This window comes from Acipenser ruthenus, chromosome 9 (genome assembly GCF_902713425.1).
Source record: "Acipenser ruthenus chromosome 9, fAciRut3.2 maternal haplotype, whole genome shotgun sequence".
Classification (NCBI taxonomy): domain Eukaryota; kingdom Metazoa; phylum Chordata; class Actinopteri; order Acipenseriformes; family Acipenseridae; genus Acipenser; species Acipenser ruthenus.
Window position 1 is genome coordinate 53,892,890 of NC_081197.1, and position 125,495 is coordinate 54,018,384.

General features: G+C 38.3%; 1 protein-coding gene across 1 annotated transcript; it reads left to right on the forward strand.

Annotated features, from left to right (window-relative positions):
* The first annotated feature begins 19,132 nt into the window (after positions 1-19,132).
* On the forward strand, positions 19,133-96,306 carry LOC117405728 (Krueppel-like factor 12). Its single transcript, XM_059030261.1, has 6 exons — positions 19,133-19,288; positions 44,941-45,030; positions 63,413-63,968; positions 79,401-79,536; positions 86,212-86,369; positions 90,850-96,306. Exons 2-6 carry the CDS (start codon positions 44,965-44,967, stop codon positions 91,029-91,031), a joined length of 1,098 nt encoding a protein of 365 aa, XP_058886244.1. The 5' UTR covers positions 19,133-19,288; positions 44,941-44,964; the 3' UTR covers positions 91,032-96,306.
* The last annotated feature ends 29,189 nt before the right edge of the window (positions 96,307-125,495 follow it).

Below are 125,495 nucleotides of genomic sequence, written 5' to 3' on the forward strand. Positions count from 1 at the left end.
AAAACTTGAAATGTTAAAACCGAGTCCTCATTTTTAACTTAACTTCAGCTTTCTGCTAAGTTCTTCTTCTTCAATTCTTCCAATGTAAAATATAGCTTTCCATATCTGATAAATAAATATACAAAATATAACAGGTTATATCGCCAAAGAACGAAAAAACTATTTTTCTTATGATGTTATCTAACTGAATTATGTTATTCACATACAGTAGAAGGATTTTTTTTATTATTGGGGATTGGCACCAAGTAGTACAACGAGGAAATTGTTTTGTTGGGTTTAGACCAAGATAAATATCTGATTAATTTTTTGCTAGTAGATGGTGCAAGATATAGAAAAAAAAAAAAAATTTAATACTATTTCCATTCACAGTAGTTGCAGAAGTAAAACACAGCTCAAAGATCTGGGTCTATATCCAGACATTACATTTTATGGACTATTAGAGAGATAGACAGATGCATCTGAAGTCAGTAGTCGTAGTAAAAGAAGAAATAAATAGTGATATCTGACCAAAGCGATAGGATGTGAAAAGTGCAGATTTGCTTCCTCCCCTGGTAGCCAATCTCTCTCCAATACAGATGACAATGTGGAGTAGCTTTGACCATTGTTGTCTGATGTGACCTCAGAATGTTCTAAAGCTTACTTTCCAAAAAGGACAAATGCATTGAAGGTGTACAGTAGTGATTCAGTATAAGCTGATTTATACTCAAATTATTTCAAATGACAGTCTAACCAATATCATTGTGCGTATGTCGCGGTACACGGTGGCAAGGCAGTTAATTTATATACAGTATATGGGCAGCAGTGTGGAGTAGTGGTTAGGGCTCTAGACTCTTGACCGGAAGGTTGTGGGTTCAATCCCAGGTGGGGCACACTGCTGCTGTACCCTTGAGGTACTTTACCTAGATTGCTCCAGTAAAAACCCAACTGTATAAATGGGTAATTGTATGTAAAAATAATGTGGTATCTTGTCGCCCTGGATAAGGGCGTCTGCTAAGAAATAAATAATAATAATAATATGTAGTCCGATTACGCCACTTGGTGGTAGTGGGCACCAGGACCCAGTATACTGATGATGCAGAGGCCCCGCCCACTAGACTCCAGCCGAGCTGTCCGCTGTTGAGTCCAATCCTCCTGGATGTGTGGCGTCAGTGCAATGGTCGAGTCCAGCAGCCCCTGAGGCTCCTCCCATGCACCTATCCGGGAGGGGAAGAGAAACAACACCACTAGTAAAAAGCTTTAAAAACAATAAGTCCCTCGCCACCTCTTCTTCCCTCTTTGCCAAATCGACACTAAAATGGCCGTCTGAAACACACTCAGTTAAAATGACTCATTAAAACCTGTGCTAAAATCCCAATAAAAGCTCTCTCTCTCTCTAGAGACACTAAAAACTGTTAAAATACTAATAAAGCAGTCGGATAAAACAGGCTAAACTAGCATAAAAACAAAGTGCAAAAATACAACTAGGAATAAAATGGCTGTGCATGCACATGATGGACCCCTTATGAACCATGGATTTCCTCTTTATCCAGGGTAGTTCCAGTGCCTCTTGCGTCTCCAGCCCAGTCCAAGTCCAAGTCCAAAAAGGAAAAGGATTTCCCACACTGCTTCTTCCTGCACTCTGCTTCCAATCCATACTTTGTCTGTCTCCCAGTTGCGTCTCTCCTTCTCCAGTCTGCCCTGTTGTCGTCCCTCCTGTCTTCTGCTTTGCTGCTACTGCATACCTGCTTAAAAAGGGGGTTAACTCCTTTGCTCAAAAATCCTTACTAATGTACAACCTGGTTCTTCAATGAGAGCTCGTACCTGACCCTATAGCAGCACTTCACCTGGCCTGTCTAAATAAACAAATTTCCCAGCAGCCTTTGCTCTGCAGTACTCCATTTCCCATGGCCTCCCCTCTCACAGCTCTGTGTCAAAATAAGGTGAGTTCTAACACTTTATAAAACATGCTCAATAAAGGAATAAAGAAAATATGCAAAAGTGCAAACAAAGTAAACACACACATACTTATTTATAACATGTAGAAAATAATAACAGGGCTCCACTGGAGCTTTACAAGGAGGCCAATGTCACCGCGTAATCTCACAGTATTAAAATGCGATGGGTATCTCACATTGCATTACCCTTAGTTAATCCGGATTTACATTGGACTAAATTATTCTGGTCACTGTGTATCTCTTTACAAACCCTTCAGCATCAGGCTGGCATTACTGTAGTTCAGTTTGGCCAAAAGCATAAACAGATTTAAAAAATGTAATTTATCAGTAACTTGTCATGCTAACTGTTCCTTTATTCCAGCAAATGTGGTAATATACAGTACAAGATCCAGCAATTGTTAATATCAACTGATGTGAAATATTTTGATGGTTTTATTTTCAAGCTAACAAACAAAAAATGCTAGTGACTTTGTATTGGATCAACACCTATTTAAAGTGTTACAAAAATGGGGGTGGGGGGTTTACCTGTTCTCTGTTTACCTCCATTCGTAATGATATTATGTGTATAAGTTCAGGTGTTCAACTGTCTTCAAAATATGACCCTAAACTACCTGATGACTAGCAGACTGGGACCTTGAGTGAGTCAGTCTGTGCAGGAAGTAAAAAGTTACTATAACATAGTTTAAGTGGGACCCCTAAAAAATGTGCATCACAAGATGGCCTTGGTTTTCACTATATAAAGCATTATAACTAATAATGTGAAATGATAAAAACGTTCAACATAATATCCTATCTCATTCTGCTTGGTGGAACAAAGTGCCACTAGACATGTAACAGACTACTACATATTTTCCATTCTTAGAAGACAGAGTACAGCCAGATAATCGCTTTCCTACAGTTATGCCAGGGACTTGAAGTTGTTGTAACCTTTGGGGATTTGGCAGCATCATCTTCCTCAAATTTCAATCAGTCAATTGTGACGTATACAATACTGAGGATTACATTCTGAATCAAGGATAACAGGGACAATGTTTTTCCTAAGTGAATTAGAGATTCTGAATATAGAGGTGAGAAATAATAATCTACAATTATTATAGGTGGCAATTAGTTAAATACACTACTGTGTGTGGAGAATAAAACCTATCAAGCATAAGGAGAGGGAATGTTGCACTCCTATTGGGTGCTAAGAAAATATTCTGAAATCGTATTCTTCTGTCATTTCATTTTTCTGCTAACATGTTGTCTGACCTTAAAGGTACAATATAAACAATTTGTAATGAACAAGGTTGCAATGAGTGAGACTAGCAAGAGTGTCAACTTCAGTACCAACGTTTCCACACTGCCTTTCCCCCTCAGTATTAGTGATAAATGAAATCACTTAACACTTCCTTGCCTTTCCTACCGCACATTACAAATTAGTATTCAGTATTCAGTAACAGTAATATACACAGTGTATATACAGTACTGTGCAAAAGTTTTAGGCAGGTGTGAAAAAATGCTGTAAAGTAAGAATGCTTTCAAAAATAGACATGTTAAAAGATTATATTTATCAATTAACTAAATGCAAAGTGAGTGAACAGAAGAAAAATGTAAATCAAATCCATATTTGGTGTGACCACCCTTTGCCTTCAAAACAGCATCAATTCTTCTAGGTACACTTGCACAAAGTCAGGGATTTTGTAGACATATAGTCAGGTGTATGATTAAACAATTATACCAAACAGGTGCTAATGATCATCAATTCAATATGTAGGTTGAAACACAATCATTAACTGAAACAGAAACAGCTGTGTAGGAGGAATAAAACTGGGTGAGGAACAGCCAAACTCAGCTAACAAGGTGAGGTTGCTGAAGACAGTTTACTGTCAAAAGTCATACACCATGGCAAGACTGAGCACAGCAACAAGACACAAGGTAGTTATACTGCATCAGCAAGGTCTCTCCCAGGCAGAAATTTCAAGGCAGACAGGGGTTTCCAGATGTGCTGTCCAAGCTCTTTTGAAGAAGCACAAAGAAACGGGCAACGTTGAGGACCGTAGACGCAGTGGTCGGCCAAGGAAACTTACTGCAACAGATGAAAGACACATCATGCTTACTTCCCTTCGCAATCGGAAGATGTCCAGCAGTGCCATCAGCTCAGAATTGGCAGAAAACAGTGGGACCCTGGTACACCCATCTACTGTCCGGAGTCTGGTCTGGTCAGAAGTGGCCTTCATGGAAGACTTGCAGCCAAAAAGCCATACCTCTGACGTGGAAACAAGGCCAAGCGACTCAACTATGCACAAAAACACAGGAACTGGGGTGCAGAAAAATGGCAGCAGGTGCTCTGGACTGATGAGTCAAAATTTGAATATTTGGCTGTAGCAGAAGGCAGTTTGTTCGCCGAAGGGCTGGAGAGCGGTACACGAATGAGTGTCTGCAGGCAACAGTGAAGCATGGTGGAGGTTCCTTGCAAATTTGGGGCTGCATTTCTGCAAATGGAGTTGGGGATTTGGTCAGAATTAATGGTCTCCTCAATGCTGAGAAGTACAGGCAGATACTTATCCATCATGCAATACCATCAGGGAGGCATCTGATTGGCCCCAAATTTATTCTGCAGCATGACAACAACCCCAAACATACAGCGAAAGTCATTAAGAACTATCTTCAACGTAAAGAAGAACAAGGAGTCCTGGAAGTGATGGTATGGCCCCCACAGAGCCCTGATCTCAACATCATCGAGTCTGTCTGGAAATACATGAAGAGAGAGAAGCAACTGAGGCTGCCTAAATCCACAGAAGAACTGTGGTTAGTTTGCCAAGATGTTTGGGCCAACCTACCTGCCGAGTTCCTTCAAAAACTGTGTGCAAGTGTATCTAGAAGAATTGATGCTGTTTTGAAGGCAAAGGGTGGTCACACCAAATATTGATTTGATGTAGATTTTTCTTCTGTTCACTCACTTTGCATTTTGTTAATTGATAAATAAACTATTAACATGTCTATTTTTGAAAGCATTCTTACTTTACAGCATTTTTTCACACCTGCCTAAAACTTTTGCACAGTACATATATATATATATATATATATATATATATATATATATATATATTATAGCGCCTTTCATAGTGGACCACCATCACAAAGCGCTTTACAGAGGTAGACTGTGAACTGTGCATTATATGCAGAGTCACTTACAATAGGACATTGACTTAACATCTCATCCGCAGGATGGAGCACAAGGAGGTTAAGTGACTTGCTCAGGGTCACACAGTGAGTCAGTCAGTCAGTGGCAGAGGTGGGATTTGAACCGATGACCTTCTGGTTACAAGCCCTGGACTTTAACCACTGGACCACACTACCTCCTATAAAGTAAATATGGACTGGAGAGGAGAGCTATAGTGGAAAATTATTGACCCGAGGAAAGACTTGTTACCGACAGGGGGCTATAATGCCTGAAGCTGCAGGTAACAATAGTCTTCCCGAGGGGCATTTAATTTTCCACTATGGCTGAGTCTGCAGTACATATTTAATATATGAATGAGTCAAGAAAATAAGTGAGGCAAGGTTGGATAGTAAGTATGACTTTATATATTTTGTTTACATATAGCTGATACAGCATGTAAATAAATATTGACTTATATATTTTGTTTAAATATAGCTGATACAGCATAAGTAAATACATAAATAACATAAATAAAAATAACAGAAAATGTTTTTGAAGTTCATACCACATACAGTAGTTATAAACGATTTTTTTGGCGTCCAGCTCTCCGCCTGGCTTGCTGACTGCTGCATAATCCAGTTTATATCCCAGGCATCATATTTGTTTACATCGATGAGTCAGAAAATAGTGACAGTGACGTTTTAATCACCATTTTAGTGTTTGGAGCATCTTTCTTTCATAGTATGTTTTTTAATTAATTTTCTGTTAAATCACAGAATCGGTGTTCAGCCATTTTCTCTTGTTGAGTACGGGGGAGAAGGGCATTCCTTTGAAAAGGGGTGGGACTGACAGCTATGTGAACCAATATAGAGAGAGAGAATGATTTCAGATATGCAACTTAGTCCTTATTAATTAACTTTTATTAAAACCAAAAGCCGTAGAATATGTATAAAATCATTCTTTTATTGAAATGGATAACAATGTTTTTAATAAACGTCATTATGAAAGGAAGATGGAAACATTAGAAGCATGCTGCGACAGTATCATATCTGTGAAGCTCAGCTGTGAACTTGTGTGGGTGTTCCCCAAAAAATGATGGTCAGCTTGCATTAAAACTAGCAAGCGAAACTGAATTTCTCAGATAAAATCAAGGCATTACAGTGCTTCAGTCAGTATCTACAGTGGAACAGCTGCTGTATAGATTTATGAATAGATTTAGTAGGTTAGAGTAGGATACACTACACACACTATGGTCCTACGTGGGTAAAAAATAAAAATTGGAGTCAAATCATTACTTCGGACTCTGTCACTTATTAGTTATTTTTACATTGACAACCAGTTGACAACCATTATGTACCCCTTTGTATAGTTTTTAATGTAATGTAACATCTGGAATGAATGCTTATTATACAGCAGTTTAAATCAATTGACTCTAAACACAAAAATAAAAAATAAACAGTGTGAGACAACATTCTGAGAAACTAAGCAGTAAGCATTCATCACAGTTTGTTCTTGTGTTGAGGTGATATTGTGATTACAGTGATAGTACTTCATCCTCCATGAACTTAAAATACTAAATATTTTTTACACAAACAACTGTTAATATTAAAGCTAATTTGTTTTTGTAGAACTGAAAGAAACCATTATGTATGCTAATAATAAATTTGTGTTCAGTATATTTTGAATGTAGTTCTCCAATAGCTTCCCATCACATCATGCTACTTGATCTCACAGAGGTTAGACCTTGGTCTCCTTTTAGTTCTCCTTATAAATATTTAAAGTAACTACATCTGTGTAATGGAGCCAGGAAACACCATGGGACCACCGAAGCGAAGTAGCTAATTAAACAGCGAACAATTAAATTAACTGGAGGTTAAATGTTGTATGTTCTGTAGCACAGTGTGTACTGTGCTTACACTCATTACATTCATATATGACATTTTCCCCTCAACATAATTCATGTCAATTTATTTAAAGGTGCAGGTTTCATTTTTTAACAACTTTTTTTGTAACATATTAACAACTAATTCATTTTGTGTTCATGGATAATATATATATATATATATATATATATATATATATATATATATATATATATATATATATATATATTATCCATATATATATATATATATATATATATATATATATATATATATATATATATATATATATATATATAACTTTAGATAACACCATGAATAGTCACGAGTAACATGGTAATACCTCAGTAATTACCAATGATTTCTGCTCTTTCTTGGCAATTCCTGCGCAATTACATGAAAATGGCCCTGTGAACAACTTTTGTTACCTTATGTAATTACACGGGAATACCTTGGTAATTTCTACTAGTAGTTACACAGTTATTAATGTGTTATTACATAGACGTGTATATCCTGTAATCTAAAGTGCTACTGTAACATCTTAAAAATACCTTTAACCAAATAGCATCCCATTTCAGAGTAGGGATCTGCTCTTTGCTGAACAATACATTTAAACAATTGATACACGCATGTGTACGGGTGTTTGGAGGGAGGATTTTAACCTCCTCCCTGCCTTGCTACAGTACACATACCCAGAAATCAATATGTTTTATGATTTCTAACCTGGCACAGACAGGTATTTACTTTCATAATGTTTGACCATGCCTAAATAAATGGTTTATTTTGCCTCCAGGTTAATCAGCACCATCAGTGATTATACAAAACAAACACATGTGGTAATCTTGAAAAAATAACCCTTTCTGGAAGGTGAGGTAGATTATTAGAGTAATAAATAGATACAAATAATGTCTCTTTGTTGCTTTGGAACTCCCACATCCGTTGCCTCAATTATTTTAATCAGTGCCAGAAAATTGCTGTGACCCTCTTTATCTGGACTATGATCAGGAGGCCCTCTACTTCTTAGCAGCCTTTTTCAAATCAGAAAAGTAGCTGCTGAAAGCAGTGCTGTTGCCATGGTTACCTGTTGGCAGCCTCCTCTGTGTCTAAAGCAGCCACAATGAACAGCTTTGGATGTTCCCTGCCCTGGCTTGGGTGGGAGGGGGTGGAGCTCTTGGGAAATAAAGCAAGGTTTCTGTGCACTTTTATATAAAACCTGGTAACCAGGGTTTGAGCTGATAAAAGCTGAAAAGAAAACAAAAACAAAAAAAGACCACCCTCCCCCCCCCCAAAAAAAAGAATGTTATCTCCTACACATGGACTTTGCACACAGTGTGACATTCAGTAGTCAGCAGTTGAGATGTGTGGAGAAAATGAGTAGTAAACATTGCTGATGTTAATGTGTAAACTGTGCTGTCTATAATGCACCCATTATAAAGAAGTTGGATGTGAAAACCCCGTTAATAAACCAAAGAACACGGAAAGCCCTGTCAGACAAATTACAGCATTCAATAATTAACAAGGTCTACAATACCTACAAAATATACAAATATACAGACATGCTGTAATTTAGGTGCTGGAAAACAACATTTACAATACAGGTATGTACTGTGCTGTATTTAAATTGTATTTTTCTTTTTTTTTTTTACTCATCGCCAATGGTTTTTACCCCGTTTTTCTCCCCAATTTGGAATGCCCAATTATTATTTTTATCCCGGTTCACCGCTGCAACCCCCCTGGCGACTCCAAAACGTGTTCCTGCCAATCCGTCATTTTTTGCACTGCAGATCCACAGCGAAGCCACCAGACCTATAGTGCTGGAGGACAACACAGATCTGAATGACTCCACTGCAGACCTGCAGGCACCCTATCAGCCACAGGGGTGAACCGTGGATTGCCTTGCCGACCTAATCCCTCCCTACACGGGTGGCGCTCGGCCAGTTGTGCGCCACCTCCTAGGAACCCCCGGTCACGGTCGGCAATGACATGGCCTGGATTTGAACCTGCGATCTCCAAGCTATAGGGTGCATCCTGCACTCCAAGCGGAGCGCCTTTACTGGAGCCCCCTCAATGGTATTTCAAGTAGTGAAAAACACATTAAAAGAAAAACAGTAAACCTACAGTTTGCAACACTGAAACCTCTAGTAATGAAAAATAAACATGAAAATTGCATTATTCTTGCAATATAAAACACGAATGCACTTATGATACAAGCAGTACTGTTGGCTAACTATATTCTTATATGTTATAAGGTCATAGGACGGTGAATGTGTATTGTCACAGATAGATAGAAGTGAACTGACCAGCTGAAAACCTTCCTATTACCCTATTATATACTACTTTGTTGTTAATACACAAGTTACAACATATATATTTTTTTCTAATCATTACCAACTTTTATGTAGTCTGTTGTCAATTTAATTGACAAAAGGGACAATGTTTATGAAGAGACTACTGTTTAAGTGACTGAGGTAAGGGGCCTATTGTGATGTCACCATTTTTAATGGACTTTGCAGTTGAATGAAATTCCGAGAGATGCCTCAGGTGTGATTTTTTAAAGCAGGTGACGTCAACCGTGCTGGTATGGATAATACAGTGCAATATAAACCGTTTTATTCAGTTCATGTCATGAATAAGGTTTCTCTGTGATGTGTCGTGGAATACAGAAGGCAAAACATGTTGCTCTGATTGGCTGACAGATTCTGAGCAGTGTAATATAACATAACAGTAGAAGTTATGTAACAATAATCCAGTCATTTGAAAGTTCTCAATACATGCAGGCTGTGGGATTTCAATAGAGACCTCAATCGTCAACTTCATTTTAATTTCAATACATTGTTGTGTATTACGAGACCCTCCTGACATGATAGCAACAAATTATATTGCAATAAAACAGCCACCAGCTAAGCGATCATTTTTTTAACAGCCAGTATACTCCAAAACAGGTTTTCTTTTCTCAATACAAGTAAATGCAAGAGACATCTTTAATGAGAAGTGCTAGAAGTTTCATTTATTGGTGACAGGTTAATTAATGTTTTTACTCTATATCACCAAAATGCAAGTTATATTCAGGGATTACCCTGATTTTCAGGCTTCAGTTATTCTCATACATTTTAACAGTCACTGTACTTATTCTGAAGGAATTGTGTTTTAGGATCTGTTCCCATGTCCTGTCCATGTCATGTGTAGTATATTATTTATTTATTTGAATAGGTGATTTAAAAAAAGTTTGTCTGTTAGATATCACATACACATGGATGTATGGAGGATTTACTATACTCACAAGACTTGTTAAAAAAAGAGCTCTGAATGTATTAGTAAAACCACAACATTCCCTCCAACCCTTATCCAATAACTATGTGAGGGGATTCAAAAGCTGACAAATCGCCACAATTTCCATCCAGCACAAAACCTATTTGCTGCATTTTAACAACACAAACTATTGATATGTTTATGTCTAGGGATAACTTTTGCAGGATATGTTTCATGAATATTTACTGTTACTGTATTCTATTCTGTTCTGACATTTACTGATTAATGCATCTGGCCCCTTCCTTTTTTTCAGTCACAAAAGTATGGAGGCCGAGGGAAGTTGATAGTAGTAATTGATATGTGTGAACTGCATGTGATACTTGGCACGGAGCTTTAGAATGCATTGGGCTAATTTCTGCATTTCACTGACATTCTACTTAAAGGAAAAAAAAAACCCAGATACATATAGGGTATTATTTTGCAAACCTGTGAATCCAAATGGGGCTGCTTTGTTTATCTTGCCTGCAAACAAATTCTGTTTTAAATGTGTGCTATTAGGAGCTTCAGAGGTGGTTGCTGTTAGATACTAAAGTACACTCTCCCCAGGGCTGTGGTCATGTTGCAGTCCTCCGCCCCCCTGTGACTAGCTAGCTGACCTTGGCACAGCTAGTGAAGCAATAATCTCAGTGCCTGGCTGGCAGCGTTCTTCATGACCGAGCTGCACTTAGCAGGTGTGCTGTGGGAAGGAAAAAAAAGGGTGTTTCCATTGGGCGGTTGTCAATGTCTTTTTAAACTTTATTATTATTTATTTCTAAGCAAACGCCCTTATCCAGGTCGACTTACAATTGTTACAAGATATCACATTATTTTTACATACAATTACCCATTTGTACAGTTGGGTTTTTATTGGAGCAATCTAGGTAAAGTACCTTGCTCAAGGGTGCAACAGCAGTATCCACCACTGGGGATTAAACCCACGACCCTCCGGTCAAGAGTCCAGAGCCCTAACCACTACTCCACACTGCTGCCTTCTAATGAAAACTCTTGCTGTTTGTGATGGAAAAATAAATACATACTAAATGCACACTTACTAAGCTAACACTGCTGTACATTGTATGTTAGATACAAATATATATATATTCTCTTTTTTCTTTTTTCTTTATATATATAGTCAGGTGGCCAAAAGCTGTTTTCAGTGGTTCCATATAATGTACCTGCTTGTTGGGCTGATAACATATCCTTCACTTTGACACCTTTGGGGGAAATTGTTTACGGAGGACTGGAAAGCAGTAATAAGGTGTCATTTTGTGATAATTAAGGAGGGCCTATGCTAACATTTTGGATATCACACATCATAACGTATGATTAATTAAACACACATTACATTAAAAAGTTTATAAGATTTTATAATGATATTAAGAAATGTTCCAATTTTATTTACCTAGTCACGGTCGTTCTGGTTTACAGCAGATGTAACTCGAGTGTCATTTCTGTTTTGTTTTTTTTTTGTTTTTTTTTATCTCCAAGGTGAAATGCAATTATTGTTAAATATTTCCATTAAGATTTCCTCACAGCACAACATAGATTTGTTAATGTTCTTTGCTAAAGTTGGGCCATTAAGGCATTGCTACTAATTCCATTGAAGTTTATTTTTTTAACTAGGTTCTATTAATATGTGTTTTGTGCAATTATCTTTCCTCACTCAGTAATGCAACCATCAGTATCACTAGCTAATTGTAAAATTGCAATGGGATTACAGAAGATAAAGAAGTGTATTTATGCCTCATTCATTTGTCCCTTGAATGTGATGCATTTTGATTACTGGAATGATGTTAATCCTACTATACTGGCACTGGCCTACCCCCTCCGATGACGGTATGATGACATCAAAATTCTTGAAAACGAATGTGTCATTCTGGATGCCAGAAGTCATTGTAAATATAGCCAATGATGTGACATAATTAAAGGCACATTTGGAGTACCTAATAGTGCATACACGGTAATTGTATCACATGACTATCTGTCTTAATTTTGTCAATAACAATAGGTCCACTGTTCCATGCCTTGTTGGCGACACACTTACAAAAACATTAAAAATCCATTATTATTTTTTGGGGAAGTTCTTAAAAAAAAGCAATTCTCACAATTTTAATAATAAATGGAGTCCTCCTGCACACAAAAGCAATCAGTCTTATTAAGCGCAAACATAAACTATGTTTATTGGCCCAATAGTCCACCTTAGGGTGTTTGGAGCATTAATTTAGCTCCATGAATCGTCACTATGCATTGAAACCAATAAATAAATGTCAGTCTGAGAGAACAAGAGCTTACTGAAGCATTGGAATAATAATGTTCCCGGTTAAGGTCGGTGAAGAAGGGTGAAATGACTACTGGAGTTTGGAAGCAGTTGAACAAATGTTACATACATGGCAATCCAGTGTGTAATGCCATGTTTATACTATGGAGTCACCCGCTCAAAATACACCTTACAAGGAACATATAAGGTTATATTATTGTCATCCAGATATCCCGAACATGAGTTATAAAATGGAGTTAACAATGGACCTTTTTCTGAGACATGGAAAGGACCACAGGTTAGAAACAATATACCACTTCCCAAATTGATGACATGTGTAGACTATATGAAACCGGCCTTCCGCTGAGCTTAGAATCCAGCTGGGTGGTGTTTTTGGCTGGGAAAAAAAGGTTATTCTGATTAAGCTCAGCTAAAATAGATGCACTGTGGCAGCATCATTCATTTCAATGAGGCTTGACTTATAGCATGTTCATAGTCGGCCCTTAACCTTTCCAGTAACTGTGTTGCCCCATGTGCCAATGACGAGGGACTTATTTTGCTAACACTAAAGGTCACGGCAGTATGTAATGAACAAAGAAGCACAGAACAACAATCCTTCCTTTTCTGAACACGTTTTGAGCTCGTTGGTCACTATCATATTTTCAGAGATATGTTGTGCTTTTTTCAGGATACGAAAGAAGACATTTTTTATGACATATATTTTGATTTTTTTAATCAAAGCACACCAGAGGGCATCGTGTTCACTGGAAAGTTTAAAGAGCCTGTTTGTACTCAGCTTTATGCAGTATGTGACTGAACCTTATACGGGTGTATCATGGGAACCATCATTTTGTAGTTTCCCCACTCTTAATATGCATACTGTACATATATCATAATATGTTCAGTCACTTGCAGTATATAGGGACCTCTCCGTTCCTCCTGCAGTAGAAGACTGGCTGTACCTCCTCTACACTCCCCTGCCTCCAGAGCCCGCGCCTTCTCCACCCTCGCCCCGCAGTGGTGGAATGACCTTCCTACAGAGGTCAGGACTGCCCAGTCCCTGACCACCTTCCGGCGCCTCCTCAAGACTCACCTCTTCAGACAGCACCTGTAGAACTCCTCTTTTCCCTCTGGACACTTTATCACTCTTCCTTAATGCGCTTTACTTGCTCTTATCTGCTCCCTATTTTACTGCATTTAATCCTGTACTTTAGAGTACTGTAATCTGTCACAAGTGCTATTTAATCTGTAGTATTTTGTATTTAATTATATCCTGATGTAACTATCACTGACAGTGTTATCTGCTCCATTATTGAATTGTATTTTGTCATATACTTGTACTTGCTAGAACTGAAGTCATTGTATTTTAACTTGCTCTTAATTGTATTAATACTTGTACTGTGATTCTTGAAATGTATTTTTGTTTACGACTGTAAGTCGTCCTGGATAAGGGCGTCTGCTAAGAAATAAATAATAATAATAATAATATAGGCCCAAGCTGCCTTGTTTATGATCAAAGTTACTGTTGAATCAGGTTTTTTTTTATATTGCTATCTTGATCTTGAACACTTTTACTTGCAGAGGCTGATACGTATATGTTTATTTTGCAAAAGCATTAAAAATGAACTGCCCCCTCTTCCTATTAAACGTTTGTAAGTGCTCTTTGCAAACTGTTACACGAATCGAAATTCACCTCCTGTTTGGAGCTGCCTCCTCACACATGTATTTTCCATTTTGCGTGGTCAACATGAAGAAAGGAACAGTAAGCTCTTGACCTCAAAGAGCACACAAGTACGCAGGTCCCTCCTCCGCACTGATGTGAGTTCTGCTGCTGTGTGAAGTGTTCTGGGCTTTCTCCTGTCTCCCTAAAACAATTGTTGCAGGCTAGAAATGTGTCAGTGCTGCAGCAGCACAGTTTTGCATTGCTGTGGCCTTTTATCAGCAACACCGAGGAGCCTGGAAGCAGCACCTACCCCAGGCACGGCTCTACTTAGGGTTTTGAGAGAACCAGATTGTGTTCTAACCTCTGCTCTTTTTACAAAAAAGGCAGGGGCCCCCTTATTTATGCTTGTCAGATGTGATGACAGTATTCTAAAGAGTAGGGTGATCTGAAAATGTGTTTTATATAACTACTACAAACAACAGTTTCTATGTGAATGTCAATAGTTGACAAGATATACCATAAAACATGTCAACTTGACATGTTTTCTTATACAGTAACTTTGTCTTACATTCGCATGGTTTTTGCTTTATTTCTTTGCTTTCTTTTTATAAGTCAAAATAGGTTTTGACTTTGTTATAAAATAAAAATCCAGCTGATATCAGTTTGAGAATAACATCAGGCCAGGGACTCATTTTTATATATCAATACAATGTTGTATTGTATCAGGATAATATGACGTTTGGAGCAAAATACATGATAGAAGTTTCTATATAAAGTTGGTCACACTGCATAATTGTATGACACGGAGACCTCTTGTATTCAAACCAAAAACATGATTCAAGTCTAGGCTTACAATATGCTGTATGAAGTACACATCCAATCTAAAAAGGAAATTATAACTTGTATTAACCCTTTGTCAGTGGCAATCATAGGCCTCACACATGCACCCTACGTACATAAACACGGCTAATGTATCATTTAAATCAACAAGAAATGACACAGAACTGGTTTATATTATTATTTAAACAATTCTCTATTAAATAAACATTGTTTTCAAGTGCTACACATTTTTTTTCTTCTTGCTATCCACAGCAAATGTCTGGAAAATGCCACAAACACAAATATGAACTACAAAAAAATCTTATTATATTGTACTTGGATATTAACCTCAACATGTATAAAATCTAGTAAAAACATAAGAAAAGTTTGATAAAAAGGCCATTTGCCCATCAAGGCTCGTCCCTTGTTAATTTTAAAGCACAGAATCTAGTCTTTTTTAAATGTTCCCATTATTTTAGATCCTACTGCTTCACCTGCTAAACTATTCCATGCATTTATAACGCTCTGTGTAAAAATGTGCATCCTACCTTCTGTTCTAAACTTACTTTTACTCATCTACTTATGTCCACTTGTTCTTCTCTCTGTGCTAAATATGAAGCAGTGTCTTGGGTTAACTTTTTTATTTTATTTTAAAGACTTTAATCAAGTCCCGTTGCTTTTTCTAGGCTGAATAGATTTGATTATTGAGCTGGTCTCCTGACCCCCCCCCCCCCTTCATGGCCGGCAACTCCGGCCACAGTGTAGCGACCCCAGGTGAAGAAGGATCCCTGGCAACCCCAGGCGAAGCAGGATCCCCGAAGACCCCAGGCGACGGCAGCAGCAGCGGACCCTCGGGAGGCGACGGCAGCAGCAGACCCTCGGGAGGTGACGGCAGCAGCAGCAGACCCTCGGGAGGTGACTGCAGCAGCAGCGGACCCTTGGGAGGCGACGACAGCAGCAGCGGACCCTCGGGAGGCGGAGGCGGGAACGGCGGCCTGGCTCCCCTCTGGTGGCAGAGGCGGGAACGGTGGACCAGCTCCCTCTGGTGGCGGAGGCGGGAACGGCGGACCGGCTCCCTCTGGTGGCAGAGGCGGGAATGGCGGCCCGGCTCCCTCTGGTGGCGGAGGCGGGAACGGCGACGCTGGTCCTTCCGGCGGCGCTGGACCTTCTGGAACCCCTGGCGGCGCGGACAGGCAGGCAACCCCAGGCGATGCAGACAGGCAGGCAACCCCAGGCGATGCGGACAGGCAGGCAACCCCAGGCGATGCGGATAGGCAGGCAACCCCAGGCGATGCGGACAGGCAGGCAACCCCAGGCGATGGAGGGAGAGCCAGCTCCGGCTGTTCCCCCTCTGCTGGCAGTGGAGGGAGACAGGGAGAGCCTGTATTCTTCCCCTGCTCCTCCCTCTCTGGCTCTCGGGACAGCAGCTCCTCCCTCTCTGGCTCTTGGGACAACAGCTCCTCCCTCTCTGGCTCTCGGGATGACAGCTCCTCCCTCTCTGGCTCTCGGGACGACAGCTCACCCCTCTCTGGCTCTCGGGAAGACAGCTCCACCTTCTTTGTTTGAATGACTGGGTCCAATCCCATATCTACCGCCAGGTAGTTAACGACCATGAGGGCAAGCTCTGCGAAGGACGCCGGGTGATGCTGTTCCTCCCACTTTTCCCACCTCCCCCCATCTCGACGCCACAGCGTGTTGATAACTATGGGGAGGTCGTGGAAGAGGTCCGCCTCAGGGTGCATCAACCAGTCCCATATTTCTTGGGATGGTGGTGAAGGTGGTGGCACTGGAGGTAGTGGGGTGGCCCCTGATGCCCGGGGTGAAAACTGCACCTCCCTGGGCCTGATTGTAGGGGCATCCTGCCCAGTTGTGGCCGTCCTCCTCACAACGGCCACACCAGTCTGCCGGTGGCACTTCTGGGCAGGACCTCCAGCGGTGGTCCACCTTCCCGCACCAGGAACACCAGGGGAAGAGGCTGGCCGGGTCCTCCAGTGGTGGCTGTTGTTGCAACAGCTTACATTTCTTCGGCTTCTGCATCTCCTTCCTTAGCCGCTGTCTGCTCTTCTTCCCCATTTTTTTTTCCCAGAAAAAAAAAACAACTCCTCAAAATTAAAAAAAAAAAAAAAAGATATATATATATAATTTATTATTATTATTATTAATAATAATAATAATAATAATAATAATAATAATAATAATAATAATAATAATAATAATAATAATAATAATATTATTATAAGAACATTATGTAGTGGGAAATGCTATATTTATATTTTGTCAGAATTCCATAATTTTCCTCCACATAACGGACTGTACATAATAGCAAAACTGAATTAAATTACCGGTAACAGAACAATGTATCAAGCCCTAGGTTTTAAGCCAGTCGGAAAATAAAAACTCTTCATGATTAAAGGTAGTGGAGCAACACCACTGTTTTTAGTTAAATGTGCTTTTCTCCATCTTCTGAGAAAATGTGAATGTTTCATTACAGTTCACTTCTGCTGTGGAATCTTGTAATGAATTTGCATCTCAGCCCATTGAACTGAATGGAAAGGCAGGAGCAAAAAAAGCTTTACTATTCAGCTGAAGAGCAAGCTCTAGTCTAGGAAAGTACAAACTGTATGCTGATGTCAGTATTATTAACTGATCAGCCACTAGGAAGAGATTTGTTACATTCTCCCCCTGCTTAATCAAAGCTCCTCCTCAAGTGTAAACACAAGCATGTGTATCACCTGGGCTCAGAGAGTCTCAACACAGGATCCTGACTGCGACTGCTCACCAAACGCAAGGATTGAGAGCGACTTAGAGAATCATATGACTCACAAGCCTGTATACGTACTACACCTATAACACAAAGAGCACAAATATTTAATTACCTGTTTCAACCACAGGGGTCAGAATTCCTCCCATAGGCTGCCATTGTAATGAATTGGCATCTCATGAATTCAATAGAAAGGCAAGGGCAGGACTCAAACCACAAACCAAACAGTGTTGTCGAGAGGTAAGTATGTGTCTTATGCTGATGTCTCTATGACCTCACCAAGGTACAGATTGTATTTTCATGTTGCAACTTGGGTATGTTCTAATTTCAAAGAATGTTCCTGGATACAGTATATCTTGAAAATCCTGTACGCAAATTCATGTTTATTTTTACCCCACACAGATTTGGGTTTCATCTGCATGGTTTAAGATTTGCTGGACTATAGTCAAGTAAAAGATGTTCCCGGAAAGGATCCGTGGGAAATAGCGGATAGATTAAAACCAAGGACTCGTTTGCCACTATCAACTACTCTATGCAGTGAGGTGTAGCTGGTAATACATTAACAACAGTCAGTACAGATTCCAAACAACTGCAATACTGTGACAGTAGAATCATAATTTTGCCACGAGCACTAGCAACATCAACAACAACGGTGTATTATTCTGTTTTAAGCATTTAATTTTTAGTGACCACTATTTGAAAATAAATAATTATTTGTATGACAATTCAGAGCAAGATGTTGTGATATTTTGACAAGGCTGAATCAATAAAAACCCTGTAGAATGCAAACTGCATTTTCCTGAGAATTTCATCAGGCATTAAAATTAGTTAGACTTCCTTTAAATACATGAATATGCCCAGGGGACACTGTCTGGATTGTACTGTACATGCATGCCACCACAACACTTTCTTACTAATAAAGCTCAGCCATAAAAAAAAAGGTTTAACAAGACACAGATCCAAGACAGTATGTAAGTGCATGTTAGCAGTACAGGAGGATTTTTGACATCACACTGTGCAGCTATATAGGTTGTGGGTGTTTCTGCTTCTCAGCTAGTAGGCTTAACAGGGTATAACAGAGTTATCATGCTGTATTAATTCTAGCTCTAAATTACCTGCCACCTAATGCATGTTATTAAGGGTATGCCTTTTTAATGAGAAATAGGCCAGTGCCTCATTCTCCCTCTCTTATCTTGGAGGAAATACCATAGACGGTATAAAACTAAGCAGCCAGTGCTAACCAGACCTGTCGGAAACCTCCCACAAGGGGCCCCCATGTAATTCGATGCATGCTGTTAAAGCTTAGAGTATATTGTCTTCTCTTGTTGATGAAGTCTCCACCCACTGGCCCACCCTACATTTAGAGGATCATGTGACTGGTAAGTCATTTGCAAGTACAACAGTTCTCTGTGAGCCCCCATTCATTTCCTGAGAACTGCACTGAGCAGCTGAGAGACCGAAAGGGAGGGAGTCATACAGAGAGGGAGAGGACTCTATAAGGGAAGGAAAACAGTTTCTCCAGCTCTGCAGCTATTGACAAGGTCTGTACCTATTCTGGCTTTCTTTCTTCTTTTGGTCTTTGCAAAGCAGTTGTTGTTATGGTAACAAGCCATTCTTGCACTTACAAGTCACATTTTCCATGCTGTTTTACATGCATGTGGTTTTAGTAAAAACATATTATTGTGCAAGGAGAGTCAATGAAGATGCAGCATCCCCTTTTTGTTATTCTGAATGCATACGGCAAGCTTGTGGTACAAGATTAGTCAGTCTGAAACTTGGCTTATGATGTGACTTTTTTTTTAATTAAGTTCTTGTATTTACAATTTAATATTTAAAAAGGAATAATGTAAAATGATTGTTTAAAAAAAATTAAACAATAAAATGTGGTAAACAATGCATATGTGTGTATTGGGGGAGGGGGGGGGGGGTGTAATTGGTTACACCCCCTACAAACCCACCCCCTTAAAAAAAACTTTGTTAATTACACAAGCTTCTCTTTGTACTAGTCCTTTCAATGGTCTGCCACAGAATCAATATCTTCCCCTGCACTTCAGCATTAATGTGCAGGTTTAAAGTGATGGGTTTGCTATTTTGGGGAGGGGAGGGTAGGCTTAGGGTTTATGGCTCAGTTGTCATTGATGGGTAGCTGTCACCTGAAACAGTGCATACTTCATGGACATATCAGAGGGCTGGCCCATGGCTGTTATTTTCAATTAAAGTAGACCTGGGCAAATCTGACAGTGAAGACATTTCTATTCACAAGCAGAAGATAGTTTAGTGGCGGCTGCGGTGTCACAGCTTGGCCCCGGGAGCTTGGTGTAATGTAAAAACTGAGTTTTGACCTCAGTGACATTAGACTGTGTTAATGCAGGGCTTATGAGAGAAGCACAGTTAACTCACTGTTTCTGTTGTTAACTCTGTCTGTCGTACCATGAAATACAGTTTTCTGTTGCAGTCCTCTCAGAAGTGGTTGGTGATACAAGAAAAACAGGGGGATTGTTTTAGACATCTCGGTTTAGTTTTATTCCAGACATCAAAATAACTGTCATCGTGTGCTATGCACTTTTATCTATCAGTTGCCTCTTGTTGTGGAACAGTGTTAACTCAGGTGAGCTGTCGATTTAATTTCTTATTTTAACAAATCCTTTTACAATTTTGTTTATTTATTATTTTTACCACAATAGGTTTGCTCAGACTTTTTTTTTTTTTTTTTTTTTTTAATAATTATGCATCTAGCAAAATATTAAATTAAAGGCCTCACATGGATTTACTATCTCTTCACCTACATTACATTTCCAGAAAACAACTTTATTTATAAACAACCAAATACATGAACATCATTGCTTTGTTATTTATTTATTTATGGTTATACTAGTACTGTACTTAGAAATAGACCCAAATGGCAACTAGTTTATTTATTTTTACATATAATTTGACTATAACATGTTCAGTAGTGAGTTGCAAAGTAAAATGTATCCCCACAGGTTGTGGTATTATTATTATTATTATTATTATTATTATTATTATTATTATTATTATTATTATTATTATTATTATTATTAATAATAAGAAGAAGAATTAGATTCTCATTATTTGTAGTCATAGTAGTAGTGGCTAGGGTTTGACTGCCTATATTTGGACTTTAACATCCTCATCATTGAAATGTGTGTGTGTGCCAGTGGTCTCAGATCGGCCATATTTCAATTTTATTGCCCTAGAAAAACACATTTTGGCACAATCAGCAAGCTTTCCTCTGGATAACTGAATAAGCACACACAGTGAGCTACCCTCTCACCCAATTAGAGGGAAGGCCTTTAGGGCAGGATTGAAGCATGCTGCTGGAGGATTGTGGGATATCCCCGGACTGTGCCCATCTGTGCGCTCCATGGCCCCTGGTTTCAGTCTCCAGACCTGACAGACCCTCTCTGTTAGAGAAATTACCAAAACCTAAAGAAAACAGTTTGATACATGTTAGAATCTCATTTCATTGTGACTTTATTTGTACATAAATTAGATAACTGGCACAAAACAAAAATATATTTTAAAAAATCACTTTAATGTAATGGTCTATTGCCTGGTGAAATGTGTTTCTACCTCTGCTCATCAACGCTATCTAGCAATGATAAGTTGATACAGTAATTACAAAGATTGAATTACTTTTAGTGACAGTTCACACTATTTTACAGTCCTATTGGAACATCTGTTTGGGGGACTACTCCAGCTGTGGAGAGACGGCTGGAGAAGAAAATTTGATTTATCACCCTCAACGAGAGGGTGTTAACAAAGACAGATATTTAACTAATTTTAACAAATCAAAAACAGTAAAAGGGCTGTAAATTAAAGGAAAAGGGAATCAAAATGTTCCTCTGTCTTCGTGTGTCAGGGACAATGTATCATGCTGCAATCACAGTGAACAGAATGAAATAAGATGTTTGTGTTTCTGCACTGTCAAGACGAAATGCCCCCAAATACAGTACCTGCCCCAATGGAACTGGGTGAGATATCACCAGCCTGTGCTGCTGTGCTCCATTTAAACTGCCTTGTCCTTTTCAATCAGTAGGATCTAATATTTATACAGGTCTGCACTTTCTAGAATACCTTTGCAGTGTGGAACTTTAATTTTAACCTGAGCCACCTGGAGCCGTAACAAAACATGGTTGATAACAGACATTTGAAATTGCAATTACTGAGGCCTTTGTTGTGTGGATTGAAGCTTTGAAAATCAGGTGCAATTTTTTATTTGTAAGAACTGCCAAGTTATTACAAATAAATAATGAAAAAAAATTGATTGCGACTTGAAAATTAGAATGTGGTCTCAATTAAAACTGGAATGGGAGATCTCTGTGTGTTACAGAACAGACCCACCCACTAATTGGCCCCTCAGGGGTTAAACTGACCACAAAGTGCATACAGAACTAGAACTTGCATCTCATAAAGCAGCTAGCGACAACATATTACATCATAATTTGCCATGCCTCAATTATTTACGGTAATTTGTGCTTTTTTTAACATGACACAGGATTGTGACGAGGGTGAGTCGAAAAGAATTTCACACTGCAGGACGTGGATGGTTTAAAATACCTTATTTTGTTTAAATTTCCTTTCTTGAAACAACAGTGGTGCTCAACCCTTGACCTCTCTTCCTCTTACCAATACTTGTTTACTACAGCTGCAGTGAGAGTATGTACTGTAGACCTTGGGGGAGGAACAGTTACACAATCTTTAGCAAGCCAAACACAGAGAGGAACACTTGAGGTTATATAAGTTATTTTTCCCCAGTCAATAACCTTTCTCTTAAATAAACCTTTTTTTTGGGGGGGGGGGTGGGGTATTTAAATATTTGTAAAATGTTAATTGCAATAGACTCCAGAATGACTCATAAAGTACACAGTGTTAACTAAATAATTCCATTTACCTAGTATGTATAGGCATAGGTCTCACATAGGTCCCTGCATAAAAGACTCTGCATTATTGATTTTATATTGCTCTTTGTTTTTGAAGCTATTTATGAACAAAATATACTGGTCAGTCCTTCCAGAAACTTCAATGCTGAACTTCTGGTGTGTCCTCGCACTCCTAGAGACTTGAAATGAACTTTTGATTTTATTGTCATTTTTACACAGCACTTGTCCTGGTAATATAACTCAGTTATTCAAGCGACCTTAACAATACAATATCCGGATAATGCCAATAGCTTCATGGTTGCAATAGAGGGAACATATAACATATAGAAATAGGAAGTACTATTTCTTTCCCTGTCAAATTGATGTTTTTTTTTTTCTGTTAGATGTAAATGAAATCAGAAAATGGTTGACTGAATACTTTCTTAAACCCACATACAACATCTCCAATCAATGTGCTGGGGACCAAATTGTTAGTCAAAGATAACAAGTGAAGCCATACAACACTGCCAACTTGTTACTGTAAATATGTTTTAGGTTTTTTTGTTTGTTGATTGTGTGGATCACATTATAGTTACATGTCTTGTAACAGTGTGTGTGTTAGGTAGTTACAGAAGTTACAGTGAAGTTATTGATGACTATATGAAAACGTTACCAAACAAGTCGACTCTGTGCTTATTGACTTGACAGAACAATAAACCAAACAGACCTCGTAGTTTTGTAGACCTTTTGTTTTTGAAGACCGCACTGTGACAGGTGCATGTGGTAGACTGTAAAGAGTAAGTTGTAATGTGCATGAATAGATTACATACTCAGGTAGAAGACTGTTTAACGGAAAGGAGAGTTAAACTGAAAAGGAATCATGTTAATGGCCAGCCTGCCACACACTCCTCATGGAGCTTCTTGAACTTTGTCCCCAGTTCAAAGTCAAAAATAATTAAAACAACATGTGGGAACAATTCCAACCAGCTACATGCTATATGTGGCATTTAACAGCGTGTGAGCTTCTTAAATATATGCTTTGGTTATGGACTGTTGTGTCAGTTGGATATACAGAAAATAACCGTGGACTCTTTTTTTAATGTTATAATCCCACATTTGTCTTAAATTGCCTTAAAGTGTTTTAAAGGCATTTAGATAGACTCATCACTTTTTAAAATCATTCAAATAGACCCCTGTTAACATATAAAGAGGTGCTGGTTTTGATCATGTTTGGTTACGGTTCATCATTCATAAGAGGACACCATAAGTGGCATCGACACTTCCTTTTCAGAGGCATCTATCCTGATATACAGCATTTAAAAAAACAAAACAAACCACTTAGGCTGTTCTGTATCTTTCTGTATTTCTGGATGCTGATTTTGTTGGATGGGCACTAATTGATTCTTGTGTCTGCCTTCCACAGCTACCCCAGATCAAAGGGAATGTATGTGGGCAGACCTCACGGATTCCAATTCAGCACCTTTGCGTTTAAGGCCTGAGAGCCACCTAAGGCAGCTTTACCTCATTTCTTGATTTTAAAGGCTCAGTCACACAATTAAAGCCTTGGGATCGACATCTCTGGGGACTCAGTCCAGTGGGTTAATGCGCAGACAACAATGCACTGCCCTGTCACCTCAGAGTCTAATCTCTGAGCTGGTCTACATTGACAGGGGCAAATAGTTAAAAGCTGCTGAGAAAGAAAAGTCCAGTGTTCCCTCGAAACAGGAGAAAATGAGTAAGCATAGAGATAACTTAAGTTACCATCACAACTGCAGCAGTAAAATATGCCGACAGCTTCTTTATGTGCTTTATCTGCGGTAATTGAAATTAAAACTAAACCTAAAAGCAAAGCTACAATATAGGCAAGTACTATATTGCTGTTAACATATGTGGTATTTAAGTCTCATTTTCAATATGGAGTTGCAGGTTTTGAGATTATTAATTCAATATCAGATCCACATATCATGCCACATACAGACTTGATTTTTACATCGGTACATAGCCTAAATTCAGTGAATGATGTGGAAAGTGTACAAACCTATATGAGATTTTATGTTGTTGTACAGTATTTTTTTAAATGTTTATATTTTTCAAATAAAGTATGCCAAGGTCAATGTTTACAAATACACAAACAATGTTTTCTTGAACTCTTCTTATTATCTTTGCATAAATAGGGTGTGCTGTAATTTAAAAAATAAATAAATAAAGGGAACCTCAAATGGTCTGGCTCGTTTAATCTCAAGTGGCTTTTGCCTCATAAACATAAAATGACGTTATGGACCAGTGGTTTCTTATTGCAAGAAAAAAAACTTCCACAGACAGGGGTATAGATGAAAGAGAGAGGGAGGAGCCGCATGCAGTGACTACTATTGTTGTCATGGAGCGCTGAATTATATGATGCCAGTCATTGAGGTGTAAGCAGTTTTATAGTCCTCTAATGTGTTGATAATCCTGTAGAGTTATCTGACACACAGCCACACTTGCATGGTGAAATCATGCACATTAGAAACCCATTCAGTACCATCAGCCAATCAGTTTCCAGCTCTAGCAGGCTTCCATCAGACAGTACTTCCATCATGCCCACTGGAATGTCACAGCATCAAATGAATCAAATCAAAAATCAATCCGCCCAAGTACCGTCTTACTCAGTTTGACTAACTGTAATGAAAGCTCAGTTCACATCTATTGGACTGCAAATACTAAACAAAGACATGATTGGTCCAAATATGATTTATTATCCACCAAAAAACAGCCAATCAATACTTTGCACCGACAAAAGCAACCAGTCCTATACCTGCCACACCACATCCGGCTCGGGATGCATACATTAGTAAGTACAGCTCAAAGTTGGTATACTGTATATTGGGCCCTGTTCAGTTACTCTAAATGGGGGTAGATCCAGGTACAGCCTAATGCATGTGCTTTTGGGGTTTTTTTTGTCTGTAGAATTATTTAAAAAAACACACTAGTGAGCACATTTTATTTGTTTTAGTTAAATGTCAATTCTACCAACACATGGTTAGAATTTAAAACAATATAATATGTCCTGTCAATAATTCTGAGGTACAGTATATCAGAGTTTTTTTTGTTGTACACTTGTTTAAACAGCAGAGGTTTTAACTAAGGTAGTGGTGGTAACAATACAGTGGTAACAAAAATAATGTTCCTACCATCTTGTGTTTTCAACAGTTATTTACCACCAACCAATAAGAATACAGTTAGTTCTGGTTGTTTAACTGAACATTTCAGCTTCTAATTACTTTCCTGAATTATTATATATTTTTTAATTTTGTGTGCTCAATTATTTTACCCCTGATTTTCTCGATCTGGAATGCCCAATAATTTTTTCCCCACACCACAGTAATTCTCCACACAGCTCAGGAGACCCGAAGGTTCAGCGGGCGTCCTCCACTACCACAACGAGTCAGCTTACTCTTTTTCACCCAGGAACTCGAGGCCGGATGTCTGCGAGCTACCGACCTCTGGAGGACAAAGGCCAGCCCGACAGGTGTCTGCTTTTGAGCTCCTGGGCACCTGGCCTGCAGGGTTTGCTCTAGCGCGATGAGGAGAAACAGTGCCTGCTGGTTTTGCCTCCCTAACCCCCGGGAGTGCCAGAGCCAATGCAATGCTCCCTTCAGAATCCCCAGCGAAGACCGGCGACTTCGCACAGCCTGTACTTTCCTGAAATTTAAACAAGACTCACATGTTCTCCTTGTTTCTCCTGAGGTCAGAACTGACTAAACACCACTCACCTACAGGCTGTTCCAGCATCGACTGTGACTGATTTTGTTTTCAGACACCATACGCAGGATAAACTAACTTGAAATTTAGATCCTGTAAATCAGCTAACGTGAAAATAAGTGGAAAAAGTAGGGTGGCAATTTGAAGAAATTGGATAAAGGACAACAACAGCAATTTTCAGTACCGGTACCAGAGAACTGTGTTATTTCTACTTGAGCTACATTTGATGTCTATATATTTCTTTGAAGTCCAATAAAAAAAAACAAAAAAAAAAAAACCAATCACCACCTTGTCGAAGGTCATTTGGTCAAGCGATGGGCTAAATGATACGGTTACAGTTGTTCAGTTTTATGTGTCATTTGGCTCTGTAGTTTACTTGTTAATCCATTTGTTTAATGACTTCCAATATATTGTCAAGTCGTTTGTAGTTGGTCACACTTTAAACTAATTTGGCATAAGCTAAAGCCAACGGACAGCTGGGGTAACCAAACTCCCAAGACCTCCAGAGGTTCAGTTTTTGTGGTTTTGTAAAACTACTTGGGCAGACAAGCTTTGGACATATTACAAACAATACAACTGGCAGCTTGTTTGAATGTGCTAAACATGTGTAAAATCCTTCATGTCCACAAAGTGAGCAGCATATCCTTAGATAACTTTGACTATATACTGGGATACCTGTTAGACTGAAATGGATTACCCTAACTTTAGGTATTGTTCTAATTGAAAACTGGCTTGTTTGCTGTAGTACCTGTACTTGAAATAGTTAAATTATGCTGCTGTAGAGCTTACTACTTGGTGTACAGTAGGTCAGATTTACTAAGCTATCACTCCAGTGTTAAGTTTGCACAATTGACAAACAACTTTAACTTGTATAAGGAGCCTTTAAAGAGTGGGAGAGTTGTTGAAAGCATTTCAAACATGTATTGCACTGTAAATGTCTGTAGAAAAAATAATAACAGTATCTAGTTTGTGTTGGTTCCTGTGTTAGATGGGTGAGTGACAGAAATGTGCCATAAACCCTCCATTGCGTCTTGAATTTGAGCATGTGTATTCCTGATGAGAATACCTGATGGTCCTTCCAGTGCTGAGCACACTGGGAACTGTCATTGAAACGTAAGTCACAGGCATTATCTATTTCAATTAGGATGCATTTAATACATTTATTTTGAGTGAATATTTCATTCAGATTAGATTGTATACTTCTCAGGATGCCTAAGTAATTTTACTGTCAGTATACATGATATAAGCTGGGTAACAATGTGGATTTAGGTATAAATCATGCTCGTTAAACTCACTGTGTGTTTTATTAGCCACTGTTGTCCTTATGCACCCATTATGTACATCAATTCAACACACTGTGGTCACAGGGTGTCATAGTTTTTAAACATCTTGTTGTATTTGAAAATGGCAATCATAACAGTGGAGTACAGACCAGGGTACTGCAAGTATGTCTCTCGTATAAGCAAATGTGTTGTGTAAATGAGAATGAAAACTATTAGGAAAGAGACTTCTTTCTAAGTGGATGTTGTCATTCTGTTGTGTTAAATCCCCTTCAGAGGTAGTAGGAGCAATATCTTAATAACTACACCCCCTCACCTAATATTGGTCTGTATTCATAAAAAAAAACAAAAAAAAAACAGTGTAAAACACTAAACTGCTTTGTAGTAGACAAGGGTTGAATGTGCTGTACCATACCTGCTGTAGCCACAGCAGAAAGGAAAGGAAATTTAATAAACCCAGACAGAGAGACAGACAGCAAACTGTCAAGCTGATAACAATCGACTGCCTAACCACAAATACATAGCAAGACTCTGTCAAAAGGTTTGGTGTTGATTTCAAATCCTTTCTGAATAGTTATACAAACCCACGATTCATTTCCTTGCCTATCTATATTGGTAAGACACTTGTTTGTGCAATTGAGTCTATAATCCTGTTCCTCTTTTAAACAAAACAAACAAACAAAAAGGTTCTTCTGAACATCCTCAAAACAGAAATTAACCAAGTTTCACATCCCATCTAAAAACTAAAGAAAGAACAGCCCCTCCAAAGACTATAGCGGGATAGCAGTATTCAAACCATATTCTAACCGGACACACCATCGGTGCCTAAATCCAGGAGCAGCAGAGTTAAATCCAGGAGCAGCAGAGTTAAATCCAGGAGCAGCAGAGTTAAATCCAGGAGCAGCAGAGTTAAATCCAGGAGCAGCAGAGTCAGCATTCATTGCGTTTTTGGTTTTGGGAAAGTCAAGTTCATCTTTGGCTCAGCTCTAGAAACTCAATGCTTATATTTGACCAGGTTCATAGCAACTACAGGTGTACATTTATTCAGTGAATCTTGTGTTTAAAATACATACTGGTAAATAAAATATTATTTTTATTTCTTAAATGTGTATACTGTATTGTTGTTTTTTGGGGTTTTTTTTTTTCTCTATTTCAGAAAAATGTGGTATGAACAGAAATACATAGAATGAGTTATTCTGTTATAGTCTGGACTGAATGGCGTTAAGTTCTATAGTCCAAACAACTGTAACTTTGTGTTGTTGTTGTTAATGAGTTCTCATTCAATAACTCTGCTTAATTTAAATTAACATTGTCTTTTCTGTTTTTAATTTGGTCTAGCAATAGTTTGTCAGCACTTAGGCATTGCTGTAACGAGACAGGAGGGAAATGTGAGTGCAGTGAGAGGTCAGGCTGGAGTGGGCTATGATCATCCGGCCTGATTTAGCAATGTGAACCCGGCACAGGAAGCTAGACTTGTTTATGAGAACGAGGTAAACCTCAGTCTCATGCGAACCAGAAACATTCCATTAGTGCTTTCGTTCTGAATATGCAGCTGCTGAGAAAATTACTACTTTTTTCAACAGAGATCTAAAAATCGAATTTTAGTATTTCAAACAAATCCTATTTTTTTAAATTTGTTGTAACATATTTCACAAAAGGCACTACCAGTTATTTTAGGGTTTAACAAAAGTTATTTAATGAGTTTTTAAGTGTGGGAAAGTAAGACTTGAAAATAGCAAAGCCAGACTATCTGGGTATATGTACAAAACCTCAGTCATACTGAAAACCACAAAATGAGGAAACATTTCACCAAGCGTCTAACAGAGTGGTATACCATCTCTAAGATCGCTAAGTGGGTCATTTGTTTAATATCTTACCATGCTTGTAAACAAAATATTTTAAAAAATAAGCTTGCAACTATACAGTCGTCACAAAATAAGATCCTCCATGTATCTCAAATTACAAAACAATGCCTTTCATACTATAGTACAGTAGTTGCCTGCTCTGTGATTATAAACTGTGCTCCTGCATAAACACTGGAAAATGATTCAGGACCACAGATCAGTTAAATGCTTGGAAATGCCCCACTGTAAAGATCCCTCATTTGGGATTTAGAGGTATGTATACCACCAAAGAGCACATTAAAATTGAACTGGTTCCAAAATAAAATAATAACAATACCTGATGCTTGTTTTATGATGATGTATGCATGTTGCACAGTGCTTTTTTCTTAGACTATACATGTTAAAGAGCATAAATAGAGAACAGTTCATCCTCATTATTTCTCTATGAAGACGTGGGCCCTTATGGTACATGTACATACTTGTGGCAAAGTGGTTTTTAGCGCACATGTGCAGTGGTGATGCAGTGCTCAGTAATGATAAACTTAAGACAGTTTACGGTGAAAGAGCAACTCTTTATTTGCTGATAAGTAATAATACCTGGCTCTACACGATGATGTGTGTCACCCAGGTTTTCACGGGGTTCAGTCCCGAAATAATAATAGAAGTAGACACACACTTTTAAACACACACGATCACAAGTCCAACAGTGAGTGCTCCAAGTGCAAGTGGTGATTCAGTTTATTTGTGACAACATGGTGTAGAGTGATCCAGAGTGGGTGCTGGCTTTCAGTGACAGCTCCCGGATTAGTTAGCCGTCTACAAATGACAAATAACACAGGTTACAAGACTGGCAAATAACACACAAAAACTTGTTTTTCTACACAGTGCTCCTTGCAGGTCTATGCTTAACCATAACACAAGGAACAGATCGCTCGGCCACACACCCTGATATACCTTCAGTCACGCCCTCTTTGGTAGCGAGTGCAATCACGTCTCCTCCAATCCATGACTGACACATCGCCTACCGCAGTAAGGTGCTGACTTCAAGTATTGTGGCTTCTCCCCCTTTTTGGATGGCCAACTTCCGACTGACCCTGGAATGAACTGTCAAACCATCCAGTCCAGGGCACACTGTTCCGATTATACCATGCCCTCACAGGTTGGGAGGTAGGTTGTTGACTCATTTGCTCTCTGTCACAATACTGTACTGCCAATATGGCATGACTGAATAATTTGTAAATTATCAAATCATGAAATATTCAAGGAGCACTGTATAGGCACCAGCATGTTTACTCAAATGTATTCATTCTAGGTTGTAAAGCGACCCTTTCCAGATCTCCTCAAATCCAGTTTCCTGCCCTTTTGCTAGTGTGTTTTACACATAAGGAGTTCCCATGACATGTAATAAAGGATGCTTGATGCCCTATGTTGATGTTCCATAAATAAACTAATACACCAACTCTTCCATTAAGCAAGTTCCTCTCTTTGATTAGAATGGCAACTGCATAACCCTTGAAATGACCCAGCTGTACCTTACCCAGTAACTGTGTGAACATACATAACACAGTTCAACTATCTCCGGAAGTGTCATCCCAGTAGGATTACTGACACAGTATCCCTTGATCAGAAATAGCCGGAACTAGAGGGCAAGCCGTTTCAATAAGTGACTTCCTTTTACCACCTCCTTTTAGAAGATCTACATTTTGATATTTCCAGAGATGTCGGAAGTCTGGTACAGGAGTTGGTTGCCTTTCAAGAATTGAGGCCACAGGGTCATAAATATCTCTCGCATATTGTGGCTACCAGTAACCTCCAATTGGAGGTAGATGATTGTGTTGTTATTATTATAAAATTAAAGTGCTACAGATTTTACAATAAACACATTACTTACTATCATCTTTAAATAGTGTGCATAATGCTAGAGTTTCATTTTCCAGTTAAAATGAGATTAATATATACACTGTTATGGTTACGTTTTCAGGTTCTGTAGTATTTTATTGTTGCTGATCTGGAATTGCCAGCAATTCCAAATAAAAAAACCCAAAACAAACAAAAAACAAAACAAAACAAAACAAAAAAACCTTGCCACCCAAAGCTAAGGAAGTACTGCAGAATCCTACATTGTAAGTAGCTGTAGTTCCATTTAAAGATCCTATAAATTAGTATTCTGCAGTGAATGAATGTACTGTAGTATTAAGTATTCAAGTTGTCTTCTTGAATGACATGTTCAGATTACTTCAAAGTAAATATCCAAAAACATATGTAATAATGATTGAGTAAATTAGTGCATTTAAATATCTAACAGGGATAGTGTCCTATCACTGGCTTCTTGGGTGGATGTGCATGTTTGCAAGAGAAAGCTAGACGCTTCATCTGTGAGGTGCTGCCAGCTACGTTTTGTTTGCAGAGAATCGTAGCCGATGATTGTTCGGCTGCGGTCCCTAACCAGCTGGTGGGCTTGTCCCGGCGGAGCGTCTCGCTATCAAGAGGGGAGCTCCTAGACACACCTCACGGCTACTGGCCGGACCCAGACATCCGTACGAACAGTGAAGAAGAAAACGTCTTACTGTGTGGTGAGCAGCCAAGGGACTTTTGTTTCAAACTCTGAACTGCCTGAAATAAATGCTGGGCGTCTGTGCGACATCACAAAGAGAGCTGTCTGTGTCTGACCCAATTCTGTCTGTGGATAACCCAGACTCCAGATCACAAAATACGTAACTTTTTTTTTTTGTTGCTCAAATTAAAAATAAATTATATTTGCTGGCTTCCCCATTTGTAGTAGGTTAGTAGAGCTCAAAATAATTTGGTACAGTGTTGCTTCCTGTTATGTTCATCTGAAGCAGACATTGATAATGTGTAAGAAATTGAATCCAGTGTGGTGGGACTTTCTTAAATTATGTGGACATCAACGTGTGAGGAAGCAACTGCCAGTTGCCTGGTTTCAGGAAGAGGAGATTTTCTTACAAGGGCTGGTGTTTAATCATTCGGGGATAGAAAAAGTTCTAGTCAGTATTTACGCACTCAGTCTTGAGAACATATGTTTGTGGACGCAGCTCCCCACAGAGGTAATACGAGAAAAAGAGCAGTTAACACTGACCAACCAAAATTAGTTTTCCTACATTCTAGATTCCACATCACTTCTTAAATCCACAGACCCCCACCCAAACCAGAGACACTTGCATAAACCTCAAAGCCATTTGTTTGGCTGTTGTCACCACCTCTTTAATTTGTGTTCAATTTAAAAGGGACCTCACGCAAGCCTGTAGACTTCAAAACAACATATGCAGTTTATTCTGATCATTTCCTCTCTTGAACCTTGTGCTGCCATGATAGCTATGGGTGAGGCTGACAATTAGAGCCCACAATTCCTCTTCCTGTGTGACAAGCTGCTGTCTGAAAGAGGGAGGGGGGAGGGGCAGTACCGACCATCTCTTTGCATAATTGCACCCTGCACATTTAGGAAGTACATGTTGCCTTTCTTTTCAGTCTTTTTTTGTATATACCAGAGCATAGAATAATCTATCTAACAATAACCATTAGCTGGAATTGGGTGCAGAGCTTTGCTCGTTACCTTCTTCAGCTGGACTGTCTAGATTGAACCTTTTGAATCTAACTCGCTCTAGTCTGTATGTTACCTCTGTTCATTTACACTCAGCTGGTCCTGTTCCCTAGTCATGCATATACATGATATGTCAGTATCTACACAATGTACTGTTCCACGTACCGGGACCTGACTCAAAGTTGTTCAATATTTAACTCTGTTCCTAAAGCCAATATGATTGCCCTGATTTATAGTTTAATTCCCCCAATCACTGGTTGTGTATAGTGCTTTGAGATTAATTTGTATTAAATTGTATTCTATAGATGTTTCAGTTGTCAGAAGTTGTATTTGTGGGGCAATTGGTTGGCTATATAAGTTTTATTTATGTGTAGCAACTTAGTAGATTGGGTTGTGTAAGAGATTACATTGATAATTATAGTATTGATACAGTTGTTGCTTCAGTTTCTATGTATAGAGCCACTTTTTCCTATTAAAGAGGACAACAGTGGACCTTACAGTGAACCCAAAATCAGAATATGATCCATTTGCTCCTAACCCAGTGATAATCTAGATTGGAATAATAGAGAGTCAGTAGATCTGTTCTCTTCATCAAAACCAATAACTGAGTCTTATCATACAGTACTGCGTGTGTTCCAAAGAGTTCCCCTGGATATTTATCAGGATGTGGCCCTACCGGAGATTAATGTGAGGGTTTCCCTTTGTATTTACATTGGTCCTGTGTTTGATTAAATTCATTCTCCACAGAACTCACATTCATCAAACAGAGGGCAACTGCGTGAAGCATTGCAGAAGCAACAACTTGACATTTTGAACACAGTGTGCAGATCCTCGGAGCCACTATTCAACTTCTTCACATCAAGTATAGCTTAAAAGGAAAAGAGTCTTCAGGGTTTATACAGTACTAATCTACTGTGTATCCCAAACATTACGTCATAGGTATTCGCCTGTTTCTAATTTTTCCACTGTGCGTGGAGATGTATTTGAGGACAGTGTAATTCGAGTCTGGTTGTTACTGTAGTACTGTAAATTTATAACAGGGATGGCTTGTTTTAGAATGTATGTTGAGGGCTCTGTTGAAAGCACCCATGTTCCAAAGAAACACTGGTTAAATCCAGCTAAGGGTTGCCCCAGTGCAATGCGATGTGAGGCTATTTTCAGTTGAAGCTCCTCATCAATAGCTACAATGAGAAACAGAGTTCCAGAGTGCAGTACTTTGTGTACCGTGAGGATAGCACCCATGTTGTACAAAGCACTGACATGGTGCCCCAGCCAGATATCCCACTCACTACTCATTAATTGCTATACAAATCTTAGTTGTGTTACTGTTACAGTTCTGGTAATGATTCATTTTTGAAGTTCAAGTAGTGTGGAATGCTACATCCAAAATATAATGGTATCTCCAGTGAAGATAATATTCATGAGCCTGCACATGATTTATATTGCCCTCCTTGCTCCCGATATCTCCACTCTCACTTCATACAATTGCCGTCTGTTTACTAGATCAGCCCTTCTTTCACAGTAGGCACGCCTAGCCACGCCTCTGTCACTGTGTGCTGTCCCTTCCACTTAGCAACATGGCTAGTATTTTACAGCATGAGCTGGAGCCAGTGACAAACTTCCTGTCAATTTGCCAGACATTATCTTTGCATCAATGCGTTTTGTGCAGACATCTTTTTGGTGTTTGTTTGGTTTTTAAATAAGGTTAAGAAGCGCCATGTTCAAGCATTCAGGTTGTTAGCTGTCATATTACTGTACATAGTTTTTGCATTGCAAAAAAAATAGCAAAAGCTTCTAGCTTCCTCCAAAAGAATCTAAATGATGACTGGCAATGTACTGTGATGAATGAGTATTTAATCCCGGTAGCTTTATCAGAAATCTTTGCAGGCCAGAGGATAGAATGGAAAACAGATATTGACGAGTGACTAGATTTATTTAAAGGGCAAGGAAAAGCGCTTATATTTAAGAATTGAAGGGTTTTAATGACATTGTTTCTTTAATATATATGTAGTTACTTAATGTTCACACACAAATATGGCTGCACTGTTTTTGTGCAAATAATTTAATATGCTTTTTCTAAGTTATACTGTTATTCATTAATACAGTATATCTATAATTTTATAAAGTTAAAGAATGACAACATAATAGTGTCTATTTTATTAGAAATAAGGAAATAAACCTCAGTCACAGAAGCCCCCTCCTTACCAGGTTTGTCATGTTTAGAAATAACACTAACGGTGCAGGCCAATCATATTTAATTTCTTTATGTGGAATATTATTTTCCTCGGTAGTGATGTATAAACACAAATAAACCGAATATACTTTATACATAACTTTCCACAGTTGAAAAGTCAATTAATTACATTAACACAGTATGCAAGGACTGCATATAATTTCATCAAGAGAACATCCACCTCCCATTAAACTGTATGTATTAAAAGATTTGAAATCGTTGTAAGAAACGATTTCAAATCGATTTCAAAAAATATGCATAGCTAATGTTCAGGTGACATTGAAAAAACTGTAATTCTTCCCTGGAACTGAAATAATAAATCTCTCTAGAGTCCAATTCAAAAATGTTCTGATAGCATCCAAAGGCTTTGGCTCATTTGTATGCCAAGGAAAATGCACCATAAGAAATGGAAAGTCTGAAGTAATTCAGAGCAAGCCAAAAATTATTAAAGAAAAATGGTTTCTAAAATGCATCTAAGATAGTAAAATGGTACCCCAGTTGCTACAGATGTGTAGCGTAAATATATGTGTAACGTAAATATATATCTTAACATTGACTTTAGAATATTATTGTAAATTCACACTGTCCAGCCAAAACAGTTCTTGTGATCACCAGCACAGTAGGGCCATCTTCTGCAGCTATCTGGATATAGTTTCAAGTTTATGTTTAAATATTTTGGAATCCATACATATATTGGTATATACACTTTGAGAAAAAGTATATTCTAAAACGTTTAAGTGTCAACACGTGTATGCAGATGTTACAGTTACTTTGTAAAATCAGTCCATTTGTATAAAAAAAGGTAGATTATTAAAGTTACAAGGTAAATTGATAAAAAACACCTACAGCAAATAAAGTAAACTGCCAGCTCATTGGTCCGTTTATGAAATGACCAAATAAATATTGGTTAATATATGGAATAGGTAGTTAATGTATACATTTACTGGGAAATGTATAAAGAGCATAAAACATATTAAAGTTTGATTGACCGATTTTTCCCAAAATAACCGTAACATAGACAATCGTTTTTAATTTGATGATGCATGGTGAAATTTGTTGTGTATGAAAGGCTATGTTGTTTGCCTTAATATAATTGATCATCTTTCATTTTCAAATAACAATGGTGGCTGTATGGTATTGTCGCTTCAATTAGTTGCATAGACACCAGAGCACAATTTAAATGTGTTGGCAGGGTGCATGAGAAATCTGAGAGGTTTTACCCTGTGCTGTACACTCGGTTTGTCTGTTTCATGGTTGATAGTCGTATTTGGCAGTTATAGGCGCACAAAAAAAGAGAACTGAAAAGAAACATATCCTTTAGAGCACTGCAGGCCAGGCCTAATGCATGTATTTTCTTTTTTAAAACTTATGATTTACTGTAATACTTCAATATTTCCTGGAGTATGTTTTAAAAATTGCTCTGCACTCTTATGTCCTCTTGTTTTTTGTTAACAGTTTTTTTGTTTTGTATTATTTGCTCGTTTAGCTGAACTATTCCTCTGCAGTTTGCTGCCCTGGTCCTTGGCTCTGTTCCACTTTCTCTTCAACGGTTCCTCTCTGTTTACCCTTCACTCCCTCGCAGCAGGATAGGGCCTTGTGGCGCAGATGCAGTGACACTCAAAGGACAGTTTACATGGTAACAGCAGGAAGCCATATCAATGCGCTATAAGAACAGGGATAACCTTTTAGGATTAAATAATTGAAGGTTTCTAGTTCAATTCATTAATCTGTTCTTAAATGTGAGTTTTGTTGTCAAATGTCTGTTCAATAAACAAAAATAATACACTAAAACTTAAATATTAAAATCTTGTGAGTTAATGTAATTTGTATACTGTATGATATTTTAATACTTATTTTCTATCCAACACACATGCACACCCACATAGTCACCCCCCCACCCCAACCCACACATAAGCATATCCACAAACACTCAAGTGGATGCCATGTTGTACTAAGCATAATATTTTTTTTGCTGTACCTATATTTGAAAAAAAAAATGTTGCATTAAACTGTGCAGGGGCTTATTGGTCACAGCAAATGCAAGAACAATTACAGAACAAATCTTAGACATTTTCACAGGCATATTAAAGAGGCAGTGGCAGCAATAAACTACAGTTAAATTAAGACCATAAGGAATGCAAAGGCAACGCACACACTCACACAGGCACAATGAATAGTGTGCCACATTACTGACGAGAAATTGAAGGTTCTTTAAATCATTTGTGTGCAGAGGTCGGTAATGGGTCACTGAAGGTCGGGTTTTCTTCTGAGTCCTGTCACCTCGTATTGATTTGACAGTCATTTGTTTTGGCTTGCCTTGACGTTATCCCACTGTAGCAGCGATTGCTTCAGTCAGCATTGATAGCCATCTGGGATTTTCTAGCTGCAACTTGGAGGTAAGCTGCAGCCGTTGCTCTCCTCTCAAACACAGGACTCGGAATTGACTCCCAGATCAGTGTCTGCTTCAAGCTGAATTGCCCTCATTTTTCTTCAAGATAACTCTCTCCAGGGATGGGGCTGTGCCACACTCTGCTGGTCTTTTGTTTTTATCTGAGACCTTTAGCAGAGATTTTAATCCAGCTTGGAATAAGGTGATCCAGGTCTTCTTTTCTTTTTTTCTGTTGCGTGCCTAGTTAGAAATTTCAGAAATGGCCAATATGGTTTTTATAGTAAATTTAAAGACCCTTTGACCCAGTCTACTGTAGTTCTGATTTTTGTTTGACTGAGCTGTCTTACTAAATACCGGTAATGCTTTTCTTTATCTTTTTGAAGGGACTCACTGAATGCTCTGATAAAGTACAGTTTCAGTAAAAAAAAAAAAAAAAACAATAATGAGAACAGGAAATATGTTTTTCACCTTTGATCCCAGGCTGCCAATTCCATCCCATGTGACTATAGTGTTCTGGAAGGCCCCCATGTGGTCCTCAGATTCCAATAACAACTGCTCTGTTCCTGGTGAGTAAATACTGCTCATTGGATAGAGTGGTGGGAGGCTTCAGATGGTGTCCATTAACTCAGCCTCACAAATTGGAGCTGCAGCTTTTCAAACATGCATGCTAAATATATTTACCACACTGTGCTTGCACTTTATATCATTTAATACATGTACGTGTACATAACAATAATATTAAGAACATGTTGTTAAGGAATGGAATTCCAGGAACAGATCTATCACTGTATATCAGCATTTACTGACATTCTGGAAAACCAATCTGGAGATCTAACAGTGAAACATAATTCCTTGCTGAAACATATGCATTATATCAGAATGTATGTCAGTATATCGTGATTTTTTTATTCAATATTTTACATTACCCTAATTACCCTTTATACATTGCATACACTGTAAATCAAAAGAAAACTTTAGTATTTGGTTATAGCAAAGAAAAAAACCACACCTTCATAAACTTTACTTACATAAAGACTGCTTAGCTTGCTGCAGATCAGGTGCAGAGTCTGGCTAATGAAGAGCTGCCTACAGTCACTGAGAAACACTGTATTCCAGTAGATGTGTCTGGAGGTAGGGTTAGTCTATGAGAAACAGGGACTTTAACACAGACAAACAATACATAAAGAGGTAAATCAAAGGATGAGAGATGCCTTTAGATTATACCTGTCCTTCCCAAGCCTACTCTGGCTCACAGGACATACTTTCTGGAGCCTTGGTATGTATAGTAGCTACTTATGGACCACAGACACACCTGCATTTGATTTTTTTTTTAAAACAAGACCATGTGCCTAATAACAGCTATAATGACTACAGTGGTAAGTTCATTGGAAGCTAGTAAGTGTTCTGTCCCTAAACATTTAAAGTATTGATGGTATTAACATGGCGCTAGCTGCATAAAAGCAAGTTGGTAGCTAAAGACAGATTCCTTCTTTTCTTAAGACAATGTGCTTTGTTTCATTATTACCTTTTGTAGTAAAGTGTAATAATATAGCCCGCTGTATGGGCAGTTTTGTTTAATATCTGGCAATACTTTGCTGCCTTAATTGGGTCCTGCTAAACAGGATACTACTGGGGTCCTTGGGAGTGGAATGTTGAGATTGGAATGGAGCTGTTGATAACAACAATGAATAAACAAGCATGTTACAGTCCTGGTGAGTTTATAATTTAATAGTAATAGCTTCAGGGGCAAAACTATAACACTTTCCACAAATCCAGCCCTATAACTTCAGTGATGTTCAGTCCACTGCCATGTTCTGCTCTACTTCTGTGTTGATCCTTTTTTTATGTAACTATATTAAGGAAATAAGTTAATTGTGAAGTCAAAGTATAAAAGTCTAATCTGATAGATGGTGCAGGACTAATACAAATATATCTGTAATTGTAATTTGTTCCAAAACAGTTGCAGGTAAGTACAATACTTGAGTTTGTTAGCTGTATGTCTCAGAAGCAAAATGCAATATAGATTGGAAACACTGTTGCTCACCTAGAAGTTAACAGAGTGACGTAGTTAATGTGAACTGACAAGCTCCCTGCAATACTAGTGTTCACATAGTATCAATAAAATATACATAATGTCCATAACCTAGTTTACATGATGGGCGTATCCAGAGGCAGTCAGCTACTTTATTGTAAACTTGGCATTGTTGCTACTGTAATGTATGTTTAGTTATGAAGGTGTGACACTTGTTTTAAAGTGATAAGGAATCAATTTGCCATGTTTGCTTGAACTGTGAATTTGGAATATGAATGCAGCCTATACTCTTTGACCAAAAGCTCTTTTGATCTTTTTGGAGACAATTCCTAAAAGGATTACAAATAGGTACATTGAAGGGTGTACCAATTAAAATGTATTAATTGTATACACAAATCCCTTAACTCAATCCTTTATGAATTAGCTTTGTTGCCACAGTATGATAGAAGACTTTTAGTCAAAATGTTTGTCCTTTAGCGTTGCAATATGTAGTTTAAAAAGACTGTCCTAACCCCACAGCAGTTTCACAGCCATGTAGGGTGAAACAATGCCAAACAAGTTTACGTTTAAAGATACTGGGCTGTATGTCTACAGGTTGTTTTTATCATGGGGTTTGGGGACGGAATTGTAATGCTGTCATTTCGTATTGAACTTCCCTGTCTTGTTTCGAAAGTGGCTGCTGTAAAAGCTCCAGTCATCAGACCTATTGAATGCAGGTATGCGCCTGAAGTGGAGAAATTAAATTTCAGCAAGGATTGATCAGTGCATTTTCTTCATTCATACTTAAAAAAAAATCCAATACAGAAATAAAATACATAATTTATTTATGTGCCATTACACTATTGTGCTGGTTGTGTTCACATGGTACACACTGTTTCTATTGCTATGCCTGACTTATTTACAGCAGGTACATCTGGGGGATAGAATAATGAGATAAGCCCTGGAGCCATGACTTAAACACCCTGGTCCCTATTTACAAAGCTTTAACTCCTTAATTATTAAATAATTCCATTTTCTTTTGATTTAATAAAGCTTTCTATTCATTAAGCTATTTTAGACTGTTGCTGGATAGGGTCCATTGTTTCATTATGATAATAACAATGGTCTTTTTCAGGTAAAAAAAAAAAAGTCTGTTCTTGAACTACCCATGATTACCTCATAAGAATGGTTTTATAAGTAATGTTCAGTATACAGTAAGCGTGTCAGATTTGATAAAGAAAGCAGACAAATGCAGAATTCCTTTTTTTGTAAGATTTTATTTATTTTAAAACAAAGTTAATCAGTTGTTCTCTGTACATTTAATTGAGGAATTCCTCTAGTTCAAAGTATACTGTAACAGCATTCTCTTCATTAATAATGAGTTTGTGCTGTATTGCTTGGTGGATACATTTTCTCCAATTTAATTTCAACAAAGGCGAATACTATGGAAGTCCATAATAATAGTAGCAATATTTACAATGGACTTCTGAAGAATAGTAACATATTTCTATAAAACATTCTAATATTACAAAAGTTATTTAGAATCCCTCCCCATTGGAATCTATCGGTGTGTCCTAATTACGAGTGACATATTGTGCACAAATCCATAAATCAATTTCTAAACATAAAACCCTTTTTTTTACTGGTAACATAAATACCAACTGTAAACAGATAACTTTGAATTAAGAAAGTTAATTATCTTTTATTCTAGGGACTTCAGTAATGAGCATCTATGGTAGCCTGTATCCAAAATAGATTGAACCAAAAGGCAAGCAGTAGATATTTTGCAGTTAGAACACAAATGAACATTTGGAATATTGAAAAAATATGTGTTTGCACATGGAAGCAACTTCTGATGTATTGCTGGTAGTCCTTCAATGTGCTTCCTAGTGTGTTCACATTATAAAACAACCACCATTAGTGTCACTAAATTGCAGGTCTCTTACATCTCTAAAAGAGCCCAACGATTGAATGGCTAGTGACTGCCCTCTCTGACTTTGTCACAGGGTGGTCCAGGGTAGGGTTATGGAACATAAGTAGGGCACTTTGAAAATGTACTGCAGTACCAATGACAAAGATTCTCTCTGGTTACAGATGGTACAGCTACTGTACACACTATGTATTTTTATTAATTTTTTAATCTATGGATTTTACAGTCATTTTCTTTGGTTGAACGCGCATTTTGTGGTTTGTACTGTATGCAGCTGAGTCAAATACTGAAATGGTTAGACATTATCTCCTTTAAATTGGTGCAGCGCTCAAATAACTTAGTTTGTAATCAGATTGTAACAGTTCATTAAATCTTCCTCTCCAGCAAGTCTCTCTTTGTCTCCCACACAAGACAACCTCTTCACCAACAGTCTTCAAAATGGAAATCCACAGCAGCTCATCCTTCTTTGTCCATAAGCAAACCGGCCTTAGAGACATCCTATTATAGGATCCCTGAATCCACTGTTAAAAAAGCTTTACTTTCTAGAGAGAGCGAGAGAAATGACAAGATGACAAGGGCTGTTTCTCTCTGTGTATATAACTGTACTGTAGTGCTCTTGTACTTGTAAATGCCAGACTGACTTCTGCTGCTGCTCCACCCTGCAGCAGCAGCCAAGTCGCTGAACCATAGGAAAGAAGATAAAATCCCCACAGAACAACAATAAATTGGCTTTGAAAGACCTGGTGCTTAGTGGAGTGCATTTTAATGTAGGGTTTCCAATTCTTAAAGGCAGGGGCAACTTAAACTTAGTTGAACACAAACTGCATTGTGATGAACAGTAATGCACCAGGTGTAAATTTGTGGAAATTACTGCACATTTTAGACATGACAAGCATGCATACTGTATATTTGTAGTTTTGTGGATTTTTTTTTTTTAACTATAGGGTAACTTAGTTCAACTTTGAAAATGTTAATCTTTCAAATGTTCAACTTTTATGTAATAATAATAATAATAATAATAATAATAATAATAATAATAATAATAATAATAATAATAATATGCTCTGCGAGAAGACACTCTTGTACCATAAGGACAAGAGGTGAAGGCACATTAGGATCTGCAGTTGTAACACATTTAATTTGAAAGATGCACAAAATGCCATTTGGAAGTAGAAATAGGTAATCAATAAACAAATAAAATGCATCACGTGTACCTTGGAAACGTTCTTTACACAATAGTGAAACTATTTATATTACTGCCAGCTTAAAAAATGTAAATAGAAGTAGATTTTTATTCAGAAGCAGCACTCATCCAACTACCTGCTTATTTTAATGAAGCCAATAACACCTTTAAATGAAATCAATTCTCGAAATGGAACTAACATGGAGCCTGCCGCACTGTGTTCAGGCAATGCACTAAGGAACTTTCTCTAGCAGTGTTTTACACTTTACACTCTTTATACAACACCATTAGGATTGCTATCATTGTACTGTACTACTACATAGTTTGTTCTTATCTGCTTTATGTTTTATTTGTTGCATTCAAATACATACTACCATGTTCCGGTAACACAATTTAAACCTGGCTATTTTCCTGTTTGTGTGTGTTGTTACACTATGCTGGTGGCATTCAAGGCAGGCAGATTCATGCAGATCTGGCAGCCTAGCATTTCTTACAGCAAGGTGAAATCACAAAGTAGCTGCCTGCAGCGATCTTGCAGACTTGTGCAGCTTTCAAAGAGTGCTGCAAGAGCCAAGTTGCAGATACACACTAAAGAGATGATGCATACACAATTTTCTCCTACTGCAGAAATAAATAAGTTGGTTGAACAAGAAAGCTGTCAGTATACTATATTGGAAATATTGGATAAAAAATATATACATACCAGTGATCTTTGACTTTTGTGAATGGTCCGGTTGCAGAATGGATTGTAGACTGCAGCAGCCTCAGTCTGATATTTGAAAATGATGATGGTGCAGATTTCCTGGTGCATATGGAATGTGGCGATAGTAATCCTCCAGCTTTCACACTCTCTGTCTCCTCTTGTTCTTTCTGCCTCTCTTCATATCCCTGCTGACTACCTGGCTGGTTCGTTGCTTGACTGGCCCATCAACTAAATTCCTCTTGCATTCTCACATGCAGGCTCTACCTCAGTCTCCTTCTAAGTAGGCCAGGATTCCTCCTTTTTTTACACAGTATTATATTTAATAAAAATCTTCAAAGCCATATACTGTATATGCTGTATATGTAATCCTAAGGAAAGTCAATGTTAAATAGATTCCACGTATCATATAACATACTACTTAGTGATCCATAATATATTGTAATATACAACATATTTTGTTTCCATAAGTATGTTTTACTTGCCTGATTCCACTGATACGGTATATTCTATCTACTCTAGTGGGTCATTATCAAAAGTGATTTGCCAGATTATGCATCATGTTTTCAGTCAAGATGCATGGAACACAACAATGGATTTGAGTGTTTAAATAATGTCATCCCGGTGTCAGTTTTAACAGTTTATATTCAGTGCCACAGAAACTGACAGGGCAAGGTTGTAGTTGCTTTAAAACACAATTAACCTTTCATACTCCTACAGAACAGGAGAAAATTAAACACCAAAACAAGCATACACAAAAAAAGAAAGAGAATAACCACAGCAGTTAATAGGTCTCAGGTTTGACGTTTTATCCACTTTTGTGAGAATGCTGTTGACGACTTTGGCCTCCTACAGACATAGTTTCTGAGGTCTCTGAGGTCTTTGGTGTTGTGTAGCTGTATGCTGATTTTGTTTTGCAGAGCGGGCAGCAGTGTTATCTTAGGGGGGAGGTTAAAGAAAATGAAAAATGATAACAGCCAACAGATTTTGCTGCAGGTTTTGACTCATACTGCAAGTACAAATGAAAAGAAAAAAAAAACCTTTTCATGGAACGCTTGTTAAAAGAGACCTAAACAACTCCTTCTTTGGAAGAAGCAATGGCATAGAGTATAAAAAACAATTCTTGAAGTGTGCTATAATATGCTATTTAAAGAGTCAAATTTCAATTCTATTTAATGAATAGCCTTGACTCAACAAAAGTTAACTTTTAAATGTCAATTCTTTTCACTTTGAAAAGCATTGTCCTAATGGCATAGATGATGGTTATTTATTTTGTTTCTTGGAATGTGATGTGTAGTAAAAAGCCTTTTCTGGGGGAAAATCTTCATTGTGCTTTATTTCTTTTTTTACACCAAAAACAAATACAACCTTTGAGATATGCTCTGCCATTTTGAATATGTTTGGTTCCTTGTTCTGACACCTTCCTTCTTTCCTTTGCAGAGCACAGTCACCGCTGACAACATAATGTTAATGCTTGACGGGATGCCAGCAGTAAGAGTCAAAACAGAGCTGTTGGAATCCGAACAACGGGTAAGCAGTGGTTTCCAGACAACTCCCCTTTCCTCTTCGTGATACCCGTAATTATTCCCAGACCTTCCAAGGGGGTCCCGTGTCTAAACAGCCTGAACCATAGTGCTCCCATTAGTCATTTTTTTCTGTAAAACAAAAAAGTAGCATTGTAGAAAACCACAGCTGAGCCCATAATGTGGATCTGCTTTGCTGAGCTGCACTGAAATGTATAGAGTGTGATGTGACTATAGGAATCTTCAATATCTACTGAAGAGTTAAGTCCAATATTTCATTCAGTGTAAGTATTGCACAAGCAGTTTCAAAGAAGCATTCCACTCAGAAAAATCACTTCTATGAGTTAGCTCATTCAAGTTCACCACCCACAGCTGACAACCTTGCCAAGAATGAACATGTTTTTGTTTGAAAATAGGACATGGGTTGGACCACTACGGTTTTTTTTTTTGCATGGCCCCTTGGAGCAGCCATCAAATGAAAACAACGTGGTCACTACTGCCTTGAACTAGAATCAAATGTGTGACCTTGAAGTGATAGGCTCTCTGTCTTGCTTCAAACCGACCAAGCCACACAGCCTCCTGGCCTAACTTAAAACATGTGTTTGTAAATAGTTTCACTGTAAGAACATTTGTTTAGCTCTTGTGATATTTTTGGTGCCCCCCCTGACACTCGCATCCTGTGAAAAAAACAACAGGGTGATGTAACTTGATAAATAAACTGGCTGGCCTTTTACTCTTTTGCCTGCTTTGAGTCTGCTGGGAATGTAGAACTGCTTTCTGTCGATTTTTATCATATTGCTGATTTGAACTTGTGTAAAATGGGAAAAATAACTAAATGAATCAATAAAGTACACATTTGTTGTAGATTTTTCCCCCCTTTTTGAATAGCCCACAGTACCTTGGCTTTGTTTTATTTGGACACTTGGAAAGATGCTTCCACATTCATTTCTCAATTAATTGGTTTGTGGTACTGATTGTCTTGTCCTGTGGGCAAAATATATATGATTACATTTAACTTTCAATTTATAAATAAAATCAATATTAAATAAAACTGAACACAGAACACTAAAGCATCATAGTTGTGCACAGAAACACTGTACAACGAGGGAGTGACAGGCAGTTGTATGTAACTAGTTTTGAGAAAACCATGCCTGTCTTAGATGTGTGAAACGCAAGTCCAGTCTCACACTTTGGGTTGTGGTTTTATTGTTGTAGGACTCAAAATTACCTACTTTTAAATCAGTGCTTTACGCATCCATAACTTAAAACTCAGTCATAAATTACGGGGTAAAAATACAGGTAAGTGGGCAAACATTTTGACAGCCTTTACCAAAAAATGTTTGTCTGTATATAGCACTTTTCTCTCAAAAATGGCTGCAGAAAGAAGCTCACAGTTACAACTGATCTTACATGAATAGTGGAAAAAGAAAGGCTTTGTTTTGTTTTCACAAAGTTAAGCAGGAGTAGATCGTGTGATTAAATCTTTTTTTTTTTCTCTCTCTCAATGGATATTAACAATGCAATCAGAGCGGAACTCTTTTAGTGAGTTGACAGAAAAAAAAATAATAATTTGAAAACTTCATGTTTTAATGCAAAACAGTCTACTTTGATGTCCAGCACTGTAATCTTGATGCATTTAAAAAACAAAGTGCAGTTCAGCCTGTTCAAACCCGGTTCTGTGGCTCTCGGCCACACTGTTTCTATAAAGGGCCTGCTCTATTAAATATTTGATTGAAACTGTTTGGAAAATTAGCTCTACTTAAAACTAGCCCCACAGAAATGATTGTTATGAAGGCTAAGCCGGCCAACTGAAGAAAGATGAAAAGCACGAAAGCGAAAGAGCGGGGGTTGCTGAGGTTTAACACATTTTCCATTTCTGTTGACATTAGTCTCTGGGAACATCCATCATGTTGACAAAAAAGCGTTTCTCAGTTCTATTTTTAATGTCATTTGGTAGTCTGTTTTTTGTTCTCATTGGGAGCTTCAAAAACAGTGCTTTAGAGATACAATGGAGTATCCAGCCAGCAAGAATACAACGCTTTGGGTCATTTTTTTGTGTTTGTGGCACAACAGTTAGAACAGTTTGAAAAAAAAAAAAAAAAAAAAGCCTGAAAATAAACCAAACATACTCTACAAATCAACACCCTTCTTTGGAGCTACAGTGTTCTGCTCTGCTGTGAGTCACTTGAGCAGGTATGTTTTCTAGTTAAAGGATAATATTAAGTAACTTACCTTGCGCTTATGTCAACATTTTGGTTATGAAAGAACCACCCTTCATGGACTATGTGTTGTTCATTTTTTAATATAATGCTATGAAGCATTGTTGTAGTAGTTTATTCTTTAGAAACACAGCAACAGATTCACACAAATAACTACTTCCAACTTGTATCCTTATGTTTGCTGGAATGATTGGATAAACACAGCCATTAGTTCCACAGGCTGACTGGAAGATCTTGGATACCCAAATGATTAGGTGACTCTCCCAGTTTTAATTATATTGATTCTGGGTTGCCCGTCCCCTGTGGCTTTATTTTGTAACCAAGTAAGGTTTGTCTGTCTTCCAGTCAACCAGCCAGCCTACCCAGAGGTTCTCAGGCCTTCAATAAGTATCACATGCTGCAACAAAAGGGGGAAATGGCTCAGCATTTGTCACTTTTATGGACGAGCCTTTGGACAAGACTTTAAACATGTTTTATTTTATGAACGTTAAAGATCCATTCATAAAAAGACATGGGTGTTAACCCTGGTGCCCTTGTCCAGTTCCAGTGCTGGTCAACATGTGAACTACTCAATTCCCATTACTTTGACTGCTTCTAAAACCATTCATGGGAACATGGCATATACTCTTCAAAAATTGTGAATTGAGACCAGTGATTTCCTAATCCAAAAACAAGCATTGAACAAATCGGAAATACGTGCCCCCATGTTGCCTTGATAGTGTCCACAGCCACCCTCCATTTAATCTCTCAGCTCTTCTACAGTAGCCTGCGAAGTTAGGTGCAAGCCAGGGCCAATTGTAGATGGGTGACTGTTTTATGGTAACAATCTGGACACAGAACTATATTAGGGGTGTTCCCGGGGTGTTCCTGAATATGTGTTCGTATTCGGATATGCACGAATAATGGTCTTCTTCCTAATATTAGTAATGGCCAAATAGTGTCAGGCAGTATTCGTTGCAAACAAAGTGTTTGAAGTGTCTCTCATTTCAACCACGCTTCCCTCTGCAGTCTGTGACAGCCGATCGGTGTGGGGAAGAAGGTGGAGCTGGTCTGTGTCACTGTACAGAGTCAATGCTTCAGTTAATTCGATTCGAGAGGTCTATAGAGGGAAAAGTAAAGTTGGAATTGTACTTAAATTTGTTTCACCATGTCAAGAAAAAGTTTGTGTTGTCATAATAAAAGTATTTTTTTTGGAGGGGGTAGGAATGTTGACATTTTTTTAAACGTTGTGAAAATATAAATGTAATATTTTTGTAAACAGTTTAGAAAGATGACATTGTCTCTGTGTATCGTGCACGTTTGCAGCACTAGGCACTAGTTAGGATGTGCGCTGCAGGCTGTTTGAAAGAGGAAAAACACTGTCTTACTGAGGTTTGGGATTTTAGAAAAGTTTATTTGATTTTAAAAAACGTTCATTTTTTTGTGTTTGTTTAATACAATGATGGCTGCTCCATGACTGCCTGTGTTTAGAGCTTTCAGTCACTCTATATTTCTTTAGCATAGCTCACAGTGCTGTTTTTTTCACCCCAAAAATCACAGTTATTTATATTTATTAAAAAAGGCAGCATTTCTCTGCTTTGCCTACGCTTGCCTCAGTAAATTCATTACAGATGTTTTTTTATTTTTAAATTGTTTTGATTGCTGTGTTTTGATTGCTATGTTTCACTAGCTGTCTGATTGTGAGATAAGACATTTGTAAATAATAAGTTAAACTAATAATTTCTTACGATGTTCTGCTACTGTAGCTCTTTATAATAAATAGTTTTGATTGCGTCTTTTGTTTGATATTGGTGCTGCTTTCTCTGCATTGTAATCGTTTGACAAAAAAAAACTTTTTACATTATCGTTCATTCCACGTTGTTGTTAATGATTACTGTAAATAGGGACTTAAAGGGACATTATGTCATCAAAAATAAAACCCCAAAACTTATAGTAGAGCTTTGTTACAAAATACAGCACAGGACTGGAGTGCACAGTATATATTATACACAGTATAAGCAAAGTTTGCATGTGTGGTCCATTGAAAACTGCACATGGTTGCATTGTTTTGTCACTCAGGACATTTTTCCAGTGTAAATAAGGCTACAAAAAATGAGTTTTAAACAACTTCCGATTTTGCCTCGCCCACTTCCAGTTTGACGAATACACATCCGAATTCATAAACAAATAACGAATAGCATGGGCACGAGTACAGATACAGATACAGATAATGGCTCTATGTACCACTCCTAATATATATATATATATATATAGGGCAGCAGTGTGGAGTAGTGGTTAGGGCTTTGGACTCTTGACTGGAGGGTCGTGGGTTCAATCCCTGATAGGGGACACTGCTGCTGTACCCTTGAGCAAGGTACTTTACCTAGATTGCTCCAGTAAAAACCCAACTGTATAAATGGGTAATTGTATGTAAAAATAATGTGATATCTTGTAACAATTGTAAGTCGCCCTGGATAAGGGCGTCTGCTAAGAAATAAATAATAATAATAATAATATATATATATATATATATATATATATATATATATATATATATATATATATATATATATATAATGAAAGTCATTTGTGCACTACAATGCTTAGTATTGAAGTGGTGCTGACCCGTGTAAGGTATTTGTATGTAATGAAGTTTTAATATCTTACCAAAAGTTTCCGTATGGACATTCATAATCGCACTCTCATCATGTTTCTTCTTCAGAAGGATTCAATATTTAACTCCTGCTCATTTGTATTCATCAAAAAAATCTCTTTATTTGTTTAAAAACATGGTCGTAAGACAGACAAACAAACAACGCATTTCGACACTAACGCGGCTTCATCAGGTAAGCCATTCAAACTTTTGGTAAGCTATTAAAACTGAATGTTCGGCTCAAAGATGTTTTAACTTTTGTATTACCGTGGAGACCCTATACACACACACACACACACACACACACACACACACACACACACACACACACACACACACACACACACACACACACACACACACACACTTAATACTGTCTTATGTTTCTTTGTTGCCGTTTGTAAAGTCTGTTTTGGATATCAACATTTCAATTTTCAAGCAACAGATATGATACAGTAGAGTATACCATAATTTGGTGTACAGTTTTGAGAAAAGTGTCTTTGGAAAAATACATTGAAGGAATGCTTTAGCTTTTATTAGTCGACTTTCAGTTTCACAGTTAAGTTTGAAGAATTCCTCAGTGTACCATGTTTATAGATGGACGCTGAAGTGCACTTAAATGCATTCTTAATATTTATGATTTATAACTGGTCTGTTTTCCTTTCATAAAACTCATTTTGAAATTGCTCCCAGGGGTAAATAGCTTTTAGGAACAGTTTCCAAAGTACCCTATAATCAGTCAAATATGTTTGATTGTTTTTTATAGGACAGTAAAGAATTAGTTATGCTGATGAGGTTTGTGCTAATGAAGTGTCTCTGTGTGTGGCGATTAACCTTAATGGTGGTTGGAATATGCCTTCAAGACTTCAGTGGCTACCTCAGCACAGTGATATTCTTTTATGACACAGATTGAAACATAGGAAAAGCATGTATGCATGCATGACATGCTGGTCCTCTTTTGGTAATATGTATTCACTGAAAGGAAATCATCAATATAGGAAACACCTAAACAGAAAGACACCGCCCAGAAATCAGGGGGTAGATTAGCATTTGAACATACTGAAGCTTTTGTGTGTCTGCTTCAGAAATATGAACAAAATGCTGTTCCCAGCATTGGAAAAGGTTTACTGGAAGCTCTGAAAAGAATGTAAATGGACTGAAATAATCTTTTTCTTTCTTTAGACATGATTAGCACAGCAGATTATGCAAATGAATACAACTGAGTGCTCAGCAACAAGGTCTTTAAAACACACACACACACGTACTGCAAAGGCGGCTAAACATGCAAGCCCATAAAAAGATCTTTCTTGTTCATCCTTATTACTTGCAGCTAAAAAGTATATTGCCAAAAACATACAATTTATTGACATTAATCTATTTTAATCACAATTGTTTTGTTCATAACTGTTACATATTTCTCCCGATACCTATAAACCCTGTAAAATGTTTCAATATAAACATCAACACATTAGAAAATAAACAATACTCTAGAGTAATAGTAGAGGATGGAAAGCACCACTATAGCAGATAACTTTGAGGTAGTGCTCCTTTTATACAAAAAAGTATACATTAAAGAACTATTACTATTTTCACAAATGAACTAAGGCTGTGAATTTGCATCACTGTGAATGATGGATTCAGACAGTAAATTACATAACATAGGTAGATGATTTCCTTCATTGAACCAGCACCACAAAGAGAGCTAGACCAGCTGTCTTATAAATAATAAATACCAGGCTTCAAGTGAGACTGCCTTGCTGCAGGCTGGTGGTTTCCTGTTTCTATAAGCGGGGCTCCCTTTGCTTCTCTGGTGTAAAAACACTGTGACAGCAGATTCACCACAGATCCTGCATTCCTAAAGAAGCACATTGGGGTATCTCCTTTTAAAGTTGAGTCAGGGTTACTGTTGGAATACTGTTAACATTAACAATGCTGCCTACACAAACCTAACATACAAATATTTACAAGACCACAAACAAGGTTGCATGCCTGGATTCCATGCCTGGTTGTCAGATACCATGTTATAGGCATAGTAGCCCAAGTGAGATACAACATCTCCCCATAGTTTTTAATAGGAGAACTGTTTGACCCAGTATTACAGTTTTGGAAGACAGATCTGTCCAACTGCTCTCACTTTCTTGTAAACCTGTAGCATTGTGGTCTTTTTTTTAGGTGTATTTGATATCATTTCAGCGTTCTCCATGGTACCGTTTCTGATGCAGATATGACAGCACATTCTTGCCTGAGAGTTGCCAGTATTGTGCAAGTGCTGTGTGGTTTCAGACCACCACTAAGCTGTGGTCTAGATGGGCGCTGGATATCACATTTGAAGAGGAGATGTAATTGCAACCAATTTGCTAAACACCTACTGGGAACTGATACAAGCAGAAGCAAGTAGGGCATGGTTACATGAAGAGAGAAGATGATGCAGTGCAGAAAGCAAAGTTACTGTTCAGTTACTGACTGTGTAACTTAAACCTTTCTTGCAATAGTAAGATGTGTGTATGCCTAGTATCCTGGAACTAGAATCCATGTGCTTGAACACCGCAGTAGAAGTGTTTTAAAACTAGGTGCTGTCGCTTAACTATTACAGCTACGTTGTTTAACAAGTGGATTTTGTTTTTATTATTTAGTGATCATATACTACATAGAATAATTAGAACTAAAATCTACTTTTATGTCTCTTTAATATTACACAAGGAAAAGTAAAATAAAATAAAAATAATCTTAAATTGAGTTATTTAAATCCAAATTAATTTGCTTAGAGGAATTCTTTTTTATAGTTTGTTGGGCTAGGCTCACAAGGAAAATGGTATTGGTTGTAAGTACATATGCATAGATAATGATATAAGTCAACAAACATGGGCTGGAGTCATTAAATTACTTGTAGCTAACAAAATAGTTAAATAAAATTGCTGCACCATGTATATCTATTCGTTTTATAGTTCTTAAATGTGCAGTTTTGAAAGAAACACATTATAGAAACATGCATTTTCATTTCAAACTATAATAGGTTAAAGAAAACATGAGTTTAGACTTCCTGGGTCATTTCACCTTGATAGCAAAAGTGTCCTCACCCCTTCACTGTTTTTTTTCTTCTGTCAATAGCCAATCAGATGCTTCTTCTAATGACTTTCATGCTTTTCAGCCGGTAATATGCTTTGACTTCTGAGGTGGAATGACCCAGGGAGTGCAACTGCAAAGAGATAACCCACAAATAAGGCATAGCAACTGAGAGCTTCCTTTAATCTAAAGTAGTACCAGAAATCATGCTTTTAAAATGAAAATACACGTGTGCTATAACGTGTTTATTTTAGAACTGCACATTGAGACCTATACAGCCAATGGAAGTACAACATGATTTATGGGATTATTGTGTTAGTTACTGTAAATGAGTTGTTTGAGAGAACACTTGTGTCTTGTGAAGGGTTAAGTTCTAAAGATAAATAATAACGTGTTTAATGTGTGGGATTGAGATTGAGCTGTATCTTACTATCTGATAAGAACACGAATAACACTGTGGTAAAGCTTGTGCTGAGAAAGGCCTAGCCTTACTGCTTAAAGGATATTGCAAGAGGAGATGCCCCTTTTTGTCTGATATGCGAGATACAAGTGTCTTGTCTTACAGAACACGGACACACAGCAGGGTTGTCCTTTTAGCAGGAAAGCAGTTGTGTTATTAGTCAGATGTTGGTCACTGTATCCAGTGAACATTACTGGTATAATATTGTGACCATTAGCATGCAAACTGGTAATGAAACATACTAAGATTCTGTGATATATAATTCACCAGCAGTACTTTGACTGGAATGAAGTGGGTGTAGCAATTTAGCAAAGCGGTGGCTCAGGCAGGGAACTTCTTTTTTAAGATAGATTAAAATCGTAAACATCAAGCATATTAGGCACTCTCATTTCCAGAACATTCGTCAGTCAAATGGCTCGTATCTCCTCATTTGTCATTCGATAAACAACACGCCTAATGATAAGCTAGAAAGATCTTTATATATTACCTCAATCCATTCTTCCCTGCTGTACATCAGAGTTTGCTTCCTCCTCCCAAGCCTCCACCTGGTTTCCTGCTTTGTCTAAGGGGGGGGGGGGGGGCAGTTATCTTGCACCCCTGCCCATGGCTTCTCTACAGTCAGCCTCTCCACTATCAGCAAACTAAATTATGGGTAGGTGTACCTCGAAGGGCAAGTCTAAAGGCCAAAGATGTTTTAATAAATATTGTATCGCATAGGAAACAAGACAGACCTCAAGTCAGGAAGTAATGGTAGTTTCCTGACTGAACTCTTTTTACTACTATGTGACCCTATTGCAGTTACACCTGTCTATGTATAATTATAATTGTTATCATTGATTCTTCTAAAAATAAATGTATGTGGTCTGGGGCCTTATCGCAGTCAAGCTTTGAGAGAAAGGAAGCACTGTTAAATATGTTCTATTATTTCTCATGACTCTATGGGCTGCATGTGAATTGGAAGAACACAGAAAAGAGTGTTGATTTAATTCAGAATGGGGACTGAAAAAAACAAGCGGCCTTCAGTATTACCGTTATTAATGGAATTGTTCAGAACAATCTGTATTTGTGGCTGTGCTGGGGGGTTGGTAAGCTTAAAACATGTCGTCAATACAATGACTCATGGAAATTAAGAGCAGCCTGCATTGTTACAGGAAAATTATATAAAATGAAGAAAGAATACTAAATGAAATAAGATCAATAGCTTGGGTGCTATATATATATATATATATATATATATATATATATATATATATATATACACTGCTGTGCAAAAGTCCTAGTCATGTTGCATTTTCCACTAGTGTTTTCTACTATTATAACAACCTTGACTTGCATAAAGAAGGAAAAACATTGGGTGAAATAGCTCGCATCACTTGATTTTCAAGGTGTGGTATCCGAAGCATAATCAACAAGTACAGAGAAACATCACCTGTAATTGACAAACGCAGGACTGGAAGACCAGTCATGAAGCAATACTTGAAGATAATATCCTTAAGGAATAGAAAGAAGACAAGCGTTGAATTGACAACAGAACTGGCAGAAGGCACAGGTGTCGTTGTCCATCCATCAACAGTCCAAAGCATCTTTGACCAATGTCTGTGTTCTTGTGCATATTTTAGCATTTTAGTCTTGTTCCCCTTTCTTAACAGAGGTATTCTTACTGCAACACATCCTTTAAGTCCTGATTTCAAGAGTGACCTTCGTACTGTTGATTTGATCGACAGTGATGCGACAGTGATGAGAGCTATTTCACTCAATGTTTTTCCTTCTTTATGCAAGTCAAGGTTGTTATAATTTTATTATTAATTTATTTACTTTTGGGAAAAAAAAGTTACAAGAAATAGATGTCTACAATTATTTATTTCAGAATTTTTTTTGCAAAATTCCAAAAATGCTAATTAAAAAATATTCATACCGTTTGATGCTATGATAGTATTGTCTACAAGGTGCTAGAAATTTCAATATGATAATGCAGAACCTAATTCTAGAAAAGTCTAGAAAATGCAGGATTGTAGGTGAACATTCTTATAGCGTATAAAAGGGTTAGGCATAGGATGATTGCTGTCATTACCAATAAGTCAATATGGGAAAAAATAAAGAGCTATCTTAAGACCTTTGGCAGAAAATTATTTATTATAATAAAGCTGGAGAAGGATACAAGAAGATTTCCAAGCATTTGAGTATCCCAATTTCAACTATTGTTTCTATTATCAAAAAGTACTAGACTCATGGTCACAATGCTCCCTCGTTCTGGAAGAAAGAAGGTTATTTCACCAAGAACAAGTAGAAGAATTGTGAGGAAGGTTAATAACAATCCGAGATTCACTGTCAAAGATATTCAAAGTGAATTGGCTGCAAGTGGGACTAGGGTTTCCATTTCAACCATAGGTCAAGTATTGCATGGTGACAGTCTCAATGGTCGCAGGCCAAGGAAAAAGCCACTCTTAGGAAAACGTCACAAGGACAATCGCTTAAAGTTTGCAAAACAGCATTTGAATGGATATGAGTTCTGGTCAAAGGCTTTGTGGAGTGATGAAACAAAAACCGAGCTATTTGGTCACGCTGATATTCATTACATTTGGAGAAAGTCTGGTGAGGCATACAAAGAAAAGAACACCATACCTACTGCCAAGCATAGAAGTGGTAATATCCTTCTACGGGGCTGTTTTTTCTCTAATGGCACAGGAAATGTATTTCCAATACACGGTAAAATGGATTCCATAGCATACCAAAGGATATTGGCCAATCACCTGAAACCCTCCGCAGTTGTGTTGGACGTTCCAACACAACAACAATCCAAAGCACACAATCAAGGTTCTCGAATGGCCTAGTCAAAGTCCCGATCTAAATCCGATTGAGAATCTTAGTTGAAGAAGTGTGCACAAGAGAAGTCCTCTGAATTTGAATGGACTGGAACAATTTTGCCTTGAAGAATGCTCAAAATTCACTAAAGAATCATGCCAAAAGCTCATTGACAGATATCCTAATTGTTTAAAAGAGGTTATTATTGCTAAAGATGCCTCAACTAGCTATTAATTGCATGTAATTAATTGCATCTATTTCTTGTAACTTTTTTTTCCTCATCCACAAAACCAAAACTTTTGCTACAAAATATTTTTCCTATAATTTATTTGTTTTCAAGAATATTTCTAGAAATTATAAATTTCCATTGGGTTATGTAAACTTTTGACTACAACTGTACATAGTGAAAGTCATCCGAATCTGTGAAATAAGTACGTAGAGAGCTGCTGATTAAATTGTGATCAAACTTGGTTACAACATTCTTTTGCTCAGATGATTGAGTTTATTAGAATTTAGAAAACTATGAATGAAATTACATTTTACATGTACTGTATGCACAGAGTGAATGTACAGTAGGTCATCTTAATCCACTTTTTCATGATACTGAAAGCCTTAGTTTGTATTTACAGCCATGACAGAGGTATGTTGCTAACATGTTTGAACACTGTGCGGTATTGACATCCATCATACTTTGGATCATTATAATAAGGACCATCATATTATTGTGTCCATCTGTCCTGTCTAATCGTAAATCTGGTCTCTGGTTGAATTTAAAACCTAGTCCTGTTTTGCAGCCCCACCCTTTATAACAAAGATGTGTCAGTCACTGTTCCAGCTCATTAGATATTGGACTTCATTGCAGAGGTTAAAAAAGGTCCCAAATGTATACACTTCCAATGTACAATTAAAACTTCTGTATAAAATGAGTAAATTGCATTTTATACAGAAGTTTCTCCTGCTACATGTTATTGAGCAATGGCCATACAGCCACCCACAACACAAAGCAAATTGACACTGTGGTTAGTTAAATATGAAATGAAAGATAAACAGTGGCTCGTTTGTTTGATTAGTGTTTGAGTTTGTTTAGAGTACAGGGTCTAATTGTTTCCAACAAATACAGCATTGTACGAACCCTTGGCTAGACAAACTCACCATCTTGAAAGTAATGATCCTTTCAGTTTGAAGCAGGTTATTATCTTGTTATACATTTACCTGCAGGTTTCATCGTGTAGCTTCTGAAGGTTTCTTGATGCTCTCTATAATGAATTGGGTTCAAACGATAGTTGACAGAGAAAGTTTGAAAGGTCATAGTTGGCTCCCAGTACCCACCCTTCTCACTTCCTGTGTATGACTTTTTTTTTTTTTTAAATAAGTGTTGCTAGTGATTCGTATTTGTAATCGCTTTTAAGAATAAGTGTAAAGGATTTTTCTGAACTGTGTCTGCATCCTTTTTAAGTGTTTTTTTGTAAACAATTTCATTTTTACTTAAAATTGAATTACATACCAGTGATGTTTTAATGAGTGCTGTGTTCTTTTTTTATTTCTTTGAATTTGTGTCACCCAACCATTTTGCCACCATATGACCAAATGACTTACATAGATTTAAAAAACAAATGCTTAACAATTAAGCCAATCAATCAATCACTCTTTATTTCTTATACAGGGCCTTTCAAAATACATCGCTTCTAAATGCTTTACAGATAAAAACCACTAAGTGTAACAGGCAGTGTTGTGTGATGCTGTTGTTATGCATTCTGACCCCTGTCGTGAGATGATGTTAAAAGGAGCCTGGCTCTTTTGCATAATGTTTAAGGCGCTTGCTTGCAAATTGCATTGTCATCGGTTCACCCCAAGTTACCTGTTATAAGCATTAGTAGCAGTGTCACTGGCCCCTCTTTCTGGTATGAGAACCATTCATTATTTGTATACTGTTACTTCCTGGTGTTTAATCACTTCCTGGCACTAGGTCACATGGCCAGATTTTAGTTAGACTAGTAGAAACTATTTGGTACCAAGAGTTGCCTTTGAAATATGTGTAGAGTCCAAATTGAAGTACAAAATACAAAATTGGGACCAATGCTAATATTGCTATTGTTAATAAAGACATTGATTTGAAATCCTTGGCTGGCACTCCTAGGCCAAAGTGGAATGCTTCAGTGTCTGATTATGACTCAACACTCAGAGTGGCGAGTGCATTGCACTAAACACTGATCCTTCCAGTAGTAAGAGCAGAAAAAGTACAAAAAGGGGTGAAAAATAAGCAAACCACTTCCTTGAACCCACATCCTTTATGCCATTTTATAAAAAGTTCCCACAATACAGATGAGTGTGTGTGCCTGTGTATATGCACCGATCTACAAATGAAACATAGGCGATGAAGAATAAATAATAGTTATCCTATCAATTGAGGATCTCTTTATTGATAAGACAAGCCCGGTTTGGAGTTTATCATGTTATAGTATTATCACACTTTGATAACTTTGTCACGAACATTCCTCAAGACATGTTCATGATAAAATATTTTCATGGCAAGTATGGGTAAATATCTCTTTTCGTGATAAACTAGCGTGCTGTTTCTTGACATGAAAATGTGAGTGCTGTGCACAGAAAACAAAAAAATATCATGAAGTTACAAAATCATTGCACAAAACCCTTGCAATAAAATATGTATCAGTTAAGGATTAAAAACCTTCACCATGCAAGTAAGCTGTTATACGGTGCGGTTTCTACTTCCCTAGTGCACGATACGCATTAGCGGTACATGAAGTAGCCTATAAAAACTAAATTTCAGCATTACATTTATTTACTAGTGAAATTGTTTAATTCAATAATTCATTCTGTCTCTGAGGGATTTTTTTTTAGCGTAGGCTTGTAATGTAAATTGAATCCTTGATGTAAATCCTTCTTAAAATCCAATAGAGTACTAGAATATGTAAGATGTTCTTTTAATCTCTTCAATAACAGAAATCCCAAGCAATGTGCATTCCATGCAAAAAAGGTTCTACTTTAAAAGGGATGCAATGCTTTTTTGGTTTGTTTCTTGAGAGGAGTATGACTAGATTTTCAAGAAGGAAAGCTAACCGGTTTCATCAAGCAGTGTGTAAATAGTTAATGGCAGTAGCTTGAGAAATGATCACCATATGTAAACCTCACCATAGTCTATTATCCATCTGACATATTTTGTTCTGGTAACGAGATATTGAATATTACTTTTACTGTGTAATGTGAAAAGGTATTTGTTAGGGAGTTTTGGTTTATCAAGTGGCATTTGTACATTTGTGGTATCATGCATTCTATTCTAGTATTTTTGAGATTTAAAAGATATTTAGGCTGTGGCTGGGACTCACACTGCACATTCATTTTCTGTATTTATTTGTTTTTCTTTGGAACATACTGCAATGTTGTAGGTTGTTTTAGGCTTAGGGTTTATAATCCTTATATATCAGTTACTAATCATATATTCAATGTTTCAAATACATGTCTGAATCATTAATGTTCATTTTAGATAAATATAACTTTCAGAAAAGTTTACGAAGAGGGAAGAGTAAAAAGAAGACATAAGTATGTACTTGTTGCATTAAAAAACCCACAAAATGCCACAATAATGGTCATAGTTTCCTAATTGGGATGATGAAGTTAACTTAGAATTGTGATGTCTTCCATGTGCTGGTATCCATACAGTATATTTGTCATTACCCAGCAGTCAGTACATGAAGTCATGTCAACTCAGCTGTAAGTAATGCCTGGAGAATTGTTCAGTGTGCATATTCTGGAATGTGAGAACTGTTCATTGTGTATATTCTAGAATGTGAGAACTGTTCAGTGTGTATATTCTAGAATGTGAATTGCTGTTAATGAAATCAGTGCTGCTCTCTTTTTTTAGAAGGGATTTATTGTGTAGTGGGTCCTCCTGAGTATGTAGATGTATTTCTGTAGCTGGTGCTTGACAATGACAATGTTATGGTTATTTTCATCACCAGCCATCCTGGATGCAAACACTAATCTGTATCATTGATGTATTGGTAGTGTATACTTCTCTACTTTATGTTCTCTGTTTATTTTTATACCAGTACGTCTGCAATTTGTTTATTAATCTTTTATTTGTTTTTGGTAATCCTTAGAGTTTATTGTCTTTTAGGATGTACAGATTGTATTTCTTTTTTATGAACCACTGGGTGCTGTATTCTTTATTCTTGTATGGCCTTGTATGTGCTATGCTGGGTAGTCAGGTAGCGGATCCTTTGAACAAACGAATGCATCATTACACTGTATTGTTTAGACATTCTATTGCGGTTACTTAGTTTGGGATGGACAGAAAACCATATAAAGAGGTTGCATATGGTTAACATCATCTCTATTCAGTGTTACTACCAGTATAAGCAATGTACATGGTATGCAAAAAGGATACATGCTATACAATCCTTAAAATATGATATCTACTGTCTGTCGCTCCCATCTCTCCTGTCTTAGTAGCCTTAAATGGCAGAGAGATATGTTTATTTACAATATTCTTGGTACAACTTGTTTTTTCTAGTTGAGGAAGTTATTGGCCACATGCACTATACATTAACGTCACCTAAATTAAAATATTACAGTCAGCACTCGGTTATCCGTTACCCAGATACACGTCAGTCGTGTTTTACCAGCCTTGTATTAAGAATAAAATTAATCCCCATTATATATATGTAACAAATTAATGCACTTACCCATCACGTGCGATTTCTGACTCTGTCACCAGTTTTCTGATACAAAGCCCATCTCTTCAATGTTACAGTTTATCTGAATATCTGTCACAGGGTTGGATATGTGAGTGCTGACTGTATGTTGTACCATGTTCCCTGAATGTCTTGCATGCTTGTGTGATTGTGAGGTGGTAAATAAAATGACCAGGGACCAAACGGTGGTAAATAAAGTGATCTGCTGTCGGGATTTATATCCTTTTATGGTCCTGGTTGAGGGAATTATTTTAATTTAGAAAGAACTAAAATGAAGGTATTGAAGTCTTGTATTTGTTGACCTCCAGTAATTCTCCAGGTTAGTGATGAATATATTAGGAGATTATTTTAACAAGTACAGTACAATGATATCAGTTAAGGTGGGTTGCAAAAGTTAGCTGATAATGTTGTTGCTTGGGTGTGCCAGTGCTATGCACAGCTAAGAATAGCAATGATCTGCCTTTTCCCTTTGCCTTTGGAAAGCCTACAGTATTCTGCAGGTGGTCTACTTAAAAATACACCCACATATACACGTAACCACATGCAATCTGTGTACCCAGTCATTTGTTACTGCTAACTATACTAAACAGTAACATCCTCTAGACTGAGTGCATGTTTGCATTGTGTTCTCCTAGATTGCTGTACCTTATACACTTTTATATTGTGTTTAATTTCTGTAGATTGCTTTGGATAAAAGCGTCTATTAAATAATGTAATACTACTAATAATAATAATGCCACTACAGTGTTCTAAATATAAGCCACAGATAAAGGATGAGCTGAATCAAGTTACACAAATCAAACCAAAGTAAATAAGCATCTTTATTTTAACTCCCTTTAAGCAAGGCAATACAGTGTGTTGAACTTTGGGGCGCTGATAATTAAATTATAAGAAATAAAGTTTTAAAAACAAATGGTCTGACAACGATGATTGCCATGACAGACAAATATAATCCTCTTTAACCCACTGTGGTATGAGATCTAATGGTTTTATAAAACTGACCACTTGAGACACATTTTGTCTGTCCCAGCATGCATTTCAGACCCTGTTTGTTTTTCTTTTTACATACATGCTTTTATTTGCATATTTCTTCTGTTAAAGCTAAGAAATAGGGAGCCCATTATAGAAAAAAAAATGTGCAGTTAGCTAGTACACATTTGAAAGAGTTCTGTATTGGCATTCGTGGTCAGGACTTGTTTCTCTTTAAATGTAACCAGAGACAAAGCCACAGCAGAGCCGTGTTAGGCGTCTGTCAGTTGGTAACCCATGCGATTCCTATTCAAATGTATTTCAATCTATAGGCACTTGGTAGCTTGGCAGTAATACCAGTAGACTTGCTTTATCATTCTTTGCACCTACATGTATAAATCATTTCCCTCTTCAGAAAGTGTTTCTCCTGAAACTGAACCGTTGGTTACAGTTGCATAGTAGTCAGCAGAGTGGATTTATGTTCTTGGTTTTCTCTTTTGACTGGCTGAAGTTAGTGTCACAAGTAGGATGGTTTCTCTCTGTGAAAGTCGTTGTCAGTATCTGCGAAACAGGAATTGAATAATCGTGTGAACAGTTGCACGTGTGTAGGGTTAAAGACAAACCAAGTATCAGGGCAAGGTCTTGGTTAGTTAACATTTAAACATCTTCACATTTAACTGTTTTGGAGGTTCCTGATTTAGATTTCAGTGAGACAAACAAACTCATGAAAAATGTACTGATGAAATGAAGAAGCATGTTTTTTCCATGTTCTATAGGCACATTCATTTTAATTAATATATATATCTTTTTTTTTAATGTGACAACATACTTTTCATTTCCTGATTTAGCAAGATCACTGGAGACAGTTTTAAACCCATACATCTTAAAATCTGGCCACTGTTAACATGACTTTATTTTTACTTTCACTTTTTATTTTAGTGATGACTTTTTTTTTGTTGATGTTTTTTGATTTGATTGATATGCTACTCTATAGCATAGTCCAACATCCTCGCTGATGCTATTCTTTGATAAAAAAAAGTATATTCAACTGTTGCATTCGTTATTTATTATTATCTATGGAGTTTGTGTGACATGTTGCATACATATTATTGCATTTAGGCTGTATATAGACGTGATAATAATTTGCCATTTATGATAGAATTGATTTTTTCTTCACATCATACAGTAAAAACAGATCCATGGAGTATATAAAAAGGTCATTTAAAATGTCTTTGGAGTGGGAGGTCAAGGTCTGCTCTCCAGCCAAAGTTGACTCAGCTTAGGGAAGTGGCTGCATTTTTAAAGGCCATGTCTTTAAAATCAGACAATATTGCATTTTGCACAATTGCAATAAAAGAAAAAAAAAAACAGTTGGAAGATTTAATTAAGTATTTGCAACATGTGTTCTCCTTTCATTGAAAATGTTCAAATTCTTTAATTTTGCTGCCCAATGTTATGTTGTGATGTAACTATTACAGCTCTACCTTGAAAACCACAATGCCTAATTCTTCCCATTTTTTTCCCCACAGTCTCCAAAAGTCCACAACTATCCCACTATGGAAGCCGTGCCTCTTTTACTTAGTAAAGTGAAACCAGAGCCTCCGGAGGATTTGCTATCAACTGACCAGTTCCAAACACAGACTGAGCCAGTGGACTTGTCTATACACAGAGCCAGGACCTCCCCCTTAGCTGTTTCATCGTCACAGTCGTCACCAGTTTCCATGGTGACATCAGCCTTCTCCCCTTCTTCCTCCTCCTCATCCTCATCTTCCTCCTCAGGGCACACCTCCTCACCAACAGTCATTGCCTCAGTATCATCAGCATCGTCAACAGGCATGTTATCGCCAGGCCCACTTGTGGCGTCCACCTCTGGGGTGCGGGGTCAGCAGTTTTTGCACATCATCCACCCAGTGCCACCTTCCAGCCCCATGAACCTCCAAACTAACAAACTGACGAGTCACGTGCATCGTATCCCTGTGGTGGTCCAGTCAATGCCTTTGGTATACACAGCAGTGAGGTCGCCAGGGAGTCTGAACTCCACTATTATGTTACCGTTGCTGGAGGAAGGCAGACACCAGGTCAAAGGTAAGGAACTGGCTGTTCTTTATACGTATCTGTTTCAAGGTACACATTATATTAGAAGTTCCAAATTAAGAACAAAGAACACTAACACATGTACCAGTGTTCTTAGCAAAGAGCTTTATGGTAATAAACCTAAAAAAATCAGCTACCTCTATATTTATCCATGTATTTTTAATATCAAACTGTAACATGTTGGTGTTCAAGTGCCAGTAAAAACAAATCAGTCGTAGGCATATTGTACAGTAACTGTTGATGTGTGTGTCCTCTATATAATCTCGCACATTAACTTACTGAATTATAAAGATGATTACTGCTTTGGAGCTGAAAGGCCATGTATATACACTTGATATGGCTCAACAGTACTGATTTAATATAATTGTAAGTAAATGAGCAATTGGCCACTATGCATTTTTTTTTTTGTGATGGTACAGTGCATGTAAAAACATTGAAAAGGTTCAGTCCCTTAAAGATAATCAATATACAATAGTAGACTTGTAGAAGTTTACCAGGGTACATTTGCACAGTAGCAGTTTTCCCATGCTTGTCCTTTAGTTATACTATGTTTTTTTTTTTTATCACAGTTTACCGTGGTTTGCTTTCACTATGATGTATTACACTTGCTATGCTTGTATTATGGTAAACATTTATACAAATGTTTTTTTTTTTTTTTGTTAAATCCTGTTGTGAAAAAAAAACTTACATCAGTAGTAAAAAAAGAAGTGTTACTTTACAGGAATACTTTGGCTGAAAAAACAAACTAAACATGTAACAGTTGAAGGAAACAGTACATTTCCTGTTTCAAACGGGGGAGAAGAGGGGAAGCTAGAGGGGAGCAGTGTTGGAAAGAGGACAGGAGTAAACAGCTTACAAAATAGGTGAGGAAGAGGGGACATTGGTACAGTATATGCTCTGTATAATAATGGGAGGGAAGGGTTGAAGAGAGAGGGAAAGGGAAGCAATCCCTTAGCATAAATCAAAAACGAATGCTAAACGGCAGTAATACTCATTTCAACATCTTAGGTAATACTAATAACGAAACACAATAGTGTACACGTGCATGCAAGGGAGGGAAAGCAACAAATGATCTGAATCTTACAGGTTTTATAACCCGAGTTCCATCCACCCGTTACACAGGGTTACCATACTCCTATCAGCCAGTTGACTTTGCCTTTCCCTGACCTTTTTTGTTCATACAGTTTTTCCTCTCATACTACATTATGCTGCATTGTTCAGTATATAAATATAATCAGCTATAGATTTAATATAGTAGGTATTTATACTTCTTAGCAGACGTTGTACATACTGTACATGTTTTTAAAATGGAAATGTAAAGAAAATGCAAAGTCCCAAACCTTTCTTGTGAAGCCTCATGTTACAGATAGACCCCATACTGTGGCATGTAAGAAACAAGGTGTAGGAAATACATGAGAGAAAGATAAATCTGCCCTCAACCAAGGAGGAACTTTTTGAAGCTGTACATTATTTAAAGAGAGCTGTCTAGAGATTTCCAATAAAAAAAGATTCTGTGAGTTTTCTGCTGCTTTGCCTCAAGTCCAGGTAACGTAGGCCATTTGGGACTGCTGTTATTTTAATTAGAACCACACATCCTGTCTGTTTTTTATTACTCTCAGGTTTTCTTTTTCTCTTCGCCCCGGCAACCTGTCTAGTGAACTGCCGTTTTGGAACTGATTTCCCCAAGGGCGTGGTTTTAATGCTGTAAACATTGGGTGTGCTTTGAAATCTCTTTGAGGCTATAGCACTTTGCACAAGGGACACAGCTGTTTTACTGTTTATCTGGGATATCTGTCTCTCCCAGTCTCGAAGGCCCCAAGTGAAGTCCTAAGAGAGAAGCTTTTAAAAAGTTGGTTGTCAGCCACATAATTGAAAAAAAGGGTTTTGTAATTGGGTGGAACCAACGCTGAAAATGGGTGGAACAGTAACCACTTAGCTACACATAGCAACAGCAACTCCACCCAAATCCACACTGACAAAAACATGTAGAAAACTGGGTCAGAATTAACTTTGTTTTTGTAAAAATGGAAAAGGGGAGGAGTGGAAATAGCAAATACAAATAAATGCTGAAGAAAACATGCGTTTGTTTAAATCCTTTTAGTTAAAGCCAAGTCACGTATTAAAAAAAAGAGCAGCATAAAATAAAATGAAAAAAATTAGGGCTGTCACTCGATTAAAATCTTTGATCGGTTCATTTATGGCCATTATTATTATTATTATTATTATTATTATTATTTCTTTCTTAGCAGACGCCCTTATCCAGGGCGACTTACAGTCGTAAACAAATCGGTAGATTAATCAGTAAATTAATCCGTCCACATTTTTAATAAAGGTAAAGATCTTATAGCGGCTGTCCTGCATAGTAATACTTAAAAAATCAATAGAATCTAAAAAAAAAACAAAAAGCCAAATGGGAATTTGGTCTTTTTTAAAGCATTTTTATTTATTTTTTTATTTTAGTAAATGTAATTCACAGAACAACTTTTATTTTGGGCCACTGTTAGTCCCATACCTGAAAACACAAAACAGCTGAGCTGCGTTTCCAACATCAGTTGTTTCATCTACCATTGACATTACAGCTATGTACTTAGCTTCCTGAACTTCTGCTTTTATTGCATTTGGCAGGACCTGAAACACTCAAGAGATTAAGTCATTCTGAATCTCGGTACCCGCGAATACTATGGCTATTGACAAGTGGTTGCTTAACATGCTGTCGTAGTCAGAAATCAGAGAAAGTAATTCCACATAATTATCTCTATTTGAGGAATTGCTGCCTTCATCGTGCCCTCTGAATGCCAGTTCTTGCTTGCCAAGTTAAACAACGGAATGAATCAAGTGTTTAAGAACCTCACAATTTTTTCTTACTTGCTTATTGTGATGTATTGTATCCCTACGCTTCAGCTTATCCAGCTGAACATGAATCCAGTTTTGTCCAAAGGTTTTGAGTGTTACAGTGGCTCGCGACTGACTTTAGGAACGCTTGTGTTTTTGTGCTGACATCGTTAGACATCCTAGATTGCTGTAGCCAGTTCTGTTCCATATCGTTTTTTCTGTACTGAACAAAAGACACTATAATCTTTTTAATTGACAGTTACCAGTAAGCCACGGATACCTTTAATAATTTGAATTTTGGAAGTAGCGAGTATATCCCTTCCCTTCCTGTGTCAGTATGAGTATTTGTGGTGTATACCTCCCTTTTTTAACAATCTCCAATATTTCTGAGAACGTTCTTGAAAACTGATTCGTAACCAAATCAACTACAATGTCTCTGTTGTCTGATGACATTTTTTTTAATTTGTAAAAAGCAATTTGAAATATAATTTTGAAATTCTCAATGTAATTCTCAATAACAGGCTCTATAATAAGCAATATCATGCGAAATTCAGCTATTCTTACATTGCTTACCCCAGCATATGTATGTCCCGCCTCTGCTCACTAATGATTGGACTGCTGCAAAACCAGGGCAGATCTTTGACTTTCCCATTGGTTAAACTCCCAAGACCTTCAACTGAAATGGAGAATACCCTCAAATGCCCCGCCTCCGCCCCACTTATGTGGATTAAAGAGAAAATGCAGATCTTCTATTGGTTGATTTTATTTTATATATATATAAAATACAATTATACAATGTCAAAGATAGAGCCATAATTAGCACACTGTATCACTCATATCTGGATACTCAAGGTGGCTTTTTATATTTAGTCAACATCACTACATTTCTTGCTGAATTTTATATCAGGGCAGGAAACTTATTTTGCTGTAGGGGAATATGTCTTTGTGTAAGTAAGCATCTACTCGTATTGTGTTTCAAGTATGTATTTTTTGATTAAGTCTGTGTTAAGGTGTTTTGACTATTTTTTCAGAAACTGCTTTTCAGTTCTAGTTACCCATCATAGACATATAATATGCAGGCTAAATCAGCCAAAGTATTTATATTAACAAGAGCCAGAGCCATCTAGTGCACAGTAATGCTGGCAAAACAAAAGGAAACTTGATCCAAAGTTGAATATCACTAGATGGTGCTAGTATTCGCTTCTATAAAGACACTTTGGACGACCTGTCTGAATTACACATCTGTGGTGGGTAACTAGACACCAAGAGAAGCGCCCTAAACACAAGAACTATAGAATGACAATTAAACTGTGATTAGTAGTAATATATTTATATTATATTTAAGGAAAATTGGCATTGCTGTGGAGTTTTACAAGGTAAAATGGAACTCAGTAAACACGTCAACAAAGCCAGAGACCAGAGTTCAAGAGCATTATTTTAACAAGAGTTCCATTATTACCTTGTAAACACCACAGCAATGCTATGAGAATAGGTGTCATAATGTCTTCTCAACCATGCTTAATTTGTACCTTCCGTTCTTGAGTAATGACAGAATGCTGACCTCCATAGAAAACCACGGGAGAGCAGAGTCCAGTTGCTGTATACAGTAATTAGTAAATATAAAACAATAACAGAGAAGCCTATAGAAATACGTTTCATTAATGAATGTTAGTTCAAATCATTAGTGTACACAAAAGGGAGATTTAACAGACTTATACAGATTTTACCTCTGAGATACAAACTAAATGGGTGTTGTTGCTGTTTTGAAAATATGTAAATAGTCAAAGGTATGTAATATTGACCACCAAATGAACCAATATAGGTGGAAACTATACAAACATTTGTTTTTTAATTGCACACCCAAATGTTGAAATAAAAAAGTGTGGACACTCCCTATTCTTAGATCGCAAGTACTTTAAAAACAGCCTTTGTTTATCTGTTGTTGCCTAACCACAGTAAACACAATTTCATTTAAAGCAAGGGAGGCCTATAGCTTGTTAAAATGCACACCAGATATCTCATGGGCCTTAGTTTACCTCTTAGAATGTTGTCACCCCCTCAATTCTACTGTGAGAAACTGCTGACAGGCATTCCGGAAGGTCTTTTTGCTTCCCTTTATTCCTGATTCTGGCCAAGTTTCCATGGAAACAAGGGCAGATTTGAAAAAACAGGAAGATTAAATCATAGAATTGAATATAGCATTGTATTATTATTATTATTATTATTATTATTATTATTTTTGTGGTGCAAGAATATGTTTTGGTACAGCCAAAGATACCAAATGCATGTATGTGCATACCTAAATATTAGATTTGATCGGTTTAGGTAGTCTGTATGTGAGCATGCATCTGTGTATGGTAGGGTAATCTGTCTGCTTCTTTGTGTATCTGTGTGGGAGGGAAATCTGGTTGGAGGATGTGCATCATGTTTGTGTCTGTACTGGTAATATAGGGTTTTCAGGTTACCCTGAGCAATGTTAATTTTGCATATTGTGTAGTTTTTATTCAAGGCTCGTTGTAAACTTTTCATTTTTATAATATGAGTAACTTCTGTCAGGCATTGATGTTTGTGTGACTTTACAAGTAAACAGTATAGTTCAGTACCACCGGAGTATCTCAAAATGTCCCACGCTGTTTAGAAGGTTGATTAATTATGTTCACAATACCAGTATAGTGTCACCTTCCCTTCAATGGCCGCAGAGTGTCTCGTACCTCGTTCCCCATGCCCGCCTCCAGGGGGTGCTTCCTCCCTCCCTCCCTCCGTCACGTTGATCCTGGAGAAACAATGAAAACAAGCCGTCCTTAATACTCGCTCTCCCCTCCCCCTCTCACTCTCTGAGCGGGGCTAATTCACACACCTCATTCACATTTATTGCCTAGGCTCCAGAGCTGCTTCTCTTCCTCCCATGTCCAAAATGGCCACGGTCCGGTTCCAATGTGTTCCCCTGTGTAATCGCTCTCTGTTCTTTTGGTTCTAGTTATATAGGGGAACTAATCAAGGGGTGAGGATGACTTGCACCTGACTACAATTAAGCTCCCAATCACTTGTGACCATGCCCGTGATAAAATAATTAAAAGGACAAAACACACACATAAACTCCTTATTGGGGTCTCCCTTTGGGTACATAAAACATAGAAATGTAACCCCTTATTGGGGCCTCCCTTTGGGTATAAACATAAATAAAACACACTGTGTAAAAAATGCAATAAATAGTGCAACTAAAACAGTATACAATAAAACCACCAGTGGATAAAACAATTAAAACTTTGGTCATTTGTGACGCTTCCAGTTCAGAAGAATATGGGTTTCAAACTTTTTCTAGCACTGAACCTTGTCACACCTGTTAATGGTGGTGGTGGTGGAACTTAAGCATTTATGAGCAACTCCTTTCCTTTCTAGAATGTTAAACAGTTACAGTGTTTGACTTTATTGTTGAGTCTCCTACTAAGCTACTCGCACTATATTGTAGGGCAGCAGTGTGGAGTAGTGGTTAGGGCTCTGGACTCTTGACCGGAGGGTCATGGGTTCAATCCCCGGTCGGGGACACTGCTGTTGTACCCTTGAGCAAGGTACTTTACCTAGATTGCTCCAGTAAAAACCCAACTGTATAAATGGGTAATTGTATGTAAAAATAATGTGATATCTTGTAACAATTGTAAGTCGCCCTGGATAAGGGCGTCTGCTAAGAAATAAATAAATAAATTGTAACGGCGAGCACAGACGGAAGCTTTGCAGCCGACAGTGTTGCAGACTGTGGGCTATTTAAAGGACAGCCTGCGTGCTGTTCAGGGTGGGATATAGTAGGATGTGTATGAGAATCTGCATCTTGCTGTTGTACTGCCAATAAAGAGGGAATCACTAACCTGCTTCAACCTCTTCATTCCTTGTTGCAATCGATATATAAACAGATAGATAGGCAGACAGACAGACAGATGATAAAGCACACCCTACTGATAGTGTGGCTGGGGTGCTTAAATCATAATATCACCTCTTTTGGGGAATCCAGAAAGGCAGACAGACACTGGAGATGTGGTCTGCCACTGAGTAATGCAATTTTATTGCAGTCAGTCAAGTAGGGCGTGTGGCCCTTTATACATAAAACAAACAATACAAAAATAAACGAAACCCAACTCTCTCTGGGGCCGATGTAAGGATACGTGCAAAGGGATTTGCAGCTGCAAAACACAGATATTGCTGCCAGAAACCGTGGTTAGTTGGCTAAAGTGGGACTTTAGCGATCATTCAATGCGGCGTATGTAAAGAATGGTTTTCACCTGGCGTACTGCACCCGCTATCAAATTAGCACTTTGCCATCATCAATCCATTTAAATAGTATTGAAATGTATTCAAATGAAGAAAAGAGCATGGAATTGGGCAGGGATCTGGAATACTAAGCGGGTGCAAACATTATAATGAGATGGAAGGATTTAGCCTGGCACTTAAGCAATTGCTGACCCTCCCAAAAACTTTACACCTCCGCTTAACAAGATGCAAAGCATTGTAGAAGCGAGTGATTCAGAGCTTACATAATCTGTATTGTTTAAGGACCTGTAAAATAAATGCAGATAATTCCCTGTAAAGAACACATTTATTAAATTAGGGCGGAACAGGGGAAAATCTTAAGCACTCCGCACCACAGTGATTCTTCATGAACACAACACGGCAATAAATGAAATACAATGACAACTGCACGTGGAATTAAAAATACATATCAAAATGCAAAGTATTAAAAACAGCGTTTTGAATGCTTCATACACTGCTGCAGACTCGCTTAGTTTAAAAAGAGAATATGTTCAAAGAATCGCACTATTTGAACTTGGAACTACATGCAGGACTGTTCTGTGTACTTGTTAATTTACACTTTTGATAGTTCTGCGAGATTTGAAGGCTTCAGACAGTCTCAGCTGAAAAAGTATAACAATAAAAAAGCCACAGCGTGACACTCTTCCATAGAACCCCATGTGTACCCATGTAAGCAAGCCTAAACGAAATATGTCGTTTCGCTATAGAGGACAATGTTCTGGCTCAACAACCTGACACTTTAAAAAATTCCTGCAACAGGCTGGCAAAACTGAGAGGGTTAAGTCAGTAATGTCAGATGATTGCGCCCCGCCCCTGTGTGTATTTGATATTATTATGATTTAAATGTATTTGTGTTAAAAACAAGTTATTATTTATTGATGTTTTGTTTGGCAGGGAAGGAGTTAAAAACCTTCCCTGCCAGAAATACTTGTGTAGAATGTGGCTTCACACTGGCTGATTGATTGCCAGTTTGAGGACAGACGCATCAATATAAAAAAAGGAAGAGTTCAGAAATCAATATTTGGTGGAATAACCCTGATTTTCAAGCACAGCTTTCATGCATCTTGGCATGCTCTCCACCAGTCTTTCACATTGATGTTGGGTGACTTTATGCCACTCCTGGCGCAAAAATTCAAGCAGCTCGGCTTTGTTTGATGGCTTATGACCATCCATCTTCCTCTTGATCACATTCCAGAGGTTTTCAATGGGGTTCAGGTCTGGAGATTGGGCTGGCCATGACAGGGTCTTGATCTTGTGGTCCTCCATCCACACCTTGATTGACCTGGCTGTGTGGCATGGAGCATTGTCCTGCTGGAAAAACCAATCCTCAGAGTTGAGGAACATTGTCAGAGCAGAAGGAAGCAAGTTTTCTGCCAGGATAAACCTTGGCTTGATTCATGCCAAAGCTGCCTGATTCCAGCCTTGCTGAAGCACCCCCAGATCATCACCGATCCTCCACCACATTTCACAGTGGGTGCGAGACACTGTGGCTTGTAGGCCTCTCCAGGTCTCCGTCTAACCATTAGACGACCAGGTGTTGGGCAAAGCTGAAAATTGGACTCATCTGGGGGTGCTTCAGCAAGGCTGGAATCGGGCAGATTTTCTTTGTGAAGGACGCATGAATCAAGCCAAGTACAAGGTTGTCCTGGAAGAAAACTTGCTTCCTTCTGCTCTGACAATGTTCCCCAATTCTGAGGATTGGTTTTTCCAGCAGGACAATGCTCCATGCCACACAGCCAGGTCAATCAAGGTGTGGATGGAGGACCACCAGATCAAGACCCTGTCATGGCCAGCCCAATCTCCAGACCTGAACCCCATTGAAAACCTCTGGAATGTGATCAAGAGGAAGATGGATGGTCACAAGCCATCAAACAAAGCCGAGCTGCTTGAATTTTTGCGCCAGGAGTGGCATAAAGTCACCCAACATCAACGTGAAAGACTGGTGGAGAGCATGCCAAGATGCATGAAAGCTGTGCTTGAAAATCAGGGTTATTCCACCAAATATTGATTTCTGAACTCTTCCTAAGTTAAAACATTAGTATTGTGTTGTTTAAAAATGAATATGAACTTATTTTCTTTGCATTATTCAAGGTCTGACAACACTGCATCTTTTTTGTTATTTTGACCAGTTGTCATTTTCTGCAAATAAATGCTCTAAATGACAATATTTTTATTTGGAATTTGGGAGAAATGTTGTCAGTAGTTTATAGAATAAAACAAAAATGTTCATTTTACCCAAACACATACCTATAAATAGTAAAACCAGAGAAACTGATAATTTTGCAGTGGTCTCTTAATTTTTTCCAGAGCTGTATATATATATTGTAAACGAGCCTTGCGGCTCGGGTTCGTTTTGCCCCTTTAAAATACTGACCAGACACAGAGATGGAGGGTTTGAACGCGCTGTTGCGCTAATTTTTAATGCAGAACAAAATCAAAACAAAATACAAAATAAACACCTAGCTCTGTACGAGCCCTAACTAACACACAAGAACACCCTGACTACAAGTGGGACAGCTAGGCTGTTTACCCACTAAAACAGTAAACAAAAACACACACAGGTTTACTACAACACCTTTTCTTTGGTTTTCTCACGACTGCCAGGACGCAGAGTACCACTTTCTGCCTCCTTCTTCTTAGCAGTCCCGAGCAAACTACCTGTTCTCTTTTTATACCCTGCACCTGGTTCCAATTTAATGGTACTCACCAGGTGCAGGGGATAACTAAGCAATAAAATAATTAACAAAACCAATTAAACAAATGTGCCTTAAAACGAAACCACACATTTTACTGCGGGGATGATTCCAAACCCATCCCCCACTGTGCTACAATATATATATATATATATATATATATATATATATATATATATATATATATATATATATCCCATTTAATCTACACTAGAGTTTCATGGCTCATGTAACAGTCTTGTCCTAGCTTTATCTACTGCTTAAGCATCACCTGGGGATCTCATTGGTACAGAATAGCTTCAGGTCATTTTTCTGCTTCAGATCAACCTTTCAGTAGCAGACATGTCAAAAATATGCAGAGCACTTGAACTGGTTGGCAGTGGACGTTAGTGGTGTGTAATCACTGTAGCGCCAATGCACTCCAGGTATTCAGCTAGGGCAACATAAAGTGACTTTTCCCCAGGAAAGCAGAGTGTTATACAAAAAACTTAAAAAGCTGTGATAAAGAATGTTTCCCTTATGAGGAAGACATTGACAGTCTGCATAACTTAGCTTCCTCAAACAGATGTTCACACACAGATCCGTGGTATTGGCTTATGTTTAAGAAACAGGATCTAAGAAAAGTAATCTACAATTAAAGCACAAATGATCCTATAAAATATTGGCAATTAAAACAAGTCCTAATTATAATAGTTTGAGTTTAAGGACTGTTGTAATGACAGAAAACAGCAGAAGATCTAGTCGTGTTAATAAAGGGGCACTAAATCAACCTCGGGCAAAACACCAACCGAATGAATATGGAGCTAATGTTCTGCGGTATTAAGATCTGTTTAAGTCCTGTTATATTATGCTTTAGATTAGATGTAGGAATGTGCTTCAGTTTGGAAATTCATTATTTTAAGTTACATTAATAACCATGTGATTACATGATGTTACTACTGTTAAAGCACTAATAGTGACTATTATTTCATATTTATTCAATAAAGAATGCAATAGAAAAAGCATGTGTTAGTTTATAGATAATTATCTCACTATTAATGGAACTTAAAATAAATAATTATATTTGAACCTAGTTCCCAGATGTCAGTTTGATGGGAATATTTTCTTCTACCTCACAGATGATCTCTTTCAGAGTAGTAACACAACACTAACCTCACAATGATAACATATATTGTGATCCTAAAGGAAAATTTGCTGGGTTAAATACATGGACAACACTTCAGATTTAGACTTGTACCCAGCAGTTGTTGATTCTGCTCTGAAAAAGTGTAAATCGCAACATCATTGAACAGGAAAGCCTTTCCTCATCAGCTTGATGTTTAAGAGTTGTCTTTGTTTATGTGTTGGGTGGAGGCAGTCCCTGATAGTGTTGCAGTGGGTTTGACAGGAAAGCTGACTATCATGTCAGCCTCTAAGGGCACACCACCCTTGGCTGATAATGAGGAGGAATTGAGCGGAGATGACAGAGAAGCCTTGGGGCCTCAGTACTGTGAGAGAGGCCCTCACAGATTTAAAGATGAAAATACATTGCTTTTTATTCCTGAATGTTAAATATGAAAAATACAATCTTGGGTACAATCGCTAATATTTACCTTTTTAATGCTCTTTGATATCTGTGCTGTGAATGATGTTTTGTTTGGGGAGAAACTTCTTCACTGCCCATCAATCTCTTTGATTGGATTTGCGTCACACACGTGTACTGTAGCAACCATAACGTGCTCCTGATACGCCATTTGAAAATGATGCACTGTAGATCCATGTACTCTGGAAAAGAAGTGGAAACAAAATATAATCCAATCAGATCAATTCAATGCAATTATGTAAGGGAGCTTTACTGTATATAACAGGCTATTCTTTTTGAGGGAAATAAAGAGAAAATGTGTGCTAAGCACTTGATACTGTTGGCTTTCCAAAAAATTCTAGAGGAGCTGCCAATCACACTGAAGGATGCCGGTTTATTTTATGGAATAATTTAGAATCTCGCCTAGAGTCCAAACTGTCAATTAGCAATGTATTAAAGTAAACGTGGCTTCTTCAGAAGCTTAGCTGAACTGCCTACTGTATGTTTAATGTGGACAGGACACTTTGCAGACAGCAATAGAGCTTTACTGAGCAAACAGAGTTAACAAGGCATGCAATGCCATCGACAGGAAAAACTCACATTCATGTTTCTCTTTCTAGAGTTTGGCATGTGCTTTTAAGTGTTTACAAAAGATTGATTGTTGACATTAAATAGTCCCTAGACTGTACATTTTAATATTGAAAGCAGAAAAAAATAGTGCTGCACTGTAGTGATTTCTGGGCATTTGCTTGATAATGTAAAATACAGGAGGTCCAGTTACGTAAGATGTGTGATCCTTGTGGTATATCTTACTGATGTATTTCTTAGAGATGTGTTTGATAGCTGTATGGCGGCCAAAGGGAGCTTTACATTTGAGATGGTTAAGAAGCCACCAGGATGTAGTAACTGAAACAGAAAATGGTATACAAAGTTGATCTAACTAAGATGTTTCATACCCATACCAAGTTGCACACACATATATATATATATATATATATATATATATATACATATACATACATATATATATATATATATATATATATATATTGTGACAAAGCACAACTCACTCGGGTTCGTGCCCCTTTAAAAATACGACCCAGAACAATGAAATGGAGTTTTAAGCGCTGGTGCGCTATTTTTAATAAACACAAAAATCAAACAAAATACACAAAATAAACACCTAACTCCTCTTGGAGCACTAACTCAACTCTCAGGAACACCCTGACTAACGCGGGACAGCTACGCTGTTTTCCCGTCCTTCCCAAAACCACAAACTTCAACACACAGGTTTGACACCGCACTTACTTTTTCTCTCTGGCTACTCGGAGACAGAGCACCTCTTCTGCCTCCTTCTACTCAGCAGCCTAGAGCAGACTGACTGCTCTCCTTATAAACCCTGCACCTGGCTCTAATTTACAATCATAGCCAGGTGCAGGTGATAATTAACAATAAAACAATTAACAGAAAACATTCCGCACATGTTTTTACTGCAGAGAGGTTTTAACCCCCTCCCTGCTGTCTCACAATATATATATATACATACAGTACAGTGCAAAAGTTTTAGGCAGGTGTGAAAAAATGCTGTAAAGTAAGAATGCTTTCAAAAATAGACATGTTAATAGTTTATATTTATCAATTAACAAAATGCAAAGTGAGTGAACAGAAGAAAAATCTACATCAAATCAATATTTGGTGTGACCACCCTTTGCCTTCAAAACAGCATCAATTCTTCTAGGTACACTTGCACACAGTTTTTGAAGGAACTCGGCAGGTAGGTTGGCCCAAACATCTTGGAGAACTAACCACAGTTCTTCTGTGGATTTAGGCAGCCTCAGTTGCTTCTCTCTCTTCATGTAATCCCAGACAGACTCGATGATGTTGAGATCAGGGCTCTGTGGGGGCCATACCATCACTTCCAGGACTCCTTGTTCTTCTTTACGCTGAAGATAGTTCTTAATGACTTTCGCTGTAAGTTTGGGGTTGTTGTCATGCTGCAGAATAAATTTGGGGCCAATCAGATGCCTCCCTGATGGTATTGCATGATGAATAAGTATCTGCCTGTACTTCTCAGCATTGAGACCATTAATTCTGACCAAATCCCCAACTCCATTTGCAGAAATGCAGCCCCAAACTTGCAAGGAACCTCCACCATGCTTCACTGTTGCCTGCAGACACTCATTCGTGTACCGCTCTCCAGCCCTTCGACGAGCAAACTGCCTTCTGCTACAGCCAGATATTTCAAATTTTGACTCATCAGTCCAGAGCACCTGCTGCCATTTTTCTGCACCCCAGTTCCTGTGTTTTTGTGCATAGTTGAGTCGCTTGGCCTTGTTTCCACGTCGGAGGTATGGCTTTTTGGCCGCAAGTCTTCCATGAAGGCCACTTCTGACCAGAGTTCTCCGGACAGTAGATGGGTGTACCAGGGTCCCACTGTTTTCTGCCAATTCTGAGCTGATGGCACTGCTGGACATCTTCCGATTGCGAAGGGAAGTAAGCATGATGTGTCTTTCATCTGCTGCAGTAAGTTTCCTTGGCCGACCACTGCGTCTACGGTCCTCAACGTGCCCGTTTCTTTGTGCTTCTTCAAAAGAGCTTGGACAGCACATCTGGAAACCCCTGTCTGCCTTGAAATTTCTGCCTGGGAGAGACCTTGCTGATGCAGTATAACTACCTTGTGTCTTGTTGCTGTGCTCAGTCTTGCCATGGTGTATGACTTTTGACAGTAAACTGTCTTCAGCAACCTCACCTTGTTAGCTGAGTTTGGCTGTTTCTCACCCAGTTTTATTCCTCCTACACAGCTGTTTCTGTTTCAGTTAATGATTGTGTTTCAACCTACATATTGAATTGATGATCATTAGCACCTGTTTGGTATAATTGTTTAATCATACACCTGACTATATGCCTACAAAATCCCTGACTTTGTGCAAGTGTACCTAGAAGAATTGATGCTGTTTTGAAGGCAAAGGGTGGTCACACCAAATATGGATTTGATTTACATTTTTCTTCTGTTCACTCACTTTGCATTTAGTTAATTGATAAATATAATCTATTAACATGTCTATTTTTGAAAGCATTCTTACTTTACAGCATTTTTTCACACCTGCCTAAAACTTTTGCACAGTACTGTATATATATATATATATATATATATATATATATATATATATATATATATATACAGGGTGATTAGAAAATAAGTTTACCACATCAATGATATGGTGCATTGATGTGGTAAACTTACTTTCTAATTATCCTGTATATATATATTTAGGCTCTTTCCCTCTGGTTGTGATGCAGTCGTTACTTGTAATTGTCTTTGTGTACTGCTCTACCTACAGCCAGTAGCCATCTGTATGCTACTCTTTTACTTGCCCTACTGCAACCACCTCTTGACTGAACCTCACCCCAGCTTAAGAGTCCCTAACCAGCTGATGCTGCTGCACAGTTTATCACCCGGCCATAACACATTTAAAAGATACCTAGTGTTCGCAATGTCAGGGCACTCATTGTTATTAAAAAATACTGTTCAAAAAGAATATCACTGGAATTGTTTCCCTGCTCTAAGGCAACGTTCAATCAAACTTTGTATGTCAGCTATTACTGTATGGCACTGCTATTTTATTAGATGGTGTGCAGAGTTGCGGAGAGTTGCAGGGTGGCAGGTTCATAGCTCCACTCTGGCACATCTGATAGTTTCCGACTTCTAACGTAAGTTAAGGTATTTCATGCTCATATCAAGTTGCCCTTCAGTGTGGTTCTCTAAGGAAACTAATGATAATGAAGATGTCCTATTGTTAACAGTGCTTCTCACACACCCCTGTTTATATATATATGCTGCAGACAAATCTTTGACAATCCTGGGATCTGTGCTTGTAAAAATGTCAGCAGTGTAAATGAACAGTATGCGTACAGTAGGCACGCACTCAGGGCTGCTGTACAGTGTTTGATTTATACATTACTCATCACATTATAGTATTGGATTCCTCGCATTATGATACTAATTTCTGTCTTATTACGTCTCTTTTATTACAGCACAAATAGACCCAAACGACTTGTCTCCAAGACAAATCAAAAGCGACAGTGATGATGATGACCTGCCAAATGTGACCTTGGACAGTGTTAATGAAACTGGATCCACTGCTCTCTCTATAGCAAGAGCTGTGCAGGAGTGAGTATTGATGTTTCTATGTATCTACCGACGCCAAAACAAAGCCATGTATCTGTCAGTCAATCAGTCCAAGTTAATAGAGCGGTTGCTTGTTTGACGCATGAATATGAACATGAACACATCATTTCTAAAGGCTGTTGCACCTCGTACACTGAAAACCTTTCTTTTCTGATTTTGTAAGGAATTCTTCACACTGGTTTCTTATGAAGGGGTAAAAGGATCTAGAAGAAAGATTTTGTGTTAAGTTTATGACTGAACTTTTTTAAAAGCCCAGTTGCCATTTGTTTTTCTCTTGAGAAAAGCTGCTTTTGCAGTTGTCACATTTTTATTTTATATCCTTATCTATTTTTTTGTCCTTAATGATGTCTTTACTGAAAACAGTAAATGTCAGTAAATGTATATGTCTGAGTAATTAGCTTGCCGTACTGACCTGGGGAGCCTATGAAAGGGGCAGTATTCTTAAACATTGCCTGAAAATTCAAGGTCTATTACTACCCCGGTCTACAGCACACTTATGTAGCGATGATTCTGTAATAAAACACATTTCTTCGCAGCTCTGATACAATCTACCACATTTTTTTTTTTTACCAAGCTTTTACTTTTTTCTCTGATAAGAACCTTTCTGTGTTTGCAGAAAACAGCAAAAAGATTTGTACAATATATTCAGGCAGATTTGACCTTGAGATAGTACCAGCAACAATATATAGTCCCATTGTAGAATTCCAAAGGAAAAATAACAACCCCATCTGGGACCTTGTGAAACTGAGGACCGTGCCTGTATACATCCACATGCATGGACACCTGGAAGTGTGTTATTATACTTAGAAAATAGCAGCATTCGATACAGAAAAAAATGAAGGGCTGTCAAGCTGTGCTGGGTTGTGCTTAAATGTGCAGAACACTATCCAGATGTTTTATAATGGCCAACGCTCATCTCTTTAAAAAACTTACAGGTAAACATATTCCTATACAATAGCTTTAACAACAATTCATAAAATGCAAGGAGATAAACATGACTGTGTTTCTGTAGGTTTTCCCAAGGTAAGCTCATAAATAAGTAAAGCGATTCTTGAAAGTGCGTGTGTGACACCGGAGCCTCTGCAGTGCATTAGCATATTCATCAGCTCCTCGGGAGCAGTGGGATGACATTGCTATGGTTAGAATAGAACCAGCGGTGACTGTGTTGCCCCATGAGGCTGTGTACGAATTCCTGAAGAGTGAAAGGTATCCATCTATTCATCTATTTATAGTTTCATCCAGTTATTTATATTTATAGTATCTGTCTGTTAGCTTGACTGTGCATATCCATCTGTCTATCAATCTGACCATACAGCAAGACTTATACAGATACATAGGAATGTGTATGTTTCCCTGATGAATAAAGGTTCTCTTTGTGTGCAGCTGCTGTAGAGATTACCCAGTTCCTGGTCTTAGCCACAGTACGGTTTGGTATTTCTTCCAGCGTTCTGTGCATCATGCCACACCTTCTTGTGAAAATTTCAATCAGACAGAATGTGAGAGTGAAACAAATAAAACCAAAGGAGCAGGATGAGAAACATTCAGCTTCTAAACAGATTTAATCCCAGTAGCATTCCTGTGCTTTTATAAGATATCTTTATATCTTAGTCATACAGTTCTTGTTGAGATAGTCACACAGTAAACAATCTGTGCAGACATATTCCTGGTGTCTCCAATTCAAACTGGTCAAAAGAAAAATAAGGTATGACAGTGTCATAGACAAAAAATAAAAAGCTAGGAAGAATGTAGATTAGCTTTATGCTTTAACTAAAGGTAGGCAGAATGGCTGTGGATGCAATTGTGCAAATTTTCTTGTGCCCATCATGCCTCGAACCTGTATCTTATCAAAGCATGAGATACAGTAGCTTATCCACATACATTCTAGTACAGCACAATACTGCCTGTGCTAAAATGGCCACATCCAGCCTAGTTACGTGGGATGACACACATGTGCAAGATACGTCAACACAGAATAAAGTGTGCGTGGGGGGATGTTACAAGGCATACATGAGCAGAGTCAGCAGCAGCATTAGGTGAGATAACATTTTAAAAAAAGCACAAAATAAACCAGCACAGATTAGTTTAGCCCATCAAAGGTCAGACACATATACTGCAACACTAATGTGTAAACACAATAAAGGCAAGGAAGCACACTGAGGCAGCAATGGTTTAGCTTGAAGCATTCCAGTGGGAGCAAGTTTATATGTGAAACAGGTCTGTGAGTGTGGGGTCTGATCTGAGCCAGGTATAAACATTACTTCAGAAACATCATAGTTTTGAATTTGATTTTTTTTTTTTTTTTTTTTTTTTAAAAGCTTTAAAACTCAGTAATTGTAGACATTTTTGTAGACATACTTTTTCTGGAATATGCAGTTTGTACATGTTCTGAGTAAGCTGTCGTACAACTTTCCTGGTGGCTTGCCTTTGCAAGCAAGCCTGCTGAGTTGTATAGCAGTGTGCAGACTTCAGTTGTGTGAGCAGAAGGCAGTTGCGGAACAAATAATTTACAAAAGCCTGCCAGTCACCTCAAGGGCTTTCCTGCACACAGATCTTTTGAATGTTTGTGTCCCATGCGAAAGAGACTGTGAAGTTTTGAATTATAATTTTTGTTTTGATGTTTCCCCTCACTTGGGGACTGAGGACTGGGAGCTCAGGCTCATTTCTAACAGGTTCTGTCATTTCCTCTAGGCCCCAGCTTGGCAGTGAGCCAAGAGCAACAGGTGATCCCTTTAGCTGCAGAACAGCAGGAAGTGGGCTGTGTGTGTACGAGTTCACCAGAGGGTCTGTCTGGCCTGTCTCCATCTCTGTGCCCCCTCCGCTTGTGCATGGCAAAGGCTATTTCAGCTGCTGCAGTCATTGTACCATGAGCATGTTAATAAGGATTTAGAGTGTGTGTGTTCCTCCTGGAACCAGGAAAATGGGCCTAGCCTGTCGTTTACCAACACTCCAGATGAGGTTTCTAATTGAAAATCTTTATTTTATAGGAAATGGGAATTATTTGTTTATGAGAATACACTGATTTTAAAGGTAAGGGGATTGCACATTGTATAAGTGGGATATTTAAAAGGTTTGTCCCCTTGTTTATAATGTTCAGTCAGTCTCTCCCCCTGCACCCCCCCTCTTTTTTTTTTTTACAGACTATTGAAACAACATGCCTGATATTGACCTCTGCCTATAGAAGCTGACATGTTACTTCCTGTTAGGCTACTTCTGCAGTTTGCACTGGTTTGATTGTTCTTAAAATTTAAGTTTTCATTTATCCTTTGTTTTAAAAAGCTCTTTCCCATAAAAGGATTGCCGGTGCCCTTACCTGACAAGAAATCCACTGTTCTCTTCCTTAGCTGACAATTATTTAAAGTACTTACCAAAACAAAATGCACCAATTTTGCTTACTAGTTTCACACTCAAACCAAGTTTAAAGCACAGCTCAATTGAGGAAAAACATTTTCAAACAGTCACCACTGAATGAAAGGCATCAATGACAAAAAATGTTGAAATACACAGAAAAAATAAACAATTTTCTAAGTAGAAAACCATGGTGAACAAGCCAATTTCCTCAGGATTTTTATTTTTTTTAAATAAGGTTTGGAAATGCATTTTGAAACGCCACTTGCCTTGTGCCCGCAGCTTTATTTTTTACATTGGTATACATTATCAGTGCATGACCCAATGCCAGAGGTGCTAGAATCTGCTCCAGAGTAGATAGGAGGTTCTAGATTTCTATGTCACTTTACTGGTGTAGTAATAAAGTGAAAGAGTGCCCTCTTGTGTTAGGGAATGGTACAGCACCACAATTTGTTTGATGCAAATGGTTGGCAGCTGCTTGAAGAAATACATACAGAAATCAGGATTATAACTTCAATATATTCAATTTAAACATGTCATTTTCGCAGGGATGTTCTGGACTCAGTAGAAGTAGACTTCAGTATTGCGAGTCAAGCTCGCTGCCTGCCCAAAGAGATGCTGCTTAGTTTAGATTGAAATCGCCATGGGAACCAGAGGAGCTGTCTCCTCGCTCCTACTGGAGCACAGCCTAGTAGTGTAAAACCACTGAGACTAAGCTTTGAAATACTGCAGAGTTCCTTTGTCACCATGTACTGCAGTAAACAAAAAGAAAGTATCTATTTGTGACACAGTTCATCAGTTAAATATGTTGTCGCACATGAAGGACAGAACTGGAAATAAGTACATTTTGTAGGCTTTAGTTTGAAACTGGAGCTAATCAAATTAAACATCTACATCTAGAAACTAAGTTCAAACACAGCAACTGCCTGTCAAACCGTTCCTGGTTTGAAGGTGACCTCCAAGCCTGTACATTAAAGATACAGAAAGTTGGTGCATACGCTTATCATGCATTGAAGTCTACTGCCAGTACTCTTGCCCTGCAGCACTAGAGTAAAATATTGGCCCTGGTACAGTACTCAGTTATTGGAATGTAGGACAGGTTTGTCGCACAATAAACTTATGAGTGGCTCTACAGCTTACCCACAATTATTAAAGATATTAAAACACAACGAAAGTCCAAATGGGCAACTGCTTTTACTTTTCCACATAGTAACACTTGTAAGCTTTTAGCTTGAGACTGGTTTAAACTGGGCCTCTATTTGAGTTACAGCACTGGCTAACCCTTTCCCCAGGAAGTTGGCAGGTCAGCCTGTGATATTAGAGGTAGAATGGGAGCTTGTTCTTAAGCCGTCGCACACCAGAGCTGCTGTCTGAGTAGACGCCTTTGGCGAGGGGATACTTTCAACATGTGGAATTGGCAGCTGGGTTTGCGGGATAGGCAACATGTTTTTCATTCCTGGTCACTGATGCAATGTTCTTGAACTGCGTGCTGAGCTCAGTAGCCTGTTGCAGGCCTTTGGGTAGAGGAATAAGAAGTGGGACAACTTACGTTTCATTTAAAGACTGCTGTGGAATGGACCACAGATGTCTTTTCAGTCTTCTGTGTGAACAGGAATTCATGTCACAAAACCGCAGTGCTGCAAATGACAATGCCTGGCACATACTTCAACGGTGAGGAGTGTGGGCGGTGGAAAGGTGGGAAAGTGAAACATCAGTGGGGGTTGTAATCTACAGAGGCTGAGGCTAAGCTGAGAGTCTGAAAATGTTCAAGTAATGGAGAATTTCCTGCAGAAACTTAGTAAGAAAGTAGCATACATGTACGTGTTACTGTTGCATATACAATTAGAGATATCAATGCATTTCAACTAATATGAAGGAGGGGACTTAGGGGAATGGGGCTATGAAAAGCTGAACTGTGCAAATGAAATCTGTAACAAGTTGGTCTTGCAGCTGTTCTGTAAATAATTGCATTTGTTGACAATGAAGGTGCAATGGCAAAAGAGTGGAAGCCTCAGATTATTAAACACATGTCACTGATTTCAAAGCACGGTACTGTTGGAGCAGCCAGGGGTTGCATGTAAGTAGATCATTTTAAAAAGACAGCTGTAAACAAATAAACATATTTCAAATGGATTCAACATTACTAAAATCAACTCAGTCAATTTTGAAAATACATCTTAATAAAAGGCACATGGGCCAAGCCCTGATTGCCAGACAGTGATGGTAAGTGTTGGGAAGTGAAGCCAGGAACCCCCTTGGGCTATCTGTTCTCCTATCCAGACAGCTCCATTTTATGTGGTGGTTATTTATTGTTGTACAGTGCTGTGCAGTAATGTGCATACCTGTAAATGTATTACAGAATTTTATTGCTGTGCGGGTGGTGCATTCAGAGGACCGCTCCAGTTGTTAAAGGCAGAGGTATATAATCAAAGCTGCTGGGGTTTGTGACTTGTATTGCATTTGTTCTGTGTTGTCTTGCACCACCCTATATTGGTACACTGGCTATTTACAAATGAATAGCTATTAAAGTACGGAAGTTAACAAAATAAGTTCAGTAAATCTCACCTTATATGATTTGCCATCATTTTGTAGGTCTTACGTTTTCCTATATGAAAACATTATGGTAAAGGTGAATTTGATTCTTTTAATGTTATTTTATTTGCAATAAAGCTAAATTAAATACACTATGTATGCTAAAATATTTTTTTTTTTTGGAATTTGAAACCACATGTGGAGAGATGTTTCCTTTACAGGCAAAGTCATGGTAAATTTGATTTGGTATCACTCCAGTATGGATTTAAGCGTATTCATATGGAAACTAATATAGTTTGTCTTCATTTTAGGGAAATTATACAGTAAATCGTATGTCTACAGTACTACAATACATTTGTTTTATTTGTTATAGCCTCTATCCAATGCTGTAAAACATCAACTGAGTCACTTTTGGGTTAGTTCATGTTATGCTTTATCAGCTCCATGATTCTCTCAATACAGTTCCATTGCAGATGTACAATCACAATTATCAAAACTACATGCATTCTCATTTAACTCATTTAATTCACATTTACAAGCCATTCAATCAGAAATGCCATTCCTCAATACATTTTTCATTTTGTTTACAGAGAAATATACTATGTGCGCTGTGAGTGTAGGTGTTGTAATTTGAATAGCCTTGGTTTTCAGGGTCCCATAGATGAATTATCTAAGCATTATTTAGGTCTGCAGCGCTTGACTGTGCACATGCTGTAGTACATGGCGTCATGGTTACCGTCATGGTTACCGTCCTGATTGTGCTGTTCTCTTGTCTTTCAGTTCCATCTCACCATTCAGTATTGAAAGCACAAGGCGCCAACGGAGGTCAGAGTCCCCTGACTCGAAGAAGCGGCGCATACACAGGTGTGACTTTGAAGGCTGCAATAAAGTGTACACAAAGAGCTCCCACTTGAAAGCACATCGGCGGACCCATACAGGTAGGAATCGAGGAATCAGGGCCACCAACATATTTAGCAGGCAAGGGTTAACATGTATCTATTTACCTCTTCTCCTTAGAATGTTTGGCAGGCCTGGATCCTGTCACATCTCCTTCTTGCTGTCAGTCATGACATTCCCCTTGTAAGATCTTTGCACTCCCTGTACTCTTAATAGATTTCCTCCTAGGCATTTGCCACTGCCTGAATTGCAGTCATATAGCTAATAATAACACTTGCTTGGAGCTTTTAATTTTTCTTTATTTCTCTCCAATGAATCAGTGACCTTGTAAGTTCAATTTGACAAGGTGCACATAGAATGTGCAATTTGTGATTTCATTCAGCTGTGATGATTCAGACATATCTAATTGAGGCATCCAGGACAAAAAGGAGATTAAGCTGGGGAACTCTGCTAGGCTTGGACAACCCTCAGTGAACCAAGAAATTATCTTTTAGCATCTATCTATCTAAATCTATCCATGTATCCATTTATCAATGTATAAGACTGTCTCTATCATATTACTGAATCCTGGCATGTAAACAACGGCACCTACACATTACTCATGTTCAAAGCAATTGGTGATTTCATAAGTGTGTAAGATTCAAATAAACTGAGGCGTAAAGAGAATACAGATTAAAGAATAAGAAAGAGACATACAGTATAGGACACAAAGCAAAGGGTCAATATAGGGAGCCAGATAAATGATTGTGTAGCAAATGGATGAAAAGGCATACATCAAATACAAGAGGTTGTGATCCTGGCTGACTCGGCTGACTAGACTTGATGAATTATGCTTCCTTTGCCACATATTGTACTTCACACGGGAGTGTGGGAAGGAGAACAGTCCCATCAGGCTCCATTGGCACTCCAGTCTGCCCTACTGGGGGGATGTCATTTAAAAGCACAATCGAGTCTTTTTTTAAATGTTCCCAGTGTTTTAGATCATACAATGTCACCTGGTAGGCTATTCCATGCATTTAAATAAATGAAGTGCTTCCTTCCTCCTGTTCTAAACTTACTTGTACTCAGCTTCCATTTATGCCCTCTTGTTGTACTCTATGCTAAATGTGAAGTCGTGTCTTGGGTTAACTTTATCTATACAGTTTATGATTTTATAGACTTCAATCAAGTCCCCTCTTTCCCTTCGTTTTTCTAGTTAACCTTTTCTCATACAGTAGTCATCAGCCTAGTTGCCCATCAGCCTAGTTTCAAACTGAGTTTCCTTGTTTTCTTTGGCTCTTGTGACTTTTTCTCCAGTTTCTACTTTATGATATGTGTTTTACAAAACGGCAGTGGAAGTTTTTCTGAAAATATTAAAAGTGAAACAGTGAGATTAATATAAAAACAGACAAAAGTTGAAAATTCAGGACACCAGCCCTAAGAACGTACTTTTTAATGATCAGCCTGTGTAGTGTGGCTCCATTTACTTGAATTGTTCATTAGCTGTTTCCATTTCCACTGAAGTTCGAGCTTTAGAAGTTAAAACCACACAAATGCTTTCCTAGTAGGCACAAGTCAAACTAATTGTTTTCGACCCGTTAATTCAAGTTAACTCAGATCGTTGTTTTTTTCTGCATTTCATTTTTTTTGGCTCAAGCCTAATCAACCACAGAATTGTTTTAGCAGCGCAAGTATATCCACCAGGTGGTGTGAAGGAGCAAGGATTTTTATTTCCCAAGCATATGGTTCCCCCTGGTGGACAAAAAATAATACATGACCATAAGCTTTTACTGTACTAGCATCATTATTCCATTAGCTTCTCGTACCTTAACTCTGCTTTCTGATGTCAGACCTGGGCACCTCAAACAAACAGTTTTGCATTCATTGGAGCTATAAAATGAGGATCACTTACTGGGTAGACAGCACGGCAGTAATGTGGGTAATTATTGGCATCATTCTCCATGCGTGCCTAGGCCTGAGAAATGTGAGTCTCCACCCTTGTCACGTGCAGTCTCATGGAAACAGGTTTAGTCTTTTCTGCATCAGTTAAAATCGGGTAGGTCAAGGACAAAAGATGAGTCACGTGATAAGTTTGCTTTGGCAAGATGAGCAATCGGTTCCCTAATATAAAAAGGGACCGTTTGACCCATTTAATTAATTTGACGTGTGTGGACTAGTTAAGCATGTGGGTTTTGGTTAGGTTGTGTCAAAGGCAGTTCAGTGACAGACCCTAATTCAGGTATTGGGTTTGTTCGCATTAAATTAATAGGCGAGCAGCAGAATGAGCAAAAAAAAAAAAAAAAAAAAAAGGGTTTATTTATACACAAAGGCACCATCATATATCATCTGAAAGCTTATTGTCTCAGCTTTAATGTTAGTTGTGTTGGGGTTCTCAGAACATGTGCCGTTTGTATGGAAACAGACAATAAGCAAACAACTTGTGATCCTGCATGCACCTTTTTTAACTGATTGTTTACTAATAATTAGTGTATTTGGTATTCTAGAACTAATCAGTAAGATATTTTAGTGAATACCTGAGAATATAAGAACACAGAAGCACATTGTGTATAGTTGTATGTGTATGTACAGATACAGATTAGGGTTTAGGTTAAGGGTTAGGTTTAGGGTTGTTCATGCTGGATCATTGGGATCTTGTAAAAGCCGTCTTGACAAAAGTTTGAGGTCAATCAGCTACTCTGACAAAATGTTTCTTTAAAAAAGAAAAATCCTATTTTGACTGAAATTATAATATTACATGTGCTAAACTTGTACATCATTGTTTCAGGGGTGCTCTAATCTATGTGTTATACATAATTGCTATATATGATACTTAATTGCTAGTGATCCGTTTTGTACACATATTAAATTGCTAAATTCCTAGCTTTTGATTAGTAGTATAGACCAAGGCCAAGCCAAGTAATGAGTACAAATGAGTAATGTTTCGTTTGATAAGCATTCTTCAATTCCGCTCCGCTGTTTCCTAGGACACCACTGTAAAACAGAAACCCAAACAAAAAAAGAATAATAATAATAATACCTGTATAACTGTAAAGCGGAGGCTTTTTGAAAATAAATAAGTATACAAATGAGAAACCTCCCCCGCCTATAATTAAAGCTTTAAAAGTACATGCCTTGCCTATTAGATTGCCTTGGGACTTTTGGTGAGCACGGATATAACTGATTCACAATGTAAAGTACACACCTATCTACAGTACATGGTAATAAAATGTAGTTCCTTTGTTTAGTGTGCTGATGCCAACCTTAGTCATAAAAAGGTACATGTGACTTATTAGAAATGACTTTTCATCGTAACATTTTGCCCCAATAATATTTACAAATCAATATATACTTATTATATAGCATCAGGGAGGCATTGTGACCTTCAGGGTTTACTCACACAAATTAAGGAGACATTTTCCATTAAAATACTTTCAGACTAAGGATTAAAACTTATTTTATAGCTATATTTTAAAAGTTTAAATCACATTGACACAGTGAGTGTCATTTCAGATTAAATAAGCTTAGTGTGTCTGTACAGTAGCTTTTGATATTGTCCTTGCAATTCATAAGCTAGACTGCTTTATTTTGCTACAATAGTTAAAACTTTTACTGTATATTAAATGATGTTGCCCAAACGATCTACCTGGCAAAAAACCCCACTGAGCACTGCTTCTAAAAATACTCAGATAACAATCCTCAGAAAAGTCAGTGCAATTGTAGGAAAAGTTTTAACTTTGTAATTGTTCTTTAACAAGATGAGTGAATACACTACTCTGAAAACTATATGTATCTTGTCAAAGAGCTACAACGAGAAAAACCTGTTCTTCAAAGCTGATGAAGTTTAATAGTTCAGCAAATGAACAGAAATACAGCTATGGCCAAAAGTGTTGCAGCACCCTATAGAATTAACTAATTTTGCTTCATAAAGTTGATTGAAACATGCTGAATAATGTTATTTTAACATATTAAATTACATACCAATTTGTAGTTTTCCATATACTTAACAAAAAACTAACATCTAAAATCTAACATGAAATATTCTACTACTATTATGGCTTCTGGTAGATGTTTGCAGTATAATTTTGTAGTTTGTTTGATTACATGATGTCAAATAAAAGATCTAAATTATGTTCATGTAGTTTTTTTTTTTTTTTTTTTTTAGTTATGTCTCACTCCAAAAATTCTAGATGATACAAAACTTTTGGCCATAGCTGTAGAGTACGTGCCTGTACAAGTAAGGGCTTTTCCTTTAGGGTAAAGCAACCTTGGCAGGGATACTGGTATTGATGTCAACATTAATAAAATACAAATCATGCAGCTTGAGATTATGTTGCTTAGTCATTGCATGTAAACCAGTAGTTTGTGAAAATACTTAGCTGTTTAACACTTAGTTTCTAGAAAGTTGTTGCAACACATATCACCTTTTACGCTGAATTATTTGCATTTTTACCATTAAAACCGCCTCAAGTTGTTAAACATACATTTCATCATCATGACCCAAGCTGTTTTAAGATGTACCCCTTTTTCATGACTGTTTTCCAGGTGAAAAGCCATACAAATGCACGTGGGAGGGATGCACATGGAAATTTGCTCGCTCGGATGAGCTGACGAGGCATTACCGCAAGCACACCGGAGTGAAACCCTTTAAATGTGCAGACTGTGACCGGAGCTTTTCTCGCTCGGACCACCTGGCCCTTCACCGACGCAGACACATGCTGGTTTGAAGAAGATACCTCCACACAAACACTGTAAGAGCAGGGTCTCTTATAACCCAAGTTCAGCTGGGCTGAACCCAACCCCACCGTTCCCGCCCCGGAGCGTTCAAATAGACATTCTCAGATGTCCAGAAACAGAAAAAGAAGGAGATTCTGTGACTTCTAAAATATAGGCATCCGATCCCATGCCTTTTACCTATGTTGCTTTTAAGTTTGGAGCTTAGGAAACTTATTTTTGGGCATCGTTTTTTATGTCCTCTCCTTTTGTTTATACTTCAGAATGAAATGTCTTTTTTTGACAAACAAGTACTAACACATCATCATAAAAAAGTATTTTGATTTTCAAAAAGGTGGCCTTTTCTGCAACAATAATGTGAAAGAACCAAGACCTCTGCAGAAGAGCAGGCCATGACTCCAAGACGCCACTAGCGCCCTGTTTCTCCAATCAATGGAGCCAGCAGAGCAGCTTACTCACAAACAGTGTTTTCCAATGTGTTCAATACTCTTTGACTGTCAGCCATAGGAAATCACAGAGATTAATTAGTTTCTGGAGTCCTGCAATAATGAGTGACCTTCAGATATCAACAAACAATTGGTGGGCCCCAAGTTCTTGTGAAGTTGAGGATTGGTGCTGCCACAGCAGAATAAAAGTGAGAAATCAATGTACAGCTTACTATTTCTTTTAAGAGGAATTTTTCTGTTGGAAATCTGCACTTAAAATCCAGTATAACTGATATAGGTAGGGGTTGGAACCAGCAGAGCCCACCAGCCCAAGGTACCAGACATTGCCCCAATCCCTAGCTTCTAGGGATTCTTTCCATATTGGTAGAGCTTTTCTTTTTTATATAACACATGTTAAAAACAGTTCTCAAAAGCACATGGACAACCCTAATAATCTCTATTTGGGCTAAGGGAGACTGAGGGACATCCAGTAAAACCGCTTCATTCTGTCTATGTGACTGTTTTTGTGTTCCTGACATATGAGAAGAAATGCATCAGATGCATTGTACGCTGTGATAAGCAATCAGTAAGGTGCACTTTTAGTTTATTGCGTTTAAAAAAAAATCCACACCCCATTTTAAAAATAGCAATAAACATATTATACTCTTTAAATATTTACACATGTATTTACCATTGAATAGCACTATGTTAAGCACCTAACAAGTACTTTTTTTTCTGATCATAATCCTAATTATGTGAATCCCAGAGAAGCCTACTGCTATTGATTTTTGTTATCAAAGGGATCATCTGTTTCAATATATCAACACAAGAGGCGAGCAATACATTTTACAAGTTGCAGAGTTTCTCTAAATATCTCACACCTGCTCTTGATCCTTCAAAGAACCTGGAGCCATTAAAACAAGTCCTGCTTTTAGTCAATGCCAGTTACACTTCTCTAGACAATAGTTTTATATATGTTTAACAGAAAATGTTTATAGCTGTGCTGGCCATCAGATGACGGAGACATGGAGAATGACATCACCTATTGGTAATACAGTACCTGTCTTTTATTTACCAGCACAATGTTCAAATTGTCTGCCTGTGTTGCCACCTGTATGTTAGATGTATTTGCAATTGGTTGGCAGTCTCAAAGTTAAAGCCAAGCATACTCTGACACATGTTGTGTGTGGGTATTATTATTTGTTTTAAGTTTGGTTATGTTGAAACAAATCCAGATTATTTTGGCAAGTTTTATTCTGATGGAAGAGTTCAGTATTAAACATTGAATTTATAAAAGTATATGCTGAAAGATTAGATTAACAACCCAAAGTGGAGAGTCTGATCCCATTACCTGTGTGTTAAAGTATTACAGAACACCCTGCAAAGTTTACAAGAAACACATCATGTTACCTGTGCTGTGTCCATCTTTAAACATATTGCCGGCACTTTTGACATTTTTAATCACACATTATGGTTCATATATCAACTGGGTAATACATTTCTCAACATTCACTCAGGAGTATTCACCAGGAGAAAAAAAATCTCTTCTAAGGATCACAGTGTATCCAGATTGCATTCCCTCCTGCAACAATGCTGGTTTTCTGTTCCCGCAATACACCACTTGCAAGTTCCCACAACTTGCACCAGCATTGTTGCAAGAGAGAGCATGAACTGGCTAACTGTGATGTTTTGAAGAAAACATTGCAGTTTGGAAGAAACCACCACTTTCTCATAATGACGCCAGCATGGAGACTGTAGCAGAGTATCAGTTGCTCATCAGAGGCTGTTCTTGATGTAGCACTATGCAGCATTCAGACTGAGTAAGATAGCTCAAGGGGTGGCCCCTCCTCACTCTCCGTGATCTCCATGCCCCTCCTCACTCACAGTGATCTCCATGCCCCTCCTCACTCTCTGTGATCTCCATGCCCCTCCTCACTCACAGTGATCTCCATGCCCCTCCTCACTCTCTGTGATCTCCATGCCCCTCCTCACTCACAGTGATCTCCATGCCCCTCCTCACACTCTGTGATCTCCATGCCCCTCCTCACTCACAGTGATCTCCATGCCCCTCCTCACTCACAGTGATCTCCAGGCCCCTCCTCACTCTCTGATCTCCATGCCCCTCCTCACTCACAGTGATTTCCTTGCCCCTCCTCACCCTCTGTGATCTCCATGCCCCTCCTCACTCACAGTGATCTCCATGCCCCTCCTCACACTCTGTGATCTCCATGCCCCTCCTCACTCACAGTGATCTCCAGGCCCCTCCTCACTCTCTGATCTCCATGCCCCTCCTGACTCACAGTGATTTCCATGCCCCTTTCCTGTAATAAACCAACAATACCATCCTTACAATGCCAGTATACCATGTACTATTACCATTTGGCAATAATAAGTGTTTATTCTAGTGGTTCAACAAATTCCTGTACAAATTAAATATGGATCCATTTTGCCTAAGTTAAATCTCATGCGAGTAACTATTACATGTGAATAAATACATAAATAAATAAAATGAATCCCAGACGCTGCTATGGAAACTCACAAAGGCCAGTCATTGTGATAGACACGTAGTCTTCAGAAAGCTCCTGCCTTCACAAGTTGTGGCATTGTTGGTATCCTTATCCAGTGGGGATGAGGCCAGTCTTAGCTGCTCATATGCTTGGTAACCTTTCTCTTGCTTTTCCGTGTATCTGAAATAAAATACCAGGCCGCGTGGAATGACTGTCTGCCTGTCCAGAATGTCCCTAGTATTAATTTTCCACGAGTGTCTGAAGACGGAAGTCAGTGTGTTTGTTGTATGTGTCTGGATTGAAACAGCTTCCCCTTCTTCTTAACAAAAATACTACCCTGCACTTTGAAATAATTTTTCAACATTTCGCCAATGATTTAAAAAAGAAAAGTTGATGATGTAGTATCCCTTCTTTACAGGTCTACATAACATCTCATCTCTACAGGGCACTTGTACGAACCTTTGAATTTCAGTGGTAGAAAAAAATATTTTTATACAAATATTAGAGGCTAATAAAATCACACCATTTTCTTTTCTTTGATAGAATTATAAGAATATAGCAGTCTATCTTCTCATAACAATTCTTTTACTGGTTGAAATGATTTGTCATTAAACGTTTGGCTGTAGGTATATTGGGTTGGAATTCCCTTGGGGGCTGCATGCAGTATTTTAAGTTTAGGTTTTTGTTAAAACAAAATTCTAAGAATTCAAAAAATCTGTTAAACAGCAATTGACAGGAGGGGTTGAATTTTTAAGCAACATGAATACCTATATAAATTTGAACACCTGTTATTTACTAAGAAAAAAGGTCAAACAGGTCATACCTTTTAACCAAAATAGGTTCCTTACCCAAATCAATTACTGTTTCTAACATATCTTTTGAATTCTTAGCTTGGAAAATATTGTTTAGATTTCTGTCAGAACTTTTTATTAATTATTTAGCAGGGGGCACTTCATCTTTACAACTGAATATTGTACTGTACAACAGTTAAATATTATGTAATATATGTGATAGTGAAAAGTATTTTGCGATTCATAGTTTTTACATAGGCTGTAAATAGTTTAAAAGTAAATTCGAAAGGTTTCTAATTTTAAACAAAGAAAAAACACCTTGTACAACTTGCATATTCAGTTAATATAAAAGATTTTAGAAGAACAACTTTGAATCATGAATATAAATCTTTTTTGGTATGATTTTCTAGTCTTCTATTTTATCAAGACAAAACAGTGTTTTTTTTTTCTTCTTATGAATCAGTGGTCAGTGTTTCTTCTAGAACCTAAAACCCATTGCCTGTGATACACTGCACTAGCCTGCTAAAGTGTTAACATTCAACATCATCGGGGTACACCTGTCATTGAGAATCTGTAACATCAGAATGCTTTCAACCGCTTTTAGGGAAGAAAATATACCTGTAACTGTTCAAAAAAGTCCACGCCTTCTATTAAAGTAAGGCATTCGTGTTCTCTGTCTGCGATGCATTAGGATATCGACAGGACTTTGCTGACTATGGTGATGCCTTTTATTACCAGAACAGAGTTACAGTTTGGCTGCAGAATTTTGCAGGAAGGCCTTCAATCGTGTCTCTAATTGAATCTGGTATAACAGAGCACCCAGACCACACCCACTACCTACTGCCTTCTATATTTCATATACAGAACTGACTTGCAATACAAGTGGCATACATTACTGACAAAACCCCGAGCTTGCACAAGATGAACAGGTTTTATACCTCATTAAAGTCAGAGTTCAATTTATATTTAGGACAGATATTAAAAGGCAACATACACCATTAACTGTTGTCCAAAGACTGGAAGACCAAACCATTATGATTCATGGTTTAAAAACTTTGTTTATTCTGAAAAAAAATTAAATCCTTTGTTTCATACCAATACTGTTGAAGATTTTCTCTGCATTGTACACTATGTAGTTTAGACAATAACTATGTTACAAGTTTACTGATATTATGTATGTGTTGTTCTTGTATTTATGTATAGTGTATGTATTGTAAATATACTCAGAGCTTTTCATCTTACTGTAAATGGTGATATTGCCCTACAATGATGTAAAGGGAGTCCATGGTAATGAAATTCTGTCAGAGGATGATACTTCCTTATCTCTTTTAAGAGATTGAAATGAACAAGTGTTAAGTTTCGTTTGTTTTTCTAATGGTGTCTAAACATTCTCTGTCAGTGCATCGCTTTATTTTCTGTACTCAACTTTCATATGAATTGAGCTGTGAATTGAAATAGAGTTTAAACCTATAAATGTATGCATTTGTATAATTATCTGAATGGAGGCATGAAGGTAAATAAAGTTGCATTTTGTATGTAACAAACGGGACTGACTCCAGAGCTTCGCTGTCAGTCAGAAGATGGCATCAGCTACAGTATGAGAGAAGAATCTTTCAAGCACATTTTTAGTTCATGTGATTTCATAGTGAATGGAGACGCACAAAAATACCACCAGGGTACACAATGGATGCTACATACAGTGATGATCCTAATATGGTAGCACACTGATACTGCTGTGATGTGGTACAGAGATACACTACAAGCCACTGTGGTGCCATTTGGTACTGTATGTTAAAAAAACCACAATGAGCACACTGATTTTCATTAAAGAAAATGTGACCAATAGGGGTCTGAGGGAATGCCCATTGAGCAAATGGCAGAAAGAATTTTTGAATTGTGTATTGGGTTTTAGAAAACAGACATACTGGTTGAAATGATTTTGAGTGAGACATTGTTGTAAGTGACTCTGCAACTGATGCATAGTTCACACACCCTAGTCTCGTATCTTGTAAAGCGCTTTGTGATGGTGGTCCCCTATGAAAGGCACTATTTAAAACAAAAAAAAAGATTCACGAAGATATAGACCAATAGCACCTTTTACTGCTGATGGTTTCTCCCTTAACAAAACTTTCAAAAATTATTTTCTTAAATATCTGGACCTTACCAAACAGAACTCTAGGTACAAAACATTGCTTCCATCTGATACTGTTTTTCACAAGACTGTAGTAATGTTGTGAGGCATGTGTGACAGGGGGTGTGGGTTATCCAGACAGGAGACATGGAGGTGATTTTGATGACAACACCGCTAAGGAGCGCAGATTTCTTTACACACGCGGTCGTCGTCGGGTTGGCTTCTCCTATAACAACTACAGCCCCGATTCCACTTACACACGCAGTCATCATTGGGTTTGGCTTCTCCTCTAACAACTACAGCCCCGATTCCACTTACACACGCAGTCATCATTGGGTTTGGCTTCTCCTCTAACAACTACAGCCCCGATTCCACTTACACACGCAGTCATCATTGGGTTTGGCTTCTCCTATAACAACTACAGCCCCGATTCCACTTACACACGCAGTCATCATTGGGTTTGGCTTCTCCTCTAACAACTACAGCCCCGATTCCACTTACACACGCAGTCATCATTGGGTTTGGCTTCTCCTATAACAACTACAGCCCTGATTCCACTTACACACGCAGTCATCATTGGGTTTGGCTTCTCCTCTAACAACTACAGCCCCGATTCCACTTACACACGCAGTCATCATTGGGTTTGGCTTCTCCTATAACAACTACAGCCCCGATTCCACTTACACACGCAGTCATCATTGGGTTTGGCTTCTCCTATAACAACTACAGCCCCGATTCCACTTACACACGCAGTCATCATTGGGTTTGGCTTCTCCTATAACAACTACAGCCCTGATTCCACTTACACACGCAGTCATCATTGGGTTTGGCTTCTCCTCTAACAACTACAGCCCCGATTCCACTTACACACGCAGTCATCATTGGGTTTGGCTTCTCCTCTAACAACTACAGCCCCGATTCCACTTACACACGCAGTCATCATTGGGTTTGGCTTCTCCTATAACAACTACAGCCCTGATTCCACTTACACACGCAGTCATCATTGGGTTTGGCTTCTCCTATAACAACTACAGCCCTGATTCCACTTACACACGCAGTCATCATTGGGTTTGGCTTCTCCTATAACAACTACAGCCCTGATTCCACTTACACACGCAGTCATCATTGGGTTTGGCTTCTCCTATAACAACTACAGCCCCGATTCCACTTACACACGCAGTCATCATTGGGTTTGGCTTCTCCTCTAACAACTACAGCCCCAATTCCACTTACACACGCAGTCATCATTGGGTTTGGCTTCTCCTCTAACAACTACAGCCCCGATTCCACTTACACACGCAGTCATCATTGGGTTTGGCTTCTCCTATAACAACTACAGCCCTGATTCCACTTACACACGCAGTCATCATTGGGTTTGGCTTCTCCTATAACAACTACAGCCCCGATTCCACTTACACACGCAGTCATCATTGGGTTTGGCTTCTCCTCTAACAACTACAGCCCCGATTCCACTTACACACGCAGTCATCATTGGGTTTGGCTTCTCCTATAACAACTACAGCCCCGATTCCACTTACACACGCAGTCATCATTGGGTTTGGCTTCTCCTATAACAACTACAGCCCTGATTCCACTTACACACGCAGTCATCATTGGGTTTGGCTTCTCCTATAACAACTACAGCCCCGATTCCACTTACACACGCAGTCATCATTGGGTTTGGCTTCTCCTATAACAACTACAGCCCCGATTCCACTTACACACGCAGTCATCATTGGGTTTGGCTTCTCCTATAACAACTACAGCCCTGATTCCACTTACACACGCAGTCATCATTGGGTTTGGCTTCTCCTATAACAACTACAGCCCCGATTCCACTTACACACGCAGTCATCATTGGGTTTGGCTTCTCCTATAACAACTACAGCCCCGATTCCACTTACACACACAGTCATCATTGGGTTTGGCTTCTCCTATAACAACTACAGCCCCGATTCCACTTACACACACAGTCATCATTGGGTTTGGCTTCTCCTATAACAACTACAGCCCCGATTCCACTTACACACGCAGTCATCATTGGGTTTGGCTTCTCCTATAACAACTACAGCCCCGATTCCACTTACACACGCAGTCATCATTGGGTTTGGCTTCTCCTATAACAACTACAGCCCCGATTCCACTTACACACGCAGTCATCATTGGGTTTGGCTTCTCCTATAACAACTACAGCCCCGATTCCACTTACACACGCAGTCATCATTGGGTTTGGCTTCTCCTATAACAACTACAGCCCCGATTCCACTTACACACGCAGTCATCATTGGGTTTGGCTTCTCCTATAACAACTACAGCCCTGATTCCACTTACACACGCAGTCATCATTGGGTTTGGCTTCTCCTATAACAACTACAGCCCCGATTCCACTTACACACGCAGTCATCATTGGGTTTGGCTTCTCCTATAACAACTACAGCCCCGATTCCACTTACACACGCAGTCATCATTGGGTTTGGCTTCTCCTCTAACAACTACAGCCCTGATTCCACTTACACACGCAGTCATCATTGGGTTTGGCTTCTCCTATAACAACTACAGCCCCGATTCCACTTACACACGCAGTCATCATTGGGTTTGGCTTCTCCTATAACAACTACAGCCCCGATTCCACTTACACACGCAGTCATCATTGGGTTTGGCTTCTCCTATAACAACTACAGCCCCGATTCCACTTACACACGCAGTCATCATTGGGTTTGGCTTCTCCTATAACAACTACAGCCCCGATTCCACTTACACACGCAGTCATCATTGGGTTTGGCTTCTCCTATAACAACTACAGCCCCGATTCCACTTACACACGCAGTCATCATTGGGTTTGGCTTCTCCTATAACAACTACAGCCCCGATTCCACTTACACACGCAGTCATCATTGGGTTTGGCTTCTCCTATAACAACTACAGCCCCGATTCCACTTACACACGCAGTCATCATTGGGTTTGGCTTCTCCTATAACAACTACAGCCCCGATTCCACTTACACACGCAGTCATCATTGGGTTTGGCTTCTCCTATAACAACTACAGCCCTGATTCCACTTACACACGCAGTCATCATTGGGTTTGGCTTCTCCTATAACAACTACAGCCCTGATTCCACTTACACACGCAGTCATCATTGGGTTTGGCTTCTCCTATAACAACTACAGCCCCGATTCCACTTACACACGCAGTCATCATTGGGTTTGGCTTCTCCTATAACAACTACAGCCCTGATTCCACTTACACACGCAGTCATCATTGGGTTTGGCTTCTCCTATAACAACTACAGCCCCGATTCCACTTACACACGCAGTCATCATTGGGTTTGGCTTCTCCTATAACAACTACAGCCCTGATTCCACTTACACACGCAGTCATCATTGGGTTTGGCTTCTCCTATAACAACTACAGCCCCGATTCCACTTACACACGCAGTCATCATTGGGTTTGGCTTCTCCTATAACAACTACAGCCCTGATTCCACTTACACACGCAGTCATCATTGGGTTTGGCTTCTCCTATAACAACTACAGCCCCGATTCCACTTACACACGCAGTCATCATTGGGTTTGGCTTCTCCTATAACAACTACAGCCCTGATTCCACTTACACACGCAGTCGTCATCGTCGATTCGGGCCGAATCCGAAACCGAATCCTGGATTCGGTGCATCCCTACTTAGCGCCCTTCCAGGTTGGAAGGTAGATTTACAGTTCAGATGCCTTCTCCCTTTCCCAAATTAGAAGTTTCTATGGCTATGTTTACAACAAAAAAAAACTAACAAACTGCTATGCTGTTCTCATACCTATTTAATACAATTCAATTTACCTGCATTTTTTACAACAAATTTGTCCGTGTCCTGAGTAGGGTGTCATTGTATTTAATTTGAGGTGGGGCTGTGCTAATAATTCTGAAGTCAGGCCTTGCACTAACATGGTAAAGGTAAATTAATTTTATAATTAAAACAAATTTTACTCATTCAATCAAACCAAGTACAGTGTACGAACTTGCGTGCATCGTTTAAGACATTTCAAGTCAATTAAGCTTATTTTTGAGTATTTCTGAATGCAGTCATTCATAGTGCCATTTTACTTTAAAGGCTTGTACCTGAAATCTTGAGGTAATTAAAATAGTTTTACTTAAATGACCCCTTCCCAGCCCTGCAGCCATATATAACAATGAGGCCATGGAGTGCACTGCCTCAGTACACCAACCTCAATGTCCTGAAATATCCAAGACAGCAGAGGACAGCACATGACAGCCATACGGGACACCACAGGACACTGTGACATGTTTGTGATTTTTAACTATCGTCTGCATCTGCGACTGTATAACAACTTTACAATGTCAGATACAAAAACAGTGTTATTTCTTTTTACTTTAGACATTGTGTTCTTTAACAAGCCATCATTATCCTGCAGCATCATGTAATTATGGCTTTTGTAAAAAAGGGTGTTTGTATCACAGGTTAGAATGTTTCTGCAGTAATAGCTCACATAATTGTTTTACTACCTTAGGTATCATAAGGACAATAAAAAAGTACTGCTTGGGATGAAAAAGTATGATTACAAAGGCGTCCAAAATAAATCAAATCCTTTGTATCTATTTTCAGAAAGCAAGGTCTATGAGAAAACACTCTGACCAGGGGCATGATGTGTGCTACACAGGGAATTTACCTCCCTATTGCCAGCGTGCTGCTTGCCATGTCTCATTCTGCTGCACATGCAGCACATGGAACTTTTTGCTTCAATAATGATATTGATAATATGCTTCAACTCTACTGTACTCACAATGAGACCCTCCAGAAGAATGTTGGAAGTCAGCGTCTATGTAGTACTATACACAACAATGCCATTGTTTGAAAGTCCAGCATGCTACTTCTGAAATATCTTATTCTGCTCAGTAAATCTTACCTGTTCTGTACTTCTCTGTTCATTGTATAGGTCTCAAAAGAAACATATGGTTTCCATGGTATTTGTTTCGAATTAGATTTTTTGTAACAAATGAATATTTATAGAGAGAGTATCAAAACTTATTTTTAGGGAAATAATGATTCATTGTGATATGTTAGCTTAATAATAATTTGTATACTTAAATGGAGGGAGTGTCTAGTAATTATCAATTTCCTGAGGAATTATCTTACTTTAATGCCCTAAGTCTGTACTTTGTTTGTCTGTGATCAAAGCTGGAAGTGAAATCTGTTGATATATATTGCAGGTACTGGTAAATGAAAGCCAATTCAGGTTATCAATAACATAAACACACAGGCCTATGGATTCTAACAGTCCTAATTACATAGGTACTTCTGTTACAGTGTGAACATGTATTCAAATAATATAGGCTTATAGTTCCATTTTTCTAACAAAATATATCCGTTGTAAAATGCAAACATTATTTTAATTACTGTAATTATGAAAAATATGGCATAACAACCATCTGAGAATGTTCCCAATATATGCTACACTTGGTACTTTTACTACACATTGTTAAGGAAATCTGTCTGCGAGCCATGCTTTCAGTTAATGTTGCACTTGCTTGAGATTGTCTCCCTCCCTTCAATGGCTTTTTTCTGTCATTAACAAACTAGCGGTTTCCCCTATTGACTGACTTTCAGCTAGTAACATGCTTTGACCCAGAAGACACTAGTGATGTGAAATGACCCAGGAAATGCATTGTCTTGAGTACAAGGTATAAAGACTGAGTAGTACCAGATATAATGTGTTAAAAAGAAAATAAGTTGTTTCTTTGAAAGCTGCACATTTGAGACGCATATACTGTAGATCATGGGGCACGAGCTGGGTATGTAAGGATAGGGCAGAGGAAGCAGAAAGGAGGAGTTAGTAGGACAGAGTTCCGCTGAAGGAACGGACTTAGGACAGAGGAGCGGGCAAAGCTCAGACTTAGTAGCGGGCCAATGGCCCGGACTTGGAAACTAGGATAGGAAGTGGTTGCTGACTGAGGGTGACGTAGCCATCGTATTCCCAGGGGCGAAGCCCAGCTGCCGAAAACATATACAAGGGTTAATACTCGAAGAGCCGACCCTCGGGAGAGGAAATCGGTCCTAGGAACAAGGACACGAATGGAAGTACTCGTTAAACCCAGTGATTTGCCGAGACTTCACGCTGCCTGGGACCTAAAGTTAAGAGAAAGCATGCAGGTTAGTATGGGACTCTGACTCACAGCGGTGAGAACCCCCCCTTAAAAAGGAAGGTAGGCAGATGCCTGGACCTGAGGTCGGGGAAGTGAGACTCACTTTCCCCCCAAAGGATGGATCCTCAGCTCCTCGCGAAACACATGCACTGTGAGACAAATGACAAAGAGCATATGCTGACGCATAACATAGACAAAAGACCAGAAGGACAAATGGGACAAACAGGGTATGATAGGGATTTTAGTAGGTGTAACTATGTTTGTGCCCGCCGCTCAGTGGAAAGGAAAAAAACCCTTAATTAGGGGAAAATCTGTGGTGGCCCCGACGGACAGGAAGCTCCCACTCCGTGCATACTAGCAATTTTAAAATGGGCTGCCACTATATCAGAGGAGGATGAATGAATGAAAGAATCCACCGCAGAAGAGGACCAGCTCCCCATATTCTTGATCAGGCTGTAATTGATGCTGGCCCTTGTGGCGGAGGTGGCCATACCTATACGGAATGAATGGGAGGAGTAGAGCCGAGGAGGGAGGCCTGCTCTGAAGACCAGGGTGGAGAAGTGGGTTGAGAACCAGCAATGAGTGATGATAGGAGCGAGAGGAATCAATGAACAGAGGGTCCGAGGGGGAGCAGGTTTTCCTGCTGAGGAGATACCTTATTTTACTGCATTTAATCCTGTACCTCAGAATATTGTAATATTGTAATATTGTAATCTGCCAAGTGTTTAATCTGTAGTATTTTGTACTTAATCATATCCTGATGTAACTATCACTATTTAATCATATCCTGATGTAACTTTCACTATTATCTGCTGTATTATTGAATTGTGGTTTGTCACACTTGAGAATTATTGTATTTCTTGTTCTTATTGTATGACTTATATTGTAACACTTGAATGTATTTGTATTTGCTTGCGATTGTAAGTCGCCCTGGATAAGGGCGTCTGCTAAGAAATAAATAATAATAATAATAATACCTTGACATTGAAAAGAAAGGGCAGATAAGAGGACGCTTTGACCGAAACGTTGATAATCGTAGGACATGGTTTCCGTATCTGACTGGCGGCTCACAGTGAATGAAATGATGACTTTGAAAGTTGAATAAAGTGCCTTGATGAAGTTTGTCGGTTTGGAGGAGCGGAGACAGATGAGGAAGTGTGAATCCGGGAACAGGAAGAGGTTGCAGGAATGGATGCCTGATGAAGGGAAGCTGGAAGCTAATGTGACGGTGGATTCTGAGCATCTCAGAAAGCCGATTAGCGCGTGGCTTCATGAGTGTTGAAACTGAAGAATGTCAGTTGATATAGGTAGGCAAAAATAAATAACCTAACCCCAACACCTAGACACAATGTTATACCACTACATATTAATGCAGACCTGTCAACTCTCCCTTATTTGCCAGGACTCTCCCTGTGACGGGGGACTGCCCCGTCTTTATGATCATGGTTGGGACTGGCAGGGAGGGGGTTAAAATTCCTCCCTGCCAGCAAAACATGTGAGAATGTGGCTGGAGCCTTAATTGAATAATTAGCAATTATTGATTAATTGGGCTCCAGCCACAGGGGATAAAAGCCAGGGGAGAGGCCCTGGCTGGAGAGAGTTGTAGAGAGAGTTCTGGAAGGAGAAGGAGTGTTTTGTTTGTGCTGTGTTTTTCTGTTCCAGTGAAGGCAACGCCCAGCCTGGAAACCTTTATTTTTGTAAGTTTTGCTTTTTGCTTTGTTTTTGTTTTATGTTTAAACCTTTTTGTTTGGCCCTTGTGCTGGTTTATTTTGTATTTTTGTTTATTAAAACTTTCTTTTTGAACTTTAAAACTGTCTCTGAGTCTCAAACCTCGGTCAATCTTGTCACAGTTGGTGTCAGGAGTGGGATAGCGCCACCTGGAGACTCAGAGACAGTTTTAAAGTTCAAAAAGAAAGTTTTAATAAACAAAAATACAAAATAAACCAGCACAAGGGCCAAACAAAAAGGTTTAAACATAAAACAAAAACAAAGCAAAAAGCAAAACTTACAAAAATAAAGGTTTCCAGGCTGGGCGTTGCCTTCACTGGAACAGAAAAACACAGCACAAACAAAACACTCCTTCTCCTTCCAGAACTCTCTCTACAACTCTCTCCAGCCAGGGCCTCTCCCCTGGCTTTTATCCCCTGTGGCTGGAGCCCAATTAATCAATAATTGCTAATTATTCAATTAAGGCTCCAGCCACATTCTCACATGTTTTCCTGGCAGGGAGGAATTCTAACCCCCTCCCTGCCAGTCCCAACCATGATCATAAAGACGGGGCAGTCCCCCGTCACACTCCCATTTTTTGGACACGTCTCCCAGATAACTTCCGGGACAGATTTTCTCACGTATTTTGCTAAACACTCTACCGTTAAACCCCTTTATGTCTGCAAACCTTTAATTTCTCCAAAAGGCATGTACTGTCTGTAGTTACTGTAATTCCCGTCTCTACTGTGCAGGGTTTAGGACCCAGGGGAGCCCTGTGGCAGGCATGCTCAAATAGTTGATCACCTACAATGGCTGCGTGTTTGATAAGCCCTCCTCATCCGGTATAGATATAATCGAACATTTATTAATAACAATTACTGTACCTTTAATAATGTATACAATAAACACACACATGCCACAGTTGTACATTGCTTAGCTTTAAAAGGTGCCTGTTTGTCCTGTGTTGGTAATTTTGTTATCATATGATTCATAAAAAATCTAGGAAATAATCACAGAAAATGCTCCCGTAATAAACCGATTTGTCTGCACAAAAACCAAGAGTTCCAGGAGCCTAAGCTGCTACAAAGGTCCTGAGTACTACACTCACTATTTCCCCCTAAATTTATACTTATGGTACCTCATTGTTCATCAGTAATATAATGAAGATATATTAATGTATATAGGTTAATGCTAAATGGGAAAATTCAGTGAGCTGTGGTAATGTGGTCAAATATTTACACCTTCATGACACCCCCTTTTTCAGAGTACCGGTATTTTAACGCAGCAGAACAATGCATTAGGTTTAAAATGTTCAGATGTTAAGGTATTTTTCCCTCACAGGTGCAGATGACATTTTTTTTTTTTTTTTGCATTGCTATATAATTACTACAGCATTTTTTAGTAATAAAAAAGATAAACATCTTAGTTTTGGTGTAGCACAGAATTTATGATAGAACACTGTAGTAAAACGCACTACCAGTACAGTGTTTTTGCCTTATAGACTTTTGCGTGTTTTTGCTTCATAGCCTCGTATGGACATGTTTAAGCATTTTCAGAAAATGTTCTGTTTGTTTGTTATTTATGAACGTTTATCCAGTCACATTCTGGTTGTGGCCAGAGAAGCTCCCAGGGCCATAATGATGAAAGGCTTGCTATCGTTCAAAGCAAAGGCTAATGGTATTATTGCATAAGCAAGTTTAACTACACCCTCCACCTTCCCTACAAAAGCCTAAAATAACCCCTTATTTATCTTCTAAAGCTTACCCCATTCCTGATGAGGTATATTTACAGGTATTGTATTACACTTACGGTATTTCATTGTTTATCAGCAATATAACAAAGGTACAACATAAAGATCAATGCTGAATGAAACGAATAAAGAGATTTGACTGATTTATTTCTATGTATCTTGAACTTTACTCATCATTGGTTTATGAATTATTTTATTCTATTTTAATGTGATGCAATGACCACTAGAGGGCAACAGAGATAGAAAAAGTTCAATTTTGAAGAAGCTGTCTGAAAAAATAAAGTTTAACATTTTGTTTTGCGATTTATTAACTTTACCAGTCTAATAAAAAAGAAAAAATTGTCATTTTTTTACTGATTTATGTGAACATGCTTCTGTATGGCTCCTTTCATTGGGACATCTCAGTATTTAACCAGGATGTATAACCAGGTTTGGTATATACTGTATATTATACACACAGTGTAAAACAGCAGCAACAACAATAACAATGTAGTTACACATCAAACTATAGTAATGTTCTTTGTCATTCATGGAAGGTGATGCCTAAGTGTTGCAGGAACCCTTACTCTTAGAGGGTGGCATCATGTTGATCCTCCACTGTTTAGCTCATGGAAATAACACCATGGTATCATTGCAAAGGTCAGCCATTTGATTTCAAACATATATTGTAGGATCTCTTTGCTTGGTCCTGTGACCCGCCCTGGCCTGGATTAAATGAAAATGAGGGCACCACCAGGCACATTGCAAAGTATCGCCATGGCAACTCCTTAAACCTTTTCAATTGAATTCTTGTTTATTATAAGGTTTGTTTGCATATTCTGACCAACTGTTATCAGTCTTGCAAGATCCTCGCTCTTTAGAACTATGGGGATTAGTGAATTTATATTCAACTACTGTGCATATGTTTCATTTCAAATATCCCAACAAATGTTGAACACTATATTCAGGTCAGAATCTTGGGATCCAAACCATTGCAGAATGAAGGCATGTTTTATTGGGTACACACAGACCTGCCATCAGCAAGATCGCAATTCCACTGGAATGGGTTGGAATGCAACGTACATCAGTGACAGTCACTGCCAAAAGTCAACATCTGACAAATCCAACCCACCATTATATCTAAATGTAGTTATGGTTAACACATTGCAGTATAACAGATATGCAATAAGCCATACTTTGTTTTCTTATAAAAGACATGTTTCTAATTTACTTTTAGCATTTATGCTTGAGGCAGGTGCGGATGCAGTGAGCTGTAAAATTGAAACATGGAGAACAGTGTTCGTTGGCAGATGTTCAAGATTTCTGGGTTATGATTTTGAAATTAAAGTGGCCTTTCCCTTTTGACTGCAAGGAGTGTTTTGGCAAACAGTTTTATGTTTCCATTACCACTACTTCATCGGCTTATGTCCTCTGAAACATTGTATGATTAACAGTTGCTGTATTTAAATATTTAGTGTCTATTTTAGATGTCTGCTACGACTTGACTTACAAATGTCACTGAGTTTGTGATATACAGAATACTCCAAAGCAAAGGCTAATGGTACAGTATTATTGCTCAAGCACAGTTAACCAGCCTCCACCCTCCCTGCATAAGTCTAAAACAACCCCTCATTTATCTTCTGAAGCGTACCCCTCATGAGATGTATTCAGTACCTTTTACAGGTGTTGTATTACACTTATGGTACCTCATTGTTCATCAGCAACATAATAAAGATACAATATGTAAATTAATGCTAAATGAAAATCTTCAGTGATTTTTTTTCCCCCCAAGATGTGCCTCCTCTTGGAAGCCAATAATTATATGGTAATGTGGTCAAATGTTTCCACTTGAGGTCATGACACCCTTTTTTTTACAGTACCAATATGTTAAGGCAGCAGAACAATGCATCAGGTTTAAAATGTCTAGCTTGTTAAGTTATTGGTACATTTTGAAAATCTGCATACTGTATTAGTTTCGCTATAGCACATAATTTATCATAGACTGCTGTAGTACACCATACCACGATAGTGTTTTTTCAGAAAATGTTCTGTTTGTTTCATATACGTTTTTGAACGTTAAAATAAAAGTTCACCATGCACTATCATGCTATACCATTAGATAATTTAATTGGATGGAAACTTGAACTTTTGTGGGGTCCTTGTATGATCTCAGAAAATGACTTGGCTCTGCTTTCCTTTTATCGGGGGCTGCTTCTTCGTGGTGTTTGGGGAGATTGGGAGGGAAGTGGAAAAATAAATACTGGAGCAATTATACAGAATGATAAAAGCTGTTACTTATATGACCGTTGGGTTATTATCCAAGTACAACATGTTTTCATCTTACAAGATGACACAAGACACCTGAAACACGTACATTGCCAGGAACTTTTATTTTGCTCGTGGGACATTCCTGCTTTATCAGATGACAATTTGAATAAATCGCTGTCACAATCAAATAATTAAGTGTTCACGTATTTCTTGTCCAAGCATATCATTTTATATCTTTTCCTCAATGCAAAACAGGCCCTTAAGGGAAGTTTATTTAAATGTGCATGTCTATTATTCAACCACATAATAGTCTTATCAGCAGAATCATTTTCTTAAAAGAAAACAGCTTCTTGAAAGACTATTTTGTGTTTGATTTGAGCTACAATCATATATCCAGTAGTGCTGAACATGAAGTTTGGAGTTGAAATTTCTAAACCGGCTTGTCTGATTCCAAGTAGGGATGCGTTTTAATGAAAATTTCACAGGGCTCCAGGATCAATAACCAAACTCTTTGAACAGTGGTCTATTTAAACAAACCACAAAAAGTTTTTTTCTTCTTTTTTTCTTCTTTTTTTCACTATTGTAAGACGTTCACAGAATATCATACCCCAATCATTATTGTTTTTTTATTTTATTTCAGATTTTATACTATATCTGAATGCAATGGGGTGATGTCATAAGTTTGCGACAGGAATAGGGTTTAAACAATTTCAAAGAAACATACACATTTTGGCAATAATGAAACTCAGAAATTATTAAATATGCTTGGTTTCAGCTGTTTTTTTAAATTTATTTATGTATTTTACCTATTTTTAATTGAATGTACTAGCATAGGGGTCTTCAACCCTGCTCCTGGAGAGTTACACAGTCTTCTGGTTTTTCGTTTCAACCGAGCTCTCAGTTACTTAATTGAACTAATTATTGGCTTAATTAGTCAAGATTAACATGTGTTCCAGATCTTTGTAAAGACACCTACAATGGACCTGGAATGAAGTATTTGGTCAGTGCATTAGCAAAGTTCTGATGTACATAATAAGGTGTATTATCTTCTAAAATAAAAAGTGCAAATGTGTGACTCATATGTTGCAGAGGGAATATTTCCATGTTGAATAAGAATCAATAGGTGGGTCCAGACAATAAATCCATCTGCCATAACTGTAGAAACAGGTTCAGTCAGAAGTCTTACAGCAGATAATTTGACGTTGCTTTGGCGTGGATGTTCTCTAAACACAGAAACACCTGCAGCACTATAGGAAGGGCATCCCGTTTTTGAAAGAAAAAAAAAATAATTGTAAAATTCCAGAAGACAAAGATCTGATATTTCTTCCAGCTTCTACAAATCACAACAACACAGACTGTATTGTTATTTTTATTAGTAGTCGTAGTTGTAGGAGTAGTGGTCGTCGTGGAAGCAGTGGTACTAGAGACACAAACAAGTATGGAACAAACAAGTCTGTAACATACATCCCCCACCACGCCTGGAAACTCATAATGACAGCTAGCACTACGATGAAAACGTTGAGGATCATGGCATGTATCAGCAGCACAGTATGTACAGCATAGTGTAGAATAAGAATAAGCAATGAAATGGAAATGTTTCATGAAAATGTGGATAGACAAATACCCCCTTGTATATAATGTTCATTCCAAGTATCTTGTCAACTGGAAAAGCAGTTCTCCAGGTTTATGCAACAATGTAAATGTGACATACAGAGGGACAGACAGACAGACACCCCCCTATATTATTATTATGTGTTTATTTAGCAGACATCTTTATCCAAGGCGACTTACAGAGACTAGGGTGTGTGAACTATGCATCAGCTGCAAAGTCACTTACAATTACATCTCACCTGAAAGACTGAGCACAAGGAGGTTAAGTGACTTGCTCAGGGTCACACAATGAGTCAGTGGCTGAAGTGGGATTTGAACCGGGGACCTCCTGGTTACAAGCCCCTTTCTTTAACAACTGGACCACACATATCTCCGGAATACCATACCCTCAATAAACGGATGGCATTTTAAACATTTGGGCTATATATGATCATATTTATTTGAAAACAGATGGCAGCAGATATACAATTCTTGAGGATGGATACTGTGAAGAGCAGATTGATTTAATGATTGTTTAAAGTTGACTCCGCAGCTCTGTGCATGTACTTCATTCCTGACCTGAATATACCCAGATTAGGAGATCTGATAATGCACCCGCAGCTCACCGCGTAGATCTCTCTGAAACAAACAGAATGCTAGCACATTTAAAACAGCATACTTATTCAGCTCTTGCTAACAGGGGAGATGCCAGCCTGGCTCGCTACAATATTAATGGAACAATTCTATTTAGATTTTCAAAGAGTAAACCTAGCCTGATGAGAGCCCCTTAATGCATGGTGCGCCATTTTATTGTCAATAGTGCATTTTGTTTTGTGGCTAAACATAAACAGCCCCTCATCACTTCCACACTTTATTGTCAGCCACATTCTGACAAACAACAAGCGAGGAAATCCTTTTAGTGTTTCAAGTATTGAATAAAACATCTTATTTGAAAGCTCAAATTAATTAACCCATCAAGGATCATGCTGAATATAAAATAGCATCCTACAATATAAAACAGAAATAGAAATAGAATGTTGTTTGTGTTAAATGAATAAATAAACACGAGCATGCAAACGAGGTGACTGTATGTTGTTATTATTTGTTTTAAAATCATTTGTTTTTCCATGGCGTGTCGACCACAACCTCTCTCTCCTATCTGTCAGTGGATACTCACTCCCCGTATTAGAGCAAGATAATGTTTTTTACAATTGTTTGGAAAAATCCTAAGTGTCTTAAAAGCAATTTACCTGGATGGTTGTTTAAAACACCAGACAATAGCAAAGGAGCATGTGAATCTGCATACAGAGCCCAATGCCGAGGAATGGTACCTGTGCCTCCCTAGCAGTGACATTGTCAAGCAGGCAGTAACTTGCAGAAAGTCAGTTCCAAATCGCAGATGACTTAATATTAGCCTTTGTGTGTCTCATAACCTATTCACCTGTTGCTTGCAGACACTAGCCTTGACAAAACCAGGTAAGAACCCATGTTGTTTTTATTACAGGCCTTTGTTTATTCTGATTCCCCATAGGCTCATGTTCTTTATTTCCAGCTGCATAGCACTGACAGGTGGATTTCCTATTGTTGTTTCTTTTGTGCCCTGGGCTTTTTAAAATAATCCATCTTCTCATAAGATGAAAAGGGCCAGAATACATTACTTAACTGAGTTTTGTATAATGCATGGCCTTATGATGCATTTGTGACATCATTTTATTAGTATTTTACATGCACAACTTTGGGAGAGGAGTCAGGAAGCAATATTTCTGATTGAATAGGTTGGATTGAGGCTGTCAATGTTGTGAATTCAGAAGACATTTTGACGTGAAGACTCAAAGCATAACCGCTGCGAAACGAGAATAACTGGTCAAATCTGATCTATGACCAGGAATACTGGAAAGTATTGCACAATGTTTAACCCTACAGTCTGTTCAGTAACATTTTAACATTCCAGTATAATTCCCTGTTGCCTGGCATATCCATCAATCTGCCAGACGAGCTATCTGAAATGGAACTGCCTGTATATGTAACTCTGTCACATTACATGTTTATATTCCAGTACACTCATGATGACACTAGCTAAAATGACTTGATTTGATTTCTTATTGCTAAGTGTTCTGAAGATGGATGATTTTTATTTTCCAGAAGTGAGTCAAGTTTACCAAAAACAGGGAACTGTATTGAGTGCCTATTTTCAGAATGGTTTACTGGTTGCAGTTCACTTGCAGAGAAGAGTAGCTGTTAATTTGCTTTGAATGAAATCACTGTGTGGTCGGATGTTCTGCGCTTGCTGGAACACCTCCCTCAGTTGATGTGATTCGCTTCACACCATACTGTTAGCCCCGGTATGTAATTCCTTCCTTCTGCACTGACTCACTGAGGTTACTAGTGTTTTTCAGCCTCTTCCAGTTAGAGGAAAAAAACCACACCTATTTTAAGACAGCTCTTTAGCCGGGACCCACAATTACAAATGTATAGTTCTTGGAGAGGTAGTCAAGGTCACAATATTAAGATGATGATTATATTACCAGGACCTCCTTATAAAAGCTGTTAGTAAGATCTCACTCACATGGTTCATCATAACCCACAAACTGAACTGTGCAATGTTCCGTGCATCAAGTCCAGTTACTCTGGATATGACAATAATTATTTGGAAAATGTGGAATTCCCCTATTTATTTATTTCCAGGTGTAGCAGAGTAAGCCACAATGCAATTTTCAAAACCCCCGGCTGACAAATATAGGTGTTGAAGGTACAGTTTCAATTTGAAAAAATCAAATTTTAGATTAGAAACTTCTACTACAGTAGTTTGGTAATTAAACCTGTGGCATTTTGGCATGACATGTGACATTTAAATACTTAATCAGTGCAGTTAGACATATACACTTTTGTCTGCATTGGTCATCATTTGGTAACCCTGGTAACTATTCTCTAGAAGGACCACCAGTGATGTGCTGTCAACAGAGTAGTTCAGTTACAGGATGACTACAGGCCGTGGCTATACAGCACATGCATAGGTTCATTTAGTCCTCCCATTCTTTTCCATCACCACTACCACTTTCTGAAAGACATGTCTTACTAACAATACAAAACCATCAATATAGCCTGCTTTAGTTCCCACATTTCTTTTTTTTTTCAAATGAAAGAAGTTCACCCACTTTAGCAGCGAGTACTTAAAGTAAACACAGATTCGTCTTTCTATTAAGATAATGGAGCAAATAGAAAACAAAGCGAGATATTTATGTCCCTTTATTCTTTAACTATCCTTTTGAAAAAAAAAAGCAATGTGGTTTTTTCTTGAAAATATAATATTATAATGTCAGCTTCTGTTTTGGTATATTAGCGATGAAAAGAATGATGTAGCAGGGAGAGCTGGCGATGTTTTCATCCATAAGAATACAAAATGTCAGAAGGGTTGTGAGAGCATGTGTTTCTTGTGAGGTTAGGCATGGAACAAGGGACAATGAGAGACCTACAAGATGGTTTACCACTAAGGACTTTGGATTAGACATGCTGCTTTCATACTTGCTTCATCGTTTTAAGCTCCTTGACAAAATAGGCATTATATAACAAAACAATTGAATTCTATATAGTGAAATGAATGCAAACACAATGCTGTGTTTTCAGTTCCGGTTTAAAGGGTTGCGTGTCAGTGATGGCCAGTGACCACTGATGGTTGGACAAAGCAGAAGCAAGGGACCACCATGCATACATATTGAATCCTATTCTGAAAGCAAAGAAACAAGTAACAAGTCTCTTATTATTATTATTTATTTCTTAGCAGACTCCCTTATTCAGGGCAACTTACAATTGGTACAAGATATCACATTATTTTTACATACAATTACATTTTTTTTTTTTTTTTTTTTTTTACACATTATTTTTACATACAATTACCCATTTATACAGTTGGGTTTTTACTGGAGCAATCTAGGTAAAGTACCTTGCTCAAGGGTACAGCAGCAGTGTCCCCCACCTGGAATTGAACCCACAACCCTCTGGTCAAGAGTCCAGAGCCCGAACCACTACTCCACACTGCTACCTGCAAACCCCAACTAATACTGTTACATTACCACTGTTATATTGCCATGATACATATTTAGTAGTATATCACAAGTGGTATCTTTCTGCTGTTCACTTTCATTGGGATTAGAAATCATGTTATTACTGTGACAGCATTACATCACAAAGGCTCCCACTGATTCATAGCATAGCACAGTCTAGCACTAAATGACAGATCTGGTTGAAGCCAGATTCAGATTCAGAAGCAACTGTGACTATATTAAAGGATCTTCATTAAGACAGGAAAGACCAAAGCAGTTATATCACAGGTATATATACTGTACAATACAGGACGGAAAGAGTATACTTGGAGACAACCTTGACTCTTGTATTTAACTTTTTTCTTTGGGTTAACCCTTTGTTGCATTTCATCCCAGAACAGTGGACAATCAATGAAGTCTTTAGTGTTGACAGTAATATGTGTGAATGCTTTTCATAGTCATCGCATACGTTGTACTGTACAGTGTATGTATGGAAAAAAGGAGGACATGACCAGGAAGGATTTATTGGGGTTTGACCAGCTTTGATCAGGTTTGCTGTTTTAAAAGCCAAATTCTTAACCCCAGAAATATGGAACATGTACTAGAAATGTATCATCTCTGAGCACTTAAGTGAAGGTCTTATGTAATTTTACATTAAAAGATGACCAAATGAATGCATGCTTTGCTCACTTACTGTACCACAGCACTCTGACTTGAATCCTCAATGATCTTGAATCACAAGTTTAGCAGGTTTAATTGTTTTCTGGTATTCAGTCAGTAAATGCCAGAGGGTGAAAAGCTGAAATCTGTCAGAAAGGCCAATGCTTCTTTATCTAAATACTGAAAGACATTTTAACATGTTATTGTTTTGGGTAAGGGAGTTAGTGCAAATGATCCGTGTCAGGAACTTAATCCCCTATTAATGTGTAACAATTGTAAGTCGCCCTGGATAAGGGCGTCTGCTAAGAAATAAAATAATAATAATAATGTGGATCAATCCTGAATATACTGTAATCTTTACTATATAGATATTTGTGCCATATCAAGAACATGGTGTGTGCCTATCACTTAATTACAAATCATGAAGGATCCTGCCAGCAGAATTCTATCATATGGGCACTTATACAAAGCTTAACCTATGAACACTTTCTGACTGCTGCATACAGTATACCATACATTGCTATCATTGAAATTGATGTTACCCCTGTAGAGTTTCTTAACTGTTTGCCTACTATATATTACTTTTGCACCTTTAAGTGACCTGGGACCACAAAGGGTTTTATTTTTAGTTCATTTGGCAGAAATTGGGCATGGTTCTGAAAGAATTGACTAGTTAGGATGCTTGGACCTTTGAATCTTGCAGATAAACCAGTTTGGGAATAAACTTTGTGTGTGAGTGAGCAAGCTAGACACGTGAGGATTCACATCAGAAGACTCAAAAGACAAGATGACTATAAGATCACTTTAAAAAAACAATACACATGAATAACATGAATAATATAAATATATACATAAGAATCTAAGGAAATATAAGAACAAAATAACTCCAATAAAACCGACAATCGGAAAAAAAGACACAATCTGTATCTGCTGTACTTATAAACATAACATGTATTTTAGATGCAACAGACTGTGTGGTATATCTGAATAGAAGTAACAAAACAAAATGCCAGAACAACACCACAAATAAATTCCTTTGATGTAGCAAAATAAGATGCAGAAGGATGCAATAAGAAAACATTTTATCTTATTAAGTCTACACAAACTTGATATAATGTAAACTAACCCTAACAAACACTTTCTGCAATGTTATACTTTGTAACTATAAGTCACCCTGGATAAAGGCAGCTGCTAAGAAATATTATTATTATTATTATTATTATTATTATTATTATTATTATTATTATTATTATTATTATAAATAATAATAATAATAATAATAATAATAATAATAATAATAATAATAATAATGCAAAGAAACCTCTCACACAGATAAAAAGACGAAGAAAATCTATTAGGTATACATAACAAAATTGCCTTTTGTGTGCACACAAAATCTTAAAAAGGTTTCAATCACTCCCTTGTTTTCACTGTTCTAATTGATGGTTTACTTCCAGGTGTTTAACCAGGAGCAGTTACGGTATGGTAGAATGTAACCTTTCACCTGACACCAACTGACTTTGGCACCTGGTATCTACATTGCTGAGTGGGCAGAAAAGTAATCAGTGTTTACTGAAAGACTGATTAATTGCTTGAAGTATAATGTAGTGCTGATTAGGAATATAACTGCTGCCAGGGTGTGGGTTTACATTAGCATTTTGTCTCTATTCTTCCATTCAAGTTTTCAGTGCTCGCTCCTCTTTGTTAACTTTGAAAGTTGGTGATGAAATCCATTTACAGAAAGGCCACTGCTTTCTTCAGAAGCAGGGTGGATGGGGGGGAGGGCTATTAACAGTAGAATTCAATGTAAACACCATAGGTAACATCTGTTTATGTTATAGGAAATGGATCACCGAGCCCTGCAGCAGTGTATTTGTATTGTGGAAGCGTTCCTCTTTATTATTTCATTCGGTGGAATGTTCATTGTTTTGTTACTTTCTATGAATTTGTTGCATTGGCATCTGTTCACACTTTCTGCTCTAGTGCAATAAACAATCAAATATCAAGCATACATAGACATGGGGGTGTTTAATACACCGAAATAAAATCGCTTTGCTCAAATTGCTATCCAGCACAAACATCTGTGAGCAGAACAATGGATACAATGGATGTGGCTTTCTTGAAGCCGTAACTAGTACAAAATTGCTTTGGTCCTGAACATTCTAATTGTTAATGCTCAGTTTTGTAGTGTTGCCAGTTTTAATTGCTGGTGCAAGCCGTGAACCTCAGCAAGATCTTTTGTTATTTTTTTCTGAAACAAAAAAAGGAATGGAACAACAGAAAAAAAGAGATTCTTTCATTGAAGGGTGTACTTTTAATGACAGGGTTGTCTAAGCGTACAGAATGCAGCTGCACAAGTGTTCTGAGCAGCACTGCAAGGAGCCCTCTCTCACTTCCTACTCAATCATTGCTTTCTGCATTTCCATTAGCTACATACATCTCAAAGGTGCCATTTTAAAAGAGCATGCATGTTATAGCACAGGTGCATTTTAATTTATGATATATGGCACCATTTCAGGTTAAAGGAAACGCTCAGTTTCTAAGCCTTTATCTTGGGTTATCTGTTTGCATTTCTACTACACGGATCACATCACCTCAGCAATGTCTTCTGGGTAAAAGCATGTTAGTCAATAAGGCAAGCAGCTGATTGGTTATTGATAGGAAAGAAGCCAGTGAAAGGGTGGGGACAATTTCACTCACCAGGTGAAATGCCCCAGTCAGTCAAAAAGCATTGCTAAACCTAGGCTGGGACCAAATCAAAACTTTGACAACTCGCTAATCGCACTTCACAGAACTGTACTTAATAGCGTTTTCTTTTTGTTGTATCTTATTTCTTCTACTCATAAAAAGAAAAAGCTATTAAATACAGTTTTGTTAAGTGCAATTAACGGGTTGTCAAAGTTTTGATTTGGTCCCAGCCCTAGTGTAATACAATATATCATGTTTTGAAATGAAAATACATGTTTGCTGTAACATGTGTTTCTTTCAAAATTGCACATCTGAGGCCTACAGTGTATGATGATTGGATGTGCATGGTGGAGACATTTTATGGAACTATTTTGTTAGCTTCAATTACTTTAAGCAATAAGCCACCAAGTTTTATGATATGTTTTCTTCTATCTGCTATATGTCTCAAATGTTTCTCCTGATATCGGAGAAACAAAAGGAGAAACATAGATACAGATATCAGAGACTTCACCAGCAAAAGGGAAATGCATTTCAGGTACCTGTTGCATGGCATTTTGTGTGACTGAGAAGCATGGAATACCATGCAACCAACATATAACTTAATTTGTTGAGGATCTCTTCGCTGACACACGTTGTTAACATTAAGTAATGTTAGCAGCAATCATTTTCCAATAAGAAGTTACATGTGTTTTAAATTTGTAATGATTATTGTCACATCTGGGCATCTGGCATAAAACCTTAAACATGCTGTTTTAGTACAATTTTCCAATTCAACTTTATAGACCACCCAGAATCTAACAATGCAGGCAATGTTATGAGAAGGTTTTGAGATTTGAAAAGGGATTATCTTTTGGCAACAAACTACAGTGAGTACACAGAATCCTGTCTTTTTTTGTATTTTCACATTACAGAACTGTGTCTTCCACACCTGCTCAGAGAGAGTTATTTGTGTTTGGGAATTCAGCTTTGACAATGATGAATATAGTGTTTCAATATCACCCAACACCTGGCGCAGGCTCTTGACTAAGTTCTAAGTTCATAACAAAAACGTTCAAGGTTTAAAAGACTAAAAAGCTTGAAACCAAAATTGATAAAATGCTATTATTACAATTTTATATTATACTGTTGAATGACAGGCTGAATATATTTATATAGGGAATTGTAACAGGGGGAAGTGTTAAGTGAGTGGGTCGTCACTGAATAATACAGAGCGCTGGATGTTAACATGCCACACATGCACGCAGATTTATACACAGGTCCTGCCACTAGGCAATGGTAGCCCCAGTGTCATATTTAATAAAGAAAAAAATAAAATAAACTAAAATTAAAAGTTTGCCACACAAAGCGAGCGCTAGCCTCTTTAAAAGAGACGTCCCGCTCCAGGAACCTACTACACTACAAAACCCTCTCTATGCTGGTTGGGATCAACATCCCCTAAACTAACCTATTGCTGTTGCTCCTGAAGTCCCGGCCTCCCAGCGACTCCGGCTCATTGCGACGGGCCTAGCTGGGCAGAGCCTTCACAGGCACCGTCTTGCAGTTGAAGGGTTCCGTAGTAGTTATCCTGAAGAGCGTACTCTCTTCTCCTCAATGTAAACAAAGCACCCCTCTTTGTAGCACGGTGGTGCAATTGCCTCGAGCTGCAGCACAGATGCCTTTTGAGCTGTGCGAAGCCTCCCTGGGCACGCCCCCCAGCCAATCCGGACATCCCCATCAGCTCAGAGCCCGGCGAGCCTACCTGCTCAATTGGTTGCCTAGCAACGCATGTCCTGTTACGAGTTCCAGCTGCATCCGTGCAAGAACCAGCAACAGGGTTCTCCCTGTTACAGGAAGGTGGTTGAGTGATTTTCCCTAAAATAATCTGTTCTGTTTCATAGGTGCAGTTTCATTTAGGACTCTAAAAATGAAAAGCAATGAACAAGATTGCCAGCAGTGATGTTCTTAGACATCTTGTTTTCGTTCATTTAAATTTGATATACTTTTCAAACGCGTCCAGGGACAAGCAACAAGTTCATGTTTTATTTTATTTTATTAGTCACTATTAACACAGACCAATTGAAATTAAGCGATTTAGGGATTTTGAAGTGTGCTTAGCACAGACACATTGTCTCGAGTCTTCTCTCTCTCTGGGAGTCTCTTCCTCTGATGCTGTGGCGCCGGATGAAGTTCAGCTTGACTGGCTAGAGGCCGGACAGGCAGTGTCATTTCAGCTCTCCTCCAATGGGAGAGAGAATTGCTTCACAGTGGCGGAGGATACATGTTACAAAAGACAAGAGACAGGTAGAATCTACAGGAAGAAACAGCACAAATGTGCAGATGAAATGACATTCATTGAAAGGGGGGTGTGAAGGCAGGGTTGTCCCTGTCCCTCTCAGGACAACAGTCAAGCTTTAATTTAAAATATTTCTCTTGGAGAAACAAAACATACACATTTCCAATCCACCACACAACACGCATGCCATGTTTTTTTCAAGAGTTACTGTATCTTGTTTTCTACATGTATCAGTCTGTTTAACTTTGTCATCGCAATACCTGTGTATTACAAGCAGGACTGCTAAACCAGGGCAGCCTCAGAGTGACATGAGGCAAAGTGCTTGCTTAGTGACAAATGTATTCAGTAAAATGCTGCCAGTTGTGATTTTTAAGTTAAATGCAAATGCATATTTCTGTGTTCTGTTAATCAATGTAAAATTCAAAACATAGTGAGGCAATACCTTAATGTATCTACTAACATATGCTGAATTCCATCTCTTTAAAACTATTCTAAAATCTGACATAAACTCGTATAATTTTACTTGACAAAATCATTCTTGTTATAAACAATGTGCATGAATGATCAGTACTGTAGTAAGTCATTGCACATGCTGGATTTATAACAGTCAGATTGGCTGCCATGTTTAGCCCATTGGGATGCTATTGTAGTCTCAGGGTTTATATAGCTCTGTTAGCTATTGTGTGTGTTATACAGAGGTGCACATTATAAAGAGGCCTGAATTACTGTTAAAATGGTAACAGTATTTTGCTTAAAATGAGCACTGGTAACATTTAGCAGGCAGACAAGTGTAGCTTAGGTTGTTTTATAAAGAGGAGCCTTATGGTGAGGCTTCACTCTATGTGAATGATAAATTAGTCATGCTTTCCCTATACTCCCACATCATGTGAGAATCCTACAGATGTCTAATTCTTTTGTTCAGAAACTGGCTGAGGAACCAAGCAGAACCACTGAGGAAGCTTAGACTATATGGTTGTATCCACCCACCCCCAAGAGAAGCGATTAAAATGTTAGAACAATAATGAGATGCAGAAGTTCAATCCCTGGGCACAGAGAGGAGGAAAAACCCATAGTAGGAGGAACGCTCGTGGGAAATAAGCTCCACAAACCAGGCCTCCAAGGTATACATGCAAGGTTGTAAATAATGAAGTCCATGCTGGGATACTGGAAAGTTTAGAAATGTCCAAAACATGTTTTTCTAAAGGTCTGCATGCTTAATTGGAGAAGTTTTATTAGAAGCTATAACAGTTAACAATTAAATAACCAGTGGTGTTGTGTCATATGTATTGATTATGATCAATACAATCATGTGTAGTAAAAAGGGTATGCTGTTTATTAAAATAACTTAAGGAATATACAGAGGAATCTCATTATGAGAGAGGCTGCAGCAGATTGTTTTAAGTATAATTAATTCACTTTAAAGTAAATGTTGACAGGTATGAAAGTTTACTAATGTTTTGCTCGGCTTTGTTTTGTGCATGTTTCAACGTTTCTCGGCTCTTTTTGGCAGTTTGAAAATTAAAATTATTATTATTTATTTCTTAGCAGACGCCCTTATCCAGGGCGACTTAAATTGTTACAAGATATCACATTATTTTACATACAATTACCCATTTTTACAGTGGGGTTTTTACTGGAGCAATCTAGGTAAAGTACCTTGCTCAAGGGTACAACAGCAGTGTCCCCCACTGGGGATTGAACCCACGACCCTCCGGTCAAGAGTCCAGAGCCCTAACCACTACTCCACACTGCTGCCCTATATAATAATGATATATCTCCCTGTGACAGAGATCGAATGAGTCTTAGTGTTAGATCTCCCTCTCGACCTGTGAGAGCACGGTATACGAGGAACAGAGTACCCTTAATGAAATGGCACGACAATTTATTCCGTAGGGTAGATGGAAGTCGGTCAGTTCGGAAGGGGGCGGAGCCATGGTACCCGAGCTCAGTGACCCAGACGGTAAGCGGCGTGGCATCCGAGGACTGGAGGAGCGGATGCGCTCGTTAACCTCGGGGTCATGGGCGAGGGTATAAATAGGGGGCATGGCTTGAGTGATCTGTTCCTTTGCATATGGTTAAGTTAAATAACCGAGAAGGAGCCCGTACTGTGAGGAAATCGTGAGTGTTCTGTGTCTGTGTATTAACACTGTGTGTCTTGTGTGTTATTTGTCACAGAGGATTACTGAGCACGATCCGGAGCTGCAGCCGCAGGCCAGCGAAAAACCCGGACTTCACCACTCACCTTTCACTACCAACTGTCTTTGTGTTTGCACCTTTTAGCACTTGAATCACGCACTGTCTTTTGTGTTCGTGTTTAGTGTGGGTGTCGGAACGGGACTTTGGGGTTGCGGGTCAAACCCGCGGGATTATAAATTAGAAGTGATACACGCCGCTGTATCACTTCCAGCACTATTATTATTTACAGGTTTTGCCTTGAGGCTCTGGACATTTACTAAAATAAATAAACACCCTTGCACCTGTACCAACGTCTGTCTGTGTGATTCTTCTGCACTGCACTCACCTGCACGTCATTACCACTTTGCCACACTCCCCTAAATTCAATCACATTAGTTTTCTACTGCATACTTTGTTTATGTTTTAAAAAGTGTAGTTTTACCTCTGACATAATGTCCTGGTGTACCAAAAAGGGTCCGCTGAAGAAACAGTTTTTCTCAGACTAGTGAAGTGCTGAGCCCTGCAAGACCGCATGCAGTTTGACAAGAGGGTCCTCATAACCAAATTGTTCTTGGCTAAACAGGTCCAGTTCTTTCAACTTTTTTTGTAGCTCATTGCTTCAAGCTCTAGGATTAGTCTGATTGCTCTCTCCAAGTCCACATGTCCTTTTGATAACGTGGTGACCGTAATTTAACACAGTGTTGTCTTACCAGTGCATTCTACAACTTCTAAAAAAATTAAATGGCTTGGAAAAATAACAACTTCTGATTGGTTAAACTGCGTCACATGACCGCCTTGGAAAAATAGTGTATGCACACGGCTTGCATACCAATGAGCCGTTTCACACTATATAAATCAATACGCACCACATTATAAATTCCATGATGAAATTCCATGGCAAACTGACATTTTATTAATTAGTTTTAAAAACACTGCCACAAAATGAGTGACATTCCACATATGTTCTTTAATACATTTGGAGATGAAACTCCAGAAAACTGGTACAGCACCAACTTTCCCAGTGATGACAGTGGTACACCTGGAAAAAAGAAAGTCGTGGTTTATACCTTACACATACTTCAATCGAAAGATTCCCTGCACTCTGATTGGCTGAGCTAGAGGGGTATATGGCATGGAATAGTCTATACAAGAGTATCCGGGATATGATCAAGCATCAGATAAATAACCCAAATGTATCAGCTAAATGAAGAATAATGATAAGATTAAATGTATTTTAATGAGAAGGTTCCAAGAATTTATTGAAGTGTAAATGTTTCTGATCCCAGATTGAATGCATGATGAGATTGCCTTTTAGACTGATGTTATTTTTTGTGAAAAATACTGCTTCAAGGGACTCTTGGCATACAGGTATAGGAATTTAGCCAGAACCATATGGATAGGACCATTGCTCTCTTCTGAAAGGGTCAGTAGACCTACAAGGCCCACAGGGTAGACAAGACCCCATTGTGAAGGGTGACTTAACAACAACACAGTGTGCCTTAAAAACATTCTGCGGCAAATGTTGAGTTCCAGTGCAGGGGGAAGAGTACCCCCTTCAAACTCTGAAATTCACACTGCCCCTAATTACACCTGAACTTTTCTTTAAGGTATTCCTTCCTATCTGCTGCACTACTTTGTAAGAAATGTGCAATTAATGATCTCATCAAAAACATGAAGTATGCTTGTAACCACAACACAAAATAACACGAGAATATTTTTGTTTTTACTAGATCTGCAAGGAACAGCATATAATACTGTAAGGGCAAGCTTTAACTTGAAATTTCCCCATCAAAGAACATTTGAATATTAAGTTGACACTCTGATTTAAGGGTTATAAAAACATTCTGCCAAACATCTCTGTCGGGGACTTACAATGAATGAAAGAATGCAAAAAAAACCCCAAAACAATTCCTTGATAGGGGTAAACATTTTAAATAACTGCAGTATTCAGTGAGTGTTCATGGAGTATGCTCTATTGATCAAACCATGAACTTCAACAGCACTAGACTTGTATCTTGTTTTGTCATACAGATATACCATTAATAATTCAGATTGGGAAACCAGCTGTCACCATAACCTGTGATGCATTTAGAATGAGGGTATTGTGACTGCTCCACATTACCATAAAGCAGTGGTGCAAAACTCGGTCCTGAAGGGCCGGTGTCCCTGCAGGTTTTTAGTCCAGCGGCACCCTAAAGTACTTTATTGGACCTTATTAGAAGTTTAATTGGTCCAATTAACAAATTTAGGGTATGGTTAGAACAAAAACCAGGGTGACACCGGCTCTCCATGACCTGAGTTGTGCACCACTGCCATAAAGCTAACTGAAAAGGTCTAATTAATGTATATTTGTATGTGAAATAGTATAGTCAGGGATGAATTTACAAAAACCTGTATGCCAAATTGTGGCAAGAGTGTGTGCATATGTGTATGTATGTATGTATGTATGTGTGTGTGTGTGTGTGTTTTGTTGCTGGCAGCCATCTTGGCTCAGGTGCAGAGGAACAGTCTAGGGCCAAGATGGCCATCTTTACACAGCCACCTAGTTTAAATTGCTGTGTTCAACTGATTAATTGAAAATGTTGAATGAGTCTGGGTGTATTAATGGATTGTCATTTTATGTATAAGTGGGGAATATTACTAGATTGGAGTTTATACTACAAGAGTGGGTATATTTAGTGTGGGATAACAGGAGAGGATAAATCTGACCTCCTTTTCTTTCCCTTCTCCTCCCCCTCCTCTGATCTCTCTCTCTCTGTTCCTCTGGAATCTACCACACTCTCTCCCTCTTCCTCCGCTTAGAACCTTGGAGTCACCCTGGACCCCTACCTCTCTTATTCCCAGCACATCTCCACTCTGGCACGCACTTGCCGATTCTTCCTGAGCAACATACGAAGAATCCGACCCTTCCTCACCAACTATGCTACCCAGCTCCTGGTCCAGGCCCTGGTACTCTCCCGCCTAGACTACTGCAACTCCCTCCTTGCTGGCCTCCCTGCGTCCGCCACCCGTCCGCTCCAGCTCATCCAGAACTCTGCTGCCCGCCTGGTGTTCTCTCTGCCTCGCTTCGCCCACGCTACTCCACTACTCTGCTCGCTCCACTGGCTCCCGATCACCGCTCGCATCCAGTTCAAGACTCTTGTACTAGCCTTCAGATGCCTTGACCAGACTGCACCCAGCTACCTCCAGACCCTCATCTCTCCCTACACCCCCACTCGACCTCTCCGCTCCGCCTGCACTAGAAGACCGGCTCTACCTCCGCTAAGCTCCCCTGCCTCCCGAGCCCGCTCCTTCTCCACCCTTGCTCCGCAGTGGTGGAATGA

Bases quoted from the DNA above. Each gene is read 5' to 3' on its own strand.
- LOC117405728 (XM_059030261.1), top strand. From the start codon at position 44,965: ATGTTAATGCTTGACGGGATGCCAGCAGTAAGAGTCAAAACAGAGCTG. The intron at 79,537-86,211 runs GTGAGTATTGAT...CTTGTCTTTCAG, and splicing joins ATAGCAAGAGCTGTGCAGGA to TTCCATCTCACCATTCAGTA. The intron at 86,370-90,849 runs GTAGGAATCGAG...ACTGTTTTCCAG, and splicing joins ACATCGGCGGACCCATACAG to GTGAAAAGCCATACAAATGC.